The 121,896-nt window shown below is 43.7% G+C and overlaps 1 protein-coding gene and 1 long non-coding RNA gene across 6 annotated transcripts; one reads left to right on the top strand and one right to left on the bottom strand.

Moving 5' to 3' along the window:
• Window positions 1–229: 229 nt before the first annotated feature.
• TMEM86A (transmembrane protein 86A) lies at window positions 230–62,647 on the bottom strand. 2 transcript variants are annotated; one of them, XR_008310771.1, is made up of 4 exons: window positions 62,463–62,647; window positions 19,819–20,083; window positions 2,363–13,127; window positions 230–475 (listed from the first exon to the last, which is right to left on the bottom strand). XR_008310771.1 is itself a non-coding variant. In XM_053267641.1 (3 exons), exons 1-3 carry the CDS (start codon window positions 62,481–62,483, stop codon window positions 12,700–12,702), a joined length of 714 nt encoding a protein of 237 aa, XP_053123616.1. In that variant the 5' UTR covers window positions 62,484–62,647; the 3' UTR covers window positions 2,147–12,699. The 2 variants fall into 2 exon arrangements, 1 of the variants encoding a protein (XP_053123616.1); XM_053267641.1 differs by lacking the exon at window positions 230–475 and having other exon boundaries at window positions 2,147–13,127.
• On the top strand, window positions 33,825–63,637 carry LOC128332877 (uncharacterized). 4 transcript variants are annotated; one of them, XR_008310774.1, is made up of 6 exons: window positions 33,825–33,924; window positions 35,638–35,712; window positions 43,454–43,523; window positions 49,562–49,679; window positions 52,477–52,603; window positions 62,632–63,637. It is a non-coding gene; the product is annotated as an uncharacterized LOC128332877 (long non-coding RNA). The 4 variants fall into 4 exon arrangements; XR_008310772.1 differs by lacking the exon at window positions 43,454–43,523; XR_008310773.1 differs by lacking the exon at window positions 43,454–43,523 and having other exon boundaries at window positions 49,562–49,766.
• Window positions 63,638–121,896: the final 58,259 nt, after the last annotated feature.

Genomic DNA, 121,896 nt, shown 5'->3' with positions numbered 1-121,896 from the left:
AGGTCTTCCCACACTGTTCATACCATGCCTGGAATGTAAACTAACTGAAGCCTCAGTGCACAAATGTCTGTGGAACCTGTAAGTGGAGTCAACTTGTTTAGGCTAGATGCACATACGATGATATGTATGGGAGGGGACCATGAACAGTAGCCTCACCCAGGCCACATATGGACCTTGAAGGGACAATTGTTGCACAGATCTTCAATGCCTGTTGAGACTGATGCACCACTAAGAATCAAAATATATTTTTACAAACAGTTGTGGTGTAAAATAAGAGTTTATCTGGACACAGAAAATGATTTTATCCTTATTCAAAGTAGTCGAATCCTCTGCATACATGATGAAGATGGCGGAGGCAGCTTTGCTGTGTGAAGATGCTCCCAAGAACTCCTCACCACATGTAACATAAAAGGCAGGTGTTTGTATCAGACGGCAGACAATGCTTTTTAATTCACCTCCAGGAACCTACAATGGCCTGTAGTGGGAGAGGATGTCTTCTTCAAAGAAAAGGTTACATAATTAAAGAACCCCCCCCTAAAAATCACAAAAAGAAGTCATTTCATGTACTTGGACTTGTTGGACATTTTACCAGTTCTCTTCTTAAAGGACTTCACGTGTGTTCGTGCACTGTGGTACAACAACTTCTGAAAGGCCACAAAATGACATGAGTGTGGCAGGTTGGTTGTGTTGCTACTAAGGATAGTACTTACAGGCATTATCTGACAGGTATCTGTGATGCACAGTTCCAAATGGTATGTTCATGGATAATGGAGAGGATTGCATTTTACCAGTGGCAAATACTGCCATTAAACTGGGAAATGTGGACCCAAAATCTGAAGTTTGTGTGTGTCACAGAGCTGGGAGCTAGCAATTGGGCCCTTGCGGCTTTCCAGTGGAGGCTGCTCATCCTCCCAGCCATTTTCAGAGACTAACGAGAGGAAAAGGAATACCCTGACTCTGACTGTCTGTCAAGGTCTTCTTGTTTTCCCTGGTTCACCACCACCAGTTCTACTATAAACCATGCCCTTGCTCCTAGTCCACAGAAATTAAATTGGGAGCAACTTTGAAACTCAAGTGTCGATCTAGAAGTTTGTGTGAATGCATTTTAAAGAAATGTGCCTGTATCTGGAAGTGCCTCTTTGATGATGATGATGATACTGGAAGAGGATGCCATCCTGCAAGGACTACCCAAAAGACAGGAAAGAATTGCTCCTTTTGCCTGGAGCCCTTTCCTCACCAAAGATCACCCTCTTTGCAGCAAATAGGGGCATTGGGACAAAATGCTTCTAGGAGTAATTAACCCCTGCTAAACTGGACAAAGAGGTACATTTCAAGTGGTAGTTCTTCTGTAATTATCAAGGAGGGAGTCATTCTCCCTATTCATAGCATTTTTTCCAGTGGCAGTTTGCTGGTAACTCCCCCTTCCTCCTCTCTTAGACTGAACCCCTTTGGGACCAGGACTCTTTCCCACCCCCACCCGCTATGCATTTTGCTAGGTAAACTGCTTTGAGAATTCTCTCTCTCTCTCATTCTCTCACTCTCTCTCTCTCATTCTCTCTTTCTCTCTCTCTCTCTCTTAAAGAGAAGCAATATATAAATAACAAAAACAGTGGGAAAACAGAGCAAGGGGAGGAAAGCTAACTGGCCTATCAGGGCCCCAATCTGGACAGGGCTCCTCACAGCCCTCCCCCTCCCTTTCTTTTAAAGAACTGCTTCTGGATGGAAGTTTCTTTCTTTCTAGCTTGTCCCTCACGTTTCACAGAACTAACAAAAAAGACTTGGAACCACACTATTACTCTGAACTACTTTAGATGAAAAGCCACCTAATGGCTCAGTGGGGAAATGACTTGATTACCAAGCCAGAGGTTGCAGGTTCAAATCCCCACTGGTATGTTTCCCAGACACCTCTATCGGGCAGCAGTGATATAGAAAGGTGCTGAAAGGCGGCATCTCATACTGCGCGGGAGGAGGTAATGGTAAATCCCTCCTGTATTGTACCAAAGACAACCACAGGGCTCTGTGGGTGCCAGGAGTCAACACTGACTTGACGACACCCTTTACCTTTACTTTATATCAAAACTGAATTTAATCCAACCCCAGTTTAAGCTGCAGTATGACACAACCAAACAGGAAGAAAAACCAGAAATATTGGCCTTTTGGCCGGTGGGTTTTCTTTTAATTAATATATCTGCATATGGTGTTATACATTATAAAGAAAAAATACACATAACAGAACATAATCCAAACTGAAAAATAAAAGAAAACAAACTGAACATGAAGAGAGAGTACAATATTTGCATTGTATTTGCCTTAGAGTTCATATTCATCCATCTTTCTCTACACCTGTTTGAGATCTACATACCTTGTGGGTAGTTGGGGACTGTTACAACAGACTTGTTCATGTTTGTATAATGCTGAAATAGCCTATTGAGAAATAATAATTCGCACGTTAGTGTTTTAGATTTTACTGCCAAAGGATTAGTGGATTGGAATAAGAAGCAAACACTGTCATTAGAAGAGATCAAGACCCAAAGCATCTCTGTCCCTCCCAACAACCAACCAGGGAAGTAGGTGACTACTGTGCCCAAAATGTGCCTATAAGTTCCCTACATCTCTGCAGCCTCCACAGTTACTGTAGCAGTTTTGCTGGCTGCAATGCTAAACCTCTGCTGCTGGGAGGAAAGTGCCTCTGGCTTTACCTCCTGGAGGAATCTCTTCCTTCCTAAAGCCTTGTGCTGCCCCTCTTGTAAGGACTGCATAAAGATAATACATGTGAAGTGCTTTAAATATGAAATACCTCATCTCAGCTGCAATGCTCATTAACCTGGCAGATTGCGTCTTTTGATGAACATCCCTGTTTGGAGGCCTCCGCAGTGCCAACTAGATGTCCTCGGCCAGAGCTCAAGAGGTTTAAGCAACTTATCAAGGCAACCCAAAAATGTCAAAGCCAAACACAAACCTTATGCACCAAGGGCACCAAGGGAATTGCCTCTCTAGACCTGAACTTACTCTCTCAGCCTTTCCACAACAAAGAGATTTTTCTTCCCCCTCCTCAAAGGTCAGTGATCGTTTCACAAATAGCTATGACATCCAAACCAAATAGTCACAAGTTGTGCTCATACAACTGATGCACTAGGTAAAGAACAGATTGTTTTTCTGAGGGAGTTTAATGATTCATTTTAGACTTCTTGTACAATTTTGACAGCTCCCCCCGCCCTCAAATTAACACATTTCATAATATAGTATCAAGAGAGCCCTCAATATAAAGATCCATACACACACAGTAGCTGCTATGAGAAAGAATATCTGTTGCTGAACAGACACCACTTTGCCAGTGCTGATCAGCAGATGATGGGAGGTGGGCTGTTTGATATTAGGCCTGTTGCAACTCAAACAGATTACAGAAACATCTGCATGTGTAGGACCCAAACTGCAGTCAGGGAGGCTGCAGAGAGGAGGGAGAACTGGCTGCATGGGCTTCCTTATGGAATGAAGGACAGCCCTGTCAGCCAATCACAGCTAGCGCAAACCTCAGGTAGGAGCAGCAAAATCCCCTACAAACTGAAGATTCAAATTGGAGTTTGTGGAGGGAAACCTTGGGTCGTTTTTGTGTCTTGGTTTTTGTGCAACCAAATGTGGTTGCACACATTCAGATGTATAATAAATTCAACCTCAGGCCCCTTCAACTCCAGTTTCCTGTTATGTCCAAATGGGGCCAGAGTTTGGTGTGTATATTTGTTCATAACATATCATAGGATAATAAACAAATGCCCTCTTGGCATTTAAAGTCAGCTGAGGACAGATTGCTACAGAGTAAATGACAGCATCATACAGCAGGTAGTGAAGAGCCTTCAGCAATGGACAGCATCTTGACTAGCAGTTCTGTGAATGGAAGATGTCCTGCTTGGACAAGGGGTGATTTTCACTTATTCATTTTGGAGGGTCCAACAAGCAGCCAAGGAAATGGGGAATCAGGGAGAATCAGCCCTCTCTTCTTGCATGAGCAGAAACACCTTCCACTTACAGAACTAAAGAGACTGTTCCAAACAGCAACATATTCCAGCTTCATTACAAATTATGAGAGGAGATAAAATGAGAATTCCACACAGTGTTCAAGGACACCATGTAATATTCTTAATGCCATCTGTTGCAATCTGCAGCATTCTGTGAAAAGGCCTTTCCCCACCAAGGTAGAATAAAAAGAGTTTGGAAAAAAACATGGCTTTTTCACTGATTGCTCTCATATGGAACAGAAAGGGAAAGGTTGTGCTGTTGAGTTGGTGTCAACTCCTGGCAACCACAGAGCAATGTGGCTTTCTTTGTAGAATACAGGAGAGATTTATCATTGCCTTCTCCCATGCAGTATGAAATGATGCCTTTCAGCACCTTCCTATATCGCTTCTACCCGATACAGGTGTTTCCCATAATCTGAGAAACATACCAACAGGGATTCAAACCAACAGCCTCATGCTCTCTAGGCAGGTTGCTTCCCTGCTGCGCCATTAGGTGGCTTGCTCTCATACAGTATTAGGAATATTACATGACGTCTGTCCTTGAATGTCATGTGGATTTCTCATTTTATCTCCTAATGTCATTTGGGTATATCACCCTCTGGAAGAGCCCCTGCCCAGGCGTGTCTCCATTTCCATTCCCAAAATGTTGAAAGGTTTGGAGTCCAAATTTCAAGACTATCCATAATTAATAATGTTAATAATTCAAATTCAGCTAGCAAAACAAAGCACAGAGAATTTGCCTGAGGATTCCCCCCGACTCACATTTATTCAGCTCTGCAATAAATAAGCAAGGGGAAGTTGCCCATCCTATAATGAACTCTTGATTGTCTAACCTGAGATTTAAAAAACAGATCTAAAAGTGCTAAAACAAACAAGTGAACTTTCTTTAGGAAGCTACACATCTTCCGAGGTAAAGAAAGCTAATCTTCTCCAAAGGAAGGTGGAAAGTATGGGGATAGTTATGGAAATTAAGAAATATGTTTTTTTTAAAAACCCTCTTTTTAAAACTTTCCCCCTTTTTTATCCCCCCCACCCACACCAAAAGTAAACAATAATAAAAACTTTGACCCAAAACCAAGTGGTAGGCATCTTAATGAAGACTGCATATACTTTGCCATCCAGGACTCAAGTAACCCACCTAAACTCCTGCCATAACAGAATTAAACTGCCTCAAACTGACAATGCATGTTTTCCATTATATTGACTCTTCTTCACTGACTAGGGTGCAAACAAAGCACTATCAAGTTCAGTGACTTAATAGTGTGCAAATGGTAACTCTCCATTTGCAAACCAAATGAAAACACACGTGCAAAGCAATTAAGGAAACAGACATCCGTGCATTAAAAACGTGTCAATGTAAAATAAATTACCCAGAGATTGTACAGTCAGAGAGAGTGCATATGAACTCGCCATCTGCTACTAGCAAATTGCTTTTCTGAGCCCTCTTTAGAGCAGAAGAAATAAATCAAAGGACTAATTTTCACATTATATTTAAGTAAGGCTTTTTAGTAATCTCCATACTCTGCTTAGGTCCTTGCCGCCACCACACACACACACACACACACACACACACACTCAATGGATTTTGAAAGTTGGAAGATGTTTGCATGCACACCAGACACAGAATGATAGGGGATACCCTGCAATTCTGCAGCAAGGCAGAGTTCATGGTGAGGACGGCAGATAAGCAGGCCAGATGAATGAAGAAGCCAACTGGCTAAAGCCTCTTATTGAGGCTTCATCCTCACCAGACACAATTCTTCTCTAAAACGAAATGCTGACAATATTATGTAACAGCATTAGAGCCAAGAGATTATACATCCCCGTGTTATTTTAAACCAGGCCTTCGATTCGGGCCCAATAGACTCCCAATAGTATTGCCAGCATTTCTCATCTCTCTAAAGCTGCCCCCCCCACCTCCCCCCCCCATTTGCTTCAAATGCTTTTTAACTGTGACATGAAAGACAGATAACCAATTTGTGGTAAAATCACAGGAGCCATGACGGGGGTAGCGTTGGGGGAGAGGAGAAAACGCTTTACTCTCTCAAACGTATGCTATCATTTTCCTAATGGAATATATTAAACAGTTAAATATTGCAGATCTGATTTTTTTAAAAAAATATGAAATATTTAAAAAATGAAATAGAATTACCCAATTTAGATAGACAGCAGATTATCTCAAGGGTGCTGCTTCTGATAATGCTTTTTAGTCTTCTGCACACATACTACAGTATCCCATTTTTAATGTATGTATTCCATACAATACAAAAACCATAAAAATTAGTGTCCACATTGTCCTGCTTTCCATTATTTTTAAGCGGAGGAATTGCAACACAGCGGTAGAGCACATGCTTTCTATACAGAAGGTCTTGAGTGCAATCCCTGGCATCTCTAAGTAGGCTTGGGGAAGACCCCTGTCCAAAATCCTGGAGAGCTACGTGAGCTGGTTCAGTCTGCTCAGTGGACTGGTTCAGACATCACGCAGAAGCTCAATTAGAACCTCTGCACCCAAGGTTTGAACTAAGATATAGACCTCAGGTTATTTGAAGCAAGTAGGTTAGCTGATATTGATATGTTTAGACGACATGACCAATTGTGGCTTATTTTAACTTAGCTAGGAAGCAGATGCTCAAGTGGGGATGTTGGGGGAGTGCATATTGCTGAGCTCAGGGACGTCATATAGAGCCCAGCTCTAACCAAGGCTCCATGTGATGTCTGAACTAACCCATCATAAGACAGCTTCACATAGAAAACTTCCTTTTCTAAGCAAGGGAAGCCCTGATTTTAACTATTTCCCCCTCATTAAAGGAAACAAACAAACACCCTCTCTGATGAAGTTGAAGAACAGCAATAGATTCCAAGAGCCTATTTTAAGTCAGTGATTCAAGGAGGTGGTGGGTGGCTGTGCAAGGTTTCTAAGAGTAAGGCTGCCAGATCCAACAGCAAAACACAAAGCATGTGGTGGAGCTAATCCTATAAACAGTCAGAGAAGTGAGTGGAATAGAAAAAGTAGGAGGTGGCATCCATTGTATTCTGTAGAGCTGGCATTCTGTAAAATAAAGGACACCCTGGCAACTCTGCTTAGAGAGGAAATGCCTCTTTACCAGTGGTTATAGGGAGAGTGATGGGTATGAAATCTACTTAGCATCTGGATAAAGAAGCAAGTTATGCCAGTAAACTAGCAAATAAGAGTTCCCTAATACACATACTGCTGAGGCGTTTACAAAAGGATGGAAGAGGCATTGTTTTCAGCCACTCCCTTGTCCCAAAAACCAGTTCTTCAATCCTTTCTCCAGAAGAAGAGTTATTTCTTTATTATTTCAGTTACATTCTGGAACAAGCAGCTGTCTTGAGTAATGTTGATTAAGATTAAACATGAACACTTGTCACTTAAGTTATGATCATAAAAAAAAATCTTCTAGTTTACCATTTTTAATTCTGGAAATTCTTCACTTTCTACATTGTTTGTTCTAGAATAAAAATCTGAAATAAACGTAGTGCTAAATTAAAGAAAATAGTAGTAGAAGTAGATTCTGGAAGAAAAATGGATGGAGCCATTAGTAACACTAAAGTATCATTTTGTGGAGAATGAATGTGAGAGCTCTTCCAGACAGTGATTTATTCCAACTTCAGCAAAAACTCCAACTAGAGATTTAGCTACCAGTCCACACAACATTCAGTACACTGAGTACATTCGTAGTGCCGTCTGGTCAACAACCCCCCATGAAACAGTCATGTCTTTTTCAAGTTAGAATAAAAGTAATAATGATAAGACGTGGATCTTTCACAGATTGTCAGCCAGATGGCTCTAAGTACATGCATGACCTACTGGCTAACATTATGCGCAGTGTTATGGAGCCATAACACCATGCCAGGACACCTGCAGATTCCAAAGGCAGCCCTGACGCTGTTTTGAAGCAGCAGTTGTAGAAGCAGTGTCTCTGCAGGTGGCCTGATTTGTGACAATGGAGAAACCTCTGGAAATGTTGCTTCTGCATCTCTACCTTTGAAGTCCACAGCAGCCCCAGTGCCACACAGCATTTTGATTCCATAACACTATGCATCATGTTACCCAATGAACGTTGTGTGGAGTGCTGACTAAATTTTTAGTTGGGATTTGTGATCAGGTTGGAAATATGTCATTTTCTGGAACAGAATAAAAGGACCCCATTACAAGGCAAATCACACAGACTACCCGGGCATTTTCACACATGAGGCTTAAAGTGCTTCTTGCTTCAATCCATTTGCAATATGAAAATAAACACACACTTGGCCAGAAGGCTTAGTTGCATTCTAAATGCCTCTGTTCCACTTCCTTTTTTGATTAACCACAACACAAACAGCATGAGAGATCACCTTTATGATTTCAGCTTACATGTGAAAATGTTCATCGGTCAGAGCCTGTGCCAGACCAGGGCCAGGCAGCAAAGTCCTAATTTGGAGTGCAATCAATCTATACAATTAATTACTCATCCCGGTAATCTTCCTTGGACCATACAAATAAAATAAAACAAAAAATCTGCCCACTCGCTCCATAAGAGCGAAGATTTCACAATCTGTAAGCTATTATTTTGTGTCACTTACCCATTAATTGAAAATCAGCCATGTTGCCTGCAGGCAGACAGACCAATCCTCCTCACTGCAAGGTCCAGGAGCCAGGAGCAGTTGCCATTAACCCCAATGGCAACTCCCTGACTAATTGTTTATGAGGCCTGTGCAAAGCTTCGGCCAAAGCCAATACTCTGCACAGCTGCTCTGGCCCCATGAGCAACTGTACATACAATGCTGCAGTTTCCCCAGCACTGGTGCAGCTCCTCCAAGTGAAATGGAGCCCTCTCAAGTCCCAGCATCCTCTTAGAAAGTGTGCATGGGACAGTGGGAAGTGTAGTCCTTCCCAATGCTTTCCCCAAAGAGTTCATAGGGAAAGAGCTGAGAAGGATTACATTGCCCAGCAGTCTGTGCACACACTCTAAAACGGAGTGGGGCTTTACAGACCTCTGTTTTGCTTGGGTTCCTCCCCTCACTGGGAAAAGCACAGCATTTGCAGAGGTTGGCACAAAACAGTTCCACACGGAAAGCTTTTTGCCAAAGTTGCCTCCACTTGAAAAACTGTGAAGATAACTGGATTAGACATACCTGAGCTGGTCCAGCACACTGCCCTAAGACAAGATTTTCCCCACGTTAAGTCGCAGCCATACTGCAGACCACATAAAGTTGAATCTACTCCATGGCTATGACTGTGCACACTAAGTCTAAAAGTCCTGCCCATCTTAAAGCAAAATAACATTCCATCACAGAAGAGTTGCTGCTGTTTCTATCCCTTTTCAGGTGTACGTGCACAAATGCACACAGATAAAAGTAAGTCAAACAGAAAGACTTTGAATCAGGGCACAAGCTTCCCTTAGCCCTGATTCCCTGTTTGTTTGTTTGTCTTGTTTCATACAAGCCTGTTTGCTTGTCCTGTTTCATAGAAGCTTTCCTGGGCTAAGCAGATCATGAGCTCCATTTAGTACTTTCAGACACAGATAGAAAAAGACTAGAATTGCACTCCATCATAGTCCTTGTTGGCACTTCTGGTCTAAAACGGAACCACTTTACAACTTAAGTTTCCAATGCAAGGTATATAAAATTATCACCAAAGAGATGCCAAAGGTTATGACACCATTCACCCCCCTATAATCATGGTCAATGGCAGCTGTCAATATTACCATAAGTTTGGGCTGTGTGTCACTCTAGTCTTGTTCTGCCTCTATGCTTTCAAAATAATTTGTCTGAATGACTCAGGCATACTCTGGGCATAGTCACACCACAGATGAAACCATCTTCGCAGGGACTATTGGGAACTGCAGCTCTCTAAAGTGACGCTAGAACTCTACAGTGGGAAATTCTCAGCATTCTCCCCAAATTAACAATTTGAGGAAGCTTTGGGGGAAGCCATGACAGATAAAGTGGTATAAAATCAAAATGCATTTGTACTGCAGATAGGGCCCCTCAGAATGTCCTCAGCTCTCTGCCAACATATCACTAGAGCTGACTATAAGGGAATGTCCAATAAACATGTTAATGTGTGCAGGGGCGTAACTATAATAGGGCAAAGGGAGACAGTTGTCTGGGGACCCACTGCCTAGGGGGGCCACCAGAGGCAAGTCACATGACTGACTCCTCCAGCTGTGCACCCACCCGGGCTTCCTTCAGTTGTATTCATCCTGTGAAATGGATGTGAGTGTTAAGAGCTGGAGCTACCAGAACAGCATGTCTTTCTCTATTACTAAATTATTATTAAATGACTTGCATTTTTAAAATAATTTAGGATGATTGTGGCACATAGGAGTTATATATAAATAAAAATTTACTATGCTTTTTGTTACCACTATTCAGCCTCATTTAAGATTTCTTTACTTCATGAGCTGAGCTTTAGTGGGGGGGGTGCATTTTAAAATCTTGTCTCTGGGCCCACTCCAGCCTTGCTACGCCCCTGAATGTGCGTGCAACTAACAGACAACTGAAATGCAAAAGGGTATCCCAGGTAAAAATAGGTCCTTTGGCCCTTGCATTCATTGCAAGAAGTCAACCACACATAGCAGACAGCCCAGCTCATCCTCTGTCACCTGTTGAGATCATTGCTCAGTCTGGCCTGTCGAGTTCAAGACAGCATCCCGAATGAAGAGGGTCCAAATAGGTTATAGGACACTTCTGAATAAGTAGTGTGAATGTATTATACGGGAAATATTAACTGGACAAATGCAAACTACCTGGAATATGCAGAGCACTTCTTTAGAGAGGCACTGCTTAAGAACCGGCTTTCAAAAAAATAAGGCTATTATTTTTAAAGGATTCTTTCCACACTTTTACAGGTAAATAAAAACCTGGGTGTATGTTTAATCTGCACAGTGAGTTTTATGAGCAAAGTCAGAATTCCAACAAGAAAATGTGGCTGTGGGTGTCTAAGGGGGTATGCTATATTTTCTGACTGTTTGGGCTAAAAGGGAAGAAACGCTTAAACAATATCCACTTACTAGATTACAAAAAGAAGTTAAAAAATGCATTGTGGTTAATAAGTATAATTACCCCAAAGTTCTGTGAGCAACCTGGAGGGCATGCACCCAGGGGTTTTCACACTGACTGCTGCAGTGCGGGTCAACCTAAACCATTTTGCAACATGACACCCAAAATCTTGGGAAGCTGTTGGGAAACCTCTTCCCCTCTGCTAGCTCTATAATGGCTCAGGGCTGCCCACTGAAAATGGATAAATGGCTCGGGAGAGTGGTATATCGAATGGTGTCTCAGCACTTTGGTGATAGGCTGTACTTGTCACATGACCCGCATTGCAGCTGTTGGTATGAAGGCACCCACAGTCTCTACAGTTCTGGCTGCAGGTGGTGGGAAAGTTACTTCGTAGTAATGTGCACATATGCACAGAGACTGGTACATACACATGCACAAATACATGGAAGCCTATCAACTTCATTTGAAATAAATATTGTTCCCTGATAATCCACCAAGTTCATAGTAGCAACAATGACTTGCAAATGCTTGTTAGGGATCCATAACATGGCCCTAGTTCACAGTGACCAGAGCACCTGTAGCATATTGTGTACTCCACTGCCCACGCCTCAATACTGGCTTTGTTTGGCGGTTTGCGAGATAGGGAGAGAAGAAGTCAAGAAAATGGTTCCAGACATTGTCACTAATCCAAGTTCTTCCCAGACCCTCACACAGAAATGACAGCAGGTCTGACAAGCAAGTGGTTTCCTTGGCCAACAAATTCAGCCAACAAAGCAGCTGGTGATCTAGACTTTGAGAACACTGTGATGTTGAAAACATTCTTCTTCTGTTCCACGTGTTGATGCTCCAGCCTGAGATTATGCGTGCTGGGGACTGTCTGCTAAAAAGGTTGATTAGCTGTATATTGTTACCTGCTTGGAGAAAAAAAACTCCTTTCTTTTCCCAAAGCCTGAGAAAGTTGTTGCATTTTGATTTTGTTGCATTTTGTTGTTGCTTTTAAGTCTGCAGAACAACAGATGCTCCACAGGATTCACATTCATAAGAAGGGCTTTGAATGGCATATAAATACATGGTTGCATGACTCTGGAATTCAGATCAGCTTCGTACAGGGATAGCACAAGCTTTACTATCCATACAGCTTCTGCAAGTGCTCCTGTGTATTCTTCAGAGCCTGGGGATTCCTTGGGCAGACCCACAATCATTTCACAGTTCTATTGTAATGCACGCAGAAGTGGGGACTGGATCAGGCATATTTTCACATTACTTTGCACATCCAGCGTTGAAGGCAAGGTTCCCAAACCCCAAGATACTGCCTACACTCCCCCCCCCCCCCGCTTAACCATCCCCCCCCAAAAACATTGTCCTGAAATGAGCCTTCTTCTGGAATGCTCAGCACCAGCTTCAGTATTATACAAATACAGTGAAGTATAAAGAGGCCTTCCAAAGCTTTCAAGATGAAAAAGGTCAGCTAGTAGGTCTGTAGGAACAATCTAAAATTTCAGTGTGGCATCCACACTCCAGCAACCTGGATTGGAGGAGAGCCAGCTAAAGACTAAATATAATGCTTCAAGGAAGCAGGATCTGCGACGACTCATTTCACCTAGAGAGTCAGGAACCTCCCCAGGGATGAATGCAGCAATGGTATCCCCAGTAAAGTTTGTGAGGCTGCTGGCATCACCATCTACTTCCTCTTTCTGAAGACTTCTTCATCCCTGCTCTCCACAGCAGAGAGCGCAATGAGCATCTGAGCTGCATAGTAAGTGGCCATGATGATAACCCGTGAGTAGGGCACAGGGAAGCAGAACTTGTTGACCGCAATGGTCAGATCTGATACCATAAAGAGCACTGAGCCAATACAAGCTGAAAGCTTGGTCCAAGTCCAAAGATCATTGCAGAGCTGCACACCGGCCATGGCCCGCCAACCCATGAAGCCAATCAAGGCAACGTAGACAGCTACTAGGTAGGTAAATGGGCCCGAGAGGTAGGAATACAGAAAGGTGTAGCAGAAACTGGACACCAGGACCATTGCAAGGCCAGCTTTCAGGTCTAAAGGCTTCATCCCAAATGCTGAGGAATACAGGATGTGGGTGATGGCAAACATCAACAAACCTGGGGAAAAGAGAAGCAGCAAAAGATGTGAAGGCAGAACAAAGTGGGAATTTTAAAACAATGCACATTTTAACAGGAATTGTAAAACAATGCAAAGCAAAAGATATCACTGACAATACTGTTATATTAAAAGATCTACAAAGGGTAGCAGTGATTTACTCTTATGTATTAAAGAAAAGTTTCAGAAGTACCGATGGTTTCGTTTGCTGCGTTAAAATGGAGTTTAACTCATGGCATTATAAAAAGAACAGTTACGGTACATTAGTAATACCATGTTGATTGTACCACAATAGTTGGTAGAGAAGTCTACTTTTACTAAACAGGCTTATGATCAGGGCATATTTCTGTTCTAAGTGTATTAGTATAACACCATCACTTAGAAGCAAGTTTCCTAAATGCTCATGCTACCTTCATTAACTGTATTTCTGGAAAACAACTGGCTGCACTGTAAGAAATTGACATTTAATTTGTCAACCGGGGCTTCTGGATTTAAGCACTGAGGAACACCAGACTACAGACCTCAGAGCCAGGAATTATTATTATTATTATTATTACTACATTTATATCCCGCTCTTCCTCCAAGAAGCCCAGAGCGGTGTACTACATACTTGAGTTTCTCTTTCACAACAACCCTGTAAAGTAGGTTAGGCTGAGAGAGAAGTGACTGGCCCAGAGTCACCCAGCTAGTATCATGGCTGAATGGGGATTTGAACTCGGGTCTCCCCGGTCCTAGTCCAGCACTCTAACCACTACACCACGCTGGCTCTAATGTTGCTTCTAAGCATTCTAAGAATGCTTCTAAGGTTTTGCTACAATGTTTATTTCAAAACTCTAAGAGGTCATTCACATGACCTTTGAGAGAGCTGGCTGGGGAGGGTGGGAGGGTAGAAGGTAGAATAGCACCTAATTTCCCCACAGATGATCCAGCATGGTCCCCAGCTGCGCAGCTCGTGCACCCACACAACTGGTGTTTTTGCAAGCCGCATGGCGATCTGGAGGCTGGGAAAATGTGTCCCAGCCTCCAGATATCACACAATGCTCTGATAATTTGAAGAAATAAGATAGACCTCAGGGCCTATTACATTCTTGTATGCAATGGTTCAAAAGCCTGACAGTTCATTTTCTTTGAGAAAAGAAGCTTAGGGGCAGGGGGCATGGAGAATCAGCAGCAGGAGAGAGAGAGAGAGAGAGAGAGAGAGAGAGAGAGAGAGAGAGAGAGAGAGAGAGAGAACGTACACACATGTACACACATATACTTAACCTCTTCCCTTTAAATCACACACCCCAACTGTATCCGCCAACTGCCATGCCCTATAGGATTCCAAACATGTTTGCCTCTCAGCAATTTTTCTTCATGGGTGTACTATATAATCTGTGAGCCAAGAGATTGTGATCTTTTTTGTGGCTGTGGCAACAACCTCCACAGTCTCACAACCAGCAAAAAAGATTCCAGATTGTCTTTAAAGTTTAACAAAAAATGAACTAAAATCTATGAGACCCTCTCTGTTTATTTGATTTGAGACCTGACTTATCAATGGGTCCCTTGCAGAAGCACCATTTAGAGAAAAAAAGTGGGACGGTCGTCGGTCTGGCCCCACTGTCACCACTGCCGTATTGCTCACTAAGACCCTGTTGCTATAAACAAGGATATGAGGCCATATACTAGTTACACATGCCAAAGGCATAAATCCTTTTGCTTAAAAAATAAAAGTGATTATTTGATTGATTGATTTAATTTTATATCCCACTCTTCCTCCAAGGAGCCCAGAGCGGTGATTAGGTTTCTCCTCACAACAACCCTGTGAAATAGGTTAGGCTGAGAGATACGTGACTGGCCCAGAGTCACCCAGCAAGTTTCATGGCTGAATGGGGATTTGAACTTGGGTCTCCCTGGTCCTAGTCCAGCACTCTAACCACTACACCACGCTGGCTCTTTTTTAAAATCTGTGTTGATCTAGTTATTAAGATGTTTAACAAATAGCCACATCAAAAGCTCTGGAAAATTAAATATATGTATTTTTCACAGCCGAGTTTGAAAGCAACCAAGAGTGGACTATGAGGATTGTGCATCGGCTCCAACCGTCCCTATTTACCAGGGACAGATGCAGACTCTGTTCTCTGGAATCTGTTCCTAGTAACTCACTATTCCTGTATTGTCTCCCCCGCCCCGCATCTCTTGGGGATGCCTCGTTCATTTTTTTTCCCCATGTGAATTGCTAGAGGAGTCATTCTTCAGGATTCAACTTCCCACCCACCCCCAGAGTCTCTAGAAATTAAATCTACAAGTGGGTGGTTAGGTGTGCCATGCCTCTAATACACCCACACCGAAATGGGTGTAGAACACCAAGGCATTATACAGTGCACAGTATATAGTGGCTGAAATCCAGTCTTCAGCAGTGCGTAATGAGAACCAGTTGCAGGGGAGTAATGGCAGGAGAGAGGGCCTGCCCTCAACTCCTGCCTGTGGCTTCCAGCAGCATCTGGTGGGCCACTGTGAGAAACAGGATGCTGGACTAGATGGGCCTTGAGCCTGATCCAGCAGCGCTGTTCTTATGTTCTTAAGGGGGTGGGTGGGTGGGCTGTAATCCTTGGTATGAGAATTGGCTGCTACAAGTGTTTTCCTTTTTTTCCACCTGCAAAATGTTGGAGGGTATGGCTTTGGCTGGGATATTGTGCTCTTCCCATTTGTGGCTTGCTTGTAGTCAGAATGATATGCCAAGCCTCCCAGGTTGCTTGGCAACATGCTCTACACATTCACAGACCAGTCTCTGTTTTCACCGATGAAAGGTATAGAAGGTATGGTTATGCCCTCCCCAGTGCTGAGTGGAAAGGTAAGGGAGCCCTTAAAAAACTCCACAAGCAACACTCTCTTTCTATTTCTTCCTATTTTAGCCAAATCATGTTCCCCATAGCTTTCTAAAACAGTAGCTAAGGGGGCTGTGACAAAAGATATGGGGATGGGCTCTCTTGTACTCTGAGCATTGCCTCCCTGCCCCCCACCAACCCTTTCCACATCTTTCTCTACTGATGTCAGAAACAGTGCCTCTGATTTCAACACCTTCTTTTTGATCAGATCTGACAAGCACAGAAATAATGGATTCATGAAATGTGTGAGGGAGAGAACTCTGCACATTGAGGATGGAAAAGGTTTTACTTTTCAGCACATCTGATACTAAAAGGCTTTACAACAATCATTTGACACTAAAAGGCTATCTTATCTCATCGCATTTGCTAATGGGAGCTGCTGTGGCAGCAATTATCCCCAGAGCATTTTAAGATCACTGAATCAATGCAAATTGGTTTCAGGAACAATGACCGAAGCTTTGACACAATGTCTTGAGGCTAATAGGAGCCATACCAGATAGGAATGGCTCTGAAATTATTGTGGAAGAGAGCTTTTAAAAGGTCTGGTTTGCCGGAAGATTTCTTACATTATATCAGCAAAACAAGCAATGAATGGTGTGGGTCAATAATGTCTTCCCTTTAGAGAAAAACATCTGCTCTCTTAGGATTTGGCCCTCCTCACTTTCCAGTCTCAGCACTGCTTGCCAAGTCAGATCCTGACTTTGCAAGACAGTCAGTCCATGATGTGTCAGCATATCTACAACTGCTGCACCAAAGCCATCATCACCCATTGACTCCTCAGCCCACACGGTGAAGTGTCTCCCTGTCAGAATACAGAAAGGATTCCCTTCGCTTGTTCTCTGAGTCATGCTGTGCCTTGGGCTACATGTCACAGTTCATCTCCTTTCAAAGGAGCATTAATGGAGAAAACTTCAGGCTCCAAACAGAAAAAAAGTTGCAGCAAGATATAAGGATTCAGAGACACAGAAGCTTTTTTGCCTGGCAAAGGATGCCCCTATTATTGAAGCTAGAGTGGCCAGGTATACCTCACCAAAAAAAGAACATGAATCACCAAAAGGAGGACAGAGAACATTTATGGCCAAAAAAAGGAGACAAAAGAGGACATTCATCACACAAAACGGACAAACAAGGGCAAAAAAAATGCATTAAAATTGCATATGTATATATGTAAATTTAGAAACATGATAATTTCAATATAAATACAACTCATCACAGTGGGGAAGCTGGGGGCGGGGGCGGGAGTAAAGATACCTTGCTGAGTGTCCACACTGCAGGTCCCTGAGAGGTCCCACCACTCAAGTGCCTCAGAGCAGAAGGGCTGAGAGGAAAGGGGGTACCTCACCTTGCTTTTTGCAGAGCCTTTTCCTGGTGTCTGCTCTCTTGCTGGGAACCACAAGCACTCTGGCCAAAGGTAGCCAGCAAAGGTGCACTTAAATGCAATTCTAGCTTCCCTATGCCCATCCCCACTGCACCTGGTGCCTGTGCCTCCCTTACCCACTCCTGTGGTTGCACATCTTTGTCCTGTTTCTGATCTCCCTTGGCCGGCAGCAGGGGCACTGCTAGTACTCAAAAGATCCGGGCCCTGCTTCTGAGAATTTAACTCAATTGTGCCCTCCCCCCCCAAATAATGACACCTGACTCTTCCCCAAAGGCAAACTTTGGGGAAGTAGAGGAGACAAATGCTGTACCAGGGGCCACAGAATCTGTTTTGTCCCCAGGACAGCATCTTGGCAGAAACGAGACGCGATAGCAACTTAGCAGAAATGAGAAGCGATAGCAACTGCTGAAGCAGCAGCAGTAGCGATGACCACTGGTCCCCCAGTCAAGGATTCAGGGCTCTGAGCCATTCACTGGGGTGGGGTGGGGGGCTGAGCCCCATGGGCCGCCCCCTGATGACACCCCCGGCCAGCAGCCAATCATTGCTACACCTGCACACAGTTCTGCCTCCACCCCCGGATGCCCCCGCTTCAGCCAGCAGCCAAGTGGTGCTGTGCCTGTGCACAGCCAGGACCCCAGCCCTGCTGGATACTGCTGCATCGACTTCCCCTAGCAGCTTGTCTCCCACAACCACAGGCTTGGATGGAGTTGCTGATGCCAAAGAGAGCTCAGTGCTGCTGTGGTCAGGGTTGGGGGAGCCCAGACAAAAGTAATTGAGCCAGATGCCCAAGTCCCAGATTTGTACGGCCCGGGTTTGCCCCAATCCCAGACAAATCCCAGACCAAAGAGCCAACCAGACAAATCCCAGACACTTAAAAACAGAGGATTGTCTAGGATAAAAGAGGACAGGTGGCCACCATAACCCAGGCTGTCACAGTTTCAGTAACGTTATCTTTTTAGTTTTTGGTGTACATTTAGGCTAGAGGCAGGTGGTAGTTTTTATTGAGTATTAAACTGAAGCATGGTTGATTATAGTCTGCTGGGTGGCCATGCAAGAGAGGACCTTCTCAGTGGTTGCCTCTGCCCTTGGGAACTCCCTGACCCAGGAGGTTTGACTGCCCCTCTCTTGGGGGGCATTTCAACAGCAGGCTAAAACCTGTTCTCAGTTAGCTTCCTCTGACTTTGTGCTATGTTTCTGTTCTCCCTGGTTTTTTGGGGTTTTTTTGGTCTACCACTTAATTTTTTAATTGTGTTCTTATCATCAAGTTGGAATTGTTTCTTTGTTGGATTTGTCTTTGTAAGCTACCCTGAGCCTTTTTGGAAAGAAGGTGGGATAAAATAGAATAAAAATAATAGGCATTTGCACAGTGCCTTTGAGTTTTCAAAGCACTTCACATGCATTATTTTGTAATACAGCTTTGTAAGATGAGTATTATTATCCTCATATTGTCACTGGGGGTGGGTTGGGGCTAATACTGAGAAGCAGTGGCTTGCCTAAGGCCATCTGGGAAGTTCCTGGCAGAGGTGAGATTCAATCTTGGAAAGTTATAATACACAGCTCAGTCTCTTAACCACTATGCTTACACCAGATGCCCAGGGGAGAGATAGTGCTGCATATCTGGCTGCTGCCAGCACAGGGCCTGAGATGATAGCTTTGGAACAGAGGTAGGCAACCTTAGCACTCCGACTATCATTGAACTACAACTCCCATCAGCCCCAGCCACAATTTATTGTGACTGGGGATGATGGGAGTTGCGGTTCAACAGCTGGAGTGCCAAGGTTGCTATCCCTCTTTTAGAAGAAGGGGGAAGATCTTATAAGTGCTATGGGGTGGAAAGAGCTGTGAGTTTGTTCTGTCATCCTAGGGTGGGCCCTACAGTAATCATACCTATTCCATAACTTTGCTCCTCATTTCATATCATGGGAAGTTCTGGAAAACATCACTCTATCTGAAGATACTGGGGAAAATATCATACAAATGTAGACAAAGCTCTGTAGGTTTGGTGTACTAAGAGTATGCCCACATGGGGATTTTATTTTGTTCATGGATGCACTAATGCAGCGCATCCAAGCTTCGGAAAGTCATACAGCACCCACGTAAATCCCACACTCCTTCCACCAGTGATTCACAAATTGGCGGACTGGGAATGAGTTTGCTCAAGGAGAATTAGGAAGTCTGATCAGAAGGCAAAAACATGCACAAACATAATATATCTTTTCTCCCCTGAGTACTGCTTCCTGCATCTCCAGCTGTGCACTGAGCTGCCAGTGTTTTGGAGCATCCAAACCCCTGTGCAAACACCAGCATTACAATCCTATGTTACCCAGAAGGGAGCCACACTGTGTTCAGTGGGGCTTACTCCCTACTAGTGCATTTAGGATGGCAGCTGCCATCATTTGCAGCACATGAGATGCATGCCAGAGACTTAGAAACCAGAGTACCACTGACCATGAACAAAGTAGCCTTGCTCTTGCCAGATGAGGAAGGCATCTCCTATAGCTGAGAATATCAAACCAGCAAAGATTCGACAGGCGCTGCGATGGGCCATCAGGAAATTGATCCCATGTGCCAGCAGGAAAACCCACAAGCAGAAGATTGGTAGACACTTGATGAGGGCACTGAACCAGGAAGGGCTGGAAGTCGGCAGCCAGAGGACGAAATAGACACAAGTGGCTTTGAAGAAGGGCACAAGCTTGGGGCCTTCACTCTTCACCTAGAAGAAACAAGGAGGAGTTGTCAGGGCTTTCCCCCCAAAGCCATCAAATCTGCAGAAGCCACATAGAGGCTGTAAACAACATCGCCACATTGTTCCCCTTGGCTTTGGAAGCCTATTCCCTTGTTCTTCAAGAATCCTGCTGACTGGCAGCAATTACAAGAACAAAGGCTTCTTGAACTTTACCAGACTTTTTCAATGTCATCAGCTGCATACCGCATCAGAACTGTTCCATGCCAAAAATAAGGGCTTAAGAGATTTGAGCTTAAACCTTGTAAAGCACAAAAGCCTTGGAAATCAATCTGATTCATTAGACTGACTTCAAGGAGTAATGCTACTTAGGGCTGTTTGATATATGGTGTTTTTTTAATGTGGGTATGGGGGGTGGGGGACACTGGACATCTAAGCACATGGTCATTTCTGAAGAGAGAGTGAGAGAGATATCCTCACCCACCCATCTATTTTATTGTGGACTGAACATAAAGTATATTCAGAACCCACTGCCAATTAAAGTTTCCCTGTTGTAGCATCTGAAATAAAGGGGCCATAGATGTCCCTGGTAGAGAGAGAGAGAGAGAGAGAGAGAGAGAGAGAGAGAGAGAGAGAGAGAGAGAGAGAGATTGATTAGGAGAACTAGGCAAGGCCTCTGACTGAGACCTTGGAGAGCCACAGGCAGTACTAGACTGAATGGACTAAGGGAGTTTCATATATTTAAAACAGGTGTGTGGGAGTGAGAGTATACATATTTTGGGGTCACATATGTGGGGGAAATATATGGGGGGCATTACAAAGGACTAGTTCATACAGATAAATGACCTCCACATGTCACCACAGCAACAGAAGTCACCACAGGACTGAATCCACAGAACACCAGTTCACAAAACATGTTTCCACATGATTCCAGTATCCAGGCATGAGGAGAAGGAATCACTGGAAAGTGATTTGATATGCCCTATCCCTTCCAGAAGTGCCCTTTTCATCACTCCCATCCCTAAAGCCTGCAGCCCCGGGGCTTGTCTATAGAACACTGCTGTGCAGAAACATTAAGCACAACAAATTAGCCTGGGAATCAACAGGCACCATTTCTCCCAAATGACACTCCTTGTTTCCACGAGCAGCTCTACCCAGACTTGAACAGGCCTAGCTGGGCAGGGCTGCTCGTGTGGAGCTCTGGGCCTGGGATCATGTGGAGCTGCCTCGCTGGGTAACCTGAGGTTTCTCCCCGGGCGAGGACCCAGGTAGAAGGGTGCACCCTCCCCACCCCAATCACAGGTAGTGAGAATGACCTTCTTCACTGAGATCCAGAAGCCCACTGTGCTACATGTTGAAAAAGCTCACACTGGTCCAGTAAGTGCCCCTGTCATTTGTGTAGATGTGTGGGACAAAGGTGAACTGATGCACACTGTGCCTGTTGATGGTGAGGCTCAAATGTGCTATATGCTTACATTCTGTTGCAAAATGAACAGACATTAAACCCAGAGCTTGCTCTCTCTCGGACAAGTTTCTTGGAAGGTTGATTTAAAACAACAACAACAACACAGCAGATTTTGGGTTGTAGCTCAGCCACAGTCCTAAACAACAGACGGGTTTAAGCTTGTATACATGTGACCCAATACATGCAAATAAGATGTGGCAGCCATATTCCCACAGTATCCTGTTGTGGTTATGCAATGATTCTACAGAGTCACCCACAAAATGAATGAAAGCTGAGGAGCATGAACACTTGGTACATTTCCTAACAAATACAGAACAGGTTTGCCAGCACCTATTCATATCACCTTACATCAAACCATGATATTTGGGTAGCTATCACCCTCATCACAAATTGAAACAAACACTCTAAGGCTGCAATCCTGTGCCTAGTGAGTAGACTTGTTTTTGAGTACACATGCACAGGACCGGATGGTGCTTAAGGCAATGTTTACCCAGGAGAAACCCACAGGGTGGTTCTACATCAGCTGCAGAATGGGAGCTAATTTAAATGTTCAGAAAAAGCATGTTCTACAGTCTTGGATTGAAAAACAATTGCTTTCCAGGAAAATCTGTTATGAATATAAGCATATCAAGGAAAGAGTTCAGTTTGGAAAAGGGTCTCAGGCATGCTACAGAGCCCTGGGCTGTTCTTCCATTTTCTTTAAATACTGGCTGAATCTAATCAAACAGAATTTTTGATTAAAACAATTACAATTTGAGTGCCAGTAAAAACATCTTAAAAGACAACACAGTACAATTTTGTACTGTGTTGTCTTTTAAGATGTTTTTACTGGCACTCAAAATCATCCCATAAACATTTGTGCTAATCTCCACAATGTCAATTGCTGTCATTCAACAGTTACATACAGGCAAAAAGCTTAATTGGCCGGTTCTTCTAGGTGCTTTCCAGATTAGACCTTGCAACCAGAGGCGTAATGATAGGGGGGCTGGGGGGCACGTGCCCCGGGCGCCATCTTTGCGGGTCATGTGGGGGGGGCGCCGCCATGTTCCCTGCCGATCCCAAAAATTTTTTAAAAAAAATTTTAATAAAAATTTCTCCGGAGGGAGCGCATCGGCGCCCCCTCCCCCACGAGCGGTCCCTTCCGCACCCGCGCCCCCCCCATTGCTTTGCTGGCCTCAGCCTGGCTTGGCGGCGGGCGCATTGCTCACTGCTTGCCTTGGCTCGCTCTATCGTCGACGGAACTTATCAGGCCAGCCAGAAGCCAGCAGACCTTAAAAAAAGGTTTATTAGTTGTTACTGGGCGGATAGCGATACATATGTTAGGTGATAGCCGGATGTAATGGGGAAATCTTGGGAATACCCTGGGATGGAGCTCAAATCCCAGTTTCTTCTGCAAGGTAGGCTCTAGGATTCCCCTTATGGTGCCATCGCTTGAGTTTGTTTTGTAGTGCAGTTTTTCATGTCCATCACTGGAGGAATGGGTAAATTAGAATTGAAAACATTTTTGAAGCATCTGTTGCAGATTTAAAATACGTGGATTCTGTTTTTGATTGAACAATTTCTTGTGAAGGGCTGACTTCTATATCAATGCAGCTTATGTGTGCATTCCTTGATGTGGAATGTATTTGAAATTTTACAAAGTTCATTGTATCAATTTAATCAAGAGAAGCCATTATCTTTCTGTGCATTCTCAAACTATTTGACCGTGATTCAAATATTATAATCTTTATGTTAATCTATTAAAAGCAAAAGCCAAACTGACTGGGAGGGGGCTGTAATTACATCACAGCCTTTGTGCAATTAAATTTGAAGGCTTGGAATCCTGATCTTCTAGAAAAAGGAGTAGGTCTGAATGAAATGTTCTATTTTTCACAGTCTCCACCCATATACTGGGGATCTTTCAGGACCTGTGGCCTGCTTTACCTACCTGTATATTTGCTGTAGCAGCTACTGTAGCTGTTGGCAGTTTTCCTAATTGCCCCCAAATGAGGCTCTTGGAATGAAATCAACAATAGTTATTGGAGTTTGGGTAAAATATATGTAACTAGTAGCTTTTATTTCGGTATCACTTTCTCTCTTTTCCCACCATCCCCTTTCTTTGCACGGGGACTTATCTTGTCTGCATTATTCCTGTTGAGTATTTAGCTCATGTTATGAGAAAACCACCTCAAATAATTCTCATTTGATAGCTTCATTATTAATTGATCAACAAGTTATCAGAATGTTTCTCTTTTTCAGGGATAAGAACCTATTTGTTAACTAATGTTGTGCTAGCAGTGCCTTATCTCTCTATATTTGGTGATCCTCAGTTGCCAGGATTTTGCAAAAATGTTCTAGATGAGTGGGGGAGGCAAAGGCAAAGTATTGAAGTTACCTGCTGTACCAAACAGTAATGAAAATGTGTAAATCAACCTTCCCCAAAGCCCTCATAATAAGTACTAGGAAAAGGCAACCTCCCTAAAAGTTTTTATTGAAGTTGAAGGAGTCTTAAGGCGATAGGCTTTGAAGAGCCAGTGTGGTGTAGCAATAGCAATAGCAATAGCAATAGCACTTACATTTATATACCGCTCTATAGCCGGAGCTCTCTAAGCGGTTTACAATGATTTCAGCATATTGCCCCCAACATTCTGGGTACTCATTTTACCGACCTCGGAAGGATGGAAGGCTGAGTCAACCTTGAGCCCCTGGTCAGGATTGAACTTGTAACCTTCTGGTTACAGGGCAGCAGTTTTACCACTGCGCCACCAGGGGCTCTGGTGTAGTGGTTGGAGTGCTGGACTAAGACCAGGGAGACCTGAGTTCAAATCCTCATTCAGCCATGATACTTGCTGGGTGACTCTGGACCAGTCACTTCTCTCTCAGCCTAACCTACTTCACAGGGTTGTTGTGAGGAGAAAGCTAAGTATGTAGTACACCGCCCTGGGCTCCTTGGAGGAAGAGTGGGATATAAAATGGAAATAAATAAAATAAAATAGAAGCAAAATCATTTTCTCAAATTTAGATATTTACAGTTTCATTCCCATATTACGTGACGGCCCTTAGTGCAATTAAATGTGACGTTCTGGAATCTTCATTGCTAGAAGAAGGAGTTGGACTGAAAGAAATGCTTACTTTTCCTGATTAAGTATAGTGTAGTGGCTAAGTGTCTGAGCTGGGAGCCAGGAGTCCTTGTTTCAAATCTAACTTGGAGCCAGCCTTAATGAGCAAGCTGGTTTTGGTTATTTATTGCATTTTTGGTTAATTATTGCATTTTGAAATTTTTGGTAATTTTGGTAATTTTTTAAATTTTTAAAATAAAAGTTTTCTGAAACATGTGTGTCAGTCAGATGTATGTTGGGGGGGGGCGGTGGTGGTGCGGTGGGGGGGGGCGCAATTTCAGTGCTTGCCCCAGGCGCCGTTTTCCCTATTTATGCTTCTGCTTGCAACAGGGTCACGTCGGATCTTGGAAGTGTGCTTTCACCCTTCCTGCATTGTGACAGCGCAGTCCCAATGCGGACAGCAGGGTGCCGTTCACACTGCCAATGCCTTGTCTCGAATTTAACCGCTCCAATATACAGCTAGGATGTTGTATATCCGGTGTAAGGAGTTTGCTGTTTTCTGGGGTAGTTAGTTGCTGCGAGACTGCTCCCCCTGCTGTTCACGTTTTCAATGCAACTTGCCTGAACGTAGGCATTTTGCTGCTGTTGAGCAGCTAGACTGCAAAGCACCCTAGTGTTGTAGATTTGCTGTTTATTTGGAGGCCATTCCTTGATCTCCAAAAAGTAACATCGCTATTGAATGAGATACCAAAGGAGTATTTTGTCTCAGATTTGATCTGCAGATAAAAGCTGACCATGTCTCATCAACATATTCAATGATGATAAATCAGTTCATATTCAATGATGATAAATCCTCGTTCCTATGAATGGTTTGGGGAACCAGAATAAGATTCAACCCATTCAGTAGAAACATGCTAGTTTAAGAGCTGCAGCATTCAACTAACTCAAATAGCTGACTGTAGATTCAAGTGAACCACTCAAGTCAGACAACATATTTAGGAGCTAATTATTCAGGTTCCTTTGTCCAGTGAGAAGTTCCTTAGTCAGTTTCCCTCACCCCTCTGTTCAGACATTAACTACATAAGAATTAAAATTATAAGAGGGCGGAATTAGAAGCGGGTGGACTGTTTTTAATAGCGTGGAGGAAGGAAACTCCATAGTTTCCTTGAGCAAGTTTTTATGTTGGCTAAGTATTCCCACTATGAGGAAGCGCTTTGTGACATCCAGCCTAAATCAAGTTTCCACCTTGCAGGTCAGACCCTTTAATTGCTTCCGGTTAAGCATGGCAGCATTACCAATTAATAACCTCTTCTGCCCCATCACATCTGCTCCTGTTCTTGTGGAGGGGATTTGATTATTAATTATCTCCCATTATTGTTTGTTTTAATTGTTTATTGCAAAATAGTAATAGTTTTAATGTTTTAATTGTTAATGGGGTTAAACTGTTTTTAAAATGGTTTTGTATTGATTATTTTTTAAATGACCAATTTGCAGGTTTCATTCTTGCTGCTGTGCACCGCCCAGAGCTGTTTGGATGGCGTGGTATATAAACGTAATGAATAAACAAACTGCAAAGGTAGTGAAACTATCACAACTGGAGTGAATGGTATGGAAGAACATATTCCATCCACTATTTGCATAAGAACATTTATTTATTTATCTATTTATTTATTTATTTATTTAAAATATGTATACCTCGCCTCTCCAGTACACTAACCATATATTGGTGCGGCGGGGAAATGACTTGACTAGCAAGCCAGAGGTTGCCGGTTCGAATCCCTGCTGGTATGTTTCCCGGACTATGTGAAACACCTATATCGGGCAGCAGTGATTTAGGAAGATGCTGAAAGTCATTATCTCATGCTGCGTGAGAGATGGCAATGGTAAAACCCTCCTGTATTCTACCAAAGAAAACCACAGGGCTCTGTGGTCGCCAGGAGTCAACACCGACTCGACAGCACACTTTACCTTTATCTCCTGTACAGTACTGCTTGGGGCGGCTCACAACATTAATAAGAAGATACAATGTAAAAGTAACATAAGACTAATAAAATTAACCAAATTTAAGTTAAACAAATTAAAACCAGGCTAAAACCACATTTAATATTACATTTTTTAAGAGTTCCAAATTAAAAATTGCCAAAGAATCCAAACATTGCTGAAGACGTGCTCTTACCACTATTGTTATATCTCTTATTAATTAAGTATAACTGCATTAGTATAGTGCAGTGGACTCAAAGGCCTACTGAGCTATGAGTGTTCATGTGCAGGAGCACATTTGTCTCCCCCCCCCGCCACACCCCTGAAAGGAGAGTATGTTCAATGAGGTCATGTGAAGAGTTCTATACTTTTCTTTGCAGAAATGAAGACGTGGCTTTTCTTCACTGGAAGAGATGAAGAGCTTTGCAGAGAGACCAGCTCTGTCTGGTAACTTTCTCACAGAACATGAGAATGTTCAGGAACTGAGGGACATAATTCTCTGTTAAGTAACCACCTGTACTTTACCTCCTTCATCTTCACTTTAACTCCTCTGTTAGTGAGCACAGTATAGGCATTAACTCATATTAAGGTCTGATAAAGTGAGTTAATTTTTAACATACAATGTTGCCTGAGACAGGGGTGCAGATCCTCCCTAAGCATTTGAGGAGGTACCCCCCCCCCGAATTTTACCGAACTCCCACTTGCCAAACCTAATAACCTATATCTTTCCCACAAAAGTGTCTTTCCTCCCCACATCCCCCCTCCCACAAATTAAGTGAGGAGTTGTGGCTCACGTTTTCCTTCTGTCTGTTCCCCCCTGGCCTGAGTGGGTTATTTTACTCTACTGGGCAGTGTGCAGGTTGATTAAGAAAGAGTTTTGCAGGTGCTTACTACACACAAGACAACAATTCCTACTGTATTTTTGAGATGTGTGTATAATGCTCAGCTCACAAGTGGCTTTCTGGCATGATTGCTCCCTGGTTCAGCAAAACCAGGAGCCTTTTGCAACACTTCAAAGCCCCACTCCTCAGCTGACTAAACCAGTAGAGTTAGCAGCCAGTAATGCTTGACTTTTAAAAGAGCAAACTGTGGCTATTTGCCAAAGGAATATAATTAAACCCTTGGCAATACGCCCTTGAAATCCTTGGGTACTGAACTTGAATACATTGCTGCTGTCGTTTATTTGGCATCAAAAACTGGCAATTCATTTGAGATGCAGAGAGTAAAAGAGTCATAGAAAATTAATCAAACTGGCATAAAAAAAAGGCTTGTCTATCAAAGGGACAAGAATTCCTTCACAGCTGTGCACTCTAATAAGTTCTCTAAGATGGTTTCTTTATACTCAAATACTTTAATGAAAGGTTGTTCAGAATACTACAAAGTAAACTATTATTTAAATAGATCAATATAATTATTAGGGGATTCTAGTCAAAACAAACAAAAACACGAAGTTCTATGTCTCTGGCAATTTTTAAAAAACATTTGAAAACCCACCTCTTCACTCAAGCTTTTTCAGCGTTTTAAATTCTTAGGTTTTAATCTGTTTTTGACTTTTAAATTGTTTACATTGTTTTAAGTTTTATGTATGTTTTAACTTGTTTTATGTTATTAACTGCCCAGGGATGAATGTTTGGGGCAGTGCCACCTAATGGTGCAGCGGGGAAATGGTTTGACTACCAAGCCAGAGGTTGCCAGTTTGAAGCCCTGCTGGTATGCAGCAGCGATACAGGAAGATGCTGAAAGGCATCTTCTCATACTGCATGGGAGATGGCAATGGTAAACCCCTCCTGTATTCTACCAAAGACAACCACAGGGCTCTGTGGGCGCCAGGAGTCGACACCGACTCGACGGCACACTTTACTTTACTTTACAGATTAGATAAATAGATAGATAGATAGAACGAACAAGTGGAGCCCACTTGCCATTTCTTTTCAGCATCCAATTTATAGGACCTCTCTAGTTTGTTTTCAAAATGGCAGACCACAATAAAAATATCTCCATCTGAATCCCCTCCCATGTAGTGTGAATGTGGCTAGTATCAAACTGTGAACAAATGATTTCTAAAAGGAGTGGTGTTTGTACTTTTAGTGGCCACCCTTTTGTTTCAAGATGATGGATCAAAATAAAAATACCCATCAGGATCCCCTCCCATCTACTGTAAATTTGGCTCATATAAGTCTGTAAAACACAAAAGTTATAGGGGACACATACACATGGCGATCTCTTAAGCTTTCTCCCCTTTAGAAAGTAGGCTAGAAATGGGTAGCAAGTGAGGCGGGTCTCATGATCAGAGGCGTAACTAGGGAAAACGGCGCCCGGGGCAATCACTGAAATGGCGCCCCCCCCCCCGCGCCCCCCAACATACTACATTATACTTAGGTTTTTCCTCACAAGCGCCTGCCGCCGCAGCCAAGCCAGGCCACTGACTGGCCGCCAGGCGCCAGCAAAGCAATGGGGGGGGCGCGGGGGGCGCGGAAGGGACCGCTTGTGTGGGAGGGGGCGCCAACGCGCTCCCTTGACTGCTGCAGCGCTGCTGCACTGAGCAGGAAACATTTGTATTAACAAAAAATTAAAAAAAAATTAAAAAATATATTTTTTGTCATGGCGGCGCCCCCCACGTGACCAGAAAAGATGGCGCCCGGGGCACGTGCCCCCCCCTGCCCCCTATAGTTACGCCTCGGCCTGCCTCGGGAGGGTTAGCGGGGAGAGCAGGCTTAGCCATGTGTATGTGGCTTAGCCCGCTCTGCCCACACACAAGCAGTCAGTCTGCTCCATGCAGCTGAACTGGCTGCCCACACAACTGCCGCCTCTGTTATGGAGCCGGCAAGGGCTGGGGGGATTGGGGGCCATGAGGCCCCTGGAAGTTCCAGCATGCCCTGTGTGAGTGCACAGACCCCCAAGCCGGGAGGCTGCCTTTGAGCCTCCTGGAGTGGCGTCTACTCGTGAGTTGCCATGGTGTGGAGCAGCGCCGCAGCAACACACGGTTAGAAAACCCGGGTTTGTGGACTGCTTGCTCTGCAAACCCGGTTTAAGGGCAGGGCTACTTAAGCGGATGACCCGCTTAAGAACCACCGGGCTCGCAGCTGAGCCCGGTGGTTCTCACAATGAATCGCCTCAGTGTATTGTACTTAGATCACTTGAAGCACCTTCCTCCACACAAGCCAGCCTGCATTTGGTCCCCCCACCCCACTATGTGAAGCCAAGTGGGTGTTAATCAGGGGGAGGTGGCCTTTTTGATTGTGATGTCTCAGATATGGAATACCCACCCCAGAGAAACTCATTCGGCAGCATTGGATTTCTTTCCTGTGCCAAGCAAAGACTGACTGGGCTTTCTACCATGTTCTGTAAAGTGTGCCGTCAAGTCCATTTTGACTCCTGGCGCCCACAGAGCCCTGTGGTTTTCTTGGGTAGAATACAGGAGGGGTTTACCATTGCCTCCTCCTGCGCAGTATGATGCCTTTCAGCATCTTCCTATATTGCTGCTGCCCGATATAGTACCAGCGGGGATTAGAACCAGCAACCTTCTGCTTGTTAGTCAAGCATTTCCCTGCTGTGCCACTTCAGGTGGCTAGCATGTTCTGTGGCTGGTTTTAATGTTTTTTATGGCTTGTGCTTGATTTTAATGTTTTTGGCTGCTGTTTTTGTGGTTCTGTTATTTTTATAATAGTGTACTGTATTTGCATTTTAACCCTGGGAACCATGTGGTGAAGGATAGCTTACAAATTGCCTTAATGATACTACTGACAATCATGCCATCAATACATCTTTTTGTTCTGATTCTTAAAAAGGATTGATTGGGGACATTAGATAACAATTGCTTTAAAATGCAACAAATCTCATGACTACCCTTGTAGGAAGCTTTGTGTAATGATATAGGCAAATTTCAGCTAAACCATCTCAAAGCATTTAACAACCTAGTAAATAAAGATTCCTGGTGACCACAGAACTCTATGGTTGTCTTTGGTAGAATACATGAGGGGTTTACCACTGCCATCTCATGCAGTATGAGATGATGGGGCTATTCTTACGATTAACAAAAATTGGGCTAGGAGAGCCTAGCCCGATTTTTGTTAATCGTAAGAACCACTGGGCTCACAAGCGAGCCCGATGGTTCTTGAGCGGCTAACCCCCTCAAATAGCCCGCCTCTTAGCCCGGGTTTGCGGAGCGAGCACTCTGCAAACCTGGGCTATCTGCTCGTGAGTAGCCGTGGCATGGCTCCATGCCGTGGCTACTCGTGAGTAGACCCCCGACTGGGTGGCGAAAAGCCGCCTCCTGGCTCTGGGGGTCTCCCAGTATGCCCTGTGTGCTCGCGCAGGGCATACTGGGGCTTCCGGGGGCCGCACAGCCCCTGCTCCCCCCAGCCCCCGTCGGCTCCGTCACAGAGCCGGCAATCGTGTGGGCAGCCGATCCAGCCGCCCAGGGCTCCCTGCCTGGTTGTCTGCGGGGAGAGCGGGCTCTCTCCCCGCAGTTTCAGCGAAAGCGAGTCTCACGGATTGTGAGACCTGCCTCGATGCCTTTCAGCATCTTCCTATATCTTTGCTGCCCGATATAGGTGTTTCTGGGAAACACACCCGCGGGGATTCAAACTGGCAACCTCTGGCTTGCTAGTCAAGTCATTTCCTGCTGTGCCATTAGGTGCATTTTTTTCATGGCTTGTCACTGATTTAGCCTTCCTTATTGTAGATGGAGTTAAGGATAGCCTTCAAATGCTGTCTGTCATGAGTCAGCTTTAAAACCTTAATTTCATGGCTGTTGCTGAATCATAAAGTCATATCATAAGAGACAATAATCTACACTGCTCTCTTTTGAAAATCCTGTTTTCCTACACTAGATGAACTAATTCTTAAACTGATGTACTGTTATGTAGTATAGGCATTTCATACAGGAAGTTTAAGACACAACTGAAAAATGAGCAGAATGGGGGATAAAGGCTGTGACTCCAGATCTCTAGCATTCCTTTGGGCATCAGACCAAAGAACGGAAGATAGTACAATGCAAACATAACTGTGTGTGGTCAGAAATGTCTTTTTTACAATCAATCAATTTTTATTACAGCAGTTTGCCAGCCGTCTTTTTTACAATATTCAGTGGTGTTGAAGATGGAACAGAATAGAACCAATTTGAACTTAGTCTGCAATCCTGTTAATACTTACATAGGAGAAAATCCCATTGAACACAGTGGGACTTACTTCTGAGTAAGCATGCAGAAGATCCTGCTGCAAGCCTAGAATTGGTTGCAATCAGATATTAGAAACCCACCTCTTAATCATCATATTTCCAGAATCCCCATAATGTTATACTAATATTTGGTGAGATTAATATGGGTGAAATTGTTTTCTGAAACTCCTTCAAGTCTGGGGCTTGCAGGCTTGCATTCCAGAGTAGCACTGCTCTACTGCAAGCACGTTACACATGCCCAATAGTTGCACGACCTGCAGCACGCCTAATTTGTTTGAAAGGGAACTTTTGTGCAAAAACATTAGACTGCGATTCCATACCCCCCCCCTTTTTTAGTGCAACTATGCAATATTCTCAGCATAACTTTGTTCATTATGCAAGTGCTTCGCTAGTCAGGATGTCTGCCAGCATTCCTATTTCCTACTCTGAACAATCTGTTCCTGACACCTAGCCATTCAGCAGGGTGAGGCAGCTTGTGTTAAGCAGCAGATTCTGAAGTAGCATTAAAGGGAAGCAAATTGTCATCTCTTTATCACCTTGCTATATTTTAACCACATTTGGATTTTCTGCTCAGGCACCAAAATGTTGAGCCCTCCCCAATACTCGTGACCTAGCAAACCAATCTGGCACAATAAGTTCTATAGCTACAGAAAGACTCCAGGACTGATCCTAATGAAGATTTTCAAGCTACAAAGCACACATTCTCCAGACACACTTAATTATTTATATCACAATCTTCTGTGAAAAGAACACAGATTGTACATTACCAACAGAAAAGAAAAAGGCTCTGTTTTCTCAGGTTTCATGACATTCTAAATTTTGCCTCGTGGAGACTAACAGGCTGAAGGAATGGGTAATGAGATACAGATATTCTAGGTCATAGTTTCAATTAGTCTGATATTGAATGGGGATATGGTCTGAGATGAAACGAAAGACAAAGATACTCTCTACATCCTTGAAGAGTGCAAGGCCACGCTCACTTTATTGCAGAACCAGGATCATATGCGCTTTGTATGTTGGTTGTTCTTTACATCTAGGCAGAAATGGCACATGATCAAATCTGGCACTCTCAAGAGTTGCGGTTAGATTCTGCCTACAGTAAAATTCAGGACAACCTTGGAGGGGCCTGCTCAGGTGAGTGAGTGTTATGAGGCTCCTGCAAAAAGCCCAGACTTTAATGAACCTCCAAGGGGATCTCGGTAGAAAATCTGTGTACGTAATAAATATACTTAATTTATGTACTTTTTATTGTATCTAAATCCCATGGTGGGGTTTAATATTCTTATTTCATCCTGAATTAAATAATGCAAAGTATGAATGTACTTGATTAAAAAAAATACAACTTTTTAGGCACAGTATGCTGTGAAGCCCTGGGTATAAGCTTCTCTCAGAGAACTAAAGTCAGCATTTTGCACTGGATTATTATTATTTTTTTTTTTACATTTATATCCCGCTCTTCCTCCAAGGAACCCAGAGTGGTGTACTACATACCTGAGTTTCTCTTTCACAACAACCCTGTGAAGTAGGTTAGGCTGAGAGAGAAGTGACTGGTCCAGAGTCACCCAGCTAGTTTCATGGCTGAATGGGGATTTGAACTCGGGTCTCCCCGGTCCTAGTCCAGCACTCTAACCACTACACCACACTGGATGACTAAGGACATGCAACAGACTGAGGTATGAATAGAGTGGTCATGTCCTTGGATGGTAGAACTGAGAGATACATTGAGACTATGTGATGTAATAGTACTACTCTAGAGGGTCACTTAATTTCAACAGGATTTCCACTGAATAATTTAGTCAAGATGTCAGCCAGTAGTCCTGTTCACACAACCATATGGAGGTGGGTTGAAAGTTTAGAGAGCTCTTACCCCATTAACAGCACACAAATAGAACCTCTGTTTGGGTTAGCAAACACAGAACACGTCATTAAGCCAGGCCCAGCATCCATTGCTGAAATCAGGAGCTGATAGTCTTTTGAGGCTTCCATGCCTTCCTAGCATGCTTGTGCTGCCAGTAGATTGGAAAGCCACATTACATCAGCAGCTGCCATCTGATTGGCCATGAAGAAGCAAGAGGCAGACCCTGCCCTGCCGAGGTGGCTGCAGCTACAGGATCATAGAGTGTGCTTTGCAGAGTGGCACATCCATGGACAGCAGCTCCTGTGGCCACAGCTTTCTATTGTATCCAGGCCTGGTGGCTGGAGAAAAGAGGTAAATGGATCCACACAACCAGAAAAGCAAAGTAGGGGAGCTCTCTTCTCTTCCTACCTTGGCTAAGAGCATAATAAACAAAAACTGGGTCACTCTGCTTTGGGCAACCTGGGTTGGAGGGATATTCCTGAGTTCACACAATCATGCAAACCAGGGTAGCCTGCCTCCTATCCTGATTTTGATGATTGTATGGACAGGCCTACTGTCTGCTCCTGGAGAAGCCCTGGTTTATCATTCTATAAGGAACAGGGTCTCCTTAGTTGTGGCCCCACCACATTATGGAACATTGTAGTGGACAGCTCATTGAAAGTGTTATTTTAGTGTGCAGCAGCAGTGAAAAAAGATAATTCCATGCTAGGAATAATTAGGAGGGGGATTGAAAATAAAAATGCTAATATTATAATGTCCTTATACAAATCAATGGTGCGGAGACATCTGGAGTACTGTGTACAGCTTTGCTCACCATATCTTAAGAAGGATATTGTAGAACTGGAAAAGGTGCAGAAGGGGCAACCAAAATGATCAGGGGCCTGGAGCACCTTCCTTATGAGGCTATGCTACAGCATCTGGGGCTCTTTACCTTGGAAAAGAGGCAACTAAGAGGCGACATGATCCAAGTGTATAAAATTATGCATGGAGTGGAGAGGGTAGACAGAGATAAATTTTTCTCCCTCTCTCACAACACTAGAACCAGGTGTCACCCCATGAAACTGAAGGTTGGGAAATTTAGAACCGACAAGCAGAAGTACTTTTTCACACAGCGCTTAATTAATCTGTGGAATTCCTTGCTGTGGGATGTGGTGATGGCCACCAGTTTGGATGGCTTTAAAAGGGGTTTAGACAGATTCATAGAGGACAGGTCTATCAATGGCTACTAGTCTGATGGCTGTGGGCCAGCTCCAGCCTCAGAGGCACGATGCCGCTCAATACCAGCTGCAGGGGAGCAACAACAGGAGAGAGGGCATGCACATGCCCTATGGGCTCCCCAGAGGCATCTGGTGAGGCACTGTGTGAAACAGGATGCTGGACTAGATGGGCTTGATCCAGCAGGGCTGTTCTTATGTTAACATCATCACCTGGAAGGCCTGCCCTTACAAATGTTGGGAAATAAGAATAATTGACTTCTGTAGATGAGCTTTTCCATGCTAATTATTGATATCTGTTTATGTATATAGCTGGATCTTGTTATCTGTAGGGGCTCTTATCTCCACTACAACCGCGGATCCAACTGTGGACAATGAGGCATTATGACAATAGGAATGGGGGATTAGGTTCGTGAAGGCTGGAAAAAATGGCAAAAATCAGTCCCCCAAAAGGCAGAAATAACATAAATAAAATGCTGTACCATGCTCTGCGGGTCTGCAGCTGTCCAGCAATACTTCCCCTGCAAGTCCCAAATGCACCATTTCCCGTGAAAAATCATGGATTTTTTTTTTTAAACCGAAAAGCCGCAAAATGACACCTCTCCTCAAAATGACCTTGGAAGTCATTTCCAACCAGCCCGAAATCACAGATATGCTAAATTTAAGCCTTTTCTCGCATATACCAAGGTTGGGTGTCAATTACCCGACCTCAGATACGCGGAACCGTATATGTCGGGATCACATATAGCAAGGTCCACCTGTATATCTTATTTTGGTTGTATTGGGTGATGTCAAGAGTTTTATGCAATTTAAATTTAGTTTCATTTGTATTGTTCTTTTTATCTCCCAGAAGGAAAGGTAGGACATATCTTGAACCTGTTCAGATACTAAGATCATCCCCCTGCCTTCTGAAGTTAGGTAAAAGGTAGGTGGTGACTGGAAAGAGAGACTTCCCAGTTTGAAGCCCTTTTAGTAGAATACCCTCCCTTAGAGTCTTGTCCAGTGTTGAATCTGATGTCTTTTCAGCTCTGTGTGAAGACTGTGGTTGCACTCACATGTAACATGGGTCCACTGGACCCATGGTTCCACACCCTCCCTCCCCATGCGCTCTTGTCCGAATTCAGAAGTTCAGAAGAGCTGCCTCTCTGCAGTTAGTGAGACTGTAGAGAGGTGGAGGAACTGGCTGTGCAGGCTTTCTTCTTGTCAGAAGGGCAGCCCTCACAGCCAATCAGGCTAGATTTGAGGGGAAAGCTTCCAGATTCAGTCCGGTTCCAAATTCAGACATACTGCAGGCTGCTTGGAACCTCAGGTTGAGGTGATGAAAGTTAATTCAACCCAAGGGTTCAGATTGGAGTCCCAATCCTGAACCCTCAGTTTCATTGCCGCATCCAACTGTGGTTCCCTGCATTTAGATGTAATGTCTGCAGAAGCACAGGCCTATTCAGCTGCGGTTCTGTGTTACATGTGAATGCGGCCTATTTGTCTGCTCAAGCCTTTTTGCATATCATTGAAGCTGGTTTTAATACCTTTAACAAGTTGTTATTGATGCTTCTGTTTTTACATTTTGGTCTGTGTTATTGTTTCTGCATCTTGTCATTTAATTTGAATCTTGAAAATTAATTAGCATTAATTTGCATCTTGTCATTTATTTTTTCTCTGGATATTGTTATTACAATTATTTAGGAATTAAACTGAAAGGAAATGTATACATATTTTAAATAAACAATATTCAGGGATGTGGCCAAAAAAAAAATGGCTGTAGGTATCCATTTTCATAACATGGGAACAATTAAATGAGATGTACCTGGCAACATTTAATGAGCTTCTCAAATATTCATGTGTCTTAAACTTGCATCTGACCAATTAGCACATTGCTAAGTTGTGCTTCTCTGGCCATTTTCCAGCAGCTTCCTTACATGCAGATTCCCAACATAATATCAGCAGTAGTTCCAAGAGGTAACCAGATAGGTGAGAAGGTAAAATCAACAAAAAAGAGAAAACACTGGCTTTTCCTCCCGAAGCTACTTTCCCTTGGCAGAAACAAAGGTTTCTTATCCCTTGGCTCATTTTTCCTTCTAAGGGAATTTTAAAACCACCACTTTACTAAACTCAAACCCTTTCCATTAAGCAAAATTATATAAATTAAGCCAGGATAGATGCCATTATAAATCTAGAAATATTGGTTCTACTTTAGCTATATCGTAAGAAACATTTTGGCTTTCAGCCTTCTGTTTGCCATGCCATTTTGGTGATGTATGCATAATTATGTTTAATAATAGCTGGCAATTACCAGAATTATCCCTCCACACCAGGCCTGCTCAACTTTGACCCCACAGCTGTTTTTGGACTACAACTCCCATAATCCCCAGCCAAAGTGGCCAATAGCCAGGGACCATGGGAGTTGTAGGCCAACATCTGCAGGTGGGCCAAAGTTGAGAAGCCCTGCTCCACACGCATGCTAGCACACATGCCCCCAAATAGAGAAGGATGTCTTCTTTGCCTTCATTCCCTTGCATGCTCATTCCCTTGGATCCTCAGTGGCTGGGCTATGAAGTGTTTGTGGGAAAGGCTAGTTTGGGTCTTTATGTAATTTTTGTCTGCAGATCAATGAACACCAGCTCTTAAACCAAGAGTAAAGTAGCAACTCCTGGCTTACTCAGCCATTTATAGTAATTTTCACCGGAAATTTCACATGGATAATCTTCCAACAGACCTGATCAAATGTGAGAAGTTTCAAGTCAATCTGATCCTTTCTCCAAAAAAACATAATAATAGAATATGATGCTCCCCTGCATCCTGACAGTGGAGTGTTGACAGGCAGTCCATAATGAAGATATCCAAGCAACTGCATGTTAGAAAACCTCATCACCACATGGTAAACTGCTCATCTGTACTCACCCAAGGAGTAGAAATGTAATATTGAGATCATCAGGAATTTCCCAAATGAAAATATAGTCTTTGTCAACCTATTCCTTATTGAATTTTGCTTTTGATAGCTCAAGCATGAATACTGCATAGGACTGTAAAAAACTAAAAATAGCATCTGTGTTTTACTGCTAACAGGAAATTATGGCTCTTCTTAAAATTCCAGCAAGCCTCCTTTCCCTTAGTGAAGACAAGAGTCTCTCATCTCTGAATTGTCTTCAGGGGTTCAACAATCCTGCTTAAGGGCATTACTAAATTGAGCTCCCCCACTGTGGTCTGGTTCGGCGCCTGTATTTTCAGGTGCTGAGATGCTTTGAGCTGCCCCAGCCAATTTGTTTTGGCGGGGGTGAGCAGGTCTGACAGGAGGAAGGCAGGTCTTACCTGCCCCTCCATTGCTCCGCCACTGCTACCCCCACCCCCGCCATCTCACTGCAGCACTCGTTGTATTAAGCAGCCGGGCTCTCTGTTTGGAAAAGGCACACTGCACGGCTGCGTCTTGCTTGGGAACAAGAATTCCCTGTTCCTAGCAGCCTGTGGGCAATGTCGGGAAGGAGATGGTATTTGAGTGTGTGTGGACGCCATACTGAGTGTCAGCAACACCATGCTGACACCATGCTATTGAACTGGTTCGGAGGCCAGTAAAAGGGCCTCTGAACTGGTTTGTGCACATTCCTAACTCTGTGTGCTGGGCTTTCAGAGCCCAATAGAGGCTCCGCTTCTCTGTTCAGCATGGGGTAAGAACTCTTCCCAGCCCCAAACCACCTCCTTCTGAACATGTGCATTGCAAGAGCCCTCTATGATTCTATACTGGTAGCGGCTTCAGCAAGGCTGGGCCCACCTCCTGCTCCTTTGTGACCAATCAGAGGATGGTTGCTGGTTTAATGAGGCTTTCCAGGCTACTGGCAATGCAAAGCATGCTTGGAAGGTCTGCAAGGCCTTCCGAGGGCTTTCTATGTTTCCAGATCCCAATTTCAGCAATGGACACCTCACCTGGCTTACATGTGTGTTTCCTGGGTTTTCTGACCCAAAAAGAGGTTCTGATCATCAGTTGCTCCAGATGGTAGGGATGTGTGAACTGGCTCAACCTTGAGCCGGTTCGACATTGAACTTGGCCAGCTCAAGGGTTCTCCCCTGGCATGCCCTCAAACCGAGTCGATCCCCACCTCCCTGGCCTGGGGGATGTAATTTTTTTTAAAATAATAAAATTTAGAACTCACTGCCTTCCCCCAGTCTCAAAATGGCCTGGTTCAGGTGGTTTTCAGTCTGTTCTGTGTTGGTTTTGGCCCATTCTGGGCCTGTTTGTGCTGGTGGCAGCCATTTTGGACACTGGCCATCTACACAACCCTAGTCATGCAAGTGTCCAGTGCGCATGCACAGCAACCTCCAAAATGGCCACCAGCAGTGTGAATAGGCCCAGAACGGGCCCAAAACCACCTGAACTGGGCCATTTTGAGACCAGGGGGAGGCTGGTGGGGGAGGGGGAACCACCAGAATGCCCCCCATGGCCATTTAATTTTTTTTTTTTAAAGAAAACATTAAAAACCCCAGACCCCCTTGAATTCAAGCCAAGCTGGGAGGGTCTGTCGGGGGGGGGGGATGACCAAACATTCCCGTTTCTGTTCGAGTCCAATTTGGACTTGAACCAAACATAAGAGTTTTGTGCACATCCCGACCATATGGTAATGTGAAAGGCCTTAATATCTCACACTACATGCTGGTAGGAACGAGCTATCCAAAGTTCAACTTACATAAGTCTTGCCTTACAGCCAGCATGGCTTAGCGGACAGGGTGCTATCTGCTATGTGTTTCTGGGGTGAATTCCATATACCACAGCCTGTAAAATTACAGGACAGTAATATTGTTAGGGCCAAATGTGACATGATGGCAGCCGCATGTTAAACCTAGATATGCCACAATAACCTACAAACCAGAGAAGGAGGTCCAAGAAGGGGTGCATGCACCCCACCACCCCAATAGGGCTTATCTCTCTGCAGCCCCTCTCCTGAGGCAGCTTTTAAATAAAATTAGGGCTTGCTTTTTTAAAAGTGTGTAGTGTATATGTATATTTGTGAGAAGAAAGGAAGCTAGTGAGCTCTGTGTGTGGCCAAATGCATTAGGAATGTGCACTGAACCATAAAGGGGAGGCTTGAAGGCGACGGGGGCACAGGCGTGTCGGAGATTTCCAGTCATATCCGGACAGTGGGGGCAACGGGGCAGCAGGCAGGTACGCTGCTGCTTCGATGGGCTGGGGGCAATGGATACTGGCGGGGGGAGCAGTGGGAGAGGTACGTGCTCCTCCCCTGCTCTTAGACACCCCCCACCATTGAACTGGCAGAACTGCCAGTTCTTTGAACCAGTTTGGAGGCCCATAAAGGGCCTCCGAACCAGTTCCATGCACATCCCTAAAATACATTGTGATATATTCAAGCGGTGTGAAATGTGTGTTTGCAGACGGGATGGAGCCACCATTGGGCGAATGGGTTCAAAGAACCTGGGCTGCAACCAATCAGGGGCTGTGCCTCGCAGCCCCAACACGCCCCCAGCGTCTGACGTCAAATGCAGGGGTGCTGGTTTAGCTCCCGAGCGAGGGCCACACGCCCCCCCCCCCGTTCATGAGTTAAATGGCTGCTGCATTTGTGGCTCAGTCAGGAGCGGCTCTTCCCTGCCTTTAAGGCAGGGAAGAGCCACTCCTGGCTGCACTGTGAACACAGCCTCAGCCAAAGCCTAACTCCCGAAGGAGCAGCACGGCCCCTATGGGAGTTAAATGGCCGGCACTGCATTTGCAGCGCGGCCCCAGTCTAGCTCCTGAAGAGGCCGCGTGGCCCCTTTGGGAGTTAGCGCCGGCCTGACTCCCAACTCCTGAATGGAGCCAGACAACACCCCCCCTTGTCTGACATCAGACGCAGGGGGCGGGGCAAGCGGGGCTGCCGCCACAGCTGCACACGGGCTGCTGGTGGTCATGCTCCTTGCCTGTTTGCAGATGCAAAAAGGAACTCAGAACTCCAACCCTCCTCACTTTATTTGATGTTCTTAGTCTAGTCCTGCATGAGGTGAAGAGGGGAGGGTTGAGATTTCCAGGAGGGGGGGGAGTGGAGGCAATGCTAATAGAAGATGGGATGGAGCTACTGGGGGTGGGGGGAGAGGCATGGGGACCTTAAGAGAGAGAGAGAACTCGTTGCTACGTTCCACACTGACAGCTACAATTAACTACTCTAAGGGCAGCATTCTTTTACTCACAACCAAGGGATGAAATTGGCGCTCAATAGCCAGCTGCCAAGTGTTGGTGTGAATGACAGAGATTTTGGTTGAGACAAGTAAGCAACATTACAGGTGGAGAAAACCATGGGCTGAACTGCCCTAAGCCATTTTGGGATGGGCAGTATATACATGAAATAAATAAAATAAAAAGTATATGTTGCTTAAGCTGGATCAGGAGAGAAAAGATTGTTTCCAGTAACCAATGCAACTTACTTGTTCCATTGGTTTCAATGGGACTTAGCCAGAACTACTTTCAGCTGGACTTGGGCTTTATGGGAGCCTGGGAGGTTGCAGTTGGGGGAGGGATGCAGGGACTCCCTCACTATTGACTGAAAGTGCCACCTGTTCACACAGCAAGAGCTTTGGACCCAAGCCAGCACAATTAATTAGAAATGTATAATCAAATGTCAGTTCATATAGGCTGTGCTGTTTATTTCTGTTCTGCAACTAATTAGAGCTGTACAATCAAGTGGTGTTTTGATTACTTGAGTGACTGGTACTGTGCAGCTGATTGGGATGCTGTAATAGATGCAAGTTTGGAAACTCAGGGTCAAACTACATAATAAGGTCATTCTCATAACCAACACTGAGACAGGGAGGGCAAGCGGGAGGGGAGGCAGGGTTCAACCTCCCTTTCCCCCAGACAATCTTTGTGTGTTTGGCGCAGAATCTGCACTGATCTGCGCTGCCAGGAGCAGCGCAGATCAACAGAGGCCGGGACCCGTTTTCCTGGCCTCCGGATAGCCCACAAGGCACCATGTGACAAGCACGGTGCCTTGGGGGATTCCCCCATCCCTGTGTCCCCAACCCGTCCATGTCTCCTCGGGCTGCGTGTAGCCTGAGGAAACCACACGATCCTGGCAGCTGGGTTAAGGGCGCACTCACCAGGTTAAGGGCACACTCTTGGCCAAGAGCCGGGCTAAGAAGTGGGTTACGCTGGACATGAGTGCTGGGATCCACGGGGTTCCTGGCACTCCACACCAGCAGCCTGGCCCAGGCTAGGCTGCCCTAGTCTGGGCTAGGCTGCTTGTGAGAAGAGCCTTATTATGTTATTAACGTGTTTGGCTCTGAGGTTCTTAGTTTGTCTTTATTCTGTAGCAACCATGAGGGAACTTAATCAGGATTGGGGTCATGGTGTGAGGAGAGTGGGGTTTGTTCCTGATCAGAGCCCCAATAGTTTGCAGGTGCCAACTCCCCATCCCACCCCCTTTTAGAAAGTCCCTTGATGCTCAGGAGAGGCTTTTCAGGTGCAGGGAGCCACTGTGGGCTGGAGGAAACAAGTTCCCTTGCAGGAGCAGACGGCAATCCAGCCTGTGTTTGAAAACCTGCAACAAAAGAGAGCTCACCACTGCTCAAGGCAGACTATCCCACCATTGAATAGTTTAGGAAATTCTTCCTAATGTCTAGTCTGAATCTGCTTCCTTATAATTTCAACACATTGTTTCTAGTCCCGCCCTCAGGAGCAATAGGAAACAACTCCTCAGATATTTGAAGCTGGAGATAAACTCTTCTCGAGATTATCTCCATCTTCTCTTCTTGAGGCTAAATATACCCAACTCCTTCAACCATTTCTTAAAGGACTTGGTTTCCAGACCCCTCACCATTTTTGCTCCCCTTCTCTGAACCCGTTCCAGTTTATCAACATTCTCCTTAAAGCGTTGGGCCCAGTATGCAGTATTCCAAGTGAGATCTGACTATCATACAATAGAGTGGAAACCATTTTTTCTCATGATCTGGACACTAGGCTTCTGTTAATGCAGCCTAAGATTGAACTTGCTTTTTTAGAAGCTGCATCATACTTCTGGCTCATGTTCAACTTGTTACTTGTTCATCAAGCCCCCTAGGTCCCTTTGACGTGTACTGCTGCTAAGCCACATCTCCCCCATCCTCTACTGGTGCATTTGATTTTTCTAACCCAATTACAGGACTTAACATTTGCCTCTGTTGAACTTTATCTTGTTGGTTTGAGCCCAATATTCAAGCCTTTCCAGATTGGATTGGATTTTGATTCTGTCTTCTAGGTGTTAGCTTTTCTCTCACCCCAGCATCATGTCATCTGCAATTGTTATAAGCATCTGCTGTACTGGATAGAGATACATTTTTCTCATTCTCTCACCACACTAGAATCAGGGGTCATCCCATGAAACTGATTGCCAAAAAATTTAAGACTGACACATCGCGCATACATCTATGGAATAGTCTGCCATGGGAGGTGGTGATGGCCACCAGCATGGATAGCTTTAAAAGGGGCTTAGACAAATTCACAGAGGACTGGTCTATCAGGGCTTCTAGTCTTGATGGCTATAGGTTACCTCCAGGCTCAGAGACAAGATGCCTCTAAAAACCAGTTGCAGGGGAGCAACAAGAGATGGGGCATGCCTTCATCACTTGCCTGAGTCCTTCTCAGAGGCATCTGGTGAGCCACTGGTTGAAACAAGTTGTTGCTGTTTTTATGTGTTCTCTTGTCATTTATGAAAATGTAGAACCAAGACAGAGCCCTCCACTCCACTCAACACCTTCCTCCAGGATGGAGCCATTAATGAATATTCGCTGGTATGATTGTTCAGCCACCTGTGAATCCACTTAACAGTAGCATCATCTAGCCCACATCTGACCAACTTGTTAACAAAGTTATCATAGGATACTTTGTTAAATGCTGTGCTGAAATGAAGATACACATAGATAGAATGCTATGTTCACAACATTCTCATAATCTGCTAAACTAGTAACTCTGTCAAGAAAGATGATGAGCTTAGCCTGGCATGACTTGTGCTTGACCAATACATGCTGGCTCCTACTAATCACTAGATTCTATTCCAAGTGCTTTCATACTGCTTGTACCAAAAAAACTATCAGGCAGTTCACACTAGCATAATTAAGAATTACTAGCAGACCTGGTGCATAGCATCTGCGCTGCTAGTTTGTCTCTGCCCAGCTGGGCGCCACCACTTTCTCTCCCTGCCGCTTCCCCCCTCCCTTCCGCTCCAGTCCATTCCCCAGTCCAGTCTGTTCTGTTCTTCCACAGTCCATTTCCCGCTGCTTCCCCCCCCCTTCTGCTCCAGTCCGTTCCCCAGTCCAGTCCATTCTGTTCTCCTTCCACAATCCATTCCCCTTCGCTTCCCCACCTCCCTTCCACCTTAGTCCATTCCCCGTTGTTCTGGAGGTCTCCGTCCTCCTCCCACCACCAGCAGCTTTCCCTCCCCACCCCACTCCCCGGCAGCGCTTTCTCTCCCCACCAGGCTCCCTCCCTCCTCACCATTTTCACCCACCTGCTCGCCTCCTCTGCCAGGGCCCGCCGCCACACTCCCTCGTGGGGTTGTAGCCTGCTGCCACCATTATTTCTCCCCACTACCACCACCTCCCGCCTCCTCCTCCAACCACATCGCCACTGCCATTTTTTCTCACCACCACTGCCGCCTCCTTCCACCCTCCGCCAACCTCCTCCTCCAGCCGCCCGCCTCTCCTCACCGCTCCTCGCCACCACCATTAGCATCTGGTCTGCCATGCAACATGCATCCAGCCTGCCACGCATCTCCACACATCCAGCTAGTTTGCGTCTGGCTAAGTGTATTAATTATATTATTATTATTATTATTATTATTATTATTATTATTATTATTATTTCAATTTCTATACCTCCCTTCCAAAAATGGCTCAGGATGGTTTACAAAGAGAAATAAAACAAATAAGATGGCTCCCTGTCCCCAAAGGCTCACATTCTAAAAAGAAACATAGGACACACACCAGCAACAGTCACTGGAAGTACTGTGCTGGGGGTGGATAGATATTGTAGGGATCGATATTACCCGTAGACAAACCCATAATCCAAAACATGTACCTATATGCCTCCCAATCAATGGGAAACAAGTAGTTCTAAGAACTCATGGAGCCCAGTGTTTGCTTCTTTTAACATGGTGACTTACCTAGGACACCATCCCATATGACTCCTATCTCTAGACACCACTTAGAGATGTCTATATGAGTCAGTATAGAAATATGATAAATAAATACATATGCTGTGAATTTGGTGTCCATCTGACTGTCAGCACATGCCTTACCAAGGGATGTTTCTTATACTTTGGCCACCATCTTGAACCAACATGGCAGATTGACACACACACAAAAAGCCTTGGAATCCTCTAGGACTCCCTCCTGGGTGCTGTGAGTTTAGTTTGTATCAAATTGTAAACACAAAAGTTATTCAAGTGACTTGCACACATACAGAGAGTGTGATCTCATAAGCCTTCTTCCCTTCATAAAGTAGGCTAAAAGTAGCTTCTCTATTATATTGGCTACATTCCTTACATCTCAGTTTTCAAGTATAAGAAAATTTAAGGGGCACATCTTCCACAGACAGTTCTGGGCTATCTAGGAGAGAAGAGATTATTAGATAGTGCAGTGCTAGTGCTGCAGCTAACCTGAGGTCTTCCAGAAAACATATATGAACTTATGACACTGATTGATTGAGACCACTGGCCCTTCTAGGCTGACATTGTTTACAGTGACTGGCAGTGACTCTCCACAGTTTCAGAGAGAGGTCTTTCCAGCCCTTCCTGGGAAAGCCAGGGGCTAAAACTGGGACCTTCTGCATGCCAAGCATGTGCTCCGCCATTGGGTGATGACTCCTCCGATACAGCAAGCCCTCTTACAGTCCCTGGACAGCGAGAGCAACTAGGTGCTGGGAGGAGAGCAGGTCTATAGGAGGAGAGCTAGTCTTGTGGTAAAGTTGCATCGTCAGGTTGGTGTTGACTCCTGCTCACCACAGAGCCCCATGGATGTCTTTGGTAGAATACAGAAGGGGTTTACCATTGCCATCTCCCGTGCAGTATGAGATGGTGCTTTTCTGCATCTTCTTATATCACTGCTGCCCGATATAGGTGTTTCCCATAGTCTGGGAAACATACCAGTGTGGATTCGAACTGGCAACCTCATGCTAGCTAGGCAAGTCATTTCCCAATTTGCCACTAGGTGCCAAGCATGAATTGTCCTCTATGCTAAGCAGGGTCCACCCTGGTTGCATTTGAATGGGAAACTACATATGCGTCCTGTAAGAGATTAGGACAGGGTTTCTCAACATGTGGGTCCCCAGATGTAATTGGACTTCAACTCCCATAATTCCCAACCAAAGGCCACTGGGGCTGGGGATTATGGGAGTTGAAGTCCAATAACATCTGGGGACCCACACGTTGAGAAACCCTGCCTTAGGAGATGGGGCTACTCTAGGAAGAGCATCTTCATGCTCTCCCCTCAGTGATGTGCTCCATTCCTCTGCTTGCTCTCTCCTCCCCACTGACAAGTGGCACACTTTGTTTTCTCCCTTCACTCACCTGATGGCATACTCTCCCCCCCTCCACTACCCAGCAGTGCACTAGCACGACCACTGCTGCCTTTCCTCCTCCCTGGATTTTAAAAAATTAGAAGGGAAAGGAGCAGAAGAGGAAATGTGGCAAGTAGAGTGATGGGCCAGAAAGTCAGGCACAGGTGGGGGATTGAAAGGGGGGCACCCAGGTGAGATGGGAGGAAGAAAGTGGCAGTGGGGATACAGGCAGGCAAGATGGCGCCTCTTGTCCCCATGAGTGCACCACAGGCCATGGGGCTGTGGGGCTGGCCCTAGTGATACTTGTCACAGGACTGTCCCTTTCATGAACAATCTTGTGTTCTTCTAACATTTAGTTGGACCCTCTACGATGAGAAAAGCATGATACACATGCTCAGAGGCACTCTCATCTTTAGCGTCACTTAGTATATGCCAAGCCTTGCCTGTATCTGTTCCTCGTTCAGGCTACTTCACTCCAGAGAGACTGTGTAGAGGTATATATTTAGTAGAAGAATAAAATGTGTCTAAAATACTCCTCCATTTTTCAAATGTGGAAATGAGGCCAAAGGGACTTTGTAAACATTGTCCAAGAAAGCTGAGAAGGAAACAATTTACCTAGACAGGGAGGTCTCTCACTCAACCTAACTGGGGAGAGGGCGGGCAGGTTGCGGGAAGGCAGGAGTTTGCCTGCCTTCCCCGGTAGACAAGCAGCCTCTGTCCTCACCCCCCCCACACCCGCACAGTGGTGCAGTGGAGGAGGGAGATGCTGGGAGCAGCAGGAGGACTTTCATCCTACCACATCCCAGGGTGCTCTGGGGCCCATTAGAGCAGCCGCTGTGCTTGGCATGGCCACTCTCGCGCCCTCCACTCCTGGCTTGCTGCCGGAAATGGCACGATTTGCCAGAATTGGGCAATCGTCCGATTACCAGCTAAGGTTAAATGAACCATAGGTTCGCTTAACCTTGGCTAAATGCCGGGTTTAAAGGTGAGGCTTGGCATGGGAGCAGCGCTAGGAGCAATCTTGCTCCCGGAGCTTCACACGTGCAGCCTAACCCAGGCCAGCCTGCGCTACCCTGGGTTAGGCTGCACATGTGAATGCCCTCAATCATTAGAAGGCAAACCACAGCTGAGAAGGAAACTGAACACAGATCTCTGGAAAAGCTAACCAGGTGAGACACATTCCTCCTGCCTTTCATGCTCATAAAGAAGCAAGCAAGAGAATTCTGTCTATTAGACTCCGATAAACTCTGATATTTGCTTGGAGGATTTATGGATACTCAGAACATATGGGAAGTTGAATAAAAAGAATAAAAAAGTTTGAATAAAATGTTTTGGGGCACTTCATCTGACCACAATATTCAATCTAGGTGGATCTCAATCCCGTTCTCCCTGCTTCCTGTTGTTTTGTTTTATTTTCCCCCTCCTTTGTGTCCTGCATGCTCACAAAGCATAACAAAAACAAACAGAATGTTTCAGCTGGAAGGCTACATCTCTTGCAACGATATAGCAATGACGTTCCCATTAAAGATTTACAAGGCACTTCCAAGGATATTTCCTTGATTGCTTAACTGCTGTGAAGAAGGGAAGCATGGGACTCAGGAATGGGAGGTTAAACAGTTCTTGATGCTAATTCAAAATCAGTTTTGGGTGTTGTTGTTTTTTAAAGATACTGACCTTTCTTTTTTCCTCCATAGAGCTACTCAAAGTGGGGTAGAGGGGGGAGGATATCCTTTCCCAATGCATCACTTCCACATAGGGCTCCTAATTAATTTTTTAAAAGCGTACCACAGATCTCTCACATCACATCTAGATGGATCCTTAGATGGCTCCATCCTCATGCAGAGTATGTGCTGTGCCACTGAGCTGATATACTCCATATACAGGGTGTGGCAAAATTCGTAAACCAACTTTATTTTTTCATAATTTTGGAACTAAAATAGAGATCATTCTCTTCTTTGGTTCAGACAATGGTGTAGACCCTTGAGTTTCAAGACACGGAAAAGAGGACAATTCAGCAACACTCTCCTATAGTGAAACTCTAAACATGGATCCTCAATTCCTACTGTGCAAAAAGCCCCATCAAAACATGTCGACATCCCATGAAGATCGCACTGTGGCAGATGTACAATGGTCCTGTAAACCAAGCTCTGCCAGACCCAAGAGAAACACTGTGCATGAAAGCAACGGTCCATCAGAATCAACAAGACAACGATCTTTGAAACTTTAAAGGTCTAAAAGACCTCGTACACGTGTTTGTGAGAACTGTACCTGTGTTCATTTAAAAACTCAACCTGGATACAGTCCTTTCAAATGCATGGTACAGATAGGAAGTATCTGTGTTCAACATAACCTGTGAATGACTGTACCTGTGTACAGATCTGTACCTGTGTACACTGTACACTTGTTGAATGATTGTTGAACATGATGTGTGAACAGGCCTACTACGTAACAACAAATGCCTTGATCCCACAATTAGCAGCAAGATAGTACAAGGGCCAGCGCTTTTCAGCCATGGTTCCTTGAAGTGCTTAGGTTGGCAGGGGGATCCCTTTTCAGTGCCATTCTGCTGATACCTGTGATGAAGCCTCAAGGCAGTGGCTTCTGAGGAAGGGTAGAATTAAACATCAAATAGTTACTAAAGAGATACTCACACTCTAGTGCTTTATGTAATAACACATTTGTTTGGGTTTTCTTTTTATCAGCAGAGGAGCCTTCAGGCTACCCCATTCCCAGACTGTGATCAAAACCATTTTTAAAACCCTTTCAAAGGAAATCTACTTTCCTTCCATTTGTGTTATTAAAAGGATGGCCATCTAAATAGTGAACAACATACTCTACAGAAAGCAGAAATGGATTTATTGCCAGGTCCAATAAAGGCTTGTTGCAGGCTCTAAAATTTCTGTGTCTGATATTTGCAGTGTGTGTCGACATCAGCACTCCAGTCACATTTCATTTTGTATTTGTCATGAAGTGTCGTGAAACTAATCTTTGTACATTTTCCATCTGCAAGCCAGACGCTTGCTTTAAGTTTCTTGTAGAGGGGGAAAGGAAGACCTACCAAAATGGAGGCTTACCCCATTGACAAGCAGTACAGTGACTGGAGAAGTTTTAGGACTGCCTGGCTTCAAATTTTTAAGATAAAAGCGGTAATCAGCTAATATTGGAAGCTGCAGCCTCTGACAAAATTTGGAATGTATTTTCTTGTTTTTTACTCCCCCCCTCCCACAAAAGCAGTTTACATCTGTAACACACAGCTATATTTCTCTATTTCCAGATCTGCAGTACAGAAAACCAGATCGTTACACCTGCCTGAGTTTGGGTTGATTAATCTATTCCTGCTGCAACTAACTATTCAGATGTACTCACCTACAGGAGCCAATGCAAGTGTGTCTGTGGGTATCCTCTCTCTGTTACAGGACAAACTCCCCTCTCACTTCAAGAAATACAGTATGCATGTTTTCCCCCCTACACTGCATTAGGTAGGTGAAGCAGCTCAGCATGATTCTCTGAGGAAGGCTGCACGTATGTCATATGGCCCAAAGGGCGGGGCAGTAGTCAGGACTGACACTGAGGATCAGCTAAGTCGGGTCCCAGATGAGGCCCATGACTGACCCTCAGGACCCACTTGCAGGGGGGATGCTGGGAAAAAGCAGCTGCAGTCACATTGCCACCAGCCTTTATAAATGGGAACATCCCTGGGGACATTCCCATTGGCAGCAAGAGAAGTGGGTGAGAGCGGGCAGCAGTGGTGTGAGGGACTTGTGTTGCCACTCCCCCTCCCCTCCCCCCAGTGGAGGGACTTCTTTTCAGAGTTCCCTGAAAGAATGCAGGAGACTTTGAGGGAAAGGTCCATGCATGGGGCGGGGGAGGAGGTGCTGCTGAGCACCAAGATGGCAGCTTCTTACCCTCCCTCTTGGCAAATGGTGTGCGGGGGGGGGGGGAATATGGCAGCTCCTCCTTCCATGCTCTGAGGCTGAGGAGGAGGAAGAATGCCTGCTGTCCTCCCTACATACCACAAAGGAAGGTTGCCATTTCCTGCTATTCCTCTTCCTGCCTTCTCTCCCCATTCAGGTGAACTGGAAGGACAGAACAGGGAAGATAGGGGTGGAATGTCAGGGGTGGAGCATCTAGCAGGCTTTTGCATCAGGGCTCTCAGCAACTTAGCATCTCCCCCCACCCCTTCAGAAACAGAGCAGAGGCCTTATCCCCAAAGTGGCAAAGGCATAGGGAGAGAATTGTGTCACTTTTTACCGGCATTATCCAAAAGGTGCCAGTGAATCATGCAGTCACCTCTCAGGCAAGACTCATAATTACAATAATAGTACCATGTTAGAAGAAATGCTATGTCCTTCCAACTGAAGTGTTACCTTTGGGACATTTGGATTATCTATAGTAGTCAAGTAATAGTCATACATCGTTTGCACTGAAAGGCAAATGACATGGTATTTGCAGATGCTCTTACAAAGCCCCAACAGAAAGAAATGCAGCTCTGAGCAGGAACAGTTTGGAGGAGAGAAGAAGGGGCAGGGTGCTTACAAATCACCCCCACAAATCACTTCCCCCTTGGTTGGTTCCAGTTCTGTGTTCTCTCTCACTAGCATCCAACTGGAATGCCACATGGGGAAAGCAGCTTAGGGATGGTTTAGAATTTTTTTTTAAAGGCCCACTGGTAGAGAATCTCCCTCGACTTCTCCATTCAGAGACATTCTCTCTTGGGGTTCCAGCCACAGTTAATTATCACCAGGGAGTCGTAACCAATACATTACTTAATGGTTTAACAGATCATAGCGCAGAACTAGTTATTCTCGGCCCTTCCATGAGGCGAGGCGAGGTGGTTGCCTCAAGCAGCAGATTACCGAAGCACTAGCAAGGTGGCAAGATGCCCTTCTGCCTCTGGCTTTAAAAGTGGGGGTGTGGGAGAAGGGAGTGGCATTTGGCACTGTGCCTCAGGTACACAGATCCCTTGCGCCACTACTGGACCCCGTGCAAATAAGCCCTATTCATAATGGGCATTGCCACAAAGTGTGTGCATAAATCTCTCTTATTGAAATGAATGGCTCTTAAAAGTGCTCCTCTTTGCCTGGAAATCTCCTGTGATTATGTGATGGAATAAATAAAGGAAGCTACATCCGTATAAACAAATGTTCATAACAAGGCATTTCTCACAAGATGTACTTCTGAACTGGGAATTGTGAATGCAGAAACCTTGTATTAATAGAACTACATTTTAAACCGTACAGCTGCAGTATAGCCTTTTGATACTTTTTAATCTTAAAAGATACATTGAGATTCCTATAAAGTGTATAAATAAAAAGCATGGTGCATTATTGTGGCTCCAAACACTGCAGTACTGAACGCTGCTGCTGTCTTCTCTGGCCTCTCAAGTAACGGGATGCTTTGAGCCCCCAGAATTGTTTTAAGACATGACTGCAGCATTTAGTGTTCACGGCATCCTCACTAGTGCCTGCCTGCTGGTGACGCAAAGGAGCTGTCAACTCACTGGAATCAGATAATATAGATACCTGAAGCTGCAGACTCTGAACTTGGGGGTGGGGGTGAAGGGAGTAGTGAATGGAAAGATCTAAGGGCAAAATGTATGCAAAACAGTCCAAAATCTCCAAGCTGGCTTCTCAAACATCCTGCATCTTGAACAGCAGGAAGGCTCAGGCAAACCCTGAAAAGTGATAGAAATGAAAAATAAGGCTTAAATGCAAGCAAACTATAGAGATATTTTTGGTTAAGGACCTTGGAAATTTCTGTCTCTTTAGATATTCTTAAGGAAACTAGCTAAACAATGTCTGATATTTATGCAGTAGATCTAAGGTTTGAATTGAGTGGGGGGGGAGGGGGAGGGGAGGCAGTTGATACAGACAATTGAGGACCCACATCTTTTCTTTCTCTTACCTTTGTCTAAACGAGTCCAGGGTTGCCTCTGCACTATCTAGCTCTTTTCTCTAATTCATTCACTCAGGGGTTTTTTTAAAACAGAGTATCTGGACAACATTGCTATCAAACCATTGCATTCCAGTGTTTTCTATGTTTCCCTCTTTCAGATCTGATTTGTGACAACTTTTCTCTTAAAACACAATTGCAGCATCAGTTCAGTGTGGACTGGCAAATTAAGGCTTTTCAGAGAGCTGCTGTCCCTTTACTTAGTGGCTTCTTCCTTGCTCCTTTCTTATAAAGCAGGTTCTCCCCTGATCAACTGGAATGTGCATCTAAATGTAATGAAGGCCAGCTACAAATGCTACCTGCAAGCATCAGACTTCTTCTTCTTTTCTTTTAAGGAAAGAAAAACCCTCTGACTTCAGTCTAAGTAAGTCATGTTCAGAATACAAAGTATTTTATCACTGGGTATTTAGTGTCAAGGAGAAATAAACAAAAGCCATTCACTGTGTTTCTGGCAAGTGTACAGGTTATATCTCAAGCAGCTATGTATCTTGGTACCTTTTCCTTTACCAAGGACTTTTATACACAGCAGGCTTTACCACAAGTTTAATGGGAGGCTTTACTGTGAACTCGAAGTTGTTCCCCAAAACCGACACAAATTGTGGATTTTTTAACCGCAGATATAAATCAGGCTACACTCTAACGTGCAATGAAAAACCCAAATTGTTTTGTTAACTGCTCCCTGATAACTTGCAGGAACTTTGGGGCAAGTCTGGCCAATATGTGAACACACCCCCTCCATTCTGGAGGAGATGAGAGTTAAAGCCCCATGAGTTAAAGAGGCAAAAACTACAAGGCAGAATCTTGGCAGTACAGCTTTCTTTTGGTTATAAAAGAAGACGGGTAATATCTACCTATTACAACCTTATAGGCTTTTCAAGCTTCACACAGGACATATTTTGCTCTGAGGTTTCCTCAGTAAAATACTTCTACTTTATTGCCATGTTTAAAAGTATTGCCATGAACTCAGTGAAAGAGTAAATATCATCTCCTTCCAATATATAGAGAATGTAGGACATGAAATTAACTTGTGACTAGGGATGTGCACGAATTGATTTTTTCAATTCAATTTGTGCCTGAATTGAATTGATTTTGTGTCCAAATCTGTCCAACCAAATCACTCCAGATTTGATTTGGATTTGATTTGATTCGATTTAGATCAATTCAGACCAAATCCAATTGAATTTGAATCAATTCCTAGGAGCACCAAATTCAGGTGGTGCATAGGTCCCCATGGGTGCCATCTACCACCCAAATTACAAGGCAGTGGGGCACTTGGTTGATTTTTAATGATTTTTTTAGTTTTTACTGATTTTGTATATTTCCACCATAGGAAATAATGGGGATTAGAAGTCACCCTATCCTAACCCTAACATGGATTCCCAGCTTTAATTTTTTTTTTTAAACTAAGCTCTAGCCCTTGTAGAAGTGGTGTTATAGAGCAAAGTGTGTAGTCACTATTTTTCAAATGTTTGGATTCTTTGGTATATAATAACTTTTCCTCATAATGAATCCCTATGAGAATTCATTGCACACCTTCATTTCTTCTGTTCATTTTGACTGTCATTAGACAGTGCCATCTGTCAACTGCCATGTGCCAACTACACCCCCCTCCCAACTGCAAGGCAGTTGGGTACTCAGTTTAATTTTTAGGAATATTTTAGATTCTTTGGTGTCTAATAACTTTTCCTCTAATCCCTATGAGGATTCATTATATGTCTTCATTTCTTCTGTTCATTTTGACTGTCATTGGACAGTGTCAACTGTCAACTGCCATGTGTCAACTACGCACACACACACACACACACACACACTCCACACACAGTGGGGTACTCAGTTTATTTTTTAGTTTTGAAGTGTTTAGATTATTTGGTGTCTTCATTACTTCTGTTCATTTTAACCCCACTGCTTTGCAGGTGGGGAGTTAGTGGCATCCCATGTGCCAACTACCCCACCAACCCGCAAGCCACTGAGTACTCAGTTTATATTTTAGGAATTTATGAGGTGTTTAGATTCTTTGGTGTGTAATGAATCCTCATAGGGATTCATTATGAGGAAAGGTTATTAGACACCAAAGAGTCTAAACACTTGAAAAAATTCCTAGAACATAAACTGAGTAGTACCCCACTGCCTTGCGGGTGGGTGGGGGTGTAGTTGGCACATGGCAGTTGACAGCTGGCACTGTCCAAGGACAGTCAGAATGAATAGAAGAAATGAAGGTGTGTAATGAATCCTCATAGGGATTCACTGAGGAAAAGTCATTATACACCAAACAATCCAGACACTTGAAAAATAGTGACCACACATTTTGCTCCATAACTCCATTTCTACAAGGGCTAGAGCGTAGCTTTTAGAAAGAAAGAAAGAAAGAAAGAAAGAAAGAAAGAAAGAAAGAAAGAAAGAAAGAAAGAAAGCTGGGAATCTGGGGGAAATAACAGGAGGAATCTGAATCTCAAAGCGATTCAAATAGAATCTGGCATGATTTGATTTGGACCCAAATCTAGCCAATTGACCACAAGGGCAATTTATTCTATATCCAATTCACCCGAATCAGCTAGATTCAGGTACAAATTGATTTGTAGCTGAATCGATTTGCACATCCCTACTTATGACAGACACAGAAGTCTTATTTACACATTATGTTGTACCTGCATTCAGATGTCTGTACACATACACATATTTTTATGTGAATGACTATATCTGTTCATTTCAAAGAAAACCTAGGTACAGATCCCCTGAAATGCAGCTTACAGATAGGAAGTATATTACTGTACCTACGTTCAACGTAACACATGAATAAATGTACCTGTGTACAAATCTGCACCTATGTACACTATACACAGATTATACAATTGTTGAATATATAATGTGTAAATTTGGCTAGAGTCACAAGCCAAAGGGCTACCATGCAAATTGATATTGTGCAGGTAGGAAGCCTTGGATTCTGGGTATATTTACCCAGAATCAAGTCCCCTTGAATTCAATGACTCTTCAATGAGGCTATTCTCACAACCAGGAGAAACCAGGCTAAGGGAGCCTAGCCCGGTTTCTCCTGGTCGAGTGCTGCAATGGGAGCCGTGTGGCTGAAGACAGCAAACCTCCATAAATGTCCCCCCCCTGCTTAAACAAGGTTAGCAGAGTGTGCGCTCTGCTAACCCCATTCATCTGTTCATGAGTCACCATGGCGCAGCTCCGTGCTGTGGTGACTCATGTGGAGACCCCTGCCAGGAGGCTAAAACTAGCCTCATAGCATCGGGGCTCTCCCCAGAATGCCCTGCACACTCGTGCAGGGCATTCTGGGTCTTCCGGGGGCCAGCCAGCCCGATCCCCGCCACCCCTACTGGTTCCGTGACGGAGCTGGTAATCGTGTGGGCGGCCAATCCAGCCACCCAGGGCTCAAGTACTGCTCGTGTGCAGGGAGAATGGGCTAAGCCCACTCTCCCTGCAGAGCCCATTTGGGCAGAGCCTCAGTAAGTACAAATAGGATTGCTGCTTAAAGATGCCATTTAAGAAAGATCCACACTACAGAGGTCTAGATAAGTAAGATTAATTATTCATGTGTTGGATATTTTGTAAGAGATAATGGGCTTTTCATTCTCTTCCACAAAAACAAAGATGGGGAAAGTATACAAAATATGTAACCGAGCATCATAGATTTATACCATGTACTCTAGAGGGCCCAGAGTGTGAGCTGGGAAGTCCATGGCTCTTTACTGGATAGCCTTAGACAAGTCACGATCTCTCATACTTAACCCTAATCTGCAATAATGCTTGGATATTGATCCAATTTACAGGGTAGTTGTAAGAAGTAGTGACATAGTATACGTGATTTGTTTTCAACACTTGAAAGTGCTGTGTAATTGCTTAAGTATTATTGTTGAGATACAACTTGAATAAATCGCCCGTGGCACATAGCAGATTGGTAGCAGATTGTAGGAATACTAATATTCCACCCCCGGCCCTTGGATAACTTCTAGCATTTGTGAAACACTTCTAGTAAATGGTCAAGATTCTGAGGAGGCCCTCTCAAAAAAACAGAACAACCCTCAGTTGTGACCCCCAGCCCTGACAAAAGACCCTCCAGATTAAACAGACCCTGAGCAGCCAGAGCTTGTCACTCCTTTGGAGGCACCCTGGAATCCAGATCCAAGGTTCCCCTCAGCAGGTCTCCTGTTCCTGGAACAACACAGGTGATTATGCCAAACTAGGGTCAAGCTCCAGAAATGGAGGCAACGCGCTCACCTGGCTGGTCAAGGCTCCTTCTCAGTGGGCTCACTCAGAAGGAGGGGGAGGCCAGCTCAGCAGCCTCAGATCAGAGCTGAGCTAAGCTCCAGGAAACAGTGGGGCTTTTGGTTTTCATATAAACTTCTCATTCAGAATCCCTTTTGCTGGTACAACAGCTCCATATGGAGATCTTCTTAGAACCAGCTCCAGCTCCCTTGCCAGATACCTGTTTCTCTCCGTTGCTGGCCACACCCACTTTCTACTCTTTTGCCTCAGCCTGGGTTCCAACCACAGGTCTCAGTGCAGCCTTGTTGTCTAACACAGGCTCTCCTTACCTGACTCGACCTGTGCATGGTCACAAATGCTTATTCAGCTTTTCCCTGACCCCCCCACCCCCACCCCAGTGCAGCTCGTAAAGCTTGTTCCTTTGCTAAACTGCTAATCAGAACATGTTCCCTGATTTGTAAAAGCTATTTTCTTGAGTGAGTGAGTGAGTGAGTGAGTGAGTAATATTTATTTACAGTCATAGACCAAACAACAAGAAATACTAAATACAAGGTACAAATACAGAATAATAAGCTTATACAGAAAGTAACTCCGCTTTATACAATCTGGAAGCAATATAACAAAACCTTGCTACAGAACTGGAAACAAAAGAATCCCTGTCTGAAAGTAAAAATTTAACTAAATAGTCATCGGATTGATCTGACAAACTGGACACTATCGGAAGGATAAGACATTGCCTGATCTCCTGATGTAATTTACGGTGTAGTCGCATATGGGCAGCAGTTTCTACTTCACTTGAACCACAACTACACCAACATTCCTTCAATGGCAGATGATGAAATCTCCCATATAGTAACGCAGAGGGGAGAGCATTAACCCTAGCTCTCGTAAATGCCCAATGGAATTTACTAAGGGAGATGGTGGACAAGTAAGAGGCAGGAAGAAGACCCATCCTAAACTTTATTGCTTTGTAGTACTCAGGTAAGGAGGCCCAGTTATTTTGAATCTCCATATCTTCTAGTCATTGGTATACTACTCTTTTTATTTTATTTTATTTATTTATCTATCAAATTTGTACACCGCCCCAAACTTTCGTCTCTGGGAGGTTTACAATAGCATAAAAGCAGTTAAAAACATAAACAAAAAACTTAAAACAATTTAAAAATTTAAAAATAAACCAGAGATTAAAACCCAAAAATTTTTTTAGGAAGCTGAGAAAGCTTGGATGAAAAGAAGGGTTTTCAGCTGTTTCTTGAAAATTGCCAGAGATGGGGAAGATCGTATCTCAGCAGAGAACGCATTCCACAATCTTGGGGCAGTGACCGAGAAGGCCTGTCTCTTTGTAGCCACCAAACGAGTTGGCAGTAACTGGAGACAGACCTCCTCAGACGACCTCAATGGGCAGTGGGGCTCGTACTGAAGAAGACGCTCTGTTAGATACCCAGGGCCTAGGCCATTTAGGGGTTTATAACTAGCACTTTGTATTTTGTCTGGAAACCTATTGGTAGCCAGTGTAGCTCTATCTGTAAAGGAGTAACGTGGTCTCTCCGAGATGACCCAGAGACCAACCTGGCTGCCGCATTCTGAACCAACTGAAGTTTCCGGACTACATACAAGCCCCTGGTGGCGCAGTGGTAAAACTGCCGCCCTGTAACCAGAAGGTTACAAGTTCGATCCTGACCAGGGGCTCAAGGTTGACTCAGCCTTCCATCCTTCCGAGGTCGGTAAAATGAGTACCCAGAATGTTGGGGGCAATATGCTAAATCATTGTAAACCGCTTAGAGAGCTCTGGCTATAAAGCGGTATATAAATGTAAGTGCTATTGCTATTGCTATTGCTATACAAAGGCAGCCCCACGTAGAGCGCCTTACAGAAGTCAAGTCTGGAGGTTACCAACAGATGTACCACTGTTTTGAGGTCATTGATCTCAAGAAATGGGCACAGCTGGCGTATCAAACAGAGCTGATAGAAAGCACCCCTGGCCACCGCCTCAACCTGAGAAACCAGGGAGAGGTGTGAATCCAGAAGTACTCCAGACTGCGAACCTGTTCCTTTTGGGGAAGTGTGACCCCATCTAGAACAGATAGATGGGGTTTTTGCGTTTACCAGGCCCAATTCCAATAACAGTCCAGGGTCTAAACCAATAGAGAGAGGTTTATCACTCACTGTTGAGCACCAGGCCGGCTGAGGGTCAGCAGAAAGAAACATGGGGATAAGCCCAACTGGGCACAAATGTATTTTTATCCAGTGATGAATGATTGAAAGCCAAGCTCGCGTCTCAGTCTTTAGGAAACCAGCCTCCATTCATAAAACCACATTAGAACTAAATCTCGGTTCAAGGTTCTCAAAAAACCAGACTGATTTTTTTCTAACATAACAAAATTGGAGTATGGGCCTAGTTGAATACCATACAAGAGTTGGGGGATTATTTTAATGGAATACAATTTTAAAGCAGCAGGGATAAAACTAGCGCCTTGGACTTTATAGAATCTGGAAATTGCTGATGCGCTACGTCTTGCCATTTCAGCTACCATTTTTATGTGCGCAAGTTTCCCTCCATTTTGCTGGAAAACTACCCCCAAGTACTTCATTTGGTTTACTTGCTCTAACTGATGACCATTCAGAGACCAAGCAAATTTCCTTGCTCTGTTATTAAAACATAAGATTTTCGATTTAGAGTAATTAATCTCTAGCTGTTCCTCTTTACAACAGAGGGCAAGGACATCTAAGGACATCAAGGACATATTTAATCCCACTGCTTCTGTTTTCCTTGTATAACACTAATGTTGATAATCATAACTTAATCTTACAATTAAATCAATAAAGGTGTTAGCTAGAATGTGTCCCATTTTTTAAAATTACATGCAAGGAAAATGTTCTTATATAAAAAGGTCTTATATAAATATGTGTTGGTTATAAAAGTAGCAAATAGAATCCAAATCTTTTCAAACATCTCCAAACACCAACTAGTTTTGTTGTTTTTCACTGCCCTTATTAATAAACAAGGACAAAGAGATACAATGTTGCCTTTTCCTTAAGGAAAAGAAATAATATGCTTAAGCATATCTTCCTGGAGAAGAGATCTGGCCAATGTGACACAGACTTCGATTCGGGGTGTAGCAAGGTTGGAGAGGGCCCTGGGACAAAAAGTGAAGATGACCCCCCACCATCCCTTCATCTTCTTCAGAGAGGAATGAGGGGGAAAGCAAAGAAAAGCTGTCACCCAGCCAGGAGGCTCCCATTCCTCCGAGGCCCAGACACATTTGTCCCTCCTTGTTCAATTGTATCTACACCCTTGATCATATCCAAATTTGACTACTGCAATGTGCTCTGCATGGGGCTGTCCTTGAATACTGTTCATAAAGTGCCCAGAATGTTGGGGGGCAATATGCTAAATCATTGTAAACCACTTAGAGAGCTTCCAGCTATAGAGCAGTATATAAATGTAAGTGCTATTGCTAAGTGCTATAATCTACAATGGATGCATACTGCTGCTTGTTGGGTGCAGCCTATTTGGATATTATTACAATATTACCTAATATAATATATTATTTGATATGCATTGACCAAAGTGCAGTGGTTATTACCCTGGTTTGGATACAGCATATCTGAAGGATCGCTTGCTCTCACATGAGTCTGCCCACCTGCTGAGGTTGTTGAGTAAGCTTCTGTGCCACACCCCTCTTCTGTCTGGGGTTAGGTTGGTGGTATGCAGGACAAGGCCATCTAGGGAGTGGCACCCAAGGAGGCCCATCTGGCCCTTTAAGAACATAAGAACAGCCCTGCTGGATCAGGCCCAAGGCCCATCTAGTCCAGCATCTTGTTTTGCACAGTGGCCCACCAGATGCCGCTGGAAGCCACAGACAGGAGTTGAGGGCGTGCCCTCTCTCCTGCCATTACTCCCCTGCAACTGCCCTTTCAGTCTTCAGAAAAACTGGGAAGACTGTTTTGTTTTGGCAGGTCTTTGATACAGAATGATTACTCGCCTATTGGATTGCTTTTTTATGTTGGTGGCCTTTCAAGTTGTATTGCTGTTTATTTTACTTGATATGTTTGCAGTTTTATTAGACTGGAATGTATTGTTTTTGTGAGCCTCTCTGGGGGCTTAACTGGCTGAAAAGAGGCACAATTCTTAATATATAATATAAATTTTAACAGTCTGGGGTAGATTCACCAGATTTTAGCCCCACAATCTGTTTTGAGTGCCAAAGATCAGCCCTTGAACATATAAAGTAGCAGCAAAAAGAGAGTCTATCTTTGTGTCTAGGGAGAATTTCCCTGCCAGCCTCCAATCCAAATAGCTGCAGTTACAGAAAGAACATCCCAATCAGTGGGTGAGGGGCACGGCACCTTCTAAAAATATTATTCACTGAATTGCCCAAGTTCTACTGTTACAATACTGTACATATAAAGAATATACTTTATATGTAATACAATTTGTGTATAATTTGTATGTAATATAATTAATTTAAACCCAAGCTTTTAATTAGATTTATAGTTTTAATAGTTTTTAATGTTGGTTTTTAAATTATTGTAATGTTTTAATCGTTTTAAATTTTGTTTAATTTGTATTGTTTTTGTTGTACACCATCCAGAGATGCAGGTTTTTGGCAGTATATAAATATGTTAAATAAATAAATAAATAAATTTCACCTGTAACTCCTCTCACCCCCCATAGACTTCTGTGGTAAGGATGGACAAAGTACTGTATACGTGAATATGTACATAGATGGAAGGGATCTATGTAAATCATCCCTTTCCTCCAAGGAGTCCAGAGAGCCTGCATCATGCATGGAGTTCTCCCACTTGGTCCTCAGAACTTTGAGGCCGATGAGTGACTTGAATAAGCCCACCCAGTGAACTCCATGGCTGACCATGAATTTGAACCCAGCTCTCCACTAGCCTCCCAACGCTCTGTCCTCTACATCACACTGGCAAACAGCAATAGTTTAAACCTCAGCATATTTCTCTGCTTTAGCTGGATTATACATTCGAGAAGTTTTGTGTTGTTGTTTTTAAACCTGCCCAGATGTCTACATAGGAAAATGACTGCCTCAGAATCAGTCTTCCTTAAATCATCCCTATAAATTTTGCCAGTGTGAGTACTGACTTTCCCATAAGATGTGTATTAGCTAGCTGCGGAGAGGCGGCGGGGAGGTGGGCGAGGAGGAGAACCAATAGAGGCCACAATAAAGCTTGTTGATTTCTGTGCACAGTCGTTACTCGTTCCCAGTAAGAAGAGCCGCATTAGAGAGAAAAGAGTCTGTAAGGTAAATGGCACATGCCTTACACATATATGGGTCACAACAACATACGTAACAGGCATGATGGGAGGGAGCATCATCAAAACATTCGGGCAGTTCTTGAGCAATTCGAGAGCAATGGGAATACAACAAGGGGTGGCGGTGGGACGCGCGAGGAAGCAGAAATTGACAGAGATCCTCTTGCTTTCCGCTCGTTTTCTCCATCAATCAGACGATGCCTAGCCGGCAAGCCCCGACAAGCGAGATCAACAAAGTCATGCTTTCTAGTCACATGTCCAATGTTTTCAATCTATGCGCTTTTCGCAGGGTGGTTTTTTGTTTGTTTGTTTTTGCGGGGGGGGGGGGGTCTGGCCATATTTCAGCAACAATCCGATCATAACCTCTCTCTTTCTCCCCTCGCCCCTATTATCATATTTTCCTCCCGGCAAAGGGAAGAAGGGGACAAGGAGTAGGAGGTGAAAGTATAAAGGTTACAGATGGGAATAAAAGAAGCGGTTCTAGTTGCCAACACATATGATGGAGACAAAAAGATTTATTAGCCTACTAAGCCGGATGCTCTCGCTCTCCGCCAAAACAAAGATCCTGAGGAGATCACAAAGTATTTTCACATGTATGGCAGGTTCCCGACCCTTCCGTTAGTAGATTTTTGCAAATCCCCCCCTCCCATTTTCCCCCGAGCTGCAGCACCGCCGGCTTTAATCCCTGCAATGACTAAAGGCTCCTCGAACTCACCACTGTCACGGGCGACACCATGTTTGCTGGACAGGCTTTTCTCTGCAGTCACTCTCTGCCTTTGTTTGTATAGCTGGGTCTGACTCGGGTGCCTAGAGCTTCCCCTTTAAATACGATCAGAGTGTATCTATTTTTCTCAATGCCGACTGTTTTCTTGGTTCTTTTTTAGAACGCCCTGACGTCACAATAGCTGGAGCGAATGTGCGGAGTGAAGAGAACTGGGGGAGGCACCTCGGCCAATGCGGTCCCACCCCTCTGCCCTCCCCTGAAGGATCCTAACTTGCTGGGAGTAGACCCTGTGCAGAAGGGGAGGGAGTAGAAGAGGCTGCCTGAATGTTAAACTCTCCTCCTCTTAGAAGCAGAGCATAAGCTGTCTTCCGCCCTCAGTGAGCCAACATATGTGGATTCAACCAGATTCTCTTTTCCACCGGCTCCACATTTCTACCGTCATCCCTTCAATGCGATGGCTGTACTTGTTTACAATCTTTTTACATTAAAACGTATTGAAAGTGGGCAGATGCCAGCATCCAACAGCATCATAAACAAATCAAGGAAAAAACAATGAAGGCGTGAATCTGGAAAACGCAACCACAAGTATCGGAGGTGCTAGTCGCCACTTAGGTGTCTGTGTATCCATTTTATTTAATATAAAAGGAAATTTTTGCATAAACTTTGTGGGTGGGGGCTAGTGCAGGGGAAAGAATATTATGAGTCAGTATCTGTATATCTCCATCCATCCTATGCCTGCCTGCCTTCTCAGAAGTCTGTTCCTTTGAGTTCAGTAAGTTTCATGGGGTTGTTAAATGGTGTTACAGCTCAACAGCTGCAGAATTTATTTATTTATGCAGATTCTGATAATCTATTCACTGTTTGTATATTATGATTTGGAATTGAAAAGACATTTAGAAATGCCCAAGTATATTGCATAGTCCTGTATATATTGAAGTGGCAATCCTATGCATATTTTCTAAGGAGTAACATCAATAGAACTTATTTCTAGGAATCATATATACATTTAGCTTAATTATAACCTGTAGAGATTGGTCCTATTTAGATAATGAGAGTTTTTCTCATTCTCTTCTTTCGATATGGTTTTGTGTTGAACAGTAGTTTTTATGTACAGTAGATGAATAAAGTCACGTGGCTGGAAGTTATAACTGATTTGCTCAAATGTACTAATCTGAATGCATATTTATATGTTCTGTGGCACCTTGACGTTGAACCGATTCATGGACTCCAGGAGAGTTTATACTGCATATTTAAGAATATAAGTGTAGTATCCAAGGGAAAGAGTTCTGGTATGTAAGGACAAGTCGGTGGAGTGGAATCAGGAATATTAACAGTTTAATGAAACAGATCTTTCATTAAAAGATCTGTTTTAATGTGGCAAGTTTAGACTGAGGTCACCTTAAGTGGCACAGCAGGGAAATGCTTGACTAACAAGCAGAAGGTTGCCGGTTTGAATCCCCTCTGGTACTATATTGGACAGCAGCAATATAGGAAGATGCTGAAAGGCATCAGCTCATACTGTGCGAGAGGAGGCAAGAATCGACTTGACAGCACACTTTACCTTACCACAAGACCAGCTCTCCTCCTTCCTCCTCTATTTCATTTGTGTGGTTTCTGACAAGTCGCACAATGTGTTATTTTTAATTTCATAATTACTGAAAACAACCAATGTAAACAATATATTGCTTATTTTGGACAATGTGAAGTATCCCTCATGAATTTCAGTGTTCATGATGAGAATTTGATGAGGCACAGAATTTTAACTGTTTCATTGCTAATTATTACAGCAGTCACCTAACAAATGTTTTGCTGCTACTTCTAACAATCTACGATGCCTTGACAAATGCCAAATTAAGAATTTAATTATTTCCTTTGCAAAAACCAAAGCCAGCTACCTCTTAGAGCAGCACAGAAATATATTGCATGACGCAAACTGAGATAGCTATAATTAGATCACAGTGCTTAACATGTTATTATTTCTAATATTGCCATGCCTAGTTGACATCTGTTCCCAGTGCCTGGATGCCTTCAAGAATGACCTCAAGTTGCAGGAACTCCTCAGGAGTTCAGTAGCTCCTATGTCACCCTAAACTGGAGTTCATCAGAGATCTTTTTGTAGATCTGCCTGAGGAAAGCAGGTCACCCACTTTCAAAGCCATGATGGGTGTGTGTCCATGTTTAGGGAGGAGGAATTCTCTAATTAACCTCCCCACCCTCTTGCACTAAATTATTGGCATGGGCATTGGCTCAGAGTGGGGAGGGGAGGGAAGTATAGTTACTCCACTCCTTCGCCTATTAGCGGGAGCAAAGGTCTGAGCTCCTCTCCAGGAGTCCACCCAACCAACAAACTCCATCCCTGCTGATCGTCTCATCTTCGGCAGCCCCTGCCTTAAATAAAGCCCTACATTTAGGACACTCCTCCCCCCTTCCAGCTTGCTCCTTCTTTCCTGGCCAAGCAAATGGTGGCCAGCCATTCCATGGCCTCCAAAGGGGACTTGTTCTCCAACTCCACCCCTTCACTAGCATTTCTACACAAGTCTGCAGCTGTGGAGCTGATAGCAGCTCTGAGTCCTTCCTGACTTCTGAAAGGTAATTACTGGGGTTGTCCTGGCATCTGGAGCCCCCTGCTTCTCTGAGCATTCTGCTGTTTGACTGGGTAAACAACCCTGTCTCACGGAGGAGGGTAGGAAATCCCGACAGGGTGGTTTGCAACTCTCAAGTGAGGAGTCTCTTGACTGCTACATCAACCACCCATTGTTGTCTGTTCACCTTTGGCCCTTCTCCAGATGTTGGCCCACACTCCCACAATCCCTAGCTATTGGCCACTGTGGCTGGAGATTATGGGAGTTGTAGTACAAAAACAGCTGGGGGGGGGGGCTAGGTTGAGCAGGCCTGACCAAGGGGTACCTCATTGATCAAGCAAAACAGAGAGACTATTCAACAGTGCCAAGGTACATGGTCCAAGCCATTGCACTGCTCCTTCAAAGTTCTCTACAGCTTCCACTTTGTGAGGAGGACTCTGGCAGCCATCAAGTGTACTAAACTACATAAGCGCTTACTAGGACTCTGACCTTCATTGGAGTAATGGTGCTACTGCCCACAGAAACCCAATGTGCAGGTATCCCAGGTGCTGCAGACTTTGCTGCTGCTGACAGTGGTGGTCCACTGTATTTGGACTCCTGAAGCAAGGAGCCTAAAGTGCATCCATCTCTAGCCCTGCTCTCCTCCCAGTACTGTGATAGTCTTCTCCATTTCCTGTTGCGGCAGGAGGCAAAGCCATACAAATGCAGTGCTGGAAAGACAGCACTGGCATACAGATGGATCACAGTTGGGTAAAGCCAGATGTTCCTATAGGAAGAGCAGTTATGGCAGGTGAACAGACAGAATGCACTCCAGGGGAGGGAAGAGGGCAGCAGGCTCTGGCGCAAGGGATGGGGCTGGGGTGGTGTGTCGAACACACCCCAGGAGGGAGTGGAGAGAGGAAAGAGGTGGCAGAACAGCAGCAGAGAGGAAGGGTGGTGGCACTGGCAGTAGGAGACCAGCAACAGGCAGCTGGGCTGATGTCCACACTTACTGCTCAGCATTCACTTGGCACCCGAGGCTGTCACTTCAGTTAGCCTCATGGGAGAGTTGCCCCTGGGTGCTGCTGACAATGGTATCTGCTATTCAGCCATCCCTAGTTACCTCACTTCATTTCATTTTGTTGCTTCAACCCATTTACCTACTGCCTCTCCTCCTTCCTGCTGCTAAGTTGTTACCTCTGCCACTCTTGCCAGCCTTTCAGGGCCTGGGCCAGTACCGGTGGGCACTTGGCTATCAAGAACACAACAGCTTCCTAGGTACTGCCATTTTCCAAAGCCACTCAACCACACTCAATGTGATGACCTTTGAAATGTTGATTTAAAAACAAACCTGGAAAAGCAATCCATATATCTTTAAACAATGACTTGGAATTAAAATTCAAAACCCAAATGATTGTGAAGACAATGGGTTAATCAAGATCTTAGGTTACTGGAAGATTTTAATGGATTATAAACTCAATCTTATTTGGAGTCACATTGAGGAATGAGAGCTATAATTCCATTGCCCACAGCAAACCATGAATGCACCACACAGGAGCATTCAGGGCCTGTAGCCTAGATAGCAGAAGATGGCTCTCTCCATAGACATCCTTCCCACAGCCTTGTATAACTCAGTGAGAATGGCAGGACCATTGTTTCTTATGGCATGTGGTAGCAAAGAGGGAGGATGTTTCTCTTCAACATTTGGACGATATTATTCATATCAAAGTTCCTATGAAAGGAATCATTGAGAAAACAAAAACTGATGTGTGATCCAGCAAAAAGTTGAAGTGTTTTATTTTACAGGATATTGCACAAGCTAGGCCATGGAGTGCTGTGCTCCTCTCATCTGTTATTGCTTCACTAAAAGTAATGAGAGAAATATCAAGCACAATCTAACCTGGGCCTCAAGGGAGCCCGCAAATACAGAGATCCCATAGGAAGCCAGGTGATGGATGATATGGTAGAGATGGTGTTGATGAGAAGCAAATGGGTGGTGAGCCGAATAAAAGTGAAAAGAGTGGCAGAAGGGCAGGTAAAGGGTCAGGTTACCGTAGTGATGGGGAAAGATGTAGTGACAGAAAAGATGTAGTGAATGTGGGTTGTGGGGGATGAGGACATGATTGGTGAAGGAGGTGGCAGCGATGGTGGTAGAAGACACAGTGTAAGAGTGAAAAGGGAAGGGGCAGAAGCTGATGGTCTTGGGAAAAGATGAAAAGAAGAATTAGGTAGAGGTGGAGTTACTGCTAACTTTGCTGCTGCTGACTGGGCAAAGAGGCACCTTTTAAAGTGGTGGCTGCCTTCTTTTATGCAGAGGTAAAAAACTGTCCCTGTTGGCCTGTTCATCTCACCATTAGGCATGTACACGGAACACATTTTCTGTTCTGAATCCAGAACGGAACGCAGAATGCTCGGGATGTCCTGTCAGAGCGACTGGGGAGCCAGTCGCTCCAACAAAATGACACCCACTCTAGCCTGAACATCCCGGCTGCCATTTTGGATTTTAAAATGGCCATTGTGCATGCGCGACCACCATTTCTAAATCCAAAATGATGGCTGGAACGGGTTGGGACGTTCCAGCTGGAATGCGGTCATTCCATTCCAAGTTTGAAAAATTGCCTCCCTTTAAAGGGGGTTCTGTTCCAAGCTCAAAACAACCCGTTCCAAATCGGGATGTTCTGAATACCCCTATCCAGCATAGCATCCTTCTCAGTGGCTGTTGCAGGCATCTCCCTTATGTTTCTTTATAGGTTGTGAGCCCTTTTGAAACAGGGAACCATTTTCTCATCATTCCTTTTGCTATGTAAACTACTTTATTTTTGTTTTTGCTGAAAAGTGTGTGTGTGTGTGTGTGTGTGTGTGTGTATATATATATATATACACACACACACTAGTCATTTATATATACTAGTCATTAGGCCCGTTCCATTAACGGGCGCTAGAAGAGGCTCCGGCCGGGCCCACCACCCACCGCGGCTCTGGCCGGGCCCACCACCCACTGCAGCTCCGGCCGGGCCCGCCGCCCACCGCCTCCTGCGGCTCCGGCCGGGCCCACCGCCGCCTCGCCCGGCTTCCCCCGCCACCTCCTTGCCTTGGCCGACCATGGCCGCCCACAGCCTGGCCCGCTGGTTCTCCTCGTGCGCCACACATGCACAGAACACACGCATGTGCAGAACACCCGCCAGAGACACGGACGCAGGTACCTTAGGGTTTTATTATATAGGATATATATATATATATATATATATATATATATATATATATATATATATATATATCCTTTTCATAATGATAAAATAAGAATAAGATAGTGATAAGAACAACAAAGTGGGCTTAGTGAATGATGAGAGTTGATTGTGTCACACATTGGTAGTGGTGTGAATGAGTGGTATAGATAATATATAGATAATTGGACAAGTTTTTTTTTTTTTTTAAATCTTGCTGTTTTTTCTCCAGTGGATCCAAAGTCACTCAATAGTAGCAGTAAAGATGGTGACAGAACACAAGGAGATAGAAATTATGCTGATTATCATTTGGCAGTAGATGAGGGCAAACCTGATGTAGCCCTTGATTGCCTGTGATGTATAGACTCAGAAATCATAAACATTCAAAACTATAGTTGAATATAGACTACTTGCCTTTTTTGTGGGTGAAGGCAAGTATTTTTGTCTCAGATTACCAAGTGGAGTGTCTTTTAATCAATGTTCAGTTTTCAGTCTGAATGTTGTATGTTGCCCACCTCTAAGCTACAAGATAGCAAGAGAACAAGATACAAGTTTTGCATGTTAGCCAGACATAATAGATTAACTAAATGTGTAGAAGTGTTGGAACTATTTCCTGACTTCTGTAGCAATGATCCTTTAGCAATCCTGTTACTTTTCTCATCCTGCATAAACTGTGTGCCAGCATTAGCTGTTAGTCTTAGCTCAGTTTCACTCTTCAGTCTTTGTATTAGCAGATTTGAGAGGATGCTTGAAGAGTGCACTCTGCTGGCCCCTTCCTATCTCAAGGCATGGGAGGCCCTTTCATGAGGCAAAGTGAGGCAGTCACCTTCAGGTGGCAGATTATTGGGGCACTAGCAGGGCAGCAAGATGCCTCCAACTTTTGCCACTGGAGCAGCTATTTGGGACCAAAATGACCTTTGCAAACTTTAAAAGGAGCTTCTCTCCTCCCACACTTTGCAAAGCTTGCAAGAAGCATGAAGAGAGAAGAGGAGGCTATTGATAGCCTTCTTTCCCTGTCCCCCATGCCACTTTCAAAGCTTGCAAAGACAAAAAAAAGTAGTGGATACACAGTGAGTGGATATCATGGTACGTGAATCCTTCTATGTTTGATTTAGGGATGTACTGAAATGCAATGATTTGGTCTTTCACTCTGATCAGGGTGGTGTTCCACCCTGGTTAGGGGAATCCTGTTATTTCCCCATTGTCATGGACGGACCAACATTTGGTTAAGGTTGGACTCACAATCCCTTCCCACCTTCACAGGGACGAGGGACCTATTAGGATGGTCTGCCCGAGAAGGTTATTGGATCCAAGAGGATTTCATGAAGCCTTGGAGGGATTTAGTGTTGGCTCTGCCGATGATCCTGTTGATGCCCTGGTGGAGAATTGGAACAGCAAACTCACTGGGGCAGTAGACATGATTGCTCCTAAGTGTCCTCTCTAACCCGCTTCAAAACTGGCCCCTTAGTATATGGAAGAACTACAGGGGCTGAAGCAGCGAGGTAGATGATTGGAGCGCAAGTGGAGAAAGACTCGGCTTCAGTCCAACAGATTGCAACACAGAGCTCATTTGAAGACCTATGCTCAGGCGATACATGTAGCAAAGAAGCTATTCTTTTCTGCCTATATTGCATCCGCAAGTTCATGTCCAGCGGAGTTGTCCAGGGTTGTGAGAGGGCTAGTATGTGCCCCTCCTCCCTTGAATCAGAATCTGGAACTATCGATTACTCGCTGTGATGTGTTTAATGAATTCTTTGTGGGGGAAATATCTCGTATTCGGGCCGACTTAAGACTCCGTATCCGCAATTACTTCAGTGTCTGATGTGGAGGTGTCCAGCGACTCCTCTGGTGTGGTTAGGTTGGATCAGTTGATTGGAACGGTGCGGCCCACCACCTGCCGTCTTGACCCTTGCCTGACATGGCTTATACTATCTGGCAGAGTAGTTGTTGTAGAAGGCCTGGTAGAGATTATAAATGCATCTCTGAGGGAAGGGAGGATGCCTCCTAGTCTTAAGGAGGCAATTATTAGACCACTTCTGAAGAAGCCTACCTTGGATCCCTCAGAGCTAGTAACTACAGGCCTGTCTCCAACCTTCCGTGGCTGGGCAGGGTTATTGAGAGGGTAGTGGACTCCCAGCTCCAGGCGGTCTTGGAGGAAACTGATTATCTAGACCCATTTCAAACTGGTTTCCGGGCTGGCTATGGGGTGGAGACTGCCTTGGTCGGCCTGATGGATGATCTCCAACTGGCAATTGACAGAGGAAGTGTGACTCTGTTGGTCCTTTTGGACCTCTAGGTGGCTTTCGATACTATCGACCGTAGTATCCTTCTGGAATGTCTGAGCGGGTTGGAAGTGAGAGGCACTGCTCTGCAGTAGTTCCGCTCCTACCTCTCAGGCAGGTACCAGACGGTGTCCCTTGGAGACTGCTGTTCGTCAAAATCTAAACTTTTGTCTGGTGTCCCTCAGGTCTGTCTATTGTCTCCAATGTCGTTTAACATCTACATGAAACCGCTGGGAGAGATCATCAGGAGATTTGGTGCAAGGTGTTATCAGTATGCTAATGACACCCAAATCTATTTCTCCATGTCAGCTTCATCGGGAGAGGGCATAACCTCCCTAAATGCCTGTCTGGAGTCAGTAATGGGCTGGATGAGGTATAACAAACAAGCTGAGACTGAATCCAGATAAGACGGAGGTACTCATTGTGTGGGGTCAGAACTCGGGAGATGATTTTGATGTGCCTGTTCTGGATGGATTCAAACTTCCCCAGAAGGAACAGATACGCAGTCTGGGGGTGCTTCTGGATCCAAGTCTCTCCTCGGTGTCCCAGGTTGAGGCAGTGGCAAGAGGTGCCTTCTATCAGCTTCGGCTGATACGCCAGCTGTGTCTGTTTCTTGAGACAGATGACCTCAAAACAGTGGTGCATCTGCTGGTAACCTCCAGACTGGATTACTGTAATGCACTCTATGTGGGGCTGCCCTTGTATGTAGTCCAGAAACTACAGTTGGTTCAGAATGCGGCAGCCAGGCTGGTCTCTGGGTCATCTAGGAGAGACAATATTACTCCCGTATTGAAGGAGTTACACTGGCTGCCGATATGTTTCCAGGCAAAATACAAGGTTTTAGTTATAACCTATAAAGTCCTAAAAAGCTTGGGCCCTGGGTATTTATGAGAACATCTTCTTTGTTATGAACCCCACTGCCCATTGAGATCATCAGGAGAGGTCCATCTGCATTTGCCACCGGCTTGTCTGGTGGCTACTCAGGGACGGGCCTTCTCTGTTGCTGCCCCAAGGCTTTGGAATGTGCTCCCTAGTGAAATAAGAGCCTCCCCATCTCTGACAATTTTTAAAAAGTCTTTAAAGATGCATCTGTTCACCCAGGCTTTTAACTGATACTGTTTTGATTGTTTTTAATGTTGTTTTAGAATATTGTTTTAAATTTTTTTGAATTGTTGTATGTTAAATTTTTTGTTTTTGTTTTTTAACTAATGTTTTAATGTTTTATCTTGTTGTAAACCACCCAGAAACATAAGTTTTGGGCGGGATACAAATATGTAAAATAAAATAAAATAATTTGGGCATATGAATTGTGAGCACATCCCTTTAAAAATGAGGGCTTACCTGCTCCTTATTGGATTGCCACCATTGCCATAACCCCGGCACTCCCTCCAGCTATGCCCACGTACTGACAGGGCATCTCCCAGCTCCCCCTGCACAACACCGGCATGCACACGACTGCTATGCATATGCAAAGGCCATGTGAGTGCCGGTGTCATGCAGGGATAGCTGGGAGATGCCCCACTGGCATGCGGGCATAGCTGGGGGAAGCGCTGGGATTACGGCAATGGCGGCGATCAGAGGAGGAACAGGTATGGACTTGTGTGATCTCTCATTTTTAAAAGGATGTGCCCACCATTTGGACACCCAAATTGCATTTAGGCACATCCCTAACCCAAACATAGAAGGATTCACGTACCATGATATCCACTCACTGTTACTGCAATCCCATCTTCTTTTGTACGCAAACACATTTTCTTGGGAAGCCATATCCACTGCTGTTTGCTTTTGTAAATAATAACATTAAGTATTCTCTCATTAAAAGTAAACATATTTACATTTATTGCATACAGAAATAATAGCTGATAGTTATCTTGTGTTCCCTTTCAGTTTGTTTTGGGAAGCCATATCCATTCCATTAATGGGAACAGTATCTCTTGTTATTCTTCCTTGTGGTGTTTATTTAAACCTTCGCCAGTGTTCCTTATGCATTGGCTCAGAACTATCAAATGTACTGATAATAATGGCATAGTCTGGCATAGCCAGTCCTCTGAATAGCCTTGTATTTCGCTTATTTTTAATTGACTATTTTCATATAGTTTAATGTTTTGCATAAATTATGGGACCACTGGGAATCAGGCAGACTAAAAGTCTATCAATGTCAAGATTACTATTATGTAATATATAAAGCCATTCAGCATTTCCCTTGCAGGGAGGGCTTTGCCACATGTACCATGTTCTTGCCAGAAGACGTATCGGGCTCTTGTACAGAAGCAGGTGGTTTGGGGCTGGGAAGAGTTCTTCCCCAGGCTGAACAGATGAGCTGAGTCACCACTGGGCTCTGCAAGTCCAATGTACAGATGAGTGCCTCAACGGTGAGCTTGGATCAGGGAAGTCCTCTGAGAACTGGCAACCTTCCATGGTGCATCACGCTGGCAGGAGAAGGAAAAACCTCATTACATCACAGCTGCCCTCTGATTGGCCACTAGGGGGAAGGAAGCGAGACAAGCCCTATTAGTACACATTCAAATTTATTATGGTCCATGACCAAATGAGAACATAAAACCATAACAAACATAGACATAAAACCAAAACAACACTTTTAACTTTCAGACAGACATCAAAATACCTTTCAGACAACAAAATAACAATTTTACCTTTCAAGGCAAGCGCCATTCATGCCATTTTGACAAAGAGTCAAAATTTTGTCTCACGATCAGTGAGACCCGGTTTGTGAAGCTAAGCTTCACAAACATGATCGGGAAGCCCGGATTAGCAGAGTGCTCACTCTGCTAACCTGGGCTTAGGGGAGGGCTACAAAAGCGTGTGACCCGCTTTGACTCAACTGGGCTCGGCTGCGAGCCCTGTGAGTCTCATGATCGGTGGAAAGCAGGCTAAGCACCCTTAGCCCGCTTTCCAGTGATCGCCAGAATAGCTCCATTGTGATTATAGAGTGGGCTGTGTGGAGTGGCACACTCACAGATCACAGCCTCTCCAGCCACAGTGCTCTCTTACAAACATGGTGGTCGACTGCCAGGACCTGCAAATACCGCAGAAAGTGGACACATGATCACCAAACCAGGGCCCCTGCTCTGCACCAACCTGGGTTAAGATTGAGGATTAGAAGCAGGGTTACCCGGATCAGACTACCAGGGCTTGGGGATTTTGCCCTGGTTCACATGAGCATGCAACCCTGGGTTAGAGGCAGATAACCCAGGTTTAGCTGCTCATGTAAAGAGGCTTATTTTAGAATGCATGTGTCATTGCGTACTTTTCAATTATAAGATCCTGACACCCAAACTATGCAATACAGCTAATACTTAGATATGAATGCAAGATTAATCTGACTACTCCAATAATCCATTTGGTTTTGTTGTTCTCCTTGGCACCTTCACCATCCTCCATGCCAACACAAAGTTTGTCTCCTTTTCCTATCTGCTTCTTTCACATCTTCCCATTATCCAACAAATATTATGTAAGAAGTTCTTGACAACCCTTCTGTCCCAAATCAGTTCCAGCTACCTTGAACATCCCCTTAAGTTCTCAACTTTATTGAAATGGCCCATTTTGTTAGAATGATACTGTAAGGAAAAGGAATTTCCAGTGAGCTGAACTGTACCCATTTGTTCATTAACCCATAGGTAGGCACTTCCCTTATTTGATTTCATGCTCACATGAAAGATCAGTTGGCATTAGCAGGGTAATGTGGGAGCCATGAGCTCACAAAGATTGCAGTTCCCCTTCCCTGAGAAGACACATCACAAATGACAAAATACCCCAAGTCAATGACTAGGTGGGTGGCTTGCCAATGTCATAAGCACCAATTTTAGCAGAATTCACCTGGACAGGGAGTGGTCTTCATGTTGTGGGCTTTTGGATCACTTATCATATCTTACTCCCACATCTTTAGCTTTGCAGGCAAATGCTGTTATATGCTTCATACATGTATTTGTCCCTTGCATGCATTCGATTTTGATGGGGACATATTAAACATTTTATAAGTAGATTAAATGTTTAATATGTGTCCATCAAAATTGAATGCATTCAAGGGACAAATACATGTGTGCAGCATATTATGTTTTTATAACATAATGTCAGGCAACATGCAGAGGTGCCCTTAGGTAATTTTGGAGCCCCTCTCCCCCCCGCCCACTCCTGCTGCAAGTTAAGCATCCTCTTCCTACACACACACTGTGACAAACACAGTATTTTTAACATGAGTGGTATGTTTATTTATTTGTTTGATTGATTTTTATGCAAAGATACAGTAGCAGAAACATCTCAACGTGCAACTTAACATATTCCCATGACCCCACATATTTCTTTCCCCATCCCCTTCTCTGTCTCTAAAGCAGCCGGCACAGGTCATAACCACACTCGGCCACCCAGTGCAGTGCAGGCCAGCAGCAGCCACACCACCTGGGACAGTCTAAAGAGGATCTGGGGGGCCCCAGGGGGTGTGGAGGTCCTGGACTTTGGCCCCGAAGTACAGGTGCCACAATCCCTTTTCCCCCCTTCATTTTTTGTGCTGTGAAACAGCAGTGATTCCAGTCATACTTGCTGTGCTAGGCTGAATTTAATGACAGTTAAAGGTGGCAGCAGTTTCATGTATGTGCATGGTTGCTCATCTTTGAGCTCTGTTTTATTTTGGTTTCACATTTGTTCCATACAGAGCCCTCAGTGTCTGACTCCCAGGGACGCCACACACAAATTAGCTTTTTAAAAAAGTTAGTAGATGGGTAAAATACAATAATAAAAAGAATAAGATATCCAGTGGGGATGCAATCCAACCATTGTTTTAGAAAAAAGGGTGGTTCTGGAAGGATGATCTTCAGCCTTCTTGTCAGAGCTTGTGTTCATTATGATCCATTACAGTCCTTTCAGCTGTGTAGGGACAGAGGAGTCTTTCAACTGGAGATTCAAAGAAATAAAGTCATCTTCAACAGGGACCCTTTACTGCCACACGGTCAAGAGAAAAATTAGTCTTGGGTGGATTTCAAGGTCTTCTCAGAACACATGCATACAGGCCTCCAGTAATCATCCATTTAGACTTAAAGAAATAACTTGGCAATCAATCGATCAATTGATGGATAAATAGATAGATAGAATGTTTATCCCTTTTCAAAGAACGCCTGATACGTCCTTTGAGTCTGTCTCTTGGCATTCACTGGTAGCACAATCCAAAACAACACAATCTGAGCTATTGATGTACTGGCTCCCCTTCCATTTCTCTGGATGTACTCTGTTCCTGAAACTTCCCAGTAACCTGCCATAAATCTGTTAGGGCTGAAACTTCTTGGCAAATCAGAGAACTTCTGCAAGAACAAACTGCACTGTGTATATGTCCCCATCCCCCACCACACACACACACACACACACACACACACACCTTACATAGTTTTGAGCTAGACTTATTAGCAGTCATCATATTAATATTTTGGGCAAAGGCTTTTTCAGCTGACACCCTCAGCTTTTGTGATACACTCACACACATGCAACAGTTGAAGAGTACAGTACTGCCAATTGCTTGCCTGTGATTAATTGATAAAGAGATACCAGACTTTTCTAGTGGAGCCTTTCTAGACTTTTTTCATGGCTATATCCATGCGCTCTCAAGAGTACTCATGGGAATCTTACATGTAAAAGAGTTCTGTTTTGGTTTTCAAGTTATAATTCTATTTTTTATTCATTCTTTCTCATAGATTGGTTTCCATAGTAACAGAGAACTGAGACACTATTGTAGAACTTTAATAAAACCTGGCTCCAATAACATGAATTTAGCAGACTTTGCCAACTCAGATACCTAGGCTGTGTCAATTTATGGTAATAAGCTCATTCCTAGGCTTTTGCAACAATCAGAACAGATGACCTGAATTGCTGGTTTAAGTTCAACAAATCAAAACATTTCTGTTATCAGACCAGATGAGGTTGTATTTTTGATAGCATCAGTTCAAGCAGCCTTTGTATGCTTACTGAAACATAATTTACCTTCCCAGATCACAGTTTCTAGAATGGGACAACAATATGAAATATAATTGCCTCAGGACATTGTCTGAGGGCACATGATACAACCATGTTGCTGAAGCTAACAGGTCTTGGTCTTGTTGGTCAGCCTGAATGGAAGATCACCTGGGAACCCCCACATACACCACTTTGAGCTTCATGGTGGAAAAGAGGTGAGCTATAACTGAACAAACAAACAACCACAGTAACCATATATGGTTCCATGGCCTGGTACTGAGCAACTGCAAGGCAAGGTGAAGTGAATAGATTTTTCTAAAGAATACATTTAAAGAATCAAACTATTTTTGACAATAGAACATTTAACAATGGAATAGCAAAACCGTTAAGGTTCACCAGGCTCAAAGGCAGTGTTGAGGTAACCACAAATAAGGAGTCTGAACTTAGTTGCGATACATAGCTCAGAGGAAAATGTGGATGCTGCTATACAAGTTGGCTCTGCAATGTTTTAGCAAGCTGAGCTCTTAGCCCAAATCTGATTTTACAGCTGCTTTTAGTTGTCAGGGAAGCAAATCTGTTATGTGTTTGTTAAGGAAATGATATCAGATTCATTCAAATCTCCCTGAGGTGGTAAACATGATTGTGGACTGCACCACTTCAGACTGCAATTGGTGACTCATGATTAAATCTTCCTCCATACAAAAATTTCCCTCAGTGTAGAAGAATGGAAGACAGGCTCTGGCCTAGTCTTCTTCCTGACATTTAGTTTGTCATGTGCAAGAGAAACATTCAGTCACGTGAGCCCACACCTTCCATTTATCACCTCAGTAAGCCGTGCAGATGGGAACTGAGTTTATTTTGATTAGATCTGACTGACTCAGCAAATTACATCTGCATAGAAATTTTTTACCACCAGCAGGGAACATAACCTCTATGCCAACAGGATTTTTGGGGTAGGAATCAAAACAACAATTACACAAATTAATAATAAATCTGTTTTCAAGTTTCCGGGATTACAAAATCATTGCTATGGATGTGACTAATTATGCCAAAGGAGTTGCTTCTTATTCATACTCAACTGTCCAGTTTGGTTAGGCTTGAATGGGTGCATATAAAGAGGCACAAATGTCAGCATACTGCTAATTATTCCAGGAGAAGCTTATATTAGGCCATGATGGGAGTTGCGGGGAAGAGTCCGTTCTTTCTGCAATGACATTATCTGCCCTGATTTGAGAAGATCCCCATGTTAGCAGGGACCACAAGGTACCTCCAAAAGGAAGAATTATATAGTGTAACAGAATCATGCACTACTACAACCCCATGATCATACTGTCTTATGTCCATATGAGCCTGGTGCGGTGAAGGTCGTCCAGGACAGGCAGTAGCACAATAGGACTGGTGTGAAGATGCCCTCATTTTTTGTCAAAGAGGTTGCCCAACATCTACCCAGTGCAGTTTCATGAATGGGATAAAAAGAAAAGTGACTTCTTGTGAAGCTTGCATTATCTTAACTCAAGTTATGCAAAACAGAAAACCAATTAAATGCATTGAGGTCCTGCACATGACTTCTGTGCTCAGAGGCAGGGAGGGACGGGGGGAGGAAGGATCGCTCCTGGCTTCCCCCACATGAGCAACACTGCCACCCTGATTGCCACGCTGCACTCACAGATGAAGGCCACTGTGGTGAGCAGCACAGCAGCAGTGAGGCTGGGGGAAGGATGCCCAGCCTCCACGAATCCCATGGCACCATGAAGCAAATGTGGTGCCTTGGGGGATTGCCCCTGGAAACTAGGTGCTCTAGGTGCTTGACTGTGAGTGCTCATACTTCTTGCAGCTTGAGCACCCACATGACCCCGGCACTGGGGTTACAGGCAAGCTCGTGCCCTTAACCCTGACTAAAGGCCAGTGGGAGGGCAGCACAGGGATTGGGCTTGATCTGGGTGCTGCACACAAGCCTGGATTAGGGTGCTCTTGTGAATAGACTTATTGCCAAGCCTCCAGTAGCCAAACACAAAAAATGAAAAGCTTTTTACAGAAAATATAAAACTTGCTAGGATTCCTCCCAAAAGAGGTCGTCTAAATAACTAAAGTTGCAAGGACCACTCAACCACTGCTGTGGTTCATGAGCACTTGGCTGAACTATTGTCAACATGTAAGTGCAGTGGTTGCAAAAGCTTTTAGCAAGGTCCATCAACATTTATATCTCAAGCTTTATCTGCATTTATTCATGCGTAGTTGCCTGGTAAGACCCTCAATAATACAACCTAACGTTGCTAGGGAAAAACATCTGAGTTGGCTTGTTCTACTTTCTGAGATGCTTGTTAAGAATGTAAAAACTTTTGATCATAAGAAATGAGTGGCACATGCCTTGACACTGGTCCATCGAGTTCAAAATTGCCTACACTGATGAGCAGCAGCTCTCCTGGGTTTCAAACAAGGGTCTTCCTGACAAAAAGGTGTCAGGAATTGGATCTGGGAGCTTTGGTATGCAAAGCATGTGTCTGCCACTGAGCTACAGCTGCTCAAGAAGGAGGAGGAGAAGGAGAAGGAGGAGAAAGGAAAAGCTCTAGTTGGCCAGCTAGCAGGCTAACCAAGACACCACACACTGAGATCAGGAATGCTTATCCAGAAGTGTTTTGGGCATAGGAAGTTTTATTCTGCTTCAGACACAGATGCGCAATATGATACAATTCCCCATCTACAAGAGTGGAGATTTTCGAAGACTCCCAAGTATGGGTGGGGTGGGGTGGGGTGGCGGCATTACTAGGAGATCCAGGCTCTTGGCCTACAGCCCCACCCCACCTTTGATAATTAAATGCAATCATTAACCCCCTCAAGAATAATTAGTTATGTTTTTAAAAGTCTCTAATATTAGAATACAGCACCTATGAAGGTGGAAGCGTCAGTGAGCTAGGTGAGGTTAGATGCTCTCTCCCATGCTCTGTGCAGGTGCCTCCACTACTGCACTTCCTTTCTGGAAATGCTCATGGAGAAGGGAGGTGTCTGGTGAGATCTGGGGCTCTGGACAATTCATTGGGGGCCTGTGCCCCATCGGCCACCACCTAACAACACCATTGCCCCGAGAAAGTTTCAGTCAAATTCTTCAAGGCAGCACTGAAGACAACAGGCTACATGCTGCACATGAACACATAATTGTAATAACTATTCAATTATAGCATTAAATTTAGAACTTCCTTTTATTATGGGCTGAAGTAAAAACTTCAGGGGTTCAGCGGGGAGAGCAGGTTTGACCGGCTCTCCCTGCAGACAATCATTTGCCCCTCCTCGGGTGGGCAGATCGCCTGCCCAGATGAGCGGCAGCCCAGACGAGTGGCTTGGCACCAGGCGGCACTCCTGCACCTGGCCGCAGCTCACCCAGTAGCTCCGGAGGTCGGGCAAAGTGAAGCAACAAGGCGTGGAGCCCCACCCCCAGAGCCCCAGTAATGCACCATGCAAGTGTGAAGTGCATTCCTGGGATCCCCCTCCCCTGAAAGGAACAGAGCGCTCACTTCATTAACCTCATTTAAGGGGGATGGTAGTTCGGCAGGCTTGCCGCCATGGAGCCACTGGGCTTGCCCGCAAACCCAGTGGTTCTCATGAGCGAGCAACACCTTTGGCTCACTTGTGAGAATAGCTTCAGTGACTCCCAAATGATGGAGCAGGGTGGATGAGAGTTATTCAGGCAGCTAGGCAGGAGTCTTGGTGACAACTGGGTCTTGCTATCTCTCTTATGGATCTATCTGTTTTGTTTTAACAGTTTAAAAAAATTGTTCTAAACCACCTTGGGAACCACTTAAGGTAGCAGATAAGTATTTTAAATAAATAAAATGACATAAGTAGAGCAGAAGGGTTCTGGGAGAAGGACAGACAAATCCAACACAAGTAGATGGATGACATTAGCTACTGAAATGGTTTTGCAATTAGAAACTTGCATGGTGTTGTCTGTTAGATTATACCTTTTGTTTCCCCTAGAGGCTTAATACACAAATAATTCTAAACTGGTCCTTTCAGGAAGGTTGAATGCCAACATCCTGAATAAGTGAGGAAAGGAAGAACAATAGTGCTTTCATTCAGCACCTCCTGCATCTTCAGAAGTGGATCCTGTTTCAGGACAGACCAAGCCAAGTTCAACATGAGGACTCTGAACTGGACTGCCATGTCAAAAGACATTTTGCTATGCCTTTGCCTGCAGCCTCTATCAGTTTTTGAATTGTACTTTTCTAGGGAAATGTTTACTCTCTGGAATGTCATATTTTTATTAATTTTGTCATATTTCTATACCACCTCATATATACATCTTTAGGTGGTGTACAGATTAGAAAATACAAAAACAGCATAAAACAATTAAAATTCACAAAATCAATAAAACAAGGTCATAATGATTTTAAAATTTTCAGTTAAAAGCCTGAGAGAACAGGTACATCTTGAAAGTCCTCCTGAAAGCAAACAGAGAAAGGGATGCTCTTATTTCAACAGGGCGCATATTCCAAATCCCTGGGGCAGCCACAGAGAATAGGGGTGTGCACGGAACTGCAGCGCTGCGGTCCGGCACTTTGTCGGGGGTTCCTTTAAGGGCAGGGGAGGGTTTACTTACCCCTCCTGCTGCTTTCCCCCCTTCAGCGCACGTATTGTATGTAGTAATTGGGGCGGCAGGATACCTCCCTGCCGCCCCTTCTCCCTCTTCAGTGCAAAAGGCTTCACGAAGCCTTTTGTGCATGCGCACGTCGCGCGCACGTCGCGCACACGTCTCAGAGACGTGAAGCTCGCGCGCGACATGTACGTGCACAAAAGGCTCTGTGAAGCCTTTTGCACTGAAGAGGGAGAAGGGGTGGCAGGGAGGTATCCTGCCACCCCAATTACTACATACAATATATGCACTGGAGGGGGGAAAGCAGCGGGAGGGGTAAGTAAACCCTCCCCCACCCTTAAAGGAACCCCCCCATCCGAACCGAATCGGCCAGGTCCGGACCGGTCCGGACAGTCTGGAGGCCTTTAGAATGGCCTCCGGACCAGTCCGTACCCATCCCTAACAGAGAAGGCCCAGTCCCAAGTCACCACTAAAGGAGCTGGCAACAACTGTAACTGTAGCTCTCCAGGGCATATTTCACACATGGTTTTTAGCTCATACCCCCTCCAGAATGAAAGGTATGCTTTCACATATTGGCCAGATTTACCCTAAAGTCCCCGCGAGCTATCAGGGAGCACTTCACACATGATTCAGGTTTTTCATTGCACATTAGAGTGTAGCCTGAATTATATCCAAGGTAAAAAAAATCAACTTTTTGCATTGTGTTTTTTTATTTCTTTTGCGGGGGGCAACTTTGGACTTGTAGTAAAGCTTTGCAGTAAACCCGTGGTAAAGCCTGCTGTCTGAAAGACCTCCAGATGATTTTAATAGGTGGATGAGTTCATGACAATGCACTTAAGATGCTCTCTTAAGTACCCTGGTCCCAAGTCACTGAGAGCTTTGTAGGAAATAACCAGCACTTTGGATTTCACCCTGAAACTTAGCAGCCAGTGCAGTTCTTTCAAAATCAGTGTTATATGGTCCCTTCAGGTTGTCCCAGAGACTGGTCTGGCTGCTGCATTCTGTACCAATTGTAGTTTCTGGACTATGTACAAAGGCAGCCCCATGTAGAGTGCATTAGAGTAGTCAAGCCTGGAGGATACTAGCAAATGCACCAGTGTTTTAAGGTCATTAACATCCAGAAATGGATGTAGCTGTTAGGACCCCACCTGAAGACTCCGAAGAAGAACTGGGAAGCAGGTAGATGTCTGAGGAGAGTCAGGTTCTTGATCTGAGTGGGGAGGCATCCAAGGCGGGCCAGGATGAGTGGTTGCCGCAGGAGGAGCCAGTAGGGCAGAGTGGCCTTCGGAGGGAAGAGGTGGACTCCGAGCAGGAGGTCAAGTGGCTGTTGTCTCCCAGAGAACACAGGTGAGAGAAATGTTGATGGCAGGTATTGGAGTTGAAAAGAAGCAGCCAGTTATCAGCAAGGAGGTAGCAAGAGACTGACTGAATTTAAAGCAACTGCTGGTGGGTGGAGCAGTGATTATGTGCACCTGGCTGTTGGCTATACATTCTGCAGTTTGTGTCCTGAGCAGATTGCTGGAGACAACCCATTTAATTGGCCTTTGTGACTCGTGTCTGAGATATTGTGACCCTGGAATCTGGACCTCTGAAACTCTGCAAGAAGGTCTGGTTTATTGGATTTTGATTGGACTTTTTGTGCACGGATTCTTTGCCTCTGTTTTCTGAGACTGACTGTGTGCTGAGACCCATTTTTTCTCAGTAAAAAGGAAACCTGAGATGCAGCACAGTGTCATAAATTTATGAGCGGTTAATCTGAGTTGGCAGGCTAGTGACAGTAGCTGATGTATCAGCCAAAGCTGATAAAAAGCACTTCTGGCCTGAGAAACCAACCTGAGAAACTAGAGAGAGTTTTGGATCCAGGAGCACTCCTAAGCTATGTACCTGATCTTTCACAGGGAGTGTAACCCTATCCAGAACAAGCAGATCTATACCACCTCTCATTACTAACCCCCCCATAGTTAGTACCTCCATTTTATTTGGATTCAACTTCCATTTTGTTATTCCTCATCCAGCCTATTACCGCCTCCATGTGGGCATTTAGGGAAGTTAGGCCATTTCCTGATGAAGTTGGTATGGAGAAATAGATCTGGGTGTCATCACCCTGATAACACCATGCTGCCCCCATATGATCTCTCCCAGCAGTTTCATGTAGATCTTAAAAAGCATTGGAGACAGTATGGAGCCTTGTGGGAACTCCATACTTTAGTTCTCACTTTGCAGAGCAGTAGTCTCCAAGCGACACCATCTAGAATCTGCCAGAGAGGTAAGAACAGAACCATTGTAAAACATTGCCACCCAATCCCATCTCCCTCAAGCGACCCAGAAGGATACCATGGTAGATGGTATCAAAAGCCATTGAGAGATCCAAAAGGATCAACAGAGTCACACTCCCCCTTTTGTTAGCCATCTGAGATCATCCATTAGGCTTACCAAGGCAGTCTCAACCCCATAACCCGTCTGAAAACCAGTTTGGAACAGGTCTAAATAATTCATATTATCTCAAACTGCCTGGAGCTGAGAGGCCACCATTCACTTAGTCACTTTGACCTGCCATGGAAGATTATAAACAGATCTGTAATTCATCAGCTTTCCAATGTAGCTTTCTTCAAACAAGGTCTAATAATAGCCTCCTTAAGACAAGGAGGCATCCTGCCCTTCCTCAGAGAAGCATTTATGATATTTACCAGACCCTCTCAGATAATACAATTACCTGATGAAATAAGTCATGTTGGGCAAGGATCAAGAGAACAGGTTGTGGAATGCACAGTCTGAAGTGGTTTGTCTACATCATTGGGAGTCACAAACTGAAAGTGATCCAATCTAATCCTAAGAGGAGTTGCTGGACACCTCTACAATAGACTCTGCATTACCATGGAGCCCAGTTTGTGCTGAATATGAGAGATTTTATCTGCAAGGAAGTAATTGAAAATGTCACAGTGAGTGACTGATGGTTCCAAATTCAAATTCATGGGGAAGGGGCATAAACTAGCCCCCTCACAACCCTAGACAATTCAGCTGGATGTGAATGTGCAGGAGCAATGCGGGCTGAAAAGAACCACTTCTTTGGTGCTCTTACTGCCAAAGCATAGCTTTTCAAATGTGCTCTGTGTTGTAATCTGTCAGATTTGCACCAAGTCTTCTTCCACTTGCTCTCTATTCGTCTACCTTGCTCCTTCAACCCCGCTCATTTCCCCAAATACTATAGGGCTTACTTTGAAGCAGGACAGAGAGGATGCTTAGGAGCATTTGTTTCTACTGCCCTAGGGGTGGGGCAGGCAGGGCACGTGCCCCGGGTGCCACTTGAAGGGGTCGCCATTTTTTTAAAAAAATTATTTTTAAAAATGGCCACCACATATGCTCAAATGGTCCCTGCGAGGCCCTAGAGGCCAGCAGGGTGTGTGTACTTTTGCAGACACCCCCCCCACAGCCTTTAGGAAGCCCCCCAAAGGGGCTACAGGTAATTTTTTTTTAAAAAAATAATGTCACTGTACACATATTCAGATTGGCACTATGTACAGAGAATCAGGGCTTGTGAATACTGTGCTGAAGCTCATGAGCTAGGATTGTATTCATTTGCTCTTACTTTGCTTCTTGTGATAAGTGAGTTAAATGTGATGTCTTAATAATATTGCTAATAATGGTGAGTTTGTCTCTGAATCAGTGTGAAATCCTTAGTATTAAGGCCCACTGGGAGTTTCTTGCTCTTTTTCTCTCATTTTATTAACTGTCTTTCTGAAATACTAGAATATATTTCAAACAGTGACACAGTTTACTCTGCATATCCTTTAATTGTTTTCAGAGTATCTGGGAAAAGCCAAATTCTCCATTTATTTTTAAAACTTATTTAATAGTGATGCTGCAATGCATAGTAGAGAATTAGACAGGCATTTCTGTTTAGTTTTCCAAGTACACCTTCACATAGTATTTGGGTATTTCATGAGGCCCAGCATACTGAAATTTGTAGTTTTCCAGCATTTTTTGGTCTGGCTACATCTACTGCTAAATAATTTTTAAAAGATTAAAAGATTAATGAGCTTGACTCGTATTTTTGAGCTGATATTATGGTAAAGTTATCTGAAAGATGGGTGTCAGATGTTTGGACAGGGGGTGCAATTTCAGTTCTTGCCCTAGGCCCTATTCTCCCTAGATACACCTCTGGCCCTAGTGAATTCATTATTCCATATTTGTACCAGAGCATTGACAGAATAACTAGTAGAGCCAACTCCAAAACCATCCAAGGCTTCTTAGAATCCTATTGGATCCAATAACCTTGTTGGGTGGACCAACCTAATGGGTCCTTCACCCCTGCAGAGGTGGGTTGTGACTGCAAGTGCTACCTTAACCAGATGGTGATCTGTCCATGACAATGGGGAGATGACAAGAACTCCCACCCACGGAACACCACCCTGATCAGAGCAAAAGACCAAATGGAGCATGTGACCTGCATCATGTGTCAGTCCAGAAACCAACTGGGATAGGCCCATAGTCGCCATGGCCACTATGAACTCCTGAGCTGCTCCTGACAACCCAGTCCCAAAATGAACATTGAAGTCTCCCACCAACAACAACCTGGGCCACTCCAATGCCACTTCCACACCTAGGCTCATCAGTTCAGTTAGGGACTCGGTTGGGCAGTGTGGTGATCAGTACACCAATAGAAGTTCCAGTCTATCCTTGGTCCCTAGATTTAGGTACAGACATTAGATATAGGCCAATTTTCTGACAGGGATCCTGGTAAGTGAGACAGTATTCTTATAGACCACAGCCACCTCACCTTACCGCCCACATCCTCTCACCTGCTCCATCATGAAGTAACCCACCGGGAGAAGCTGGGACCAAACCAGATCACTAGCCTCTCCCGACCAGGTCTCTGTGATGCACACCATGTCAGTGCTTTCATCCATAATCAAGTAATGGATGATATCTGACTTATTTTGGACTGACCTGGCATTACAGAGTAATAAGGGGAGATTCTGTGGGTTTCTGGCACTGATCTCCATGGTCAAAGAGATGGTAGGCCAGCTGGAAGGGGAATCAGCAATTAAATTTCTGAGTTCCCTTCCCCTGTAACAACTTGCAGACCTACCAGTGCCATATTCTGGTCAGTTCCCCACCACCACTGGAATAGCTGCCCCAGGGTTGCCCCCCCCCATCTCTGGACAACCCAAGACACATACCTCCCCATCTCTGCACAACCCAAGACATAACCCAAGACACATACCAGTCAATTACTTGGCAACAGTAGTAAAATATAATCACAGGAGTCTTCTTTGAATGTGACCAAAACAACAGGTTGGCTCCAGCCTTCAATCCTATCTATCTATCTATCTTTCTTTCTTTCTTTCTATCATATTTCTATACCACCTGATATATACTTCTCTAGGCGGTGTACAAAATTTAAAAATATATAAAAGTCACAGCTTAAATTCCACAAACACAATAAAAACCATAGCATAAAACAGTTATTAAAACAAATTATTAAAATTCAATTTTAATTAAAAGCCTGCAAGAACAAGTGAGTCTTGAGGGTCATCCTGAAAATAAACAGAGAAGAAGATGCTCTTATTTCAGCAGGGAGCATATTCCAAAGCCCCAGGGCAGCCACAGAGAAAGCCCGGTCCCAGGTCGCTACCAGATGAGCCGGCGGCAACCGTAACCAGACCTCTCCAGAAGATCATAACAGGCAGCAGAGTTTATGGCAAAGAAGGCGCTCTCTTAAAAACCCTGGGCCCAAGCCATTAAGGGCTTTATGGTGATAATCAACACTTTGTATTTCACCAGGAAACATATCAGCAGCCAGTACAATTCTTTTACAATCAGTGTTATGTTTTAAATCAGTCCTTCATGTTATTCCAGAGACCAATCTGCTGCATTCTGTACCTATTGTAGTTTCCAAACTACATACAAAAGCAGCCCTATGTAGAGCACGTTACAGTAGTCAAGCCTGGAGGTTACCAGCATATGTACCACTGTTTTAAGGTCATTTACTGTACCTCCAGAAATTGACGTAGCTGACATATCAGCTAAAGGTGATAAAAAGCACCCCTTAGCCACTGCCTCAACCTGAGAAACCAGGGAGAGCTTTGAGTCCAGGAGCACTCCCAAGCTACGTACCATGGTGACAGTACAAAATAACGTCTTATTTGTCACTGGAGTTCACCTAGATTTTAAAACCAGGGCACCAGCAAACAAGTAATAAGGCTGCAGTCTACTTGTTTCCAAAGTAACATGCCCAGAACTGAGCTGCAAAAGGCAAGTTGCTCTATAGCTTGCATGGATTGAAGTCTGTGATATGAGGAGCCACACAGCTGGGGATCATTTAGCATCTCTGAACACATCAAGAGCTACCATATAATGGAGCTGAGGGAGGGAGGAGCAAGAGGCGGGAGGGACCAAGAAAGAGGCAGACACATACCTGCAGGAACTGAGATGATGCAGAACAAGAACACCCCTTTCATCGCACCTGAATTCCCTGACTTGCTTCATACAGAGCCTGGTCGCCCGCCCCACCCTCCTTCTGGGATGCTGTTCAGCTTCACCCCAAGTCAGTGTCAGCAAATTGGACCTTTAAGCAAATACTGTATATCGAAGCGGCCACACCAGTGACGAGGAGAGCACTTGCTTCCTAATAAGTATGCCCAGATAGCCATGGGATATGGGTCAATCTGGGCTCCAGTATATCTTCTGAGGAGTGCCTATGAAGATAGTTTCCCCCACCGCCCCAAATTGTAAGAGCACCTCACAGACAATAGCAGAATTTAAAACTTAGATACTTAGTTCTGAAGATTCATACCTATGGATGTGCACGGAATGGATTTTGCATTTTGTTTTGAGCTAGAAACAAAATGCAGCTGGCTGAAATGTTTCATTGAAACAGCGGTCAACCCGGTTGTTTTGACAGATCAAACCTTGAAACGTTTCGAGTGTTTTGGCCATAAGGAACAATGAGGAAAGTCGAAACACCCCATTGTTCTCCATGGGTAGGGACACCAAAGTGGGTGGGGTGGTAGGGAATGATGGGTGCTATCTACCACCCAATACACAATAGCAATGTGCAAGCAGGCAATTTAAAACAAATTTTTAACCTTTCCCCAAAACTTCCATAGGATCCTAGGATATATGATCTAGGGATGAGCGAGAGACTCCTGCTTGTAACCTGGGAAAAGTCTGACTCTGTGTACTGTGTAGACAATACTGAGCTAGATGGACCAATGGTCTGACAAGAATCACTTGATTTGTATGATAACAAGCCAACCAAAAAGCAAGGAGATTGCAACTTGCAAGCCAATCAGAAGCCAATGCCAGAAAAACAATCATCAAGGGCAAAACAGTCCACCAAAATGGCACTTGAAACATTGAAACGTTTCAAATCAAAATGGGCTGTTGTGTACCAAGTTCAAAATAGGTACTTTATTTAAAAGTGTATTTTGTTTCAAACTTTGGACACTCAAAATAGCCTGTTTTGAGTCAAAATGTTTTGACTTTGAAACATTTTGCACATCCCTCATCAGATCTTCATTGCAGGAGAGGTCTCAAGAAAGCACATTATAGGTTCTTCTTTGGCTTACATAGTTGCAGTGGGGATTTGCTTAAATCTGAAATGAAATTTGTTTTCCTTTGCTATATTTAGTCCAATCTCCTTTCCACCCTACACACAGAGCTCTGTATGGACTGTATACTGAAAATTCCTTCCTTTTAAATCTCTACTACAGGTTCTTAAATCATATGGTGCTCTGTCTGAAGGTGGAATGTCTAGAGGATTATGGAAACAGGTTCTGAGCAGAGCTTAAGTACTTAATTTGTCCAAGGAGTCTCTTTAGCAGGCGAAATGCTCCCAAGATTTGTGCTTTGTTTTCTACAACAATCCCACAACAGAAAATGTGGTATAGTGGATAGAGTATTGGATTTTCATTGGGGAGACTTGGCTTCAGAAGCCTATTTTACCATAAAGCTCCATGGAGGAACCTGCTGAGCCACAAAGTTCCCTTTCTTGAACCAGTCATTCTCTTGCATCCAAATGTGTCCTGCAGTGTTCAGAATGAGCATCATGCATAGCTAGACATCTGAGCACTTATTTCAACTATTGTTTGTGAAATCCTCCCCATAGTTCAGAGGTAAAACTACATCCCTATTTTATTATTCATTCAGTTTTTAAAATGTGCATGCCACCTTATCTACAAATTGCATTCAAGGTGATTTCAATAAAACATTTTTCACCTACTTTCCAGTAGCCTTATGAGATCACCCAGCATTCTGTGTGTGTCCATCCATGTATTTGTCCATGTATGTATCCCCCACTCAGCTTTTCTATGCCTGGACCAATATGAATCAAATTGGGTACAGTTGTGGGGACACATGGGGACACCTCAATGGCATAGTTTGTGATGATATCATCCACCCCAAGATGGTGGACATGTAAATATTTGAGGCACGAGTTGGCTAACTTGTGAACTGCCTTTCCCTTGACCGAAGAACAGTGCACTCCTTCTATCTGGGATGGTTGTCCTCTTCCACCAAGCATGCAGCTTCAGGAGGGATGCACATGGAGCAGTGAGGGAGGAAGGGGACACCCGCCTAGCCAGCCAGATCATCTGAATCAACCCTGGTGATCAGTGAGGTGACAGATGTCACAGCCAGATCGCCCTCACATCTGAACTGCCTTTCCAATTTGAACCAAATTTACTACAACTGTAAGGACGCATAGGGATGCCTCAGTGGTGTAGTTTGTGATTATGTCATCCACCCGGATTCAAGATGGCAGATGCATAAATGTTTGAGATGCAGGTGAGCTAACTTGTGAACTGTCTAACCATTTTGAACCAAATTTGGTACAGTTGTAGTGAGTGACATGTAGGGACACCTCAATGGTGTAGTCTGTAATGATGTCATCCACCCTGATCCAAGACAGTGGATATGTGAACATTTGAGATGCTAACTTGTGAACCGCATAGCCGATTTAAACCAAATTGGCTACTGGTGAAGGAACACATAGGGACAGCTCAGGAACATTGTTTGTAATGATGCCACCCACCCCAATTCAAGATGGCAGACACATGAACATCTGAGGTACAAGTGGGAACCGATTTGGACCAAATTTGGTACAGTTGTAGGGATACATAGGGACACCTCAAACACATAAGGCAATCCCTGCTGGATCAGGCCCAAGGCCTATCTAGTCCAGAATCCTGTTTCACACAGTGGCCCACCAGATGCCTCTAGGAAGCCCAAAGGCAAAAGCTAAGGGCATGCCCTCTCTCCTACTGCTACTCCCCTGCAACTGGTATTTAGAGGCATCATGCCTCTGAGGCTGGAGGTGCCCTAGTCTGTGATGTCATCCACCACAATTTAAGATGCTGGATGCATGAACATTTGAGGCGCAAGGCGGCTAATTTGTGAACTGCCTAACCAATTTGGACCAAATTTAGTCCTTTTGTAGGGATAGTGAAAGGAAAGTGGGCAGATTAGTTCTTACTAGAACAATAGAGCCAGCATGGTGTAGTGGTTAGAGTGCTGGACTAGGACCGAGGAGACCCGAGTTCAAATCCCCATTCAGCCATGATACTAGCTGGGTGACTCTGGGCCAGTCACTTCTCTCTCAGCCTAACCTACTTCACAGGGTTGTTGTGAAAGAGAAAGTCAAGTATGCAGTACACCACTTTGGGCTCCTTGGAGGAAGAGCGGGATATAAAAGTAAAATAACAACAACAACAACAAACAACAACAACCGCCAGTGAGGCACTACCTTGGCGTGGTTGTGGGGCTTGCATGCTCTGAGGAAGGTGAGAGCTATGCCAGAGGTCCAACCATACTAGACAGGTCTTACCAGAAGAGCCAGACAAAGAGTGCCTCTCCCATCAACAATATGGTGAGACGTAACTTTAATAAATCTATACCGGATCGGTCATCGCCCGGGTCAACAAGGACTGCACCAGGTGCTGGAGTCCCTGGTCATCTGGTGGCAAGTGGGCAACAGGACTCAGGATCTTCAGTTGAGCAACCAGGGCTGGAGACTGCAAGGTTACTGGAAGAAACGTCGCTTAATCGAAAAATATATACGAAAAATGCCAACAAGGAAATAATGATCTGCTATTACAAGTCTAGTGTACCAAATTTGGAAAGAGAAGCATCCAGATACAGAAATAACAGAACAAAGGCTAGCAGACCAGAGAAGATTCATAAAAAGAAATAAAGTATTCACAGGAGTTGAGCTGGAAGAACTGCAAAGAGCAACACAGGCTCAAGATATGGAAGAAGAATTACCACCAACTGAAGAAGTTGCTCAGGCGCAGGTGGAGGAGGTGTTGGAACTCGAGGATGCCACTGTTGCTGATTCAAAATCAAAACCAGGCAACCTCCAATTTGCCTTCACCTCAAAAACCTGAATGCCGTTTAACAGAAAAGCAACAAGAACTAAAGCAAAAAATAACTGAGCACATGAACCAAACAAACACCAGGGTTCGACTTCCAGCACTAAAAACAGTTGCCAAAAAACAACTTGCTCAGGCATTAAAAGATGTCAATGCTTCACTTGCAGAAATAACAACCAACAATTTGCAAGAAACAAACCAACTAATGTACAGTGCAGCAACAATAACAACACAAGAGCTCGGATATAAGATCTATGGACCTGTAAAAAAAGAAAGCAGTACATAACGTAAATGGAAGGTTAGATTAGACAATAAAATCTCAGGCTCAGATCAGATGCTAGTAAATTGAAAGATATGAAAGACAAGAAGCTGAAGAATGAAAACACCAAACAGTATCTGATCCAAAAATACCACCTAGATTCAAGGAAAATTAGAGAAGTCCAGGAAATAATAAAACAGCAAATAACAGCAGTGACAAAGAAGATTAGCAGATACGAAGCCAGAATCGCGCAACACAGGCAGAATCTCCAATTCCAGTCAAATCAGAGACGTTTCTACCATAGCATAGAAGGAGAAAATGCAAGAAATGTAGAAACACCAAATAAAGAAGAAACAGTGCAATTCTGGGGGAAATTATGGGACAATCCAATAGATTATAATAAAAAGTAGGCTGGATGAAAGAGGTCAAAAAATGTAACCAACAAATGCAAGATCTAATAATAACACCAGAATTAATAAGTGAAAGAGCAAAGAAAATTAAAAATTGGACTGCACCAGGCGACAATGAACTGCATGGCGTTTGGCTTAAATACCTAACAAGCATTCATAAACAACTATCAAAACAGTTCAATCACATTTTGCAAAGAGGTGATATTGAACAATGGCTAACAACTGGGAAAACTCATCTCATCATGAAAGACCCAGCAAAAGGTGCAGTTCCAAGTAATTATAGACCGATAACCTGCCTGCCAACCATGTTCAAATTATTAACTGAAATAATAGCAGATGAAGTGATGCAACACTTATTAACTAACAAACAGCTTCCAGTTGAACAGAAAGGAAATTGCCCGAACACCAGAGGCACAAAAGACCAGCTGCTGATTGACAAAATAATTTTAGAAAATTGCAAGAGAAGAAAAACAAATCTAAGTGTTGCATGGATTGACTACAAGAAAGCCTTTGATTCATTGCCTCACACATGGATACTAAAATGTTTAGAAACAACTGCAAAACATTCAGATATTTATTTTAAAAAGCAATGAGCATGTGGAGTACACAGTTAACAATCAATGGTGAGACACTTGGACAGGTTAGCATTAGAAGAGGCATTTTCCAAGGGGACTCAGTATCCCCTCTGTTGTTTGTAATCGCCATGACCCCACTTTCACAAATACTAAACAGAACAGGCCTCGGATACCAAACATCTAAAACATCAAGTAAAATCAACCATCTACTGTACATGGATGATCTGAAGTTGTATGGAAAGTCCCAGTCAGAAATCGAATCACTGCTAAACACTGTCCGTATATTCAGTAGCGATATAGCAATGGAGTTTGGACTAGACAAATGTGCTGCATTAATAATGAAAAGAGGAAAGATAACAAAAACAGAAGGAATAGAACTACCCATTGGAAGCAACATCAAGAACCTGGAAGAGAAAGAACATTACAAATACTTGGGCATTCTCCAGGCTGATAACATTGCACCAGGGGCATAGCTATAATTGAGCAAAAGGGTTCAAAGAACACGGGTCCCCAGCTCCTGAGGGCCCTCCAGATCCACCCCTCCCTATTATCTTCTTTATGTCCCTCACTCTGGGGGGGCCACTAGAGAGAGGGATGAACACAGGCACCCTTTCTCCTAGCTACGCCCCTGCATTGCACACACTGAAGTTAAAAGAAAAATGGGAAGTGAATATATCAGGAGAGTTAGAAAAATCCTCAAGTCCAAACGCAATGGCGGGAACACCATACAAACCATAAACACTTGGGCTATACCTGTTATCAGATACACTGCAGGAATAATAGACTGGACCCAGGCAGAGCTAGAGACGCTAGATCGTAAGACCAGGAAAATCATGACCATCAATCATGCTCTGCACCCTCGCTGTGATGTAGATAGGCTATACCTCCCTCGCAGCTCTGGAGGAAGAGGAATGCTGCAAGTCCATCAAACAGTAGAGGAGGAGAAAAGAGGCCTTGAAGAATATATCAAGGACAGTGAAGAAGATGCACTTCAAATGGTCAATAACGAGAAACTATGCAACACCAATGAAACAAAGCAGGCCTACAAGAAAGAACAAGTCAAGAACCAAGCAGAAAAATGGAAAAATTAGCCCCTGCATGGTCAATATTTGCACAATATAAGTGGAAAATCAGAGATCACCAAGACCTGGCAATGGCTTAAGAATGGCAACTTGAAGAAAGAAACAGAGGGTTTAATACTGGCTGCACAAGAACAGGTGCTAAGAACAAATGCAATAAGAGCAAAAGTCGAAAAATCCACAACAAACAGCAAGTGCCGCCTTTGTAAAGAAGCAGATGAAACAGTGGACCACCTAATCAGCTGTTGTAAAAAGATCGCACAGACTGGCTACAAACAAAGGCATGACAAGGTAGCAGGAATGATACACTGGAACATCTGCAAAAAATACAAGCTACCTGTAGCCAAGAATTGGTGGGACCATAAAATTGAAAAAGTTGAAGAAAATGAAGATGTAAAAATATTCTGGGACTTCCGACTACAAACAGACAAACATCTGCCACACAATACACCAGATATAACTGTAGTCGAGAAGAAAGAAAAACAAGTGAAAATAATCGACATAGCAATACCAGGGGATAGCAGTATAGAAGACAAAGAAATAGAAAAAAAATAACAAAATACAAAGATCTACAAATTGAAATTGAAAGGCTGTGGCAGAAAAAGACCAAAATAATCCCAGTGGTAATTGGCGCCCTGGGTGCAGTTCCAAAAGACCTTGAAGAGCACCTCAACACCATAGGGGCCACAGAAATCACCATCAGCCAATTACAAAAAGCAGCTTTACTGGGAACAGCCTATATTCTGCAACGATATCTATAACAACTGACAATAAAATTCAGCCATCCCAGGTCCTTGGGAAGGACTCGATGTCTGGATAAAACAAACCAGTCAATAACATCTGTCTGACTGTGTAAACAAGAAATAATAATAATAATAATTTGTTTAAACATACAGCAAAAATACACAATTACAAAATACATAGGGATGAATCCAGACAAGTCTTATGCTAGCATAAACTCTGTTGCAGGAATATAAGAATGTTCTGCAGCTGATCCCAGCAGTCTGTGCAGCAGAGAGAGGGAGTGAGAGCAGAGATAGGAATTACCAGCACAAAGCAGAGACAGAGACTGATAGGAAACAAAAGCTTAGTAAATATGTTATGTTAAATGTTGTTATTAAAGACCTTAATAAAATTTACAACTCCGGAGCTATTTGTTAACGATTAAAACAGAGAGTACACAACAAGGGAGTAGTGCATAGTCTTTGCACAAAGAAATGTACCTCTGTTCCAGACTAGTCTGCACTGGCACAATTGTCACACAACCTCTTGCACGCAGTGGCACACCTAGGTAATTTTGGTGCCCAGACCCCACTGGCCACAAGACCTTCCTGTCATGAGGCCCACCCCATTAAAAAAAACCTCATTGCATTTGCGGGGGGGGTGTTTCCAGAAGCCTCCTGCCGCTGCCCTGCCACACCAAACCGCCAATCCTTTCCCGTCACGTGTGCGGCCAGGGGGATGGGGGTGAGCCGAGCAGACCTCCGTGGCAGTGGCAGCAGGCAGAGAGGCTGCTGTGTCTGTCTGTCGGGCCCAGTGACCCTTTGAGAACTGTGAGCTGCTCCAGCGCACCTGCGCAGTTGGAACAGATTGCCACAAGCCCATGGTGTCATGGGCTTGTAACGAACTATTCCAACTGTGCAGGTACGCTGGAGCACCTCGCGGTTCTCAAGGGCTGTTGGGCCAGAGGGACAGGCCCAGCAGCCGCTCCACCCAGGGGCAATTAAGCTTTTTACCGCCCATAGGCAAAAAAGCTTTTGCCTTTTAAAAAAATAAGGTAAGGGGGGGCTTTCTCTATGCCCACTCCACCCTTGCTGCTGCCGCCGCTGCCCACAGAGAGGGGCGGCAAAATCTGAGGAGGGGAAAAAATTGCTGCTCCTCAAATTTTGCTGCCATAGGCAAATGCCTACTCTGCCTCTCTGTTAATCCACCACTGGCTCCGCCACCCCCAGAGGCAAGTCACATGACTGACTCCCCCAGCCGCACACCCGCCCGGGCTTCCTTCAGTTGTATTCCTCCTCCAAAATTGATGTGAGTGTTAAGACCTGGAGCTACCAGAACAGCATGTCTTTCTCTAGGACCATTAAGTGACTTGCATCATCCACCATTTACAAAACCTTTAAAAAATAATTTAGGATAATGTTCTATTATGGCACATAGGTTATATATCACATCACTATGCTTTTTGTTACCACTATTCAGCCTCATTTAAGATTTCTTTACTTCATGAGCTGAGCTTCAGTGGGGGGGGGGCATTTAGAAATCTTGTCTCTGGGCCCACTACAACCTTGCTACGCCCCTGCAATCTAGTGTTTGCCTTCTGCATTCCACCAAAACTGCTTTGCTACCATCTTCCCACTGCAACTATGTCCTTTGTCTTTCTTGCCCCCTCTGTTGCCTTTGATTACAGTTGATCACTTGCTCCTGCTTGACTCTCTCCATGCCTAAGGCCTCTGTAACAATGTTCTTAGATGGTTCTCCTGTCAGATTTGCTCATTCAGTGTTTATGCTGGCAGAAGCTCTTCCTTCATTACCCCCACTCTGTTGAAGGCCCCACAAGTTCTGTTTTTCATTCTCCACTTTTCCTGGGTGTTGTTATTAAATCCCATGGTTTTCAGTACTGCTTATATGCCAGTGGCTCGCAGCTCTACCTCTCTGCTTCATACTAACCCCCCTCCATCTAGTCCTGCATCTCCACCTGCATAATATACCCACTTGGATAGCTCATTATAGTCTAAAATCCAACATGGCCAAGATCAAATGACCCATCTTTCATCCCAAGCCTTCCTCTAGGAACATAGGAAGCTGCCATATACTGAGTCAGACCATTGGTCTATTTAGCTCAGTATTGTCTACACAGACTGGCAGCAGCTTCTCCAAGGTTACAGGCAGAAATCTCTCTCAGCCCTATCTTGGAAATGCCTGGGAGGGAACTTGGAACTTTCTGCTCTTCCCAGAGTGGTTCCATCCCCTGAGGGGAATATCTTACAGTGCTCACACATCAAGTCTCCCACTCATATGCAACCAGGGCAAACCCTGCTTAGCTAAGGGGACAAGTCATGCTTGCTACCACAAGACCAGATCTCCTCTCCTCTCTTTGATCTCTATTCATATCCAACATCAACATTCATGCTTTTGACCTGGCATACAACCCTGGCTTTATCTTCAATTCTCGTTTGTTCCTCCACATTCAAACAACTGTCAAGCTATGCCATTTATATCTGCAGCATGCTACAAAATTTCACCTGTTCCTTTCAAATGATTTGGCTGAAATCCCAATTCAGGATTTGACCATCTGCTCTGACTACTGCAGCCCTCTCTTTCACATTTCAGTCCTCTTGCTTCTGTCCAAAACTCTCATGGAGCTTTCCCACACAGAGCTTCCAGCTCTCGGGGTAAAAGTTGAGCAAAGCCACTTTGAATTACACTTGTGGTATGAGTGAAGCAGCCTTGTTTTCCTTGTAGCCAATTGGGAGAGGGGGGTGAGAAAGGGGGTGAGGGGGGTGAGTGAGTGAGTTTGGGAACTCCATGGGGAGGAATACAATGTTGCCTTCAAAACCTTGTGTCCTAGACGCGGAGCATTTGTATACACTAAAAGATTTCTTCCCTTCCCCCCAACACATGTGTGGTGTGCTTTGATTGATTGGTTGATTACGTGCTGTCAAGTCAGTGTCAACTCTTAGCGACCACATAGGTAGATTCTCTCCAACATGGCCTTTAAGGTCTCTCAGTGGAGCATTCATTGCTGTCATAATTGATTTCATCCATCTTGCTGCTGGTTGTCCTCTTCTCTTTCCTTCAACTTTCCCCAGCATTATAGGCTTCTCAAGGGAGCTGGGTGTTTGCATAATGTGCCCAAAGTATGATAGTCTGGGCCTGGTCATTTGTGTCTCAAGTGAAAATTCTGGATTGATTTGTTCTAGGATCCATTTGTTTGTTTTCCTGGCTGTCCATGGTATCCTCAAAAGTCTTCTCTAGCACCAAAGTTCAAAAATGTCAATGCTTTTTCTGTCTTGCTTCTTCAAAGTCCAGCTTTCGCATCCATAGAATGTCACGGGGAAAACCATTGTCTGAACAATTCTAATCTTTGTAGGTGTAGACACATCACGGCATCTAAATATCCTTTCCAATGCTTTCATTGCAACCCTACCAAGTGCTAGTCTGCAGCATATTTCTTGACTGCTGGATCCTTTACCGTTTACCTGGATCCTTTACCTTTATCCTTTTAGGTAGATGCTAAAAGGCAGAAGCTATCCACCACTTCAATCAATGTCTTCATTGTCAATTCGGAGGCTGGTTGCTGTACCCGTTGTCAGTAGTTTAGTCTTCTTTGGTGCCAATTCTCCCTTCAGATCCCTCACACAAACCCACCTATTCCATGTGACCTTTGCCTTTTCTTCATAATCCTTATGCCCAAGCAGTAACCAAGCTTTAAGCACATGCAACTGCATTTGCTTGCATTTTTTCCTCCCTCACTTGTTTTCCTCATTGTCTATCTGAAATTGCAAGCTCCCTGGGGACAGACACGTACCTATTTTGCTTGCTGTATGTAACTCAGGAAGGTGCCAGTACACTAAGGGCACAGCATATATAAATGAACAGCAAAACACCACACTAATGTGCGGAACTCAAAGCTCTCAAGGGTAAATGGTATCACTGCCTTGACGTTTTTAGGCCAGTGTCATTCGTGTATGATGCCTACTGCAAACATTAGCTGTCAGGACAACTACCCATTCTTAACATCCTCTCAGTTAAATGTATCAATTTCTGGTGTAATTTCACCTTGTATTAGTTACTTACATGCAACTATTCCTCATTTGCGAAAGAGGAATGTAAATCACTTCTTTCTTTTTTGCCAGCTTGAAGGAGATTCATCCCAACTCTACAGATTGCTTTTCAAATGAGGAAGTGATGTAACTTCTCATCTTACACAAACCCCCTTTGTCAGCTTTGTTCTCCACTGTCTATAAATCTAGGGGCTCTTTGTAAGTATGTGTGGGTTTATTTGATGTATTGTTGTTCCTAGTTCCCATTTCAGATTGTCTTTGCTTTAGTGAATGTTTTTCTAAATGTCTCCCATAAACCTTTTGTGACTGGTTGAATTGCAAGACACAAATGCTTCATTGTATGCCATGAATGAACTTTCTCAGAGATGGAGTTGAATGGAGAATGTTTAAATATCTCCTATTAGAACTGTTTAGTGCACTAGTGTGGCAATATGGCTAGCAGCCAGAGGAACATTTGGATAGGGCATCTCTAGTTCCAGTGATTGGCTAGTAGTTTCTGAAAAGCCTCTTGAGTTTAACACATTTCAACTTTTAAAAAACTTTGATTAATAGGGGACTAATTAGGGGGCTATTAATATGTGAAGGGGCTAATATGTGCCTCTCTCCCCCTTGAATCTGGAACCATCAGTCACTCGCTGGGACAACTTCAATGACTTCTTTGCAGAAAAAATGTCTCATATTTGGGGCAAACTGGATTCCACAGTTACTGTAGAGTCTACTGTGGAGGTGTCCATCAACTCCTCTTATAGGATTAGATTGGATCACTTTTAGCTTGTGCCTCCTGAGGATGTGGACAAATGGCTCTGGACTTACAACCTGTTCTCTTGACCCTTGCCCAAATTGGCTTATCTCATCTGGTAATCATATTATCAGAGAGCGTCTGGTAAATATTATAAATGCTTCTCTGAGGGAGGGCAGGATGCCTCCTTGTCTTAAGGAGACTATTATTAGACTATTTGAAGAAACCTGCATTGGATCTCTCAGCGTTAGCTAATTACAAACCTATTTCCAATCTTGGTTGGGCAAGGTGACTGAGCGGGTGGTGACCTCTCAGCTCCATGCAATTTGGGATGATATGGATTACCTGGACCCATTCCAAACCGGCTTTCAAGTGGGCTATCAGATTGAGACTGCTTTGACCATGGTATCCTTCTGGGTTGCCTGAGAGAGGTTGAATTGGGTAGCACTGTTTTATAGTGGTTCTATTCCTACTGCAGATTCCAGATGGTGTCGCTTGGAGACTGCTGCTCCACAAAGGGATAAATAAATTATGGAGTTCCACAAGGCTCCATACTATTTCCAATGCTCCTTAACATCTATATGAAACTGCTAGGAGAGATCATCAGGAGGTTTGGTGCAGGGTGCTATCAATATGCTGATTACACCAAAATCTATTTCTCCATATCGAACTCATCTGGAAATGACATAACTTCCCTAAATGCGTCCCTGGACGAGGTAATGGGCTGGATGAAGGACAACAAATAGAAGTTGAATCCAAATAAGACAGAGGTACTGACTGTGGCAGTGTCAAGACCCAAGATATGGTTTAGATCTGCCTGTTCGGGATGGGGTTACACTCCCCCTAAAAGATCAGTTATGTAGCTTGGGAGTGCTCCCGGACCCAAAACTCTTCCTGACTTTTTAGGCTGAGGCAATGGCCAGAAGTGCTTTTTAGCAGCTTCAGCTGATACATCACCTATGTCCATTTCTGGAGGTAATTGACTTTGAAACAGTGGTTCATTTATTTTAACTTCCAGGCTCGAGCACTGTAATGTATTCTACGTGGGGCTGCCTTTATACATAGTCCAGAAACTACAATTGGTACAGAATGTGGCAGCCAGACTCGTCTCTGGGACAACACAAAAGGACCATATCACACCAATTTTAAGAGAACTGAACTGGCTGCCAATATGTTTGCGAACAAAATACAAAGTGCTGGTTATTACCTATAAAGTCCTCAATGGCTTGGGTACCACCCCCAGCGCAGTACCTCCTGTGACTGTTGCTGGTGTCTATCTTGTGTTTCTTTTTAGATTGTGAGCCCTTTGGGACAGGGATCCATATTATTTATTTGTTATTTCTCTTTATAAACCACCCTGAGCCAATTTTGGAAGGGCAGTATAGAAATCAAATAAACAACAACAACAACCCCCAGTGAGGCACTACCTTGGTGTGCTTTTGGGGCTTGTGTGCTCTGAGGAAGGTGAGAGCTATGCCAGAGGTCCAACCATACTGGACAGGTCTCATCAGAGGAGCCAGACGAAGAGTGCCTCTCCCATCAACAATATGGTGAGACGTAACTTTAATAAATCTATACCGGATCGGTCATTGCCCAGGTTAATAAGTACTATGCCAGGTGCTGGAGTCCCTGGACATCTGGTGGCAAGTGGGCTACAGGACTCCAGATCCTCAGTTGAGCAACCAGGGCTGGAGACTACAGGGTTACTGGAAGAAATGTCGCTTAACCCGAAAAAATATACAAAAAATGGCAACAAGGAAATTTTACAAGTCTAGTCCAACTAGAAGAGGTTATTTAAAAAGAATATGCCAAATTTGGAAAGAGAAGCATCCAGATACAGAAAAAAGATAACAAAGGCTAGCAGAACAGAGAAGTTTCATAATAAGAAATAAAGTATTCACAGAAGTTGAGCTGGAAGAACTACAAAGAGCAAAACCCGCTCAAAATATGGAAGAAGAATTACCACCAACTGAAGAAGTTGCTCAGGCGCAGATAGTGGAGGTGTCGGAAGTAGAGGATGCCACTGTAGCTGAACTGTTTCAAAATCAAAACCAGGCAACCTCCCCTTTGCCTTCACCTCAAAAACCTGAATGCCATTTAACAGAAAAGCAACAAGAACTAAAGCAAAAAACAATTGAGCACATGAACCAAACAACCACCAGCTCTAAAAACAGTTGCTAAAAAACAACTTGCTTAGGCATTAAAAGATGTAAATGCTGCACTTGCAAAAATTACAACCAATAATTTGCAAGAAATAAACCAACTAATATACAGTGCAGCAACAATAACAATACAAGAGCTCGGATATAAGATCAGTGGACATGTAAAAAAACCCAAGTATTAGATCACTTAAATGGAGTATTAGATTAGAAAATAAAATTGCCAGGCTCAGATCAGATGCTAGTAAATTGAAAGATATGAAAGACAAGAAGCTGATGAATGAAAACACCAAACAATATCTGATCCAAAAATACCACCTAGATTCAAGGAAAATTAGAGAAGTCCTGGAAATAATAAAGCAGCAAATAACAACAGCAGTGTCAAAGAAGATTAGCAGATACAAAGCCAGAATTATACAAGACAGGCAGAATCTCCAATTTCTGTCAAATCAGAAACGTTTCTACCAAAGCATAGAAGGAGAAACTGCAAGAAATGTAGAAACACCAAATAAAGAAGAAACAATGCAATTCTGGGGGAAATTATGGGACAATCCAATAGATTATAATAAAAAAGCAGGCTGGGTACAAGAGGTCAAAAAAAATGTAACCAACAAATGCAAGATCTAATAATAACACCAGAATTAATAAGTGAAAGAGCAAAGAAAATTAAAAATAGGACTGCACCAGGCGATGATGAACTGCATGGCATTTGGCTTAAATACCTAACAAGCATTCATAAACAACTATCAAAACAGTTCAATCACATTTTGCAAAGAGGTGATATTGAACAATGGCTAACAACTGGGAAAACTCATCTCATAATGAAAGACCCAGCAAAAAGTGCAGTTCCAAGTAATTATAGACCAATAAGCTGCCTGCCAACCATGCTCAAATTATTAACTGGGATAATAGCAGATGAAATAATGCAACACTTATTAACTAATAAGCAGCTTCCAGTTGAACAGAAAGGAAATTGCCCGAACACCAGAGGCACAAAAGACCAGCTGCTGATTGACAAAATGGTTTTAGAAAATTGCAAGAGAAGAAAAACAAATCTAAGTGTTGCATGGATTGACTACAAGAAGGCTTTCAACTCATTGCCTTACACATGGATACTAAAATGTTTAGAAACAACCGGTGTCAGCAAAAACATTAGATATTTATTTTTAAAAAGCAATGAGCATGTGGAATATACAGTTAACAATCAATGGCGAGACACTTGGACAGCTTAGCATTAGAAGAGGTATTTTCCAAGGGGACTCACTATCCCCTCTGTAATCACCATGACTCCACTTTCACAAATACTAAACAAAACAGGCCTCGGATACCAAACATCTAAAACATTGAGTAAAATCAACCATCTGCTGTACATGGATGATCTGAAGTTGTATGGAAAGTCCCAGACAGAAATCGAATCACTGCTAAACACTGTCCGTATATTCAGTAGTGATATAGCAATGGAGTTTGGACTAGACAAGTGTGCTGCATTAATAATGAAGAGAGGGAAAATAACAAAAACAGAAGGAATAGAACTACCCAATGGAAGCAACATCAAGAACCTGGAAGAGAAAGAACATTAAAAATACTTGGGCATTCTCCAGGCTGATAACATTACACACACTGAAGTTAAAAGCAAGATTGGAAGTGAATACATCAGGAGAGTTAGAAAAATCCTCAAGTCCATACTCAATGGCGGGAACACCATACAAGCCATAAACACCTGGGCTATACCTGTTATCAGATACACAGCAGGAATAATAGACTGGACCCAGGCAGAGCTAGAGATGCTAGATCGTAAGACCTGGAATATGCTCCCTGTCAAAGTAAGAGCATCTGCTTCTCTGTTTGCTTAGGAGGACCCTGAAGATACACCTGTTTTCTCAGACTTTTAATTGAAATTAATTTGAAACAGATTAATTGTTTTTATCCCATTAAATTATTTTAATTCTTTTATTCTGTGAAATTGTTTTAATTCTTTTAATTCTATTTTATATTTGTTGTGTTTTAAATTGTGTATACTGCCTAGAGATACACACATAAATATGATAGATAAATAAAATATATAATATTATATATATAATATAATTTTGTACAGGACTAAGGCAGAAAATTACTTGGGACCTTCTCAGTAACGAAAACTTATGTTAAAATGCACTGTTAAAACGCATAAAGCACTGAAAGATCAATATTGTGGTTTTTTTACAATTAAAAGTTTTGATTTACTATTCCTGTTGGAAGTCCTGAAATAAATGTAGGTACTACAAGAAGCTGAATTTTCTTAGCTGCAATACTTGAGGGGCAAATGTTCTTTTTAGCTCTTAAGTATGGATAAAAATTGTTGTGGTTATAAATTAATCCCAAACATTGGCATCATTATTGTAAATTTCCAAAGTGGGTCAGCTGTGTATACTCCTTTGACTTCTCCCTTGCTGCTTTGTATATTCCATACAGTTCCAATTAATGACTGAATATTTAACAAGGCTGTTTTCTACTTCATTCTTAATGGCACTCACTTTCTTAAATAGCAGAAAGTAAAGAGGTACAACTTGGAGACATCACAGACAGTGTTCCCTCTAACAAGGATTCCCAGATGTTATTGACTACAAATCCCATAATCCCCAAGCAAAAGCCATTGCAGCTGGGGATTCTGGGAATTGTAGTCAACAACATCTAGGAATACCTGTTAGAGGGAACACGGATCAATGGGATTGGGGCTAAATTTGTGCCCTATTTGTGAGCCCATACAAATAGAAGTGTCCCTTCTCTCTGCGTAGCCTTGCCCTAAGTTCTGTTTCTTAGTCCTCTGGAGTGGCATGGAATGTGGGAAATTGATTTGTTTAAAACAAATAAAAAAGAATATAATTGAGCATAGGGACAACATCTTACAAAAGCAACATCCATTTCAACAGGCCCATAATCCTCCCACTTCTTTTGGAAAACCAATTCAGCCTTAGGGGGGGGAAACCAAATTTTATCTCAGATTCTAGTGTAGGTAGAACAGGGTAAAATCTGAAAAATCAAAGGATACGCTTGCTGCTGCTATCACCTACCATCCTGATCATAAAATCCATTTGTTTTCTGGAGTACTTCCTGTAACCATCAACAGTGATCTAAAAAGCGACAATCTCATCCAAAAGCTCATAAGATGCCAGCAATACAATTTCACAAACAGAATAATTTTGCAATTCATTTATTCTTTTATTGAAAACATTGATACCCCACCCCTCCAATACATTACTGCTCGGGGCAGCTCGTAACATTTATAAAACAGTTACAATATAAAATCAGAGTAATAAAATTAACCAAATTAAACAAGTTAAAAATCCAAGCACAACTTGAGCAATACCCTAAAGAATTATATAGCCACAGCTAGAAGAAGTGTTTTTTTAAAAAAACAACTAAAGCAAGTAATTGTTTCTCTTTGCAAAGAATGACCTTTATCCATTACAGTTCTGATTGTATTGTGATGGTGACAAACCAATGCTTTTAGAGGCTGTTTATTCCATTCTCACAACTCCCCCTGGTGTAATATGTGAATAACTGTAGCCTGAAAAGGGTAATGTTCATCTGATTTACCAACTATCAGGGAAACCATCTAAATGGTTACCTCTCACTGAACCCAATACAGATAAAGAGTCACATTCTATTAAGAATAATGTGGGGTAGAGACAATCCAACAAGTCTGATGGTGCAGTCATTGACACACTTATCTCATCTATCTACCATTGATACACAAATCTCACCTATCTATTGCATGGATTTATTACAGATCTTTTCCTTTCCCCCCTCCTTACATTTGATTGCATGTTTTTTTTTTTTAAATATAATTTGTAAGCTTTCAGGCAGGAGTCTGTCTTTCTAGCTGCCTGTAAGTGTTTAATTATACAGGTTCAAGAACACCTGTGTAGTTAAGGCAGATAATATATCGTAACAACCATTATTAAGCTGGGTGAACAACAGCACATTTTGGCTGTGCAAACAACTTGCAGATGAGTCGGCCTAAAAAGAGCGCTAGAATGCTTGACGCTGCTCTGCAAAGAAGAATTTTTGGAAATAAATTATATCAAAACTAAAATCGTGAGAAGAAGAAGCAAGGGATCTTCAGATGGTCTATAGGTGGAGCTAGAGTAGAGCAGGTGAAGTCTTACAGATACCTGGGGGTGGTGTTTCAGTTTAATGGGGGTACTTCTATACACACCAGTGCCGCTAAATTGAATGCCACCCGATCTTCTATGGCAATTAGGAAATTTTTCTGGGCACAAAGTGGTGGCTACATTCTGGCAGCAAATAAAGCCTTTCAGGCCAAAGTGACACCTCAGCTGCTATATGGGGTTCAGGTTAGACCATTAAAAGACCTACAAGCTTTAGAAAAAGTCCAATTGGGCTTTCTGAGATCTCTGTTGGGGGTACCAAAATGCACCCCGGACTCCTTAATATGGCTGGAGACTGGGCTTTTGAAATTGGAGACTAGGGCCTGGCTTCTTATCATCCTGTATTGGGTTAAGACTTATCTTTACCCGGTAGGACTTATACCTAACCTCCTTGCCGCTATCCCACAACCCCGTTGGTGTAAGGCGGTTGAGGAGAGACTCCGGAAGATGGGCTTCTGGCCAGCACAATTGTTAAGAGTATGGCGAGTCAACGGCAAGACGCCTAGTTAAACAAAGGCTCAGGGACAGAAACTTTCCCTGGAGGAAAGGGCCTCTATAAATAGGCCTCCACAACTGCTAAGAAAGATTGGGCCATAGCCTCTTATTTTTACACAATCTATTCACCAAAACTTCGCTGGGCATTTACAAGACCTCGCTTAAAGGCCCTACCCTCTGCGATGTTATCAGGGAAATTTGAGAGAAAACCCTATGATGAGAGACTATGCCCTTGTGGATCTGCTCCCAAAACATTGAAGCATTCACTGTTACATTGCCCACTTTATAACGCTGAAAGAGATTTATTTTTATCCCAGTACCTGAAAGGTCTCAAAAGCCACTCGGAGGAGACGATTCTTGCATGTTTATTAGAAGCTAGGGACCCAATAATATCCTTGGCGGTTGCCAAATTCTGTCATATTTTGACCAAATTAAGAGAGGCTAGAGCACAGCAATCAGCTACTGCCAAAGGTTCTTGATTTTATGTATGTGATAACATTTCAGTTTTTATTTTTGTTTTTCTCTCTTTACTGAGTATATTCTGTTTCTATTGCTGTTTGATCTAAGAGCGTAAATAAACAACTAACTAACTAGTACAGGCACAGCCTAAGCCTTTGCCACTATTTGCTTGGTGCCCACAGATCTGACACACAGTCCACTGGAGAGGGAGAAGAAGAATGGTGACATCACCTTTCCCTCTTTTGCACACAAGTAATTGTAGCCTCAAGTGTGTCAGTGCTGGTTAGGGTGGCTCAACAGAAACAAACGTCAATAATCCTCTGAGGCTGGCTTGCTCCAACTTTGGAGAGGGCAGGGAGTAGGGAGAGAAGAGGGATCAACTGCTTCTGCCTTCCTTTCTGCTCCTGGCTACCTACTAGCTTTGATGTGACCACACAGAGGTCCCCAGCCCCTCTCCCATGGTAACAATGGCCATTAAGCTAGTATTAAATTAACTTTAAACATTCTCTAACTTATAAAGCTGCCTGACTGTATCAAGCCATTGGCCCTTCTAGTTCAGTACTGACTACTTTTGCTCTGACCAGTGGCTGCTCTCCAAGGCTTCAGGCAGAAATTATTATTATTATTATTATTATTATACATTTATATCTCGCTCTTCCTCCAAGGAGTCCAGAGCGGTGTACTACATACTTGAGTTTCTCTTTCACAACAACCCTGTGAAGTAGGCTAGGCTGAGAGAGAAGTGACTGGCCCAGAGTCACCCAGCTAGTATCAGGGCTGAATGGGGATTTGAACTCGGGTCTCCTCTGGTCCTAGTCCAGCACTCTAACCACTACACCACGCTGGCACTAGGAAATCTCTCCTAGTACTGCTTCCTGAGATCTCTTAATTGGAGACAGGACTGTCCTTAGGGCAAGGTGACTGCTCCAGGGCTCCACTCTTTTAACTCCCATTAACATTAACTGCAAGGGCTCCCCACATTGATTTATTTGCCCAGGTCCTGCATCCCACCAGGGCTCTCCTCCTGGATAGGAGGAGCCAGGAACTTCATTAAAATCCTTTTGCATGAAAAGCATGTTCCCTCAAATACAGTGAAACATTAAGGGTATTCACATGACCAGGTGGTGGGGAGGGCAGGCGGGAGGCTGCACTAAACTTACCTTCCCCCCAGACAATTCCTCAACGTTGATGGGAAGTGCAGACCGCACTCCCACATGATCTGCGCTGCTGCATGCAGTGTGGATCTCCGGAGGCCGGGAGAGTTTAAAGTGGGGTTATATGGGCGGACAGCACCGAGATCCGTGCAGATCCTGGCGCTGCACACGAGCAGCCTAACCCAGGCTGGGCCACGTTAGGCTGCTCATGAGAACAGCCTTATAAGGTTTTTCACTAGAGACCAGGGCAATTAATAACATAATCTCTCTATCAGCATCTGCACAGGGTCAGGAATTACATTGGTGCTTGGTCACAGCATGTCATGCAGTTCTTAATTTTAGTACAATGCTTCTTTTGTAAGTCTTTCTTCCTCTTCTGGCTGCATCCAAGTTGAGGCAACAGAAGATGAAGTGACAGCCTTTTCCCTCCCTGCCTCCATCACTCATTTCATTTGTTGACAGTCACCATCTGTGTCACTGGAAACTGCGGAAGAGACAAAGGAACCTCTTTGCTGATGCATCTGATGTTTTTAAAGGTGCAAAGTCAGCTAGCCAGTTCAGCAGCACATGACTGGCTCACTGAGGGACAAAAAGCCTTCTACAGCATCTCTGCTAAAAGTGACTCCACATTTGAAGAAGAATAGAAAATCTATTACATCTCAGGGCATTACTCGCTGCAGCAGTTGAAGTGAGTCAGCATGGCACACCTGTCAGGCTGCTGCTCTCCTGTTGCAAAGGGTATTATAGTCAGCTGATAAAAAGGCTCTCTGCCTCACTTTTATAACTACTTCCCTCATAAACACTATGTAATCTTAGGTAGATTTAACTGGGATTTTATTCAGAACAAATCCATTTTCTCCTCCTTCCACTCCCTTTTCTTTCTGACTCCACCCACCCACTCTCTACTGGATCTCCACTGGGACAAATGTACAAACAACAAAATACAAAAGATTATTAGATAGAATACAAAACATCTCCCCCTTAATAACAAACAACACTGAATTGATTTAAAATTTAGTGACAAAATCTTGGTGTTCTCCTGTCATGCACACTTCTCCTAAGTCTTGGGTTCTCAGGTACAGGAACTGTTTGTGATTTCTCTTCTGGTACTGAGAATTGTCCATAACTTTCATCAGCCTCATCTGTGAGATCAAAACTGGAGGCAAAATCAAATTCCTTTCCAGTTCCTCTCTTGAGATCAGACTCCCTTCCCTCTGCTCATAGTATACATGCTGGAAAGTCTTGAACTGTTCCATTTCTTTCCATCATCCAATATGACAGAATCTCCTTGGATTTGTTTTCATCCAAAATATTGGGAACATTCCTTTATCACTTTATAAGGCAATCATACATGAACAAAGTCCCCCACCTGAAAAATTCAGTTTCACACCCAGTTTGTGATCCACATACAATTTAGAATTTTGATGCTTCTCCCTCACCTGATTAACTAATCTTTGCATCCACAGGGTGAGATGGCAGGGAAAGCCCTATCATTTCTTGCCATTGGGTAAGTTTGGTGGCAGCTTTGCATCCTCTCAGCAATTCAAAAGGTGATTTATTTATTTATTATTAAAACTTTTATACTGCCCTTCCAAAAGGCTCAGGGCGGTTTACATTAAAACACCATTAAAATCAGTTAATAATTAAAACAAAAATTATAAAGCATAAAACAATGATTAACAATTAAAAACATCATAAAACAACAATTAAATAATCAGAACAATTTAAAAACAAGTTTTAAAAAGCTGAGAAGGCCTGGTTGAAGAGATGTGTTTTCAGGTGTTTTCTGAAAATTGCCAGAGATGGGGAGGATCGTATCTCAGCAGGTAGCGCATTCCACAATCTCGGGGCAGCAGCCGAGAAGGCCCGTCTCTGTGTAGCCACCAAACGAGTTGGTGGCAACTGGAGACGGACCTCCTCAAGTGACCTCAACGGCCGGTGGGGCTCATAGCGAAGAAGGCGCTCTCTTAAATATCCAGGGCCTAAGCCGTTTAGGGCCCTATACGGCTTAGGTCCTGGGTATTTATAACTAGCACTTTGTATTTTGCCCAGAAACCTATTGGCAGCCAGTGTAACTCCATCAACAGAGGAGTAATGTGGTCTCTCCGAGATGACCCAGAGACCAACCTGGCTGCTGCATTCTGAACCAACTGAAGTTTCCAGACTACGTACAAAGGCAGCCCCACATAGAGCGCATTACAGAAGTCCAGTCTGGAGGTTACTAACAAATGTACCACTGTTTTGAGGTCATTGATCTCGAGAAACAGGCGCAGCTGGCGTATCAGCCGGAGCTGATAGAAAGCACCCCTGGCCACCGCCTCCACCTGAGAAACCAAGGAAAGACGTTGATTCGGAAGTACTCCCAGACTGCGAACCTGTTCCTTTTGGGGAAGTGTGACCCCATCTAGAACAGGCAGATCAAAATCGTCTCTAGAGTTCCAACCCCGCACAATAAGTACCTCCATCTTATCTGGATTCAGCTTCAGTTTATTCTCCCTCATCCAGCCCATTACTGCTTCCAGGCAGGCATTTAGGGAGGATATGCCAACTCCTGAAGAAGTTGACATGGAGAAGTAGATCTGGGTGTCATCAGCATACTGGTAACTGGATTTTCATGTAGTAGAATGAGAAGTATTCTCATTCTCTTTTTCAATATGCACTCTCTATTTTGATAAGCAAATAGTTTCATGGATTGCATCTTTTTTTCCAGGGTGATTGTTGTGTAATAGTCGGTTGTAAACTTCGCTTCATTAACCTGTTCATTCTTTCCACTAAGCCATTCCCTCGAGGATGGTACAAGGAAAGAATAGTGTGTTTTATCCCTTGGGTTATGCAAGTATTGCACCATTTCAAATGAGGTAAGCTGTATCCCATTGTCAATCACTAGTTCTTTAAGAAGACCTTATCTCACAAAAGCTGCAGACAGGAACTGGATCACCTTGTTTGTAGTAATGCTGTCAGCAAATGAAATCTTCTGGTCCCTGGAATAGTATTATTAATTAAATATTATTATTATTATTTATTTACACATTCAGACAGGCGTTATTGACTGGTTTGTTTTATCCAGACATCGGGTCCTTCCCAAGGACCAGGGATGGCTGAATTTTATTATCACTGTTGTTACTGTTATTATTATAGATATTGTCTCAGAATATAGGCTGTCAGCAATAGCAATAGCACTTACATTTATATACCGCTTTATAGCCGGAGCTCTCTAAGCGGTTTACAATGATTTAGCATATTGCCCCCCAACATTCTGGGTACTCATTTTACCGACCTCGGAAGGATGGAAGGCTGAGTCAACCTTGAGCCCCTGGTCAGGATCGAACTTGTAACCTTCTGGTTACTGGGCAGCAGTTTTACCACTGCGCCACCAGGGGCTCATTACTGTTCCCAGTAATGCTGCTTTTTGTAATTGGCTAATGGTGATTTCTGTGGCCCCTATGGTGTTGAGGTGCTCTTCAAGTTGTTTTGGAATTGCACCTAGGGTGCCGATTACCACTGGGATTATTATGGTCTTTTTCTGCCACAGCCTTTCAATTTCAATTTGTAGATCTTTGTATTTTGTTATTTTTTTCTATTTCTTTGTCTTCTATTCCGCTATCCCCTGATATTGCTATGTCGATTATTTTGACTTGTTTTTCTTTCTTCTCGACTACAGTTATATCTGGTGTATTGTGTGGCAGATGTTTGTCTGTTTGTAGTCGGAAGTCCCATAATATTTTTGTATCTTCATTTTCGACAACTTTTTCTGTTTTATGGTCCCACCCACTTTTGCTACAGGTAGTTTGTATTTTTTGCAGATGTTCCAGTGTATCATCCCTGCTACCTTGTCATTCCTTTGTTTGTAGTCAGTCTGTGTGATCTTTTTACAACAGCTGATTAGGTGGTCCACTGTTTCATCTGCTTCTTTACAAAGGCAGCACTTGCTGTTTGTTGTTGACTTTTCGACTTTTGCTCTTATTGCATTTGTTCTTAGTGCCTGTTCTTGTGCAGCCAGTATTAAACCCTCTGTTTCTTTCTTCAAGTTGCCATTCTTAAGCCATTGCCAGGTCTTGGTGATGTCTGATTTTCCAGTTATATTGTACAAATATTGACTATGCAGTGGCTAATTTTTCCATTTTTCTGCTCGGTCTTGACTTGTTCTTTCTTGTAGGCCTGCGTTGTTTCATTGGTGTTGAATAGTTTCACATTATTGACCATTTTAAGTGCATCTTCTTCACTGTCCTTGATATATTCTTCAAGGCCTCTTTTCTCCTCCTCTATTGTTTGATGGACTTGCAGCATTCCTCTTCCACCTGAGCTGCGAGGGAGGTATAGCCTATGTACATCACTGCGGGGGTGCAGAGCATGATTGATGGTCATTATTTTCCTGGTCTTACGATCCAGCATCTCTAGCTCTGCCTGGGTCCAGTCTATTATTCCTGCAGTGTATCTGATAACATGTATAGCCCAGGTGTCGATGGCTTGTATGGTGTAACCGCCATTGAGTTTGGACTTTAGGATTTTTCTAACTCTCCTGATGTATTCACTTCCAATTTTTCTTTTAACTTCAGTGTGTGCAATGTTATCAGCCTGGAGAATACCCAAGTATTTGTAATGTTCTTTCTCTTCCAGATTCTTGATGTTGTTTCCATTGGGCAGTTCTATTCCTTCTGTTTTTCTTATTTTTCCTCTGTTCATTATTAATGCAGCACACTTGTCTAGTCCAATCTCCATTGCTATATCGTTACTGAATATATAGACAGTGTTTGGCAGTGATTCGATTTCTGACTGGGACTTTCCATACAACTTCAGATCATCCATGTACAGCAGATGGTTGATTTTACTTGATATTTTAGATGTTTGGTATCCGAGGCCTGTTCTGTTTAGTATTTGTGACAGTGGAGTCAGGGTGATTACAAACAACAGAGGGGATACTGAGTCCCCTTGGAAAATGCCTCTTCTGATGCTAACCTGTCCAAGTGTCTCACCATTGATTGTTAACTGTGTACTCCACATGCTCATTGCTTTTTAAATAAATATCTGAATGTTTTTGCTGACACCATTGTTTCTAAACATTTTAGTATCCATGTGTGAGGCAATGAGTCGAAGGCTTTCTTGTAGTCAATCCATGCAACACTTAGATTTGTTTTTCTTCTCTTACAATTTTCTAAAACCATTTTGTCAATCAGCAGCTGGTCTTTTGTGCCTCTGGTGTTCAGGCAATTTCCTTTCTGTTCAACTGGAAGCTGTTTGTTAGTTAATAAGTGTTGCATTACTTCATCTGCTATTATTCCAGTTAATAATTTCAACATGGTTGGCAGGCAGGTTATCGATCTATAATTACTTGGAACTGCACCTTTTGCTGGGTCTTTCATTATGAGATGAGTTTTCCCAGTTGTTAGCCATTGTTCAACATCACCTCCTTGCAAAATGTGATTGAACTGTTTTGATAGGTGTTTATGAATGCTTGTTAGGTGTTTAAGCCAAAAGCCATGCAGTTCATCGTCACCTGGTGCAGTCCTATTTTTAATTTTCTTTGCTCTTTCACTTATTAATTATGGTGTTATTATTAGATCTTGCATTTGTTGGTTACATTTTTCGACCTCTTGTACCCAGGCTGCTTTTTTATTATAATCTATTGGATTGTCCCATAATTTCCCCCAGAATTGCATTGTTTCTTCTTTATTTGGTGTTTCTATGTTTCTTGCAGTTCCTCCTTCTATGCTTTGGTAGGAACATTTCTGATTTGACAGAAATTGGAGATTCTGCCTGTCTTGTATAATTCTGGCTTTGTATCTGCTAATCTTCTTTGACACTGCTGTTATTTGCTGCTTTATTATTTCCAGGACTTCTCTAATTTTCCTTGAATCTAGGTGGTATTTTTTGGATCAGATACTGTTTGGTGTTTTCATTCTTCAGCTTCTTGTCTTTCATATCTTTCAATTTGCTAGCATCTGATCTAAGCCTGGTGATTTTATTTTCGATTATTATTATTATTATTATTATTATTATTATTAATAATTCAATTTCTATACCGCCCTTCCAAAAATGGCTCAGGGCTGTTTACACAGAGAAATAACAAACAAATAAGATGGATCCCTGTCCCCAAAGGGCTCACAATCTAAAAAGAAACATAAGGTAGACACCAGCAAGAGTCACTGGAGGAACAGTGCTGAGGTGGGGAAGATAGTAGTGCACTATCACTATTTTAAAAAACAGACTTTGTTTTGTGGTTGGTTATCAAAAGGCCCCAGTAGTTTAAGAGACATACTTGATGTCAAAAACCGTGTGCTTTTGCTTACAAGCAGAAGCATGTGGCTTTAGGGTTTCATCATCAGAATCATGTTGGTGCTGACAACAGTGGGAGCTGTCAGAAGGGCCTTGTAACTGGAAATGGTCAGAGAAGGGGCTTATGTCACTGGAATGGTCAGAGGGCCCTACTTCACTGGAAAGGGTCAGAATCAGGACTATATCCTCATCCTGGAAGTGCCCTCCACCCTACCCCCAAATATGCCCGGGCATGACCTGAAAGTGGGCAAGTGACCCTTCTATGAGCACATCCTACCAGCCTGGACCAATAGGAACAGGTTTCAGAGCCTGGAAAGGTCTGATGATGCAGGTGTGATAATGGAGTGGCAGCCATTTTTTGAAGCTTTTTTAACATAAGAGCATATGAACATAAGAACAGCTCTGTTGGATTAGGCCCAAGGCCCATCTAGTCCAGCATCCTGTTTCCCACAGTGGTCCACCAGATGCCGGAGTTGAGGCAGGAGTTGAGGTCATGCCCCTCTCATGCTATTACTCCCCTGCAACTGGTATTCAGTTGGATGAAACTGGGTCAAGTGACCCCTCTAAGTACAGACTCTGTGGTCATGTGTTTAGAGTTGGCCATTTTACAGTTCTGCAGAGACACTAGAACTCCATTGTGGCCTGTGGGTCTATCTTTGCCACAGGCGCCCCTGAACATTAAGCCTATGGCACCAAAGAGTTTATCCTACCCTCCAGCAGGCCTGAAAACTCCCCAGATGACTGTTTTTACCACTGTCCAGTTTCCAGATCCAGAAACAACCATCCTGGTGAACCAGTATGATGAACCAGAATGTGATTATAGGCACTGTAACACCAACCCTGCTTCTGCTATGGAAACTGAATCCAGAGAGCCTTTTCAGCTACTGTCCCCCAAAAAACAGAAACATGAGTTTGTCAGATTCTGAAACAGAAGCTCCTGTGAAACAAAAGCTGCGTAGGAAAAAATGGGTGAACAGGAGGCCCCAGTTTTATTAGTGTGATGACTGACTGACTGACTGAGTGCCATCAAGTTGGCACGTTGCCAAAATTCAGACGTGAACTTTTCAGAGGGTGAGGAGTATGGCAGCCATCCTTTTTTGTCAATCAGGCCCATGGGCTTACAGTGTGTGAAAATGTGCTGCATGTCTAGTGAAGATTGGTCATCATGTGATTGCCTGACACCAGTTTAAGGGGGCCTGAGAGTCTCTTACTTCAGGACTGTGTGCTTTACTTCATCATCTGAAAGTGAGGAGGGGGAGGAGGAAGCCATGGATGCTCACAAAACCTCAAGAGCAAACCCCAACTGAAAAGCCCAACAAGCTGATAAGCCTGATGTGTTTTAATTTGCTTGCATAATGTGTTTGTTTGTTTGTTTGTTTGTTTGTTTGTTATTACCCTGCAGCATTAAAATATTACCCTCCTTTGTGCAGGTCCAGGACTTTGAGAACATTTGAGTTTTTTAATTGTAAACCGCCCTGAGCCAGCTCAGAAGGCGGTATAAAAATCGAATAAATAAATAAACATGCCCAACGGGGATGCCAATGTGTCCTGCATGTCATGGGCTTGCACTGATGGTGACAAATAAAATAATTTTGTTTTAAATATGTGTGTTCAGACCTGTGTTAAGTAGCACCATGGCAGAGCATGAGAAAATCCTAAAGAAAATATATTACAACCCAGGGAGAGCAGGGAGCTTTGGGGGTGTAAAACCCTTATTTCAAGAGGCGAGGCATACTGTATAATGCTGAGTAAAAGGCAAGTTGAAGCTTGGCTCTCAGAGCAGGACTTACACTCTGCACAAGCCTGCAAGGATTCATTTTAAAAGAAACAAGACTGTTGTTTCAGGGGTGGATGCACAATGGCAGGCAGATTCAGTGGACATGCAACAGTTTTCTAAACACAACAAAGGCTACAAGTATATTTTGACAGTGGTGGATATTCTATCTAAATACGCTTGGGGTATACCTCTAAAAAACAAAACAGGTAGCAAAGTGCCAAGTTCCAGACCGATAGAGGGAGTTTTTAAGTAAGTCAGTAGACACTGTTAAAGGAACATGGGATTCACCACTTTGTCATGAACAATGAATAATGTCAAAGCAGGAATGGCGGAACGGTTTAACAGAACTTTAAAAATGAAAATGTGGAGGTGCACAACAGAGGGAACATCTATGCTTTATGATCCGGTTACTAGAAATATTCAGTTTGTGAGTCCTAACAACACTTTCACCTTTTCTGTGGGAGCTGAACTAGCCTACATATTAGGACTCCTTCCTGACACACACCCCAAAGTGTTTTTGCATTTCCTTGCAAACATAGCTGGTGGATTCAAAACTCTGTTCTTTACACACCCACCAAAGGATTTCCCTTCCCTGGAGATATAACTGGTGGGTATATTTTCCCTGGAGATATAACTGATGGGTATATATAACACACTCTATTTGTTCATACAGACATTGTAGAATATCAGATTGTGGAAGACCCCCATGTCCCTCTTTTGCAAAACTTTCCAGTTAGGGGGCAGAAGAGAGAGTGTGTTGTTTATGACAAGCCACACTTCATTCTTGTGAGCAAGCACCACATTGACTCCATCAATGTGGAGATAAAAATTTGGACCAGAACAAAAACATTTTGGTAAGGTGATTGTGAAGCTACACTTCACAACTTTTAAACTGCCCGTTTGGCAGTTGAAAAGACTGCAACTTTTAAAAATGCCAATTCTGAAATGTTATGGTTACAGGAAGGGCCCTTTCTGGGTTATGTCATGTATGGGGCATGCACTGGGTCATGTATGGGGCAGGCATTGGTGATATATTTCAGAGCCTTTTCCAGAAAGCAGTCTCTTTTGAGATGCGGGTTGGAAACCATTAAGCCACACATTAAAACAGCAACTCGGGGCATTGTTATGACATGGTGGGCCACACCTCCCATGCTGTTCTAAATAAGATGGATCAGGTCTCTTCCGCACAAGGAGGATCAGGCCTGATGTCTATCAGAAGTAAGTGAAAAGCACCACATGTGCAACTATCGGGACCTTCCCACTCTCAGACCTTTCCACTCTGAAATGCTTCTCTTGCGTTTGAGAGAAGCGTATATGTTGAGGTGCCACCCAACGGCTCTGACAGACACAGCCCCCCTGGATTTCTTCATTGTTGGGACTGGGGATTTTTACCTGGATTTGAATAACACCCTTTTATAAATATGCTGTAAAACAGCCAACAAGGACAGAACCAACCTAGCACAGAATACAGCTGTGGGCCTAGTGAATTATCCAATTGCAGACCTCTTTAGCCAGGCGGATACGACCCTGGGAGACTGACTTGTCAATCAGAGCAGCAGCACCTATCCCTACAGGGCATTCATTGAAGCGATGATGAATTACAGCGAGACCACTCTACCTACCAATACTCAGCAAGCTTATTTTATTAAGATACTGCAGGGCATCATGAAGCAATCACTCTAGGAACATAGGAAGCTGCCAAATACTGAGTCAGACCGTTGGTCTATCTAGTTCAGTATTGTCTTCACAGACTGGCAGCGGCTTCTCCAAGGTTGCAGGCAAGAATCTCTCTCAGCCCTATCTTGGAGATGCCAGGGAGTGAACTTGAAACCTTCTGCTCTATCCCCTAAGGCGAATATCCGACAGTGCTCACACTTCTAGTCTCCCTTTCATATGCAACCAGGGCAGACCCTGCTTAGCTAAGGGGACAAGTCATGCTTGCTACCACCAGACAAGCTCTCCTCTCCCCACTCTGAATGGGGATAATCTTGATAGATTATTAACAGAGCTGCTTTTATGACCAAAAGCCAGAAGGTAGACCTGTTAGGGCATCTTCATACTGACCTGACATTTGAAGAAAAACTGTTTTAAAATGGTGATGTGAAAATTAAGCTAACACACAAAAGTTCTGCTTGATGACTGCTGGAGCTAGCACCCACTACAAGTTACAAATCTTGTCAGCCTGCCTCTTTATCAAGAAATGTTCCCTGACAACAGCTGTGTAGTTAGCACACACCAAGGCTTTGCTCAAAACCATTGCAAAATACCCAGTGGAATATGAAAGTGTTTAGCACTCCAGCTGGAAGTCATGGCAGCAATCGGAAAAATTTATATTTAGGACAATTACCAAAAACTGTCATAATCAGCTTTGTGGATGAGGATGCATTTAGTGGAGCTTTCTCTAAAAACCCTTTTAATTTCAAGCATTATGACATTAACTTTGCCTGCCTCTATATGGACAGCATCTCAGTGCCCATGAAACCTTACCAACCAGACTTTCAAGCTCATAATTTTGTCCATGAGTATATGGGATTGGTGCAGACCACTGGCAAGCACCTGGAAGACAGAGCTCTGCTCATTAATACAGAAGAATATAGGAAAGGCTACACACTGTTTGTGTTTGATCTTACTCCAGACCAAGCACGTGGAGGCCACTATTCTGATTTCATTCATTCATTCATTCTATTTCTATACCACCCTTCCAAAAATAGTTCAGGGCAGTTTACACAGAGAGATAATAAATAAGATGGATCCCTGCCCTTAAAGGGCCCACAAACTAAAAAGAAACATAAAATAGACTCCAGCAACAGTCACTGGAGGTACTATGCTGGGGGTTAAAACAAGGAACCTGAGAGCTGAAATACCCTTTCAAGTAACCATCGATATGATTGTGTATGCTGTATTCAACAACCTCATTGAAATAAACCACAGGCGGAATGTCCTGTTTGACTTTATGTGACATGTATAATGTGCAGTGAATATATGTGTTGTCTGCAAGCCCTTGCACCCCAAAGACTTTATCTAGAGTTTTCCCTAGTGATTGGCTGCCTAGAATGAGACTGCTACAAAAACTGTTTCCCAAATCTAGAATGAATTTTAAAAGAAAGAGGGAAATGCCAGAAAGTCACTCTTTCAGCCGCTCCTGATTCTGTGACTTTGACTACCACTGTGTGTTCTTTCTACAACAGAGGGGCAAGGGCTTAACATTTAATTGTATTCTGAGGATTTAGAGAAATGACCAAATGGAGCGGGGGGTGGGATGCATACCCAAACATGCCCAAGTTGTTTTCAAAATACCCAAGCATGTGAATATTGTAATGATTTTCATAGTGCCCCTAGAAGGCTTTAAATTAATTTAATTAATTAATTAATTACATTTGTACACCGCCCTAGACTTAACCTCTGGGTGGTTAAGAATAGCATAAAACAAGTTAAAATATATACAAAAACTTAGAACAATTTAACAATTTAAAAATCATCCACAAATTGAAAACTTAAAATTTTATGGCTGTAGGTCACCCCCTTACCTGCAAAGCAGCAAGCATCACCCTGCAAATTTGTGCAATTTTATTTTACATCTGAAAAACAGACACATTGAAGTTTTAGCCAACTAGATTTTCTGTTTTTTTAGAAACCCTGTGAGAAGCACTAGGTGACAGAGACTCAGCACTCAGGGGTTTTGTTTTTTTAAAAGATATTCTAAAGCAACCCTGGTGGTAAGATTTCCTGCTACAGAAGTTGAAACATTTAGTTCATCCATGGCCCTCATAAAAACATCACAGCCTCTAGGAAAGAGGTTGGGTGGTAGATCATGAACTTGAGTGATTGCTTTGGAGCAGGGGAGGTTTTGAAATAGGTTTAGTTTCCCCTTTTCTGCTTCTCCCTCTCTAATGTGTGTTAAATATTTAAGTAGGGCCTGATAATGTTTAGCCTTTAATTTTATTTATTTAGTTAGTTAGATTTATATGTCTCCCTACTCCCATAGGACTCAGAGTGGCTTACAAGCAATAACATACAAAGCAACACAGTTCTATAAAATAAATCATACATAACATCATAACCACAACCCCATACAGTACTCATTACATGACAAAATAACCATGGATTACAGATCACTCTATGACCAACTATCTCAGTGACCGAATACCCAAAGGAACATTTCTGTCTTGCGTGCCTTACGGAAAGCCAACAAATCATGGAGAGCTCTGATATTATCCAGGAGACCGTTCCATAGAGCTGGGACCACCACTGAGAAGGCCCTGGCTCTTGTTGATTGCAGTTTAACATCCCTAGGGCCTGGGATCACCAAGGTATTACTTGTGGCCGATCTCAGGACCCGGCGAGGGTCCTGAGATCGAACAAGGTGGTCCTGGAAGTATGGAGGGCCCATATCGTGTAGAGCTTTAAATGTTAAAGTTAATATCTTAAACCTAACCCGGGACTCAACCGGCAACCAGTGCAATTGAACGAGCAAAGGTGTCACATGTGCTTGCCAAGGCGCGTTAGTAAGGACCTTGGCCGCTGCATTCTGCACCAGTTGCAATCTCCAAGTTAGGCGCAATGGCAACCCCACATAAAGTGAGTTGCAATAATCTAACCTAGAAGTGGCCGTCACATGGATCACAGTGGCCAAATCCTGAGGGGACAGATAAGGGGCTAGCCACTGTATTTGGCGTAACTGAAAAAAGGCCTTTCGAGCAACCTCCATGATCCGAGCCTCCATATTCAAAGAGGCATCAAGAACCACACCTAGACTCTTCACTGTAGGCTGAGGTATCAAACAAGCACTATCAAGGTTTGCTAACTGGAAACTCCCCAACCTCTTCGGGCCCAGCCACAGAACCTTTCATATGCAGTGAAGTCAGACCTTTGAAGAACCCCTTGCATTTCAGTGTCTAAAGCAGAATGCAGCCATTCTTATGTTTTCCTCAGTATTTGGGGACAAAGTACATCTTTTCAGCATATTCCATTTTTGATTGGTTAAAAGTCCTGTTACCAGAGAGATGGCAATGTTTAACAGTGGAGCAAGAAACCCCTCAGATTGTTTAACCAGAAGCTTCTGCTCTTTGAGAAGCATGCACTTGTTACTCAGGCTTTTAATTAAACTATGCCTTTTTCTTAGTACGCACACTTGGCATGGGGATAAAGGAATATTCCCTTTTAAGCTGTTATGGGGCACATGAATTCTCCTCTGCAGAATATATTCTGTGTAATGAAAAAACCCCACTCAGGTTCCTGCGAGGTACATACTGTGTGAAGGCCTTTTCTATTTCTGAGTATTCATATGAAGCTTTCATAAGATCATCCACTACAAGAAAATAGGTGGGGGGGGGGAGGGAGAACAGTTCATCTCATCAAGTTTCCCCAGTTAATCCTATACAAGTGTAATAAAAGGATGCAAACAGAATAACACTTTGTACAAAGGCTGCCAGCAGGCGTAATACCATACAATTTTTTTCAGGCACCACAGACAGTACAGTATGCACATTGCCCAACATATTTTTTTACAAGAAAACTTTTGCCATAGTTGTAGTCAAAAAACAGCTGGGGGGGCCAAAGTTGAGCGGGCCTGATTTAAAGCATTTCTGTGCCTTCAGACAGTACACAGAGGATTACACAGATCAGCCATCAGTAATCTTAGCTAAACATAGTCATCTGGTCCTATTTTTACATTCACATTATCCAATCATTGTTAAATGGCAGAATACATCATTGCTTTTCAGAGGCGTATCTAGGGAAAATAGAGCCTAGGGCAAAAACTGAAATTGCGCCCCCTGTCCAAACATCTGACATTCATCTTTCAGATAACTTTACCATAATATCAGCTGAAAAATACAAGTCAAGCTCATTAATCTTTTAATATTTCAAAAACTATTCAGCAGTGGACGTAGCTAGACCAAAAAATGCTGGAAAACTACAAATTTCAGTATGCTGGGGCTCATGAAATACCCAAATACTATGTGGAGGTGTACTTGGAAAACTAAACAGAAGTGCCTGTCTAATTCTCTACTATGCATTGTAGCATCACTATTACATAAGTTTTAAAATTAAATGGAGAATTGGACTTTTCCCAGATACTCTGAAAATAATTAAAGGATATGCAGAGTAAACTGTGTCACTGCTTG

The sequence above is a fragment of the Hemicordylus capensis genome, chromosome 1 (genome assembly GCF_027244095.1).
Source record: "Hemicordylus capensis ecotype Gifberg chromosome 1, rHemCap1.1.pri, whole genome shotgun sequence".
Taxonomy (NCBI): domain Eukaryota; kingdom Metazoa; phylum Chordata; class Lepidosauria; order Squamata; family Cordylidae; genus Hemicordylus; species Hemicordylus capensis.
The sequence above is the reverse complement of the archived record's forward strand: the minus strand, read 5'-3'. Positions and strand labels throughout refer to the sequence as shown.

Bases quoted from the DNA above. Each gene is read 5' to 3' on its own strand.
- TMEM86A (XM_053267641.1), bottom strand. From the start codon at position 62,483: ATGGTGTCGCCCGTGACAGTG. The intron at 20,084-62,462 runs GTGAGTTCGAGG...TGTTTCTTCTAG, and splicing joins TGGTGTCGCCCGTGACAGTG to GTGAAGAGTGAAGGCCCCAA. The intron at 13,128-19,818 runs GTCAGTGGTACT...TCTTTTCCCCAG, and splicing joins GCAAGGCTACTTTGTTCATG to GTTTGTTGATGTTTGCCATC.